This window comes from Hyperolius riggenbachi, chromosome 6, assembly GCF_040937935.1.
Source record: "Hyperolius riggenbachi isolate aHypRig1 chromosome 6, aHypRig1.pri, whole genome shotgun sequence".
Lineage (NCBI taxonomy): Eukaryota > Metazoa > Chordata > Amphibia > Anura > Hyperoliidae > Hyperolius > Hyperolius riggenbachi.
The window spans coordinates 208234577-208378755 of record NC_090651.1 but is presented as its reverse complement, the minus strand read 5'-3'; the positions used below and the strand labels follow the sequence as shown (position 1 = coordinate 208378755).

Sequence of the window (144179 nt, the reverse complement as noted above, 5' to 3'; positions counted from 1 at the left end):
TCTATGTCCACATTGTCCATACCCTCCTCTTCCATCTCCTCAAACTCGTCATATGTCATTGTGGGGGGCCGCCGCCGTGGAGTACAGCTCCCCAGCACAACCGTCAGGGGAAACACCTCTTCCCTTGCCCCTCCCTCTTTCACCGGATTTCTTCCTCATTTCACTTATCCTTACAGTACACGCTGACTGGCAGCAGTACAGTGGCAGTACAGAAATGCTATACAGTGGTGGGTGAGCGGTGTACCACTATTGCCAGCAGCGACACAGAGCACAATGCTATACAGTGGCGGGTGAGCGGTGTACTACTGTTCCCAGCAGACAAAGAGTGGCAGTAAACACAATGCTATATAGTGTGGCTGAGCCGTGTACACAGAGTGGCAGTAAACACAATGCTATATAGTCTGCTATATAGTCACCCCGAACGGGGTGATGTTCTGCAGCACCCGAACAGTGGCGAACACTGTTCGCCCAACACTACTGGGAACGCAGATTTTAGTACCTAAACACACGATACAACATGTTTTCCGGGGTCGGACTCTGAGGCACATACAGATGGTCCCGATCATCATCCTCATCATACAACTCTTCTCCTGAGTCTGACCCACCCACCACCTCTGCCACCCCAACATCCCCAGACACAGTCACAGACCCCTCATCGTCCTCAACATTAACTTGGGATGCTGGCCTGAGCCCGACCTCCTCCTCCACATCAGGCCCCATCATCCCCTCAATGGCAGCCCTCATTAATCGCTCTGGCGCCGGACCGATGGACACAACGTTCTCCTCCGGGGAGGGCTGCTGCTGACCACTGGCTGCTGGGGTGGATGTTATAGCTTGCGTGGGGCGTTGGCTGTTGCTGTTGTTGGGAGTGCTGCTCACAGCGGAGGTCTCTGAGGAACTCATGGTGAGCTCATATAGTGGTTGACGGTGAGTGGAGTATTACTGATCCCAGCAATATACACACTGACTGGCAGAGTACGCAATGCTATATAGTCTGGCTGAGCCGTGTACACAGAGTGGCAGTGAACAATGCTATATAGTCTGGCTGAGCGGTGTACACAGAGTGGCAGTACACACAATGCTATATAGTCTGGCTGAGCCATGTACACAGAGTGGCAGTAAACAATGGTATATAGTCTGGCTGAGCGGTGTACACAGAGTGTCAGTAAACAATGGTATATAGTCTGGCTGAGCGGTGTACACAGAGTGTCAGTAAACAATGGTATATAGTCTGGCTGAGCGGTGTACACAGAGTGTCAGTAAACAATGGTATATAGTCTGGCTGAGCGGTGTACACCGAGTGTCAGTAAACAATGGTATATAGTCTGGCTGAGCGGTGTACACAGAGTGTCAGTAAACAATGGTATATAGTCTGGCTGAGCGGTGTACACAGAGTGTCAGTAAACAATGGTATATAGTCTGGCTGAGCGGTGTACACAGAGTGTCAGTAAACAATGGTATATAGTCTGGCTGAGCGGTGTACACAGAGTGGCAGTACACACAATGCTATATAGTCTGGCTGAGCGGTGTACACAGAGTGGCAGTACACACAATGCTATAGAGTCTGGCTGAGCGGTGTACACAGAGTGGCAGTACACACAATGCTATGTAGTCTGGCTGAGCGGTGTACACAGAGTGGCAGTAAACACAATGCTATATATAGCGTGGCTGAGCGAGGTGCACAGTGGCAGTACACACAATGCTATATAGTCAGGCTGAGCCGTGTACACAGAGTGGCAGTACACACAATGCTATATAGTGTGGCTGAGCGAGCGGTGTACTACTATTCCCAGCAGACACAGAACAGTAAACACAATGCTATATAGTGTGGGTGAGCGAGCGGTGTACCACTATTCCCAGCAGACACAGAACAGTAAACAGAATGCTATATAGTGTGGCTGAACGAGCGGTGTACCACTATTCCCAGCAGACACAGAACAGTAAACAGAATGCTATATAGTGTGGCTGAGCGAGCGGTGTACCACTATTCCCAGCAGACACAGAACAGTGAACAGAATGCTATATAGTGTGGCTGAGCGAGCGGTGTACTACTATTCCCAGCAGACACAGAACAGTAAACAGAATGCTATATAGTGTGGCTGAGCGAGGTACACAGAGTGGCAGTAAACAGAATGCTATATAGTGTGGCTGAGCGAGCGGTGTACTACTGTTCCCAGCAGCGACACACAATGACTGGGGGGGACCCTGGCTAGCGTGGCTGGAGAGCGAACTACCCTGCCTGCCTACCCAAAGCTAAACCCACAGAGAAATGGCGGAGATATGACGTGGTTCGGGTATTTATTTACCCGAACCACGTGACCGTTCGGCCAATCAGAGCGCGTTCGGGCCCGAACCACGTGACCCGTTCGGCCAATCACAGCGCTAGCCGAACGTTCGGGGAACGTTCGGCCATGCGCTCTTAGTTCGGCCATGTGGCCGAACGGTTTGGCCGAGCACCGTCAGGTGTTCGGCCGAACTCGAACATCACCCGAACAGGGTGATGTTCTGCAGAACCCGAACAGTGGCGAACACTGTTCGCCCATCACTACTCATGGGTAAGGGGGGATCAGCTACTGATTGGGATGAAGTTCAATTCTTGGTTACAGTTTCTCTTTAAAGTGACACTGAAGTGAAAATAAACGAATAAGATAATGAATTGTATACACAGTACAGATACATTTTTTTCAGTTCTATAGCTTTATTTTTTGACATTACATCATTCTGTCATATTTGCAGTTTAGAAACCACACTCTGTGTTTTAAGCTGCAAAACAAAGCAGAGCTAATGACCCTTTTAACTTCCCTGCAGTAAAGAAGGCTGCCATATTGATTTCCTTTTAAAGAATACCAGTTGCCTGGCAGCCCTGCAGATCTTTTTGTCTCTGAATCACACACCTGGATCTTCATGCTTGTACAAGGTCTATGGCTAAAAAGTATTAGAGGTAGAGTATCAGCAGAAATCTAGGGAATGTACTTTTTTTTAAGGAAGGAAGTTAATACAGTGTTGCCCATAATTATTCATTCCCCTGGCAAATATAGACCTAAAGTTACTTTTATTTAACCAGCAAGTAATTTTTTGACAGAAATGACATACAGTAGGTGTCTACCAAAAGATAAATAAAGACAATGGACAATAGGCATTACTGTGGAAACAAAACATTTCTCAGTTTTTATTTACATTTGAGCAAAAAGTGTCCAGTCCAAAATCATTCATACCCGTCTCAATATTCAACAGGAAAGCCTTTATTGGCTATTACAGCAATCAAACGCTTCCTATAATTGCAGACCAGCTTTTTGCATGTCTACACAGGTATTTTTGCCCATTCATATCTAGCAATGAGCTCCAGATCATTCAGGTTGGAGGGTCTTCTTGCCATCACCCTGATCCTTAGCACCTTCCACAGATTCTCAATTGGATTCAAGTGAGGACTCTGGCTGAGCCACTCCAAAACGTTAATGTTGTTGTCTGCTAACCATTTCTTCACCACTTTTGCTGTGTTTTTTGGGTCATTATCATGCTGAAATGTCCACTGGTGCCCAATGCCGAGTTCCTCTGCAGACTGCCTGATGTTGTAGTTGAGAATCCTCGTGTATTGCTCTTTTCTTCATGGTGCCATTTACTGTGATTAGGTACCCTGGTCCATTGGCTGAAAAGCACCCCCAAAACATTAGGTTCCCATGTTTGACAGGGGGGATGGTGTTCTTTGGGTTGAAGGCTTCTCCTTTTTTTGAGCCAAATGAAGGAAACATCATTGCGACCAAATAACTCAATTTTTGTTTCATCTGACCATAACACAGAAGACCAGAAGTATTCTTCTTTGTCAAGATGAGCATTTGAAGAGACCAAGCGAGCTTTTGTGTCTGGAGAAGTGGCGTCCTCCTTGGTCTGCATCCGTGGAACCCAGCAGTGTGCAGTGTCAGTTGAATTGTCTGCCTTGAGACATTGCCACCAGCAGAGCCCAGATTCACCAGGATGGCCTTGGTGGTGAGCCTTAGATTCTTTTTAACCTCTCTCACTATCCTCCTGGCCAGCACAGGTCTCACTTTTGGCTTCTGACCACGTCCTGTGAGATTTTCCACAGTGTAGAACATCTTGTATTTTTTAATAATACTTCGCACTGAAGCCACTGGAACTTAAAAAACATTTAGAAATGGCCTTGTAGCCCTTTCTTGACTTGTGAGTAGCTACAATGCGCAGCTGCAGGTCCTCACTGTGCTCCTTTGTCTTAGTCATGACTGTCCACTAAACCACCTGCAGAGAGCTGCAGTTTTTCACCTGTTGGGTTGATTAAAACAGCTGTTCCCAATAAATCAGGGTAATTGGGATGTTTTTAGAACAGCTTGGACTATTTGGAATGATATAGAACTTTGGATTTTGATACAGACTGTAACCATTTCTGAAGGGTATGAATCATTTTGGACTGGACACTTTATGCTCAAATGTAAACAAAAGCTGAGAAATGTTTTTTTTTTTTTTCCACAATTATGCCTCTTGTACATCGTCTTATCTTTTGGGAGACACCTATGTCCATCAAAAATTACTTGCTGGTTGAATAAAAAATTGCCAGGGGTATGAATAATTATGTGCAGCACTGTATGTCAGATTCCACATCCCTCTCTCAGTTCAGCTGTGCTTTAATGGTGTTAGTTGCAGTTTGTAACTCCCAGATTTTAGACTGATTCATGTGCATGCAGGCGTTTCCTATAATGGTAAAAATCTGACAGCCTCAGCGTGAATCTCAGGTTTAAGAGCAGGTTTGCTTGCTTTCAGAGTGGTGATGTATGGAAGGGGCTTTAACCACTTCACCACTGAGGGGTTTTACCCCCTGACCACCAGAGCAATTTTCACCTTTCAGCGCTACTTCCATTCATTCGTCTATAACTTTATCATTACTTATCGCAATGAAATGAACTATATCTTGTTTTTTCCGCCACCAATTAGGCTTTCTTTAGGTGTGACATTATGCCAAGAATTATTTTTTTCTAAATGTGTTTTAATGGGAAAATAGGAAAAATGTGGGGAAAAAAAAATTTATTTTTCAGTTTTCGGCCATTATAGTTTTTAAATAATGCATGCTACTGTAATTAAAACCCATGAAATTTATGTGCCCTTTTGTCCCGGTTATAAAACCGTTTAAATTATGTCCCTATCACAATGTTTGGCGCCAATATTTCATTTGGAAATAAAGGTGCATTTTTTTCAGTTTTGCGTCCATCCCTAATTACAAGCCCATAGTTTATAAAGTAACAGTGTTATACCCTCTTGACTTAAATATTTAAAAAGTTCAGTCCCTAAGGTAACTAATTATGTATTTTTTTTAATTGTAAATTTTTGAATTTTTTTTTAATTACAAAAAAAAAAAAATGGGGAGTGTGGGAGGTAATGAGTTAATTTTTTGTGTAAAAGTCATTTATTTGTATGTGAAAAATGTGTAGGGTGTAGTTTACTATTTGGCCACAAGATGGCCACAGTAACTTTTTGCTTTATTGCGACCTCCAAGCCTCCTTCCGGAAGCTTGGAGGAAGAATAAGGAGGCTGGACACGTGAGTTTCTTCTCACAATGATCGCGCTGCCCATAGGAGAGCAGCGGGTCATTGTGGGGCTTAGATCAACGAACGGGAATGGATTTTCCCGTTCATTGATCTCCGGGCGAGCGGGCGGCGGCGGTTTTACTAGCGGCGGGCGGCGTGTTTACGAGCGGGAGCGCGGACAGCGTCGGGAACGCGGAAAGTACGTGTTTCTCCGTCCCTGGTTTTTAAAGGATGGAAAAAGGGGCGGAGAAATACGTACGCGCGGGGGTAAAGTGGTTAATCTCCTGCCTGCAGTCACCTGCAGAGGTCCACAGTCCCAGGAAGATAAAAGAAGTTGGGGTATGTAGCCCCTTACACACCCCAACGAGTTCTGGTTCACCATGAGCTTGCTGGTTAGTCTGTACCTCTGAGTGTTTCAAGTCCTACTTCATAAAGCCACATTAATCCATGCCATGCACCGATGAAGACCAACCAGTCTGAAACAGACTGTATGCATGGTGGATTATTGTGGCTCGGTACAATCAACAGCTGACACATCATTGCATTCCAGCGGATCTGGAGGTGTGTTTAGCTTCTAGAATGGTTAATTTGCATATTTCAGCAGTGATGCACTGGGAGACATCTCAGAGCTCACTCCAACCTAAATTATCGCAAATACTTATTGTTTTAAGAAAGCAAACTTTTGCTTTCCATAGCATTTTAGTAAGGAGGCTTTTAGGAGCATTGTAGCCCCTTACACACCCCAATGAGTTCTGGTTCACCATGAGCTTGCTAGTTAGTCTGTACATTAACTTCTCCATCAGTTTTCAGAGGATTTATTGGGAAGATGACTTTACTTTAATTTCCATGATGTTAAGCAGCAAATCAACTTTAGCTACCTTCTTCTTTGACATTCATCAACAGGCTCTTCAGCTCTTCATCATGCCTTGTTCACATACACACCATTGTGTATCTGGTCTGCTACTGCAGCCACCTGTCTGGTCCACCTGTTGCCATCACATTCAGTTCCACTGCCACTCAGCTCTACTGCAGGGGACAAGCGCTAGTACACAGATCGGAGGCCCAGCAGAGGTTTGCAGCTTCTAATTAAATTGCAGCAATAGACCAATGGGAATCTTTTGAGAGAGATTCCCATTGGTCTGTTGCAATCCATTGGAGAGCCCCATGCTTCTGCTTGGGCTCCAATCTGTACACCAGCGCTTTTCACCTCACAAGGCAAATGAGATGATGATCTTCATTTCTAGGAGTATTCTTTTGGAATTCTCTTGTTTTTTTTATTATCCATCAAATGTTGGCAATTTGGTCTATGGTGTCTCTCCTTCTTCTAAAACTGACTTGTACACCTGCCGTAGTCTCTCCATATATTGCTGCAGTCTAGAATTTTAAGCGTTACCTTGCGAACATGTGAGATAATAATTTGAGCAATCTTTGGCAGTGCCATTATTTTGGGACTGGAATGCAAAGTGACTGTTTCCAAGCCATCTGCTATTGTTCTGTTTTCCCTATTTGCTGGCAGATAACCAACAGCATCATGTAAGCTTTTCATAAGCTCTTCTGGAATTCCACCACTTCACAAAGCCTTGTTAAGAAGACCTATGTCTCATCTGATTATCTTTTACCATTTCAAAATTTCCATGGAAGTCTACCTTGCAATTTGTTTCCTAAAGAGATCCTTTCTTTGCACTTCTGTTGACTTCTTGTACTTTCTTTTTGTACTGGGTTTGGGTGCAAAGATTTTTTTACACCCACATTTTGGATGTAAAGTTGAGGGGCTCTGCTTATCTGCGGGTAATATACAAAAAGCATGACTACCCTATGCAGAGTGCATGTTGGAGCATGCTGATGAATGCATATCTACTTGTCCTCGCTCCAGCATGCACCCACATGTCTATCCAGCACATTCTGAACTGGTCACTATATCCAGGCATACTACAGTCACATGACAGTAAGCTTGGAGTTCTAGTGGTCAGTTAAGAAGCTGTTGTAGGAGATGTGGGGACCAGAGCTGGAGCGAAGAGAGGTAGATATGCTTCCATCGGCAGTATGAGAAGCACAGGGGTCTAGGGTGCCACACTGGGCGGTCAGCTAACTGGTGTGTAACAGCTATTGGTCTATTTTTGGGCCAAAAAAGGAGAGGTGGGCTTGTAAGGGGGCGGCTTATTTGCGGAGATATATACGTCTTTACATTTTACATTACATGAATATTACATACTTACCTCACCGTAAGTTCACTATTTTCTTCTAACTGATTACTTTCAGTTTTGACTACATCTAGTCAGACTGCAAACCTTAGGGCCCTTTTCCACTATTTCAGTTGCTGTCAGTTATAACTGAAAGGACAACTGCTGTGCAAGGTAACATCCATGTTTTCCGATGGCTCAAGTGGCCTATATTACTGGTTAATAGAGCGCTGACTTAGAAGCTGTTATGGAGTCATCACCATTTTTAAATTGGAGGATGGAGAATTCCATCACAGTTGATGACCAAGAACCACTAGGTAAGTATAAGGCACTAAAAGAGACAAAAAAAAGTCCTCCTACTAAAAAGCAATGCTCAGGGGTCTTAAAATAGAAGGAATTTGAGACAATTCAGCTTTAAGTAAGCAGCTGTGGCTTCCCACAGTGCATCACTACTGAATATGCAAATTATCTCTTTAGCATATTCAGTAGTGATGCATTGTGGGAAGCTCACTTGAAGCTGAATTATCACTTTTTTAGTAGGAGGGCTGTTTGGTCTCTTTTGGTCCCCTACACTTTCCTAGTGGTTCAGGGTTACCCTGAGCTTCTTGGGTATTTCTGTTTTACTTTTTTAGTGATACTCGATGGGGCATATGCGTGTTTAATCACCTCTTTACTAATTTTGCTAAGGCTCTGTTTCCACCTGCTGCCAGATCACGTGCGGCCAGTGGCAGCGGACAGTGTAGTGTCTGCTTTGATGGTCCACCTGGAGCCCGGGGCGGATGTGCACCCCCATAGGATATATGGGGGAAATGCATCCACTTGCCTGGGATTATCGCAGACTGCACAGAAGTGTTGTCCTCTTATTGCAACGGAACTCACGGATCTGTTGCAGACTGACAAGTGCGAAGGCTCTTATTTATAAAATGGGAACTGTTCATTGTCCGTTTAGCAATGAGTGGAGAACGGACAAAAAAAGTCCATTCTCCTCTCAAGTGGGAACACAGTCTGACCCCATCCACCTTTCCTACTTTTTTTTTATCCCAGACTCCCATTGTCTTACTACTTTGCCTTGTCCACATATTCGCTATATAGTATACCCTCTCTCCTCCCCCCAGATTTGTTTAAAATGTCCTCTAACCTTCTAAGGTGCGTACACACGCACTACAAAAGGAAACGACGGGTCCACCGGGCCCTTCCGCTGGGCGGTCTTTAGCCGACAGTATGCGCGTGTGTACGCGCTGTTGGCGGACTGATAAGGCTGTTTCTGAACGATCTGCTCAGCGGAACGTTGACGTTTTGATGACGTTACAGATGATTTGATTCTCCATAATGCTGTAGCGCACCCATAGGTGTAGCTGTGTTAGATGGGTCCTACTCTGGTCCAACTCCGGTGACCCCCACAACCTCCAGTGATACACATAAACCAGCAGTATAATGCTAAGCAATTTTATTGGATCCGGAGACCCAGTAATAAAGCTAAAATTAACAGTTTACCTTCTAGCAATATGTTCTAACAGATACAGTAGGTCATAGCATTTAAACTCAGTTATGGCAATAATTAAATACCAACAGATGCTTGCAAAGGAATGCAATAGAGAATGACTCCTCGAAAGTATCTGGAAAGGGTTTAGCCCAAAGAAGCACTGGAAAATACAGAGATGTCAAATCCCCAAAAAATCACAGAGTGTGCTTTAAATGACAAATTTATAAATGGTCTGTTATAATCAAACTCGGATAAACATTTAAACTAATTTCTCTAAACATTGGCCAATGTTAATCTAAGTAGTAGGCTGGCAGTTGGAGCTCATATATAAAACAGTATTTGTAATCCACAATGAGCTTCATTTGGGAGAGCAGCAGCAGGAAGATGACACAAGCTGGATCATTATATGAATGATCCTCTTATGATAGGCCTATGACAGTTTTTGTCACTAGTCCTAACTAGAAACTGCTTTGCATAAGACCCTGGGAGGCCTGATTATGTGAAAGTCACAATCCAACAGGAATCACTCACTCAAAGCTGGCTCTGTGAACCTGCAAAGCTGCAATGCAGGAAGATGAGACATACCAATAAACTGAATTCAATATCAGCTGATTACTGTAGTAATAACACAGGTTGTTTACAGTTCCTTCAGATGAGACAGGTAGAAACAGAATCCTGTGTAGTGGCCTGCAAACACTCCGGTTCAGCTCGGATGCAGTCACAGACAGCACAGCTCTTCACATCTCTATCAGGCTTTTTCCTTTCTCTCTCCAGACAGTTCTCCTCTGCTCCCAGCTCACTAAAAAACTCCCTTTCTGCAACATTCCTTCCTCTCAGAGCTCAGACTCGCTCTCATTGGCTAAAAAATCTTCACAGTATAAAAGCTGCTTTCCAAATGGTGAGAGAGATTCTCCACCTAGATGTAGGAAAAATCTATTAACCCTTCCCACTCTCGCATGCAAATGTTCAAACAAATGCATTCACAGATTTACTCATCCAGGCACAACTGTTATCCCTACAGCTAAGTTAAAAGCCAGGGTTTTAGTTCACAGAAGAATGCATTCTGATGCTTAGTCACCTATACTGCCCAGAAGTACCCAGGTAAACATAGGTGTCGTAACTCTGGCCCTGTAACATGCATAGTGCAAACATGCAAACACATTCATTGCATCAAACCTATCAATGGATTAGGAGCACACATCCTGACGTCCTTTCCTGGGACAGACAGTGCATCTTACCAATCGCACAAGGGAGCTAACGTTATGTGTCCATGTGCACCATGCACATACACCAGCATAAGCTGTGTGCATGCTGACAAACACAAACAGAGGAAGGAGGGAGTGCACTGAATTAGACCCTAGGCACAGGGGTCAGTAACAAGAAAAAAAATACATATATCCAGGCACATCGCCTCTAGTTAGGACATTAAATAAGTAATTAAGGAAAGGGAGGCGCTGAAGGGGGTGTGTACTCTTTCCCCTGTTTGTGTTTGTCAGCATGCACACAGCTTATGCTGGTGTATGTGCATGGTGCACATGGACACATAACGTTAGCTCCCTTGTGCGATTGGTAAGATGCACTGTCTGTCCCAGGAGAGGACGTCAGGATGTGTGCTCCTAATCCATTGATAGGTTTGATGCAATGAATGTTTGCATGTTTGCACTATACATGTTACAGGGCCAGAGTTAGGACACCTATGTTTACCTGGGTACTTCTGAGCAGTATAGGTGACTAAGCATAAGAATGCATTCTTCTGTGAACTAAAACCCTGGCTTTTAACTTAGCTATAGGGATAACAGTTGTGCCTGGATGAGTGAATCTGTGAATGCATTTGTTTGAACATTTGCATGTGAGAGTGCGAAGGGTTAATAGATTTTTGCTGTTTTCTAGCCACACCCCCTTCAGCACCTCCCTTTCCTTAATTACTTATTTAATGTCCTAACTAGAGGCGATGTGCCTGGATATATGTATATTTTACAACTAGATGTAGGAGGGAAAACTGCAAACAGCAAACTATGCGAACTATTTAGCAATTAACTGTTTCAAAGCGGATTTCATAGAAACACAAATCCCAGATATGATTACACACAGAATATACTTTGTACAGGTACTGAATAGCCATGTTTGCAGGATGGCTACACTTCTGTAAGGCAGATCTTGAAACTTTTTCTTAGATTTACTTTTTCTTAGATCCTCCCCTGGTGGAGGATCCCAGGAAGCTTTTTTTTTTAGCAATGAAGCAAACCGTATTTTGGCTAATGAATACTGTTAGTATATAATATAAATATGAAAGCAATTTTTACATGTGGACTTGTAGGTGACATGTCTGCTTTATTCTTTGTGATGTGGTTCTCTTTAATTATCTAGAAGTTCATGGTGGAATTAGTTAAAAGTACAGGTTACCTGGAAAAATACGGAATTCTATAGTCTGTATGTTTCTTTAACACAAGAGATATTTTTGGTGCATGTTTCCTCTGTCGCTTCTCTAATGTATTAACCTCTCTGTGAAACAGAATTTTCCCTTCCTCCTCCCGGCCTACAAGAAGGAATATCTGGAGAAAGTCACATGAAAGATTTCTCGCCTCACCTCCGCCCTCAGAGCTTATTTCTTCCAGCTGAGAAATGAGCCATTAAAAGGAGGTTTTATTGAGTTTTTACGTTTCATTATTTCTATAAATGACATCCAAATGGATCCTGTCAAGACATCTTCCACTGTACAATAACAGCAGCATTACAAGGCCAGGCCTGTTTCTCCTTGAGATGTACTATGGCCTGCTCCTGCACCCAGGCTAACAGCAGCTGAATTTCCCCTGCATTGAATTAATCTGCATCTTCTGACATAGCACCCCGCTACCAGTGAACTAAGGAAAATAATTATTACTATTTATAAAGCACCCACATATTATAAAGAACTGAACTACACACTAAAATATAACGAGTGTGAATTGTAATTCTCTATGTAAAACTATAACACAGTAAAGCAACCAACAAATAAACTATATAAACTATAACTTGCAAACTTTGATAGAGTAGGATAGGAAAATCCTGGTAAAGTGAGCTTATAATCAGACAAGATAACGGAATACAGGATAAGAGTAGGTAGAGGTAACTGTGGACAGTTTTGAAAAGGTGAGCTTTGTGGGCCTGTTTGAATGTGTTAAAGCAAATCTTAGGCTAAAAGTTTAATTACATTTTTATACATACCTAAGTAGAGGGAAGGCTCTAGATAACATAGTGCCTTCGCAGTCCTCGCTCCATCCCGTCGTTCCCACATTCTCCCTGGTGGAAGCTACCATTGTTCTAGGTCTTCAGCACTGCTCGTGCAGCCCCGAGTACTTCGGAATATGAGTTCATCCGTACTGCGCGTGTCTGAACTCGACAGGTGCAAAACGAATCCCCTTGATATACTTGGGAATGTCAGTACTGCATTCATGAACAGTGCCGGAGAGTTTGCCCTAGAACAGCACTGGGGAAACTTCTACAACCCTCTGACTTGGGCTATTGCGGGGGGACATTTTGCTGGTGGGGGGTGCACTTGATGTTCAATTGTAGATATGTATAGAACTTTTTGATAAAGGCGTTAAGGTGAAACATGTTGGAGTTTCATAATGCAAACACTTTGTAAATAAGCACTTGCACTTCTATGTATGTTCCTCAGCTATCTAGGTGACAGTTTGTACCTGACTTTATGGCATCACCAATTGGTGTACAAATAGCAACTGATTGAGTGCAGCCATTACTACCGTCCCTTAGTATTTATAAAGTTCCAATCCATAAGTGGAATAGCTACACCACACTATATGATATAAGTGTTGGGGGATAAGCAAGGGCCTCCACTATTTTTAAATAGACCTTTATATACAGGCCTGAATGGTATATTTATACCGCTGAACCTTAACAGGTGACATCTGACTACAGGATCTTCTAAAAAAAATTAGCATATTGTGATAAAGTTCATTATTTTCTCTAATGTACTGATAAACATTAGACTTTCATATATTTTAGATTCAAATACACACAGCTGAAGTAGTTCAAGCCTTTTATTGTTTTAATATTGATGATTTTGGCATACAGCTCATGAAAACCCAAATTTCCTATCTCAAAAAATTAGCATATTTCATCCGACCAATAAAAGTTTTTAAAACAAAAAGTCAACCTTCAAATAATTATGTTCAGTTATGCACTCAGTACTTGGTTGGGAATCCTTTTGCAGAAATGACTGCTTCAATGCGGCATGACATGGATGCAATCAGCTTGTGGCACTGCTCAGGTGTTATGGAGGCCCAGGATGCTTCGATAGCGGCCTTAAGCTCACCCAGAGTGTTGGGTCTTGCGTCTCTCAAGTTTCTCTTCACAATATCCCACAGATCAGGTCAGGAGAGTTGGCAGGCCAATTGAGCACAGTAATACCATGGTCAGTAAACCATTTACCAGTGGTTTTGGCACTGTGAGCAGGTGCCAGGTCATGCTGAAAAATGAAATCTTCATCTCCATAAAGTTTTTCAGCAGATGGAAGCATGAAGTGCTCCAAAATCTCCTGATAGCTAGCTGCATTGACCCCGCCCTTGATAAAACACATTGGACCAACACCAGCAGCTGACATGGCACCCCAGACCATCACTGACTGTGGGTACTTGACACTGGACTTCAAGCATTTTGGCATTTCCCTCTCCCCAGTCTTCCTCCAGACTCTGGCACCTTGATTTCCGAATGACATGTAAAAGTTGTTTGCATCAGAAAAAAGTACTTTGGACCACTGAGCAACAATCCAGTGCTGCTTCTATGTAGCCCAGGTCAGGCGCTTCTGCCGCTGTTTCTGGTTCAAAAGTGGGTTCATGCTTCCATCTGCTGAAAAGCTTTATGGAGATGAAGATTTCATTTTTTAGCACGACCTGGCACCTGCTCACAGTGCCAAAACCACTGGTAAATGGTTTACTGACCATGGTATTACTGTGCTCAATTGGCCTGTCAACTCTCCTGACCTGAACTCCATAGAGAATCTGTGGGATATTGTGAAGAGGAAGTTGAGAGACGCAAGACCCAACACTCTGGATTAGCTTAAGGGCTGGTTCAGACGGACGTTTGGAGTCGTCGCGTTCGTTGGCGTTGCGTTCGTGATGCGTTCAGGCTTTCAGCAGCGTTCGCATTGCTTTCGGATGCGGTCGCGTTTTTTCTTCCCCTAGGGGGACATTACCCGTCGCGGTTAACCGCCCCTGGAAGCAACATGTAGCTTCCAGGGAATCCTTGAACGCCAGTGAAAATCGGGACCCGAACGCCGCGTTTGTGCAAACGCGCGTAAAAGCTTGGTACAAACGCTCCCATTCACTTGAATGGGAGCGTTTAACGCCAAGCCCCGAACGCTGGCAGTAAACGCTCTGCAAACGTCCGTCTGAACCAGCCCTAATTAAGGCCGCTATCGAAGCATCCTGGGCCTCCATAACACCTTAGCAGTGCCACAGGCTGATTGGCTCCATGCCACGCCGCATTGAAGCAGTCATTTCTGCAAAATGATTCCCGACCAAGTATTGAGTGCATAACTGAACATAATTATTTGAAGGTTGACTTTTTTTGTTTTAAAAACACTTTTCTTTTATTGGTCGGATGAAATATGCAAATTTTTTGAGATAGGAATTTTAGGTTTTCATGAGCTGTATGCCAAAATCATCAATATTAAAACAATAAAAGGCTGGAACTACTTCAGTTGTGTGTAATGAATCTAAAATATATGAAAGTCTAATGTTTATCAGTACATTACAGAAAATAATGAACTTTATCACAGTATGCTAATTTTTTGAGAAGATCCTGTAGGTGCCCTGTCCCTTGATCAAGTGATTTTTTATGTGGAGCTATCTGCTCTTGATTTTATACCTATAGGGCTGGTCCTTTTGGACTAAGTGTGTGAAACTACAACCCGCCAGCCATTGCGTCGTGAATCCGGCTTCCTCTCTTCCCTTCCTCCCTGCAGAGTTTTGAGTGGACGATAGGAAGAGGGTTAACTCAAGTGCCAGTTCCAGCGTTGGTTCTCAATGGACACAGTGATGTCACATGACACGCTGTCAGGACGTGCCAGCATGTAATTCGGGGGGATGTCGATGGGAGATAAAAAAAAAAAAAAAAGGAATGTAGCCCGGGCTGCTTACATTTTGCCCAGGCCTGACCTAGAAAAGGTAAAATAGCTTCCATCAGGAAGGACAGGAAGGAGTGAGGATCAGGAAGGCTCTATGGCACCCAGAATCTTCCCCCTGCACATGTATAAAAGCTTAAAGTACCCCTGAACCGAGGTCTGGAATTTTAATCATATTTTATGTGTGGTGCTGTTACATACAGTATATCACAGCACCCAGGGGCGCCTCTGGCCATTTTGTCACTCCAGACAAGGAAACCTGTGGCGCCCCCCTGCCCTCTCCATGAAAATACTTGCAGCATTTCACCAGAAAATAATCGTAGTACAGTAGTTGGTTCAGTGCATTACTACGTGCCGCCTATCTACCGCCACTATACCACTGTGTCCAATTGTAAAAATGTACCGTTTGATTGTACTTTACATTTTTGGCATGGATTGATTGAAATTCTGATCGATGTGGGTGGTTGATAATCACCAGATTCGATCATTTTGAAAGAATCTGTCTGTAAAAATGAATGCATGTATTGACAGCTATAGGCTAGGGGTACTAACAACAAGATTGGGTGATTCAATTGTAAGGGTAAGATTGGGGGCGGGCAAAGTAGAGAGTAACAAGGAACATTTATAATTACTTTTCTCCTGGTAGACTCAAAGTGCTGACTTGCTCAGTAGGCAGTAGCAGTGTTAGGGAGTCTTGCCCAAGGTCTCCTACTGAATAGGTGCTGGCTTACTGAGTAGGAAGAAGCAGAGATTTGAACCCAGATTGCCTGTGCCAGAGGCAGAGCCCTTAACCATTACACTATACAGAGAGAGGAAGAAAAGCACTTTTATTTAGCTCTCCTTTAAGACAAGAAGACAGTCAGCACTAGGGGAAGGGAGGGAACAAAGGTGAATGAGGGAGAGAGGAGGAGTGGAGAGATACTGAAAATAACCTGAGATGGAGCAGAGAGCTTATCTGTATTGCAGTCCCATATCACTCAGAGGCTACTTGCCTGTAATAGGACTCCTGTCCCTGCCAGTCTCTCACACAAGTCAGAAAGCAGCCCTCCTGGAGTCTAGGGTCTGTCTAAATCTTTTCAACCTGTGAAATACCTTAACTAGCTGACCACATGCAGTCTTTACAATGGTGAGAGAGCAGACATATTTTTTCTTCTAAGGGCACTGTAGGAGGCAAGCCTCTCTTCTGCATCATACTGTGTACATTTACCAGCTTTTCCGTCAAATTGTACTTTTATTTCCCTCAACCAGCCTAGTGCTTCATATTTCCTTATACACTGTACCAGCAGCCTGGGGGAAAATCTCCCTCCTTCCTCCCCTGGCCAGTCCGTTCTGGAATGCACACAAAGACACCATCCTCAAGGAAAGGGGTCACACAGACACACTCCAGATCCCTAGATAACACTTATATTAGGGAATGTCATACAAAGTGTTGTAGACAAAAGGTTTGTAGATTCCTTATTTGAGGCTGAGTAGCAGAGGCTTTCATTAGAACATTTTCTCTCCGTTCCCTTAATTTTCAGTCTCTAAGGACAGGAAAAAAAAATACACTTTTTTTCCCCCTCAAAGCGCCCCCCAGATAAATCTGCCGCTCTAGGCAATTAGCTTATCCGCTGGTCTCTAGAGGCGCCTCTGACAGCACCATCCTCACAGTCCAGCACTCCCTGTGGTCCCCGGACTACCCTGCTGCAATATTGGACTCAGTGGAACGCTCCCCTCCTCTCTGTCCATCCCTAGGAACTCCCTATTTATCATTCCCTTTCACACAGGAGAGCTGACGTGCATGGGCTTGGGGAGATTGAGTTTGGAGTCTGTACACTATCATTCTGAGGCTCAGAGCTCAGTCTCCCCAAGCCCACACACATCACAGCTCTCCTGCAGTCCAATATTAAACCAGTGTAGTGTGGGAACCACAGGGGGTACTGGACTGTGAGGATGGTACTGTGACATATATCACAGACCCACATATAAAATATTAAAAGCATGTAATCCCAGGCCTGTGTTCAGGGGTACGTTAAAGAACACTTAATGTATAGCTCCGTGTCTACTACAAAGATCAGCAAGTTTCAGCGACAATAACACACCCGCAAATCCTTAGAGTTCTGAAACTATGCCCCCATTGTCAAAACCATGTTCTAAAGCCCTGTAATCGCAACGCAAAATGAATGAAGTGGAAAAAAAGCCTGGAGGGAAAGGCGAGCACTGCTAGCAGACAAATTTATTGCAAACGGTTGTTGTCTTACACACAAGCAGAGTACACATACCACTGCAGGAGCTCAGTTGGTGTGTGCCAGGCAACGATAGCTTGATGGCCATTGCGTTTCTAGGAAAGCTGTGTCGACACAGGCTCCGTAGAACCGCAAAGGGTAAAATGCCCCGCCAGGCTGTCTTTGCCCTACACCCACCAACTCTGTTCATCTGTGAGCACCTGCACTAGCAGTGACTTTAACAGCAACTATAATGGTGGTAAAACTGCATATTGCCGCATTTAGCTTCATCATTACAGTACCTGTACAAGCTTCCAATTGTCAGAGCACAGACATAACTGTCTGACAAGATCACAGCCTGCTGCTCTGCAGGTCTGTGCTGCAGAAAATGACTGCTCAAGGGCTACTGACCAGATAATTTATAGGTGATAACCTGACATGATCTAATAAATAGATATATTTCCATATAAGAACAAGCTCTGCTAAACATGTTGAAAATGGAGCAACATACACTGGCAAAAATCACTGCATCTGTGCTGAGGCTTTAAAAGATAAGAAGTGGAGCAAAGGATCATCACTGCATCACCAAAATAAATAAATAAAAATAACTGTGAGTGGTTATCGTTGTAAAATAAATTACGTCTGCTGCTCCAGGCAGGATCCATTGCCGGCAGCTTTTGGCTTCCTTCCACCATGCTGCATTATACAACTGGAGATAGCAGACTGGTAATTTGTCACTCAAACTATCCTGTACTAAATATTAAATGATGAGAGGAGAACAGCACCCCAGAGCCAAGTATGGGAGCACAGCAAACTTTTACATACCCAAGAATGTCATCATGTACAGACAGATGTTGTGACAAAATGATAAGCTCATCCAAGCTCAGATCAATATTTACACTGTTCTTTTTATATAAAGACTTTTCCCTCCAGCCTTGGGAGAATCAGGGGACGAATTGCAGCCAAAAGTACATAATGAAATACGGGTGGTTTTTAGGGAGGACAGAGGAGAGATGCAGACAATAACTGAACAAAATGGTGTCACTTGGGCTTCAGCTAATTCCTAAATGTTTTTCATACATACAGTGGCTTGCAAAAGTATTCGGCTCCCTTGAAGTTTTCCACAAAATGAACTTCCACACACTCATGCAAATCCTCATGCGAATCCATTTACAAAAATCATGCAGCAATCAATGCTGTCCATACAGCTAAGTTAAAAGCTGGGATCTTCGTTACAAGAATAAAGTCTCTTGCGTAGTCACATACACCGCGTAGAGGTAGCCCAGTGTCGTATGTGTCCTAAAACTGGCCCTGTAACATGCATAGCACAAACATGCACGCGTTCAGCGCATCAAAACCTATCTAAGGAATAGGAGCACGTTAAGGATACACCGTTCTTCCTCTGTGTCCTCTCCAGTCTTTCTGTGCCCCCTCTGTACCTCTTTCTCCAGCTCCCCCTGTGCGCTCTTCTGTTTTTCGGTGCCTCCTCCTGTCACCCTGTGCCTTCTCCTGCCATTCAGTGGCCCCTCTGCTACCTCCTCTCCTTCTGTACCCACCTCTGTGCCTCATCTTGTCACTCTGTGCTCTCTCCTGTCTCTCTGTGTCCCCTCTGCACATAACTTCTGTCCACTTGCGCTCCGTCTGTGCTCTTTCCTGTGTCCCTTCCTGTTCCTCGGGCGTCCTCCTCTACCCCTGGGCCTCCTACTGTACACTTTGTGCACAAATGTGTACTCTGGTGGCTATTTTTTGTAATTCTATAGTCATTACCATGGGTCTATAGGGGAACTCAGGAGAAGGAATAGCAGAGGCGCAGTTTAGGCACTCACTGATGCATGTGGAGTCGCATGTAGTTAAAAACTCTAAAATGCTTCGGGAAGGCTTAGCCCAAGGGCTGAACTTTGGAGGGTATGCCTGGCCTATGTCATCAAGCACATTTTTTTTTGTTATTTTTATTTACTATCTTACGATCTTCATGCCGTTTCCTGCTTTTTTCCACATGTAAAAACACAAGAAATCTAACAGCCCAAGTTATTTAATGTGCTGCTTACATTACATCTAAAGTTGTTTTTGCATGCAGGACAAAACAATTGTCAGCCTGTTGAAACGGGCGTAACACCCCTCACGGCTCTCCAGCAAACAGTTCATCATGGGACACCCTGAAAGTACCCTGACCAGACGTCCCATTTTACCTGGGACACGTCCCAGGTTCAGGGTCACCTGTCCCAGGCTGCAATGCGTCCCAGGTTATGTCCCACTTTTGGCCGCCAGGAGTCCATGGCGTGGCCGCATGAGGTAATGTTTGCCTCATTTACCATTTGCGGAGTTGGAGTAATAATTCTCTTCTGCATTTCATGAGTAAGAGTTAGCGGTAGTTGCATTTCATTTTTCGGTGGTAACAGTTGCTGCATTTATTATTTGATAGTCATAGAGACTGCATTTCTACTTTGGGGTTATTGTTGCAGCATTTGCCATTTTGGGGGCTCATGATTATTAAATGTTATGCTAATACTGTAGCATCATCAGCTTCTGCAGATTTTGCGCACAATCTATTCCCACCATAGTCATGTCATACAATATTATTATGTATTTATGTAGCACTGGTATCTAGTCATGTCCTTGGCGGAGCTCACAATCTAATCCCAGCCATAGTAAAAGTCTAATGTCCCGCCATATTATTATTATGTATTTATGTATCACTTGCATCTTCTGCAGCACTTTACAGAATGCATAGTCATGTCGTGGACTGACATCCATGATGCAAATCTCCCATTTCACCACATCATTGTGGGAACAATGCTTTCTTATGTGTTTGTGGAACATTGCCTAATTACCTTTAGGGTCACTTTGCTTACCTGTGTTTTGGGTGGAAACTCTGGCCCACTGCCTCAGAGTTACATTACAGTTTGCTCCGCCCACACCATGTCATGAATTCGCCCATTTTCCTACCGTGGTCATGGACACACCCATTTTTCAGCACGGCGTGCAAAAGCACCCTCTCCTGTCCCAGGTTGAGCCAAGAAAAATCTGGTCACTGTACTGAAAGTGAAAATGTAGCCAAGGCTTAGAGTGTCAGTAATCTTGTACTCCTGAGTAGTTTCTCTGCACCTACAGCATAATTCTACACAGTATAGCACACACCTAGATTTATCATTTTACCCTCCCCTGTCAACTGTTTTCCATATGCTGCCCACCACCATGTAGAATAGCTTCCTGTTCTATGTGCAACAACCCAATTCTACTAAACACATGTGTAGTAGGAGCCCTTTTATCACATGCAACCCCTATCCTCCATGTACTTCTTGCCATTTACAGCAGCTGCCAGCTTTCATAAGACAGGTTCCTAAACCATAAGCAGCCCCTCTTCCATGTTTAGTCTTTCACCATCATTCTCCTAGGCCATGACCTGTGTGGCTTTAGCAGAAATCTTGTCCTGAACACCCAGGAAGTAGCCTCACAGTACCAGTATGCAGATACAGTATGGTGCACTGCAGCAGCAGTAATAGGATTAGAGAGGTGCAATATGTGCAAGGTTAGAGGAATTGTAACACCAGTCATCTATTTTGTTAGTGACACCTCAATTCCAGGTGTGTAAGTACAGAATATCCAGCCTTCAGGCCCGGATCTCATGGGCTGCCCGCTGTTCCCAGGGCCTTCAGGGAAAAAGACCTCTATTTTTAGCCAGCTGACCCCCATCAGTTCCGGATTATTCTTCCATTAGTAAAATATGTCTGTACCGCATTCGCCTTTCTCAGGGTCGCGAAAGGCGTCAAGGAGTTTATAACATGACAAATGAGTTCTTTCTCGGATGTGGAAACCTGGGCTGGTGAAATGACCTTCACACTCCAAACTACTCTGCAAGATTAAAAGAAATAGCATGGGCCGATCTGCTAGAAATGGGAAGTTTGTGCAATTTTGAAAACGAAGGCTTTCGTCTCCAGAGTCTAGTACGAAAGCAACACACTCCGAATCAGGTGCGGTGACCCCCCAAATCACATAACCACTGCAAATATGTATGGAGGGCATTTCAGGTGGACAGAAAACTGCATATATGCCAGGTGGAGGAATGCATGTTCGTACACACAGCAGCAGGGTCTTATCACACTTCACTCACAGAGAAACATGTAGAACGGTCTGCAGCATGGCAGTCACAGATCACAGAGACTGACATAATATTCTCGTACTGCAGGTTATGTACATTTAGCTGCAAGCAGGTGACACTTGTAAGCATAGCTGAAAGCACATGCAAATACACATATAATAGCCTTCACTTCTTTTTAATACACAGCTGCAGTAAGCTTCCATTTATTTCCACCACTGTAAAATACATACACATTATGTTCAAATTTAAGCGGACCTCAAGAGTAAAGAAGAAAATCCTGCAGCCTTCAAGTAAAATAAAGTTATATTTACCTGAGAAGTCTTGTCCCGCGAAGCGTCCCGAAGACCTCGTATCACCTAACTTCCAGTGCCTGACCCCGCCTCCTCCTCCCCCTGGAAAGAACCGCCAACACATTTACTGCAGTAAATGTCTTGGAGTTTTTCTCCTGGACATTGGTTTATTATTCCTGAATGTTTACTAGACCAGAGTTTACTATAATGAGATTATACCGTATAATTTATATTCTTAGTGCAAGCTCCTCCAATGAAGACACCGATTAGGAAATATGAATTACACATACTATGGCCTCAAAGCCTTAACCAGGGCCATAGGGACAGCGGCATGGGCTGATTTGTGTGGTTTGGTGTCTCTATCCAGCACTGTATGTTAGAGCTAGGTAAATGTATACAAATAGTAGTTTGTGTGACTATGATGGGGTCATTAGACTGTAAGCTCCTGTAAAGCAGGGCTTGATTTGCCTTGTATATGGTACAATGTTTTCTGTGTAACACTGAGCTATATGAGAAAACACTTGTATACACATGGCTGATGTACAGTCACTGTTTAAAGTGGTATAAAACCCAGCATTACTTCCTTGCTCTAAAAGATTATTTACAGATTATAATATATTCGTATTCGGTCTCGAGAAAGCCCTGATTTAGGGGCGAAACGGCCATCGACCTTCCCTCCGCACCTCTATTTGTCATAATGTGCCGAGAAGTATAACTTTTTTGTATTTGAAATTTTTATGGCTGCTTGGAAAACATTTTTTTACTGAAGATCATTAAAAGCTGTGTTTTATATGCTCCTGGAAGCTTTCTTTTTTCTAATGATGCTAGATTAAAATATACTACCACAATTTTTTCTTAACAGAACTGCATTCAAAGGGTTAAAACACAGGACTTAAGCCCTATACGCACGCTCAACAGCTGTCTTTTATGCAGCACAATTATCAAACAACTTTTGTTGTGAAACAAGTTGAACAACTAAAAAAAAGTTGCTTGCTATTCTTCACACAACTGATAAGACATCAATGCAACTGTTGGATTGACGTCTTATCAGTTGTGTGAACTATAGCAAGCAACTTTTTTTTTTTTTCGGTTGTTCAACTTGTTTCACAATAAAAGTTGTTTGAAAATTGTGCTGCATAAAAGACCGCTGTTGAGTGTGTATATGGGGATTTACTTTTTCAATAGAGTGCTCCCTGCAGGGAGATCCGCGTCCAAACTGGTGATAACATTATCTTGAGTTTGTAGCAGAGAGGAATGTAAACATTGCAACAACTGTCCTTGCGCTCCTTCCTGGAGACTGCAGTCACACAGACACAAATCTTCTCATCTTCTTAGGCCAATGCACTGCGCTGCTCCATAAAACAGGGCAAGAGAGAAATCTATAGAAAAAAAAAATGGAGCGCACTATAGTGCATTACCTAATGTAGGCTTTAATCGCAATAAAAATATCATACTCACAAGAGATAAATGACAAAGCGCTTCTCAGCGGTGTAGCCAACCGCTTATACTCTAAGGCAGGACGGGGACAGCACGCTGTGGCCAGCAGCGCGAGCTCCGATGGATGGGGAAAGCCGTTTCACTGTGGGAGTAGGCGTGGCTGAAGGTCAGCGTGCGTGTGACTTCATTACACGTTTTGGCGCTCTGCGCCTTCGTCAGATGATGAATGTAAACATTCCCTGACAGTTCTGGACACATTAGAAGAAGTTTCTGAACAGATACACTGCTGAGAAATAATTACTGTGTACATTACAATATAAATACACCAGTTATGAATAAACAGCAATGGCAGCTTTTAAGAGTAAATAAAACTGTACTTTGGGAACTTGTAATTTCTAAATGAATAATAATACTTATGCACAAAAGCAAATATGATAACTGTATGGGAAATAAAAAGCAGGAACACGTTTTTGATTATTATGTCAGAGTTTAATTCCACTTTAAATGTTTTAAGTTAAATCAATAAACTTTTGCTGAACTGATAAAAAATTAAGTGAAGAATAAGGACAACATACAGGTACATTTTTTATGCATGTTACTAGAATAAAACTTCTGCTGTACATCCTTAGTCCTATGGGGAGCTTTGGGCTCCATCTGGTAATTTTCAATAAGAGTTCAATGGCCATTAAAGTGAACCTCCAGACTAAAAATCTACTCAGCAGAACTGAAAAGGCTTGGTGTTTCTTTAACAGTTTCACAGCATCAGAACTTTGTTTTTCTTACCAAAGCATCATTTTTAGCTGCATTTTTAACTAAGCTCCACCTATCAAAGAAAAAAAGCTCGGGCTTTTTTTCCCTGATGCTGTGCAGAGCATGATGGGATTTCCTATGTTGTTGCTCACGTTGCCTAGCAACTGGGTGAGGTGCTCAGGACACAGGACAGTTGGAACTGTGTCTCATGCTCCCTGTCACCTCCTTTCAACCGAAAAGATGGCTGCCATCATGAAATCAAACATTTTCCTGTTCTTTTAAAACAGTGTGGATAAGAGATTATATTACCTATCTATTTTAATTAACATAACTAATGTAACTTAATGACAGTATGTTTGTTTAGGCTGGAGTTCCTCTTTAAGGTATGTATAGATAGGGGTCAATTCATAAAAGGCTGTGTGGTAAAAAAAAAATCTGCCCAGGAAAATACAGCAGTCGGTATTTTAAAATTTTGTGTGCTAATTCATAAACATTTTCACAGCTGCGATAGAAGTGCGGTGATTTAGCAAAGTAAAGTCGGTATCCTCAAAAGTGTAGCTGCCAAAGTTGTTACATTCCTCTTCTCCATGCAGAGACAGCAGTACAATAAAAGAGGCATCCCAACTCCCCTTTAGATGTGCATGTTTTGTTATGCTGCCTCTGATTGCCCTGAATCTGCTCTTAGTCTTTCTTAACAATCTATTTAATTGCCACCACTTAGAAGAACTTCAAGAAACTTTACACATGCAAGGCTTTGTGATGTTCTCCTGCAGCAAATACACATCTTAAAAGCCTTGTTATTTCCGACCACTCTGCTGCTGCCTGGGGGGAGATCTCACTGCTTCTGCTTGAGAGTCACACAATCCTGCACAGACTTTCAGTTCTCTTATCACCACTTCAAAGCAGGCGGTATTCTTCCGTGCCATTATCGCCTATTCTAATCAATATGAATTGACATTTACTGCCATGTGTTGTGGTACCTACCGCACAAGTCGGTAATTTACCTCACTCGGGAATTTCAGCTTTTTATGCGGTAACACCTTTTATGAATTTAAATTTTCTTAGTGCTCAGTAAAGTCAGCTGTTTTCTGCATTACCGAATGCGGTAATGCTTTATGAATCGACCCCATAGTTGTGTTGGCGGCAGCTGTCAGTTTGATGTTTGCAGTAAAATCCCTAGTCTTTTATGCCTGAATTAATGTATGCAAGCAGAAGGAAAAAAGGTTAGCCGGCACTCTTTGTGCCTCTGACGAAGCAGGGTGAACCGTGAAGTGGCTGTTAGGCCTCCCCTTTACTTTATTTTGTATTGTACTGGATGGATTAAAAATTGTGGAGCATTCATACTGGTGCCCAGCACTTTTCTTCTTGAATTTCTACTGAATTAATGCAGCAGACAAAATCTGTCTGGATATTTTTAACCAACTGGTTTGTTCTTGGGCAGTGCAGGGAGCCTCCTGCCTCTCTTACCTGTCTGCCTCTCATTTGAAGTGAATTGTCTGCCTGCAGACTGTCAGCGAAAACTATCACAAATAAATTTCAGTTGGCACAAGTTGCATGTGTTTTTGTACATGTCTTTAAATGACAGATCGTCACATGCCTAGACATCCAGAACTGGCACCCTTGACCCTGAGTGATGCACTTTTACTGCTGGTATTTTATTTGGACGATATAAGGTGCCACTTGTTAGTCATAAAATCCTACAGCTGATTATTCTGTGAACAAGCCTGATATCAGATATTTCAGGAATGACCTGGATTCCATTAAGAACAGTGAACCGCCTCTAAGTGAGTCCATTTCTGGGGTTTTAAAATGGATTTTGGCAGAGAGGCAGCAAATGAATTAGACATTACAGACTCCTTTGCTCCCAGGAAGGGAAGCCTAAACTGAACCTATCACATCCAAGACTGCCTAAATAAATCCATATCATATCACAATATACTTTATGCTCACAATATTCTTTTTGCTAATAAATGTTAGATTTCACAATAAGAAGTAGCCATCAATCGATTTTTCCTAAGCAAGCAAGCTCACGATCTGCTGTGCATGAACATTGGTACAGGGGTGTCATCTATTTCGTTTAACCTATTCCTGCAAAAGGAATAAACACAGAAAACTGCATGTTCCACATCTACCAGCTAAGTGCTAACCAAAACCTTAGAAGAAAATAGTAAGATACCAGCCCGCCTCCCTACTCACTTGGACACTATTTTATCAGTTATACTTTGCAACTGCTGTTCAGGAAATGCTGTTGAAAACAAAGAAAACCCTGAAAATCCCCCTTGAGGAGATGGACTGTCCCAAAACCTGTCGGTTCTGTCAGATTTTAACTGCCTACTTTTTTTTGCGATAGTGGTCCTTTAAATGTGCAACTGTTAGCAGTTGGCCAGTAGTGAGTCCGGTTCACTTTAGTTTATTTACTATAGACTTAGCAGATGGAATATGGGCAGGTGAAAGGCAGATGAAATTTAATGATGATAAATGTAAGCAGGACAGGTAATGAGGGTACTTGGAATCCATAGCTCATGTAGTGTGGGAGCTGGATGCTGCTGTACATATAATATAAGGGCTACAGACATGTCACATGCAATTGGGGCAGGAGAGAGCTGAGGCTGAGTAATTGGGGATGGCGCTGGGGCACTGCAAAAGCACTCACATGTAAAGGGCTGCAAATTCAATGAGGCAATTATAATGGAGCGTGAATCTAATGAAGCCATACACATGATGGCATTCAAATTTAATGAGTAACATTGATTTAATATTCTTGAACATTGCAAAACATTTCGACAATGTTACCCTCAACATCTTCATGCAGAATCTGAGGATGCAGGAACTAGGAGAAAATGTGTGCATGTGGGTAAAGAACTGGCTGGACAGAAGAGGGAACGGTGGATATTAAAGGGACTCTGAGCACCTCTCATGGGCATGCCTTTAAAGGGAACCTAAACTGAGAAGGATATGGATTTTTCCTTTTAAAATAATGCCAGTTGCCTGAATCGCCTGCTGATCCTGTGTCTCTAATACTTTTAGCCACAGCCCCTGAACAAGCATGCAGATCAGGTGCTCGGACTGAAGTCAGACTGGATTAGCTGCATGCTTGTTTCAGGGTGTGATTCAGCCACAGAGATCAGCTGGACTGCCAGGCAACTGGGATTGTTTAACAGGAAACATCCATATCACTCTCAGTTAAGGTTCCCTTTAAGACTCCGACCAATACTGCAAAGTACTTAAAGGGAACCTAAACTGAGAAGGATATGGATTTTTTTCTTTTAAAATAATACTGTTTGCCTGACTCTCATGCTGATCCTGTGTCTCCAATACTTTCAACTACAGCCCCTGAACAAGCATGCAGACCAGGTGCTCTGACTAAAGTCAGACTGGCTTAGCTGCATGCTTGTTTCAGGTGTGTGATTCAGCCACTCCTGCAGCCAAATAGATCAGCAGGGCTGCCAGGCAACTGGTATTGTTGAAAAGGAAACATCCATATTCTCTCAGTTTAGGTTCCCTTTAAAGATGCATACCTTTCTGTAGCTTGTGCTTTCCTCTTTCATTTGATGCCTGAATACACCAAATAGTTTTCATTTGACCATTTAACCACTTGCCGACCGCCCACTGCACATTGGTGGCGGCAAAGTGGCAGCCCCAGGACCACGTAACGCACATTGGCATTGGGTCCTGGGACTCTTCCGGGCCGGGGATCGCGCACATTGATGCGCGTGCATCCGCCGGCATTAGGCTCCGCTCACCCGCGATGACATCCCGCCGGCCATACGGAAGCGCCGGCGGGATGTTAACCCCCGATCTGCCGCATACAAAGCGTATAATACGCTTTGCATTGTATACAAAGCGTATTATACAGGCTGCCTCCTGCCCTGGTGGTCCCAGTGTCCGAGGGACCACCAGGGCAGGCTGCAGCCACCCTAGTCTGCACCCAAACACACTGATCTGCCCCCCCCCCCTGCCCCCTGATCGCCCACAGCACCCCTCAGACACCCCCCTGCCCACCCCCCAGACCACTGTTTGCACTCAATCACCCCCCTAATCACCCATCAATCACTCCCTGTCACTATCTGTCAACGCTATTTTTTTTAGTCCCTAAACTGCCCCCTGGGGATTTCTGATCACCCCCCACCCCTCAGATTCTCCCCAGACCCCCCCCCCCCCCGTGTACTGTATGCATCTATCCCCCCTGATCACCTGTCAATCACCTGTCACTGCCACCCATCAATCACCCCCTGTCACTGCCACCCATCAATCAGCCCCTAACCTGCCCCTTGCGGGCAATCTAATCACCCACCCACACCATTAGATCGCCTGCAGACCCGACGTCAGATCACCTCCCAAGTGCACTGTTTACATCTGTTCTCTCCTCTAAACACCCACTAATTACCCATCAATCACCCCCTATCACCACCTGTCACTGTTACCCATCAGATTAGACCCTAATCTGCCCCTTGCGGGCACCCAATCACCCGCCCACACGCTCAGATTGCCCTCAGACCCCCCCTTATCAATTCGCCAATGCATTATTTACATCTGTTCTTCCCTGTAATAACCCACTGATCACCTGTCAATCACCTATCAATCACCCCTTGTCACTGCCACCCATCAATCACCCCCTGTCACTGCCACCCATCAATCACCCCCTGTCACTGCCACCCATCAATCAGCCCCTAACCTGCCCCTTGCGGGCAATCTGATCACCCACCCACACCAATAGATCGCCTGCAGACCCGACGTCAGATCACCTCCCAAGTGCACTGTTTACATCTGTTCTCTCCTCTAAACACCCACTAATTACCCATCAATCACCCCCTGTCACCACCTGTCACTGCTACCCATCAGATTAGACCCCTATCTGCCCCTAGGGCACCCAATCACCCACCCACACCCTTAGAACACCCTCAGACCCCAGCCCTGATCACCTCGCCAGTGCATTGCTTGCATCTATTCCCCCCACTAATCACACCTTGAGACACCCATCAATCACCTCCTGTCACCACCTGTCACCCCCTAGCACACCTACCCATCAAATCAGGCCCTAATTTGCCCTGTGTGGGCTCCTGATCACTCGGTCAAACCCTCAGATCCCCCTCAGACCCCCTTCCGATCACCTCCCCAGTGCATTGATTGCATCTAATTTTAACCACCCCCTGAGACACCCATCAATCACCTCCTGTCACCCCCTAGCACTCCTATCCATCAGATCAGGCCCAATACAACCTGTCATGTAAGAGGCCACCCTGCTTATGACCATTTCCACAAAATTCGCCCCCTCATAGACCACCTGCCATCAAAATTTTCAGATGCTTATACCCCTGAACAGTCATTTTGAGACATTTGGTTTCCAGACTACTCACGGTTTTGGGCCCGTAAAATGCCAGGGCAGTATAGGAACTCCACAAGTGACCCCTTTTTAGAAAAAAGACACCCCAAGGTAATCTGTTAGGTGTATGAAGAGTTCATAGAAGATTTTATTTTTTGTTAACAGTTAGCGGAAATTGATTTTTATTGTTTTTTTCACAAAGTTTCATTTTTCACTAACTTGTGACAAAAAAATAAAATCTTCTATGAACTCACCATACACCTAATGGAATACCTTAGGGGGGTCTTCTATCTAAAATGGGGTCACTTGTGGCGTTCCTATACTGCCCTGGCATTTTAGGGGCCCTAAACCGTGAGGAGTAGTCTAGAAAACAAATGCCTCAAAATGACCTGTGAATAGGACGTTGGGCCCCTTAGCGCACCTAGGCTGCAAAAAAGTGTCACACATGTCGTACCCCCGTACTCAGGAGAAGTAGTATAATGTGTTTTGGGGTGTATTTTTACACATACCCATGCTGGGTGGGAGAAATATCTCTGTAAATGGACAATTGTGTGTAAAAAAAATCTAAAATTTGTCATTTACAGAGATATTTCTCCCACCCAGCATGGGTATATGCAAAAATACACCACAAAACACATTATACTACTTCTTCTGAGCACGGCAGTACCACGTGTGGCACTTTTTTGCACCCTAACTGCGCTAAGAGGCCCAAAGTCCAATGAGTACCTTTAGGATTTCACAGGTCATTTTGCGACATTTGGTTTCAAGACTACTCCTCACGGTTTAGGGCCCCTAAAATGCCAGGACAGTATAGGAACCCCACAAATGACCCCATTTTAGAAAGAAGACACCCCAAGGTATTCCGATAGGAGTATGGTGAGTTCATAGAATAATTTATTTTTTGTCACAAGTTAGTGGAAAATGACACTTTGTGAAAAAAAAAAAAACAATTAAAATCAATTTACGCTTACTTGTGACAAAAAATAAAATCTTCTATGAACTCACCATACTCCTAACAGAATACCTTGGGGTGTCTTCTTTCTAAAATGGGGTCATTTGTGGGGTTCCTATACTGCCCTGGCATTTTAGGGGCCCTAAACCGTGAGAAGTAGTCTTGAAACCAAATGTCGCAAAATGACCTGTGAAATCCTAAAGATACTCATTGGACTTTGGGCCCCTTAGCGCAGTTAGGGTGCAAAAAAGTGCCACACATGTGGTATCGCCGTACTCAGGAGAAGTAATATAATGTGTTTTGGGGTGTATTTTTACACATACCCATGCTGAGTGGGAGAAATATCTCTGTAAATGGACAATTGTGTGTAAAAAAAATAAAAAAAATTGTCATTTACAGAGATATTTCTCCCACCCAGCATGGGTATGTGTAAAAATACACCCCAAAACACATTATACTACTTCTCCTGAGTACGGCAATACCACATGTGTGGCACTTTTTTGCAGCCTAACTGCGCTAAGGGGCCCAAAGTCCAATAAGCACCTTTAGGCTTTACAGGGGTGCTTACAATTTAGCACCCCCGAAATGCCAGGACAGTAAACACACCCCACAAATGACTCCATTTTGGAAAGTAGACACTTCAAGGTATTCAGAGAGGAGCATAGTGAGTCCATGGCAGATTTCATTTTTTTTTGTCGCAAGTTAGAAGAAATGGAAACTTTTTTTTTCTTTTTTTTTGTCACAAAGTGTCATTTTCCGCTAACTTGTGACAAAAAATAAAATCTTCTATGAACTCACCATGCCTCTCAGTGAATACTTTGGGATGTCTTCTTTCCAAAATGGGGTAATTTGGGGGGTATTTATAACATCCTGGAATTTTAGCACCTCATGAAACATGACAGGTGGTCAGAAAAGTCAGAGATGCTTCAAAATAGGAAAATTCACTTTTGGCACCATAGTTTGTAAACGCTATAACTTTTACCCAAACCAATAAATATAGGCTGAATTAGTTTTTTTTTTTTAATCAAAAACATGTACCGTATATACTCGACTACAAGTCGAGAAATTTAGGTCTGATCTATTTTTGTAAAGTAGGGGGGTCGACTTGTACTCGCATCAGACCTAAATTTCTGACTTGTAGCTGAGTATCAAGTGCCCCCTCTACTCTGCATTTGCTCCATTCTGCCACCCTAGTGCTGCCATCCAGCCAGATTGTGTGTCCATTCTTTACTCAGATGCCTGGGTCACCATAATGCCGCTTCCCCCCTGCAAGCTGCAAAATGGACTAACCCCCACTCTGACAGCACGTGGTGCTAAACAGCCGGCGGAGGTAGGAGCTGCTCAAAGTCCTGTTATAATGTGTGCCTCTGCTCTAACCCCCGCTGGCTGCTCATAAATTCTCCGTCCGTTCTGGCCACAGATCACTGTCCTCGCTGGTGCCTGCAGCTCCCCTTCACTACACACAGGCTGGGCTGCCCTGCCCAGTGACGAATGAGGAAGTGAAGGAGGGGATCAGAGCGATGGGACACGCTGAATGGAAGCTGAAGCCAGCGTGTGTTCCGTGTGTTCCGCGGTGCCTGGGAGTTTTAGCTGCATCCACACTGAGGAATTCACTGACAGCTGACACTGACCCACCCTGCATCTGAATGGTAAAGGTCCGTACACACGCCGGACTGGAGGCAACGACGTGTCCGTCGTTGCCTCCCGCTGGGTGGGCGTGCCAACGACAGTCCGGCGTGTGTACGCACTGTCGGCGGACTGATACGGCTGTTTCTGAGCGATCCGCCGCGGACCCCACCAGCGGGAGGCAACGACGGACACGTTGTTGCCTCCAGTCCGGCGTGTGTACGGACCTTATGGCCCGTACTCACGGGCTGCAGAAGTTGCCTGTCGCCAGCACACGTGAGCGTGTGGGCAACAGGCCGGCGACAGCTTCTCTCCAGGTCCCTCCGCGTACACACGCGGAAGAGGGACCAGCAGCGAGGCGGAAGCTGTCGCCGACGTTCCTCCTCCCCCCGCCGGAAGCTCCATATGATACAATGGAGGTTGCTGTCGCTAGTCCGCGTACTCACGCGGACTAGCGACAGTTGCGGGGGAGGTGCGGTGGCGACTGTCGCCATGCGATTGAAACTTTCAATCGCATGGCGACATGAGCGGCGGGCGACAGTTCGGGGTGCGCGCGCGTGCGGCGGCCCATACTCACGAGCGACCTGTCGCCGCAACACGCGCGCGCCGTGTGTTGAGGCGACAAAAGTCCCTCGTGAGTATGGGCCATTAAAGTTGACAGAGCTGTTTACACAGCCCTGAGCACTCAGGCTGGAAACTGTTTATTTTTTTAATCGTTGCTTTGAAGTGCAGGACTGGCCTTATCTTCCCTGTCAGCTCCTGTACAGTGTGCTGGTGCTTGTTTGAAGCAATTAACTCCTTATGATCTGCAAGCATGTTTCCAACATTGCTGCTGCTGTTAATGTTGTGTATTAACACATTAACAGCGACACAGTGTGGGGAACATGCATGGAGATCATGCAGGGTTGCTCCATGTATCTTGCCTTATACATGCCCATTGTTAACCTTATTTATCACTTACTATACTGACAGAAGGTTTGGCCTTGACCACAACTTTGCTGGGTAGACTTTTATTTGAGATATTAATAAATACCAGATTAAGAGGGTCAAATATTGGGGTCGACTTATATACGTGGTCGACTTGTATTCGAGTATAGTATGTCCACATTTTACGTGCTGCATGTATACAGAAATTTTACTTTATTTGAAAAATGTCAGCACAGAAATTAAAAAAAATCATTTTTTTGACAAAATTCATGTCTTTTTTGATGAATATAATAAAAAGTAAAACTTGCAGCAGCAATCAAATAGCACCAAAAGAAAGTTGTATTAGTGACAAGAAAAGGAGGTAAAATTCATTTAGATGGTAGGTTGTATGACTGAGGAATAAACCGTTAAAGCTGTAGTGGTCTGAATGGAAAAAAAGGCTCTGGTCCTTAAGGGGATTTATGACTGCAGTCCTTAAGTGGTTAAAAATCGCAGCTGCTTTCTTGGCTATGTTATAACTTCCGGATCACCCGTCTTCTCGGTTAGAGAAGTGCATCACTGAATGAAGCAGGAAGAGGAAGTGACACACATGGCCATTGCAAGAGGCTCCTCCAGAGGGGTCATAGCACGACTTTGTTGGAAGTTGTCTGGCTTAAAGAGTAACTGTCAGGCTGCAGAAGCTAATTTAAACCTCTATTCTCCTGTGTTAAACAGTTTAGACAGAAGCCAAAAAGACATTACTAAAGATAAAAATCTCTCTTACATTTGATGTGTTCTTATCAGCAAAGCTAAGCTCCTAAGGAAGACGCAAGCCGCATTCCATACTGCAAAGCATTCTGGGGCCCTCCCCTCGGCTGCTAAGGAGAAGACGGGATCAAGTTTCAGCAGCTTCTAACTCAGTCCAGCCACAGCACAGATAAATCTCCGGGCAGAGTACACTGCAGGAGTCCGCTATTGTTCCTAGCCACATGGCTCATTAATATTCACTGCACACTGTGTTATTCTGTACCAGCTGTTCTGTGATCAGAAGCAGGCAGGACATGACGACACATTTGGCTTCACAAACATGGAACCTGCCATGGGCTGTCAGGAGCATCATTCTCTGCATATACTATATAAAAATTCTGTGAAATCCAAACGTGGACAGTGAAATGCATATGTAATGTAAGTACAGCCAATCTTTAGCTACTGATATATGTGTTTATTTTCTCTGAGACCTTATACCTAACAGCTCCTCTTTAAAGGCATGCCCATGAGAGGTGCTCGGAGTCCCTTTAATGGATCATACTCAAAATAGGCAACTATTGGCAATAGCATCATACGAGGGTCAGTACTGGGTGTTGGGATCGCAGTTGTGAAATGGGTGCAGACCGGAACGCGCATGTGCAGTTAGCTTGATTGGAACTCCATTTGCAGACAGTTTGGAAATAAAAACAGGCAACTAATTTAATCTGAAGTTATAATTATATAAGTTAAATAAAACACTGGAAAATGAGCTCAGTTAGTAAAAAAAAATAAAAAAAAATGTGCGCGTGCACACAAAGGGCTTGATTTACTAAAGCGTGCTAACACAGCACGCCTAAAAGCTTTGCACGTGCAAACTAGGGTGCTAAGTAGTTTGCATGTCAAAGTTGTTTCTGATCGTGTGCTATTTTAGCGCGCGTAAAAGTTTGCGAGCACCGCTTCGCGTGCAAAGTATGCTTATCGTGCTACTTAGCACTCCAGGCGGCTGATTTTGCACGCAAAGCGGTGCGCGCAACACTTTGTACAAATTAGCGCGTGCAAAGCCAGTTTGCACGTGCTAAGTGGCTTTTCACTGGTGTGCTAACACTTAGCGCGTTTTAGTGAATCAAGTCCAAAGAGTGCATGCCGTGTTAAGTTCTGCCTGTGGCTGCTTTGCAGGAGTGTACACAAGCATACATAGCATGCAGCACAAAATGGGGTGGGGGTAGGGGCAGACACAAAGGGGAGGCAAGTGAAACTAGGTCAGCTGTAAATGTCATGCACCATTTGATGTATTTGTTTTACAGTACTAACTTCCCAGTCACTTCAGGCAAGCTAATTAAAGGAGAATTACGCATTGTGTTATTGGAGAGCTTCTGTTTTAAGAAGGCAATTCTTAAAACTAAAGGAATTTGCAATAATTCAGCTTTACTGAATTTCTGTGGTTACCCACAATGCACCGCAACTGAATATGCAAATTATCTCTTTATGCCCCTGAAGCCAGGCTTGCATCCAGAACCGCTGGTGACTTGCAAGCCCATAACTCCACATTTTACAGCTATAGGCTTGCTAGACCCCAGCGGTTCTGGATGCAAGCCTAGCTTCAGGGGCATAAAGATATTTTGCATATTCATTTGTGGTGCATTGTGGGTAACCACAGATGTTCACTTGAAGCTGAATTATCGCAAATTCCTTCTGTTTTAAGAAGGCAAACCACACTAAGCATTGCTTTTTAGTAGGAGGGTTTTTGGTCTCTTTTAGTCCCCTATACTTTCCTAGTGGTTTTGGGTCACCCCGAGCTGCTTGGTTACTGTGTTTTTGGAGAGGATATTCAATAGGAATAAGACTAAGGGCCTTCCACTAGAGTTGATTAGCCACACTTCCCAAACAGGGGAATTCTGACATGGAATTGATTAAAATAGGCTGCTTCTGAATTTCAGTGAAAGGAAAAAAATGAAGCATACATCACCAGCAACACTCTATAATAGTCACAATTCAGACTAAAGCCTGGTACATATACAGTGGTTTGCAAAAGTATTCGCGCCCCCCCCCCCCTTGAAGTTTTCCACATTTTGTCATATTACTGCTACAAACTTGAATCAACTTTATTGGAATTCCACACGAAAGACCAATACAAAGTGGTGCACACGTGAGAAGTGGAAACAAAATCATACATGATTTCACCATGAAGTCCAAAGAACACACCAGACAGGTCAGGGATAAAGTTATTGAGAAATATAAAGCAGGCTTAGGCTACAAAAAGATTTCCAAAGCTTTGAACATCGCACGGAGCACTGTTCAAGCGATCATTCAGAAATGGAAGGAGTATGGCACAACTGTAAACCTACCAAGACAAGGCCGTTCACCTAAACTCAGGCCGAACAAGGAGAGCGCTGATCATAAAAGCAGTCAAGAGGCCCATGGTGACTCTGGATGAGCTGCAGAGATCTACAGCTCAGGTGGGGGAATCTGTCCATAGGACAACTATTAGTTGTGCACTGCACAAAGTTGGCCTTTATGGTAGAGTGGCAAGAAGAAAGCCATTGTTAACAGAAAAGCATAACTGCATGTTTGCCACAAGCCATGTGGGGGCCAAAGCAAGCATGTGAAAGAAGGTGCTCTGGTCAGATGAGAGCAAAACAGAATTTTTGCCAAAATGCAAAACGCTATGTGTGGCAGAAAACTAACACTGCGCATCACTCTGAACACACCATCCCCACTGTCAAATGTGGTGGCAGCAACATGCTCTGGGGTGCTTCTCTTCAGCAGGGACAGGGCAGCTGGTCAGAGTTGATGGGAAGATGGATGGAGCCAAATACAGGGCAATCTTGGAAGAAAACCTCTTGGAGTCTGCAAAAGACTTGAGACTGGAGTAGAGGTTCACCTTCCAGCAGGACAACGACCCTAAACATAAAGCCAGGGCAACAATGGAATGGTTTAAAACAAAACATATCCGTGTGTTAGAATGGCCCAGTCAAAGTCCAGATCTAAATCCAATCGAGAATCTGTGGCAAGATCTGAAAACTGCTGTTCACAAACGCTTTTCATCTAATCTGACTGAGCTGGAGCTGTTTTGCAAAGAAGAATGGGCAAGGATTTCAGTCTCTAGATGTGCAAAGCTGGTAGAGACATACCCTAAAAGACTGGCAGCTGTAATTGCAGCAAAAGGTGGTTCTACAAAGTATTGACTCAGGTGGCTGAATAATTACGCACACCCCACTTTGCAGTTATTTATTTATTTTTTTAAATTTTTGGAATCATGTATGATTTTCGTTCCACTTCTCACGTGTACACCACTTGGTAAAATTGATTCATGTTTGTGGCAGTAATACGATAAAATGTGGAAAACTTCAAGGGGGCCGAATACTTTTGCAAACCCCTGTATTAGAGTCTTAAGGTGTCCATATATCAGCCAACCAACCAACCATCCAATTCGATTATTATAATCCAACTGGATGAAAATTGGTGCTGCCAAGTGCATGCCCGAACCTACAAAGAGACCAATTTTGGGATGGAAATTGGCTACACGGTCGATTGCGCATGCTGCAAGATGTCGGTCCGAAGTTGGCTGATCGGGTGCGCGGTGGTACGGCGGACGATTTGCGAACGAGTGACGAAACCCCCGCCGCTGCCGCAACATATAAATGTATGTAGTGTGTGCATTTATACATTACCTGCCCGGTGTCAGCCTCCACACGGTTTTCGTCCATCTCGCCGGGTTCCGCATACACACCGGCGGTGCATAGCGTCTGACATCACAGCAGCGCATAGTGTCTGACGTCAGGCGCTATGCGCCGCTAGCGTGTTACCCGGCGAGTTGGACGGACACTGTGTGGAAGCTGCTACAGGACAGGTAATATATAAATGCACACACTACATACATTTTGGGGGCAGCGGTGGGGCGGATCCGGCGGGCTCAGCTGATTCCCTGATGATTGATGCTGAAATCGGATGGGAATCGGCCTGTGGTATATGGGCAGATTCGACCAAGAGACACATTTATCTCTAATCAGATTCGATTAGAGATAAATTTGTCTCTTGATCAAATCTGCCCATAATCTTGTGATGTACACCATACAAATTTTTCTCTTGATCAAATCTGCCCATAATCTTGTGATGTACACCATACAAATTTTCATGCAATCTGACTGTACAATTTTTATACAATCTTACCAACATCCATATAGTATAACAGCACTTGGTGATTGATTGCACAGCCAGAGTGCATTAAAATTGTATGGTGTGTGGCCACCTTTACTGCTCAAAACGGTCTGTAAAGATTTGGGTAGCAGTTTTGGAGTAATTGCTGTACAGACATTCTTGCTTGGCTCTTAGCCAAACAGTGGATATGGTTCTACAGAGAGGTGATGGGGTGGATGATAGAGCAGCACTTCCTTTGAATTTCCCAAATGTATTTATATGAGCCTTACCAACTCAGCAGCACTGGATGCTGTCACAAATGGTGCTCTAGTGTACAAGAATCTTACTATTGATTCAGCTACTAACTCCTGTCCCCTCTTCCATGTGACAGCTGCCTAGCCTTGAGATTGAAGCAGAAGCTAAGCAATGACATCACCAGGGAAGCTGGGATGGACATATCTCTCATGGGTCTGCTACACCTCATGGAGATATAGCAGAGACTGGCAAAGGCATATGGCATGGGGAGAGATGGCATTGCAAAACGGTTGGCAAGGCATTTGGACCAGGAATTCCACCCAAACACCATGACTCAGAAGAGTCTAATTCCTGGCTGCAGGTTGTGTTGCTGAGGGAACAGACTATATAGTGTCCAAACTAACCACCAATGTACTGGCACACAAACTTCCACAGGTTAGCGTTAAAGTCTGCGTAACACCAACTATCTCTAACCAACAACCATACCCTCGCACTAACCTTCCTAACTATTGTACTGGTTCTGTGATTCCTAAAACTAATATGAAATTTTATTTTGTGTACCAAACCTTGATAGCACCCAGTACTCTTCACAAAACATCATCCCAAATAGGTGTCGGGAGTGGAATACCTGCAAACAGTCCTAATTACAAACCGTTATCACATGTGTCTATAGAAAGAAATGGGGTTGATTAATTGTGACAGACGAGAAAAGCGAAAGCAGTCATGGCGATTTCCAGTGACACAGCTCATGCAACCCAAAACTTGTTGTAAGGAAAGCGATAGTTTGAATGAGAAGATATGACCAGCTGCTGCATTTAAAATGTCTCTGCCGGTGTCATCGGGCTTTCCATCAGCCTGGGTTACCTTGCAATATTCTCTGAATGAGAAGTACTGTCAGCAGCAGCTGGAGGAGTCGCAGGAGCTGCAGCTGGTGTTGGTGACAGAGTCACTGGAAGATGGAGCATATTGAAGAATGAGTTCATTGATCTAAGCTGTGAGCTTAAGGAAAGGGCCCTGGGGAGCGTTTTCTGCCATAGCAGCAGCCTACGTTGCCACATTGCAGAGACAATACCAGCTCAGGGACTGTAATGTATAATTCCAGGCGGCTGTTATGGGTGAAATCTTTATAGTCAGAATGAATTGTACCTGGAGGGATGACAGCTGCTGCATTTTAGGACAAGATGCTTAAATAAACGAAGAGAAGACAAGGATGGGAAATGAAGACAGCAATCCTTCCATCATGCTGCTGCCTTGAATAGATCTCACACCAGCCTGTTTAAAGTGAAGTGAACTTGTCAATTGCTTACATGGCACGCAGCGGTGACTGCAGGCTTCCTACCATAGCAACTAGCTCCAAAATGGTCTAATACACATATTTCCTTTCCCCAAACAGAAGCGAATAGATACTGAATGTACACACATCCGTTTTGCACCTGTGGACCTTTGAACTTAAAGGATACCTGAAGTGAGAGGGTTGTGAAGGCTGCCATATGTAATTTTTTTTTATACAAAGCAGATTGCTTGGCTGTCCTGGTGATCCTCTGCCTCGAATACTTTTAGCCATAGACCCTGAACATGCGTGCAGATCAGATGTTTCTGACTGGATTAGCTGCATGCTTGTTTCAGGTGTGTGATCCAGATACTACTGCAGCCAAAGAGATCAGCAGGACTGCCAGGCAACTAGTACTGCTTAACAGGAAACAAATATGGCAGCCTCCACATCCCTCTCAGTTCAATAGTCCGGTAAGTAAAAACAAAACAGGAGGAACTCTAAGTAGTGTGATAACTTTTAATAAAAATTTAAATTGCGCAATAAAAATCGCACGTACCAGATGAATGTGAAATGCAGGCATCTAGTTTGGTGTATAGCCAAAGAAAATCAATCGCATCAAAGGAGATGACCTGGGGCTACAGTGGCCAGCGGCAGCAGGGGTCCAGATGGAGGGTGGATTCAGGGTGTCTCCTGTGGGGAAAACAAATCATGTACAGGTGACGTCAAGACACGTTTCGGCGTATTCACGCCTTCGTAAGTAAAAACTACAGTCATATTTTGTAATATTAACTTTAATATACCAAGGTATTGTTTCTGATTGAAAATAAGGTGACAATCATAAGTCATATTCATGTGTTCAATGCACATCAGTGCTCTTAGAAATGATTAGGTAATAAAATAATCATGTAGGTCCTCCTAATGAAGCTGTTTTTCTGACTAATGTGGAAAAAATGCGGAAATTATCACTGCCGAAAATATAGCCTTACTAATAAAATCCCTTACCGAATGTGTGATTGTGAATAGAGCCAAAAGTGTCACCTTTTCTATCCTGGAATATGGGCTTTTGTTTTAGTAGATGCTGCCCAGGTGTGAGTAATCAGCTGCACAAACGCTGCACAAACCAGGAGGTCTTTTTCGTTATTTTAACCCTCCTGTCGGTCTATTAAAAACCGCCAGGGGGCAGTGCAGCTGTTTTTTTGATTTTTTTTTTTTTAAAATCATGTAGCGAGCCTAGGGCTCTCTACATGATGGCCGCTGTGCAGCGGCATCCCCCCACCCTCTTCGATCGCCTCAGGCGATCAGGAAATCCCGTTCAAAGAATGGGATTTCCTGGAGGGCTTCCCCCGTCGCCATGGCGATGGGGCGGGATGACGTCACCGACGTCATGGACGTCGTGACGTCTAAGGGAGTCCCGATCCACCCCTCAGCGCTGCCTGGCGCTGATAGGCCAGGCAGCGCAGGGGTCTAGGGGGGGGGCTCTGCAGCGACGCGGATAGCAGCGAATCGGCGCAGGGGCGATCGGCAAAAAAAAAAATTGCGCAAATCGGCCCAGCAGGGCCTGAGAAATCTTCCTGCGTTTGGGGTTACCGCCAGGAAGGTTAAGCACATGCACTTAGGCCCAGTGCACACTAAAAACCTCTAGCAGATCTGCAAAACGCTAGAGGTTTTTGAAGCAGATTTCAGAGCGATTCTAGGCATGTTTAGAGACGTTTTCTAAACATGCCTAGCGTTTTTGGAGTGTTTTTGTGTAGCAGATTCCAAATATTGTTACAATAAAGCTGTTACTGAACAGCTTCTGTAAGAAAAACGCCTGGAAAACCACTCTGATCTAGCGTTTTTCAGAGTAGTTTTCCACTTTCCTATACTTTAACATTGAGGCAGAAACGCCTCAGAAAACTAAAAAATGCTGCAGCCCCCGAGTTTGCGTTTGTGGAAAAAACAACCCGCTCTGGTGTGCACCATCCCATTCACTTTCATTAGCCAAGCGGTTTTCCCCTTGCAAGCGTTTTAAAAAACGCTTCAGAACCGCTCTGGTGTGCACCAGCCCTGACTGAGAGACAGCATCAACCAGTAGCAACATGGACACTCCAAATCTGACAAGCCTGTTCAGCCAGGTACACACTATCAATTATGATTGGCCAATCACTGACAAATTTTACCATCTCTATCTAGTATGAGAGTTTACCTACTCAATTTGCTCAGCATATTCAATATCTGTTGACTCTATTACTACATGAAGGTAATAACATTGGTCAGTGATTGGCCAATTATAAGTTAGAGCTTGTTCACACTGCAGGCGGTTTTGTTATTTTTTAAGCGCGGGCGATTTTTCAAAATCATCTGAAGGTGCTTACACAATCATTCTCTGTGAGATAGTTCATATCTAAGAGGTTCGTTTCCGATCCGTTTAGATAAGCGGTGCTTGAGCCATTTTTAAGGCGATTTCGCCTCAATAGAAGGTATAGAAAAAACGCAAAACGCTTACAAACCGCTTTGTGGAGTGATTGTGTTCGCGTTTTTAACCACTTCACCCCAAAGGCGTTTTTACCCGTAACGGACAAGAGCGATTTTCACCTTTCAGTGCTCATCCATTTGCCAATAGCTTAATCACTACTAATCACAATGAAATGATCTATACCTTGTTTTTTTCACCACCAATTTTCGGGTTGATATTTGTATTCAGTAATTATTTTATTCTCTATCTTTAAGCATTTTAAAGGGAAAAACAAGGAAAAAATGAAAAAAAAAAAATACACCTTTTCTCCAATTTCACCCCCTAAAGTTTTAATATAAACGCTGCTACTGTGCATAAAACCCACACATTTTATCTGTCTATTTGTTCTGGTTATCACAAGATTTTAATGACGTCCCTAGTACAAAGTATGGTGACAATATAGTACTTGGAAACAAAGGTGTATTTTTTCTTTGGTGTTTTTTTTTACTCTCACTATTTTCACATGCATGTGCACGGGAATGCACGTGCACACGCGGGGGCGGGCACGTGCAAGCGCACAGCGGCAGCAGCACTGTCTGACTTATAAAAACGTCCTGGAGCAATTAAGAGGCTCTAGCAGAAGGTTTTTTATAAGTCAGGTTGTCATTAAGTGGTTAAGAATAAATACAATGGCTATCATTCATAAAAGTGTGTTCGGTAAAAAAAAATCCATGCGGGAAAATACCGCATTCGGTATGTTAGACTTCTGTGTGCTCATTCATAAAAATGTTTACAGGTGCGATAGCACTGCGGTATTTTCCCAAACTAGGCTTGCGGAAACACGAGAAGCTGCCTAAGTTGATACATTTTCTCTTCCAGAGACAGGGTGAATAGAAGAGGCAGCCCCAGCATCCCTTTACATGTGCATTTTTTTTAAACTGCCTGTTTGCCCTGAATCTGCGCTGAATCTGTCTATTAAACAATCTATTTTTTTTCCCAAAAAGCTTTATTTGAAGAAAAGTCAAAAAATAATAAACAATCTATTTAATTGCCACAGCTTAGAAGAACTTCAAGAAATGTTACACATGCAGGCTTTCTGATGTGAAATATATCTGAAAACAGGTACCCTAGGGGTTAAAAAACACAGCCTGGGTATTCTGGGATGCCTTTTTTTGTTCTGCTATCACTGCTGCTGCCTTGGAGGTCTGCCTCCATTGACTTAGCTGTTATCCGCATGCTTATCGCCACATCAATGGGAGAGGTATTCTCCGTACTGATTCCGCTTGCTCTAATCTTTATGAATTGACATATGGTGCGGAGCAGTGCTTTTCAGCGCTGCTAGATTTGGGCGCAGCCGGCGCCTCCATAGACTACAATAGGAATCACTCCTATTGCAGCGCTCAGTGAGTAACGTCGGCTCCGTCAGAAGTCAGAAGACGGAGCCGAGGTTGCTTAAAAACATAATAATTCGGCCTCCAGCAATCGCTGGAAGCCGAATTATTTCATTCCCTCACTATCCATGTCAGCCTGGAGGGGGAATAGTAATTAAATCAGCCCGGACTTGTGCAGAAGCAGGATCAGCCATATACCGCTGTATCCTGCGCCCAAGTCTACCGGCGCCGATTTCAAATGTACTCCATATGGTGACGTGTCGAGATAATCACTGCACAAGGCGGTAATTTATCGCTCTGCTCGAGAATGTCAGCTTTTCATGCGGTAACAGGGTTTATGAATAGACATTTTCCCAAGTGCTCGGTAAAGTCAGCTGTTTTCAGCATTTCCGCATGTAGGAATGCTTTATGAATGATATGAATGATAGCCGTTGTTTATGAATGATAGCCATTGTATTTATTATTTTCCGGGTTAAGAGTTCACTTCCTAACTTGCGTCAGGGAGTGAACTACCAAAGCGCTTGGGAAAAACGCGTCGGAAACCGCTAACCACAAAAAAAGAATAAACCCACCCAAGCGCCAGGAATCGGAAAGAAAAAAACACCTCAAAATAAGCCCACCGCGGACGGACACGCGAGCCAAACGCAATGTGAACAAGGCCTTAAAGTGTGTACCAGGCTTTAGGATATTGATAGGTTACTTTTTCTCAGAATCCAGGTAAACATTTAGAGAAAAGTACAGTATAGCAATATTCTAGAATCCCTTCAAGGAACATTTATAATTATGTTCTTCATACAGGCAAATGAAGATTCCTTGTTCTGTCTCACTGAGCTGTCATTTGACACAAGTGAGATGGAACCATGTAGTGTACTGCCAAGCACATGTGCAATTGACTACTATAATTCAGTGAACTTTGTAAACACAGTATACAAGTATATGACTGTATGCTCATCAGAGACAAGACTTTAGAGTACAGCTGAACTAAATTTAATGTAAAAGCTGGCTATGCCTAGAAGTTCCCATGACCTTGGAGTTCCCTCAGTTTATTTAACCTCCCCTTCATCTTCATGCTTTGCACACTGACCCCCCCTGGCCCCCCCACCCCCTCCCCCGGAGCAGTGCTTTTCAGCACTGCTAGATTTGGGTGCAGCCAGCGCCGCCATAGACTGTAATGGGAATCAGTCTATAGCGGCGCTCAGTGAGTAATGTCGGCTCCGTCAGAAGACGGAGCTGAGGTTGCTTAAAAAACACAGTAATTCGGCCTCCAGCAATCGCTGGAAGCCGAATTATTCCATTCCCCCACTATCCATGGCGGCCTGGAGGGGGAATAGTAATTTACACGGCCCGGACTTGTGCAGAAGCAGGATCAGCCATATACCGGCTGTATCCTGCGCCCAAGTCTACCGGCGCCGATTTCAAATGTACGCACCCCCCCCCCTCCCGTTGGGTTCTTGGATGAAGTCCACTCTTGCTCTGTCCTGTACACATGCGGTTACAAATGTATCTCAACCATGCATATCCAGGACGCTCCTGGCCGTGGCTGATGTGCACCGCCTATCAAAGGGGATGCATGGAAAGGACAGAGCATGTACCCTTGGATCCAACTGGTTTTAGTCAGAGCTTTGAACAAGGTTAAAGCAAAATGATAGAGGGAAAGCCAGATAATTTGAAGGGATGCCAACATTATGGGGGCACTAGTAAACACCCATAGCCAGCATTTTTTTTAACCACTTAAGGACCAGGGGATTTCTGCATGATCCGTGCTGCGTGGGCTCTCCAGCCCGCAGCACCGATCGTGATTACAGCAGGGCGATCAGACTTCCCCCCTTTTTCTTTTTTCCCCACTAGGGGGATGTCCTGCTGGGGGGGTCTGATCGCCGCCGCTGCCTACTGCCGAGCGGGGGGGGGGGGGGGCTCCTCAAAGCCCCCCTCCGCAGCGATATTCCTCCCTCCTTCCCCTTACCTCCTTCTCCCTCTTGCTTTCTACGGCGCAGGGCGGCTTTAGCCTATCAGATATCAGATGCCGGCGATCCCCGGCCAATCAGAGGCAGAGGGGATTTCTTCCCCGCGTGTTTACATTATGCGTGCAAGCCGCGATCGGCGGCACATACACTGTTCACGGAGACACCCTCTGTGAACTAACATGGAACGGCCATTCGTTCAAGCGGCCGTTTCCATGTAAAACCACAAACGACCAAGTGCCGCCTATCGGCGATAGCTGGTCGTTAAGGCCTGGTTCATATTAGCGTTCCCTATCCGGATCCGCCTGATCGGATCCGGACCGTATACTGTACAAACGGAACGTACGTTCCACATAGCAATGCAAAGTCTATGCGGACGTTCACATGCGTACGTTCCTTACAGAACGGAGCCGGATCGGATCCGGACTCCGGAGGCTTTTCCAACATGTGCTATTTTTTGGGTCTGGACCATCCTGACCACACCATCCGGATATAGAAACCATTGGGGAACGGAAAGCACAGAACACACTGGAGACAAACACCGGACGTTCTACCCCACTTCCTATGCGTATTTATAGTGGCCATTTCGGATGGGGACACATGGGCCCAGCATATCTGGAGTGGAGCAGCAGTGACACACGTGCTGGAGCTGTTTGGCCGTATGTCGGAGGTGGAGGTGAGGCCTACAGCAGAGGACCTGATTCTACAGGTGTACCTTCTGCAGACCCCAACAATTTTAATTTTGTTTATTTTTTACCCCACGGATCCGGATGGCAGCCTGATGCAAACGGACCGGATCCGGATCGGAACCGTACGGTTCTGATCCGGATCAGGTCCGTTTGCATGCCAAAACGCAAGTGTGAACGGTGCCTAAGTGGTTTTAAATGAGGTGTATTAATGTCAGCTTGTGAAATTCCACAAACCTTACACCATTACATGATTAGTTACTACATGTAAATAAAATACATGACAAAGCTACCAGAGGGAATTGTTTCTGATCTGTTAATGGATGGAAACTAAACACACGAAAAAATGAGATCCTGCACACATAGGTACAGACTAACCAGCAAGCTTATGGTGAACCAGAACTCGTTGGGGTGTGTTAGGAGCTACAATGGTCCTAAAAGCCTCCTTACTAAAATGCTATGGAAAGCAACATATTACTATCACTTCTTGTATCTTTCAGAATGAAAGTACAAGCTAACTTTTTTGATTACTGTCTGGCTTCCAGATTCGCTTCCTGTGTCCATGAGGATCCCCACAGCACTGTAAAATGCAAAACAAAACTTTGAGTACGGAAAAGAATGTAAAAAGTCTGAATTGCAGACACCTCACTGAAAAGCGTTCTCTCGCCTGCCCTTTATGACAGGCTCGCCGAGAACCGGAAGTAAGGAGAAACCCCTCCATCGGAAGTTAATCAGCGAGTCCTCTTCCACTTTGTTAACAGTTGAAAAACAAAACAAAAAAGTACAGAAGCCAGACACATGTATCTGTCCTGTGAAGTTACGATGGTCTGTTTCACAGAGCTGCAGCAATGCCCGTGTCCATATACTACAGAACAAGACGAGCTCAGCAATATTTCAACAAGGGCTTACTGTTGTCATCAATAGTTGCCACATGAGGGCGCTGTAGTACTATTTCTAGCCCTTTCTGATAATGAAAATGGAAATTTCTTTACTAGCGGAGCCGGAGAAGAGTCTGGTAGCGAGGACGGTAGGTCAGGCACAGTGCAGTCACTGTCAGATTACCGATACCATCTTAAGGCTTATATACACGATGCAATTTTCTTGTTAGGTCGTCAGATCAAGAGATCATTTCCAGCATGTACAATTTGCTTCCAGTTAAAAAAGGGATTGGTTTTGTGCAGTACTGAGCTCAAAACCGATCCCTTTCTCAACTGGAAGTATGTCAGACATGCTTGAAATTATTCATCGATCCCTCTAACATGTAAATTGTATGGTGTGTATAAGCCTAAAAGTGTATCTTAGACAAAGGATAAAAGAAGTTTTATACATACCTGGGGCTTTCTCTAGCCCCCTTCACGCTGATCCATTCCTCACAGTACTAAGTACGGTGACCATACGTCCCGCTTTAGCCGGGACGCGTCCCGCCTTCGGGGTCCGCTGTCCCAGGATGCCTTGTGTCCCAGGAAGCGTCCTGCTTTCGGCAGCGGGACATCCTGACCTCGGGACGCTGGCCACCGTAATTGCAACTGGCAGCGGCGTCTATTAAACGCCGCGCCAGTTGATAGCCCGCAGCCCTGCTCCAGCCTGTATAGTCTTCCGGCGGCAGGCAGAGCAGGGCTACGGAAAGATGGCTGCCGAAGCCCTGTACTGGAGACTATTTGTGTTTCCAGCACAGGGCTTCGGGCGCCATTTTCCGGTAGCCCTGCTATTCCAGCGCGGGAGACTGCAGGAGGAGCGAGATTGTCCAGGGAAGCAGCACGCCAGAGGCCGGCTGCATGAGGGGACTTCTGTCAGGTGAGTAAATTATTTTTTCTTCGCAGGTGTTATGTTGTCCAAATTGTGTTTTTTACTGCTGACATGTTGTCCAAATTGCTTTATTTACTGCTGACATGTTGTCCAAATTGCGTTATTTACTGCTGACATGCTGCCCAAATTGTGTTATTTACTGCTGACATGCTGCACACATTGCGCTATTTACTGCTGACATGCTGCACACATTGTGTTATTTACTGCTGACATGCTGCACACATTGCGCTGTTTACTGCTGACATGCTGCACACATTGCGCTATTTATTGCTGACATGCTGCCCAAATTGCGTTATTTACTGCTGACATGCTGCACACATTGCGCTTTTTACTGGTGACATGCTGCACACATTGCGCTATTTACTGCTGACATGCTGCAAACATTGCGTTCTTTACTGCTGACATGTTGCCCACATTGCATTATTTACTGCTGACATGTTGCCCGCATTGCGTTATTTACTGCTAAAATGTGACCACATTGAGTTTTATTTTCTGGTGAAATGTTGCCCACATTGCGTTTATTTTGTGCTGACATGTTGCCTATTAAGTTTATTTTGTGCTGACATGTTGCCCACATTTCGTTTATTTTCTGGTGTAACTGTTGCTGCATTTATTATTTAATGGTCATAGTTGGCTATGTTTGCTGCTTTGGGGTTACAGTATACTATTAAATAGCATCACACAGTTTCTGCACATTTATGATGCGAATCCTCGTTTTGACCACATCATGACATAAACACTGCTTTCTTGTGCTTCACTGTTACATCATTACGTTAGCTCTGCCCATACAATGCCATGGTCACGCCCATTTTTCTGCGCGTCGCCCAGACCCCCATTCCCCCCCCCCGCCATGTTGAGCCCCCCCCCGTCGCCCCGTCCCAGGTTGAGCCCACATAAATCTGGTCACTCTATACTATGCCACCTGGATCTTCTGATATCTGGCTGGTTAATTCAGCCAGTTGGCGCAGTACGGCCGCGTGCGCTCTGCTTCCCCATCAAGCTCCTGCGGCCACAATTTTTATGCACCTGTATAGTAGTACTGCTAAGGCGCAGAACTCTCCCAGTGACGGAAGCACGAAGGGCCGCATGTGCATGGCCAGGCATGCGCAGTAAGCCCTGACTCCTGAAGTTACCGAGCCACATTGCGGAGGAACTAGGTAGCGGAGGAGGACGGCAAGGGAGGATAAGCATGAAGAGGGCTAGAGGAAGCCCCAGGCATGTTAAACATTTTTTGCCCTTCATCTCGGGTTTATTTAAGCAATGTCAGATAGTATTTACTACTTCAAAATAGGTATAACATACTGTGGACTGTAATCGAAAGCAGGCAATTTGGGCGCATAGCACACCTGGAAACTTGGGTGCTGCCAATGTAAATTGAAAGCAAATGAAGTAGCGCTGCGCCTACAGCAGTAGCTGCAGATTCTGTTGAAGGGTCCCAAACCTTAATTAAAGAACAATGAATAGATAACAGAATGCGCTACTAAGGAAATGGAAGCTAATTAGATATTTATTGAAGTTTAAATAAAATAGAAATAAAATAAAATAAACCTTAAGCTGATCTGATGGGGAGTTTTAAAACACCTAGTGGTGATATTAATAGAACAATGTAGTGTCCAGTTGTGTATACTGAACACAATATATGTACATATATTAAAAAATAAAAAATGTAAAATGCAGAGTCAATAGGGATAAGTGCACTTAATTGAGTTGCATAGCAATTAGAGATGAGCTGAAATTTTCGAAATTTCGAACTGCTTTTATTACGAATGCGAAATTTAACATTACGACCCAAATTCGTAATTTCGTAATTGATTTTCAAATCGTAATTTACAATTTCGTAATCGAAATTTCACTCCCATAATTACGAATTTCGTGTGTCCAACCGAAATTTTACTTTTTCACGTTTGTAAGGGTTTGTATCCCTCTAGATGCCTAAAATGAATAGCACAGCCAGCCCTCCTCCTCCTCCTCCTCCTCCTCCTCCTCCTCCTCCTCCTCTCTCTCTCTCTCTCTCTCTCTCTCTCTCTCTCTCTCTCTCTCTCTCTCTCTCTCTCTCTCTCTCTCTCTCTCTCTCTCTCTCTCTCCAGAGATCTGTAGTATTTCAAAACCATACTCACATTCATGACATGTCCAGGGATCAAACCCAGGCCAACCACATGGAAGACAGCTATGCTCACCACCATACCACCAAACACACACTAAATAGACTGCTAACCTAAATCTTACTTGTAGACAGTCATATGAGACACATGCTGGGTGCAGGGCTTTGTGATTGGACCATGGACCATGCGATAGAGTGAGGTGCAAAAATGAAATCATGCCTAGCAGAGGATGGTTTCACAATGCTAAATGCTAGGCTGGCTGTGGTGCAATTGGTTAGTGCATCTGGCTGGTAACAGCAAGGTTACAGGTTCAATTCCATCCAGGCATGTCTTTTCCTTTTGCGTTCAACAGTTGTCCAAACAGAGCCAACAGAGCCCCAGATAGCCATGTAGAGTTAGGTCACAGCTAGCCTGGCTGTGGTGCAATTGGTTAGTGTGTCTGGCTGGTAACAGCAAGGTTACAGGTTCGATTCCATCCAGGCATGTCTTTTCCTTTTGCGTTCAACAGTTGTCCAAACAGAGCCAACAGAGCCCCAGATAGCCATGTAGAGTTAGGTCACAGCTAGCCTGGCTGTGGTGCAATTGGTTAGTGCGTCTGGCTGGTAACAGCAAGGTTACAGGTTCGATTCCATCCAGGCATGTCTTTTCCTTTTGCGTTCAACAGTTGTCCAAACAGAGCCAACAGAGCCCCAGATAGCCATGTAGAGTTAGGTCACAGCTAGCCTGGCTGTGGTGCAATTGGTTAGTGTGTCTGGCTGGTAACAGCAAGGTTACAGGTTCGATTCCATCCAGGCATGTCTTTTCCTTTTGCGTTCAACAGTTGTCCAAACAGAGCCAACAGAGCCCCAGATAGCCATGTAGAGTTAGGTCACAGCTAGCCTGGCTGTGGTGCAATTGGTTAGTGTGTCTGGCTGGTAACAGCAAGGTTACAGGTTCGATTCCATCCAGGCATGTCTTTTCCTTTTGCGTTCAACAGTTGTCCAAACAGAGCCAACAGAGCCCCAGATAGCCATGTAGAGTTAGGTCACAGCTAGCCTGGCTGTGGTGCAATTGGTTAGTGTGTCTGGCTGGTAACAGCAAGGTTACAGGTTCGATTCCATCCAGGCATGTCTTTTCCTTTTGCGTTCAACAGTTGTCCAAACAGAGCCAACAGAGCCCCAGATAGCCATGTAGAGTTAGGTCACAGCTAGCCTGGCTGTGGTGCAATTGGTTAGTGTGTCTGGCTGGTAACAGCAAGGTTACAGGTTCGATTCCATCCAGGCATGTCTTTTCCTTTTGCGTTCAACAGTTGTCCAAACAGAGCCAACAGAGCCCCAGATAGCCATGTAGAGTTAGGTCACAGCTAGCCTGGCTGTGGTGCAATTGGTTAGTGTGTCTGGCTGGTAACAGCAAGGTTACAGGTTCGATTCCATCCAGGCATGTCTTTTCCTTTTGCGTTCAACAGTTGTCCAAACAGAGCCAACAGAGCCCCAGATAGCCATGTAGAGTTAGGTCACAGCTAGCCTGGCTGTGGTGCAATTGGTTAGTGTGTCTGGCTGGTAACAGCAAGGTTACAGGTTCGATTCCATCCAGGCATGTCTTTTCCTTTTGCGTTCAACAGTTGTCCAAACAGAGCCAACAGAGCCCCAGATAGCCATGTAGAGTTAGGTCACAGCTAGCCTGGCTGTGGTGCAATTGGTTAGTGTGTCTGGCTGGTAACAGCAAGGTTACAGGTTCGATTCCATCCAGGCATGTCTTTTCCTTTTGCGTTCAACAGTTGTCCAAACAGAGCCAACAGAGCCCCAGATAGCCATGTAGAGTTAGGTCACAGCTAGCCTGGCTGTGGTGCAATTGGTTAGTGTGTCTGGCTGGTAACAGCAAGGTTACAGGTTCGATTCCATCCAGGCATGTCTTTTCCTTTTGCGTTCAACAGTTGTCCAAACAGAGCCAACAGAGCCCCAGATAGCCATGTAGAGTTAGGTCACAGCTAGCCTGGCTGTGGTGCAATTGGTTAGTGTGTCTGGCTGGTAACAGCAAGGTTACAGGTTCGATTCCATCCAGGCATGTCTTTTCCTTTTGAGTTCAACAGTTGTCCAAACAGAGCCAACAGAGCCCCAGATAGCCATGTAGAGTTAGGTCACAGCTAGCCTGGCTGTGGTGCAATTGGTTAGTGTGTCTGGCTGGTAACAGCAAGGTTACAGGTTCGATTCCATCCAGGCATGTCTTTTCCTTTTGCGTTCAACAGTTGTCCAAACAGAGCCAACAGAGCCCCAGATAGCCATGTAGAGTTAGGTCACAGCTAGCCTGGCTGTGGTGCAATTGGTTAGTGTGTCTGGCTGGTAACAGCAAGGTTACAGGTTCGATTCCATCCAGGCATGTCTTTTCCTTTTGAGTTCAACAGTTGTCCAAACACCGAGCACAAAGTTTTGCATGCGTAAAGTTTTACGCACGCAAAATACCCCATGGGGTTCAATGGCGCAGCGCGCGCACGCAAAAGGAAAAGACATGCCTGGATGGAATCGAACCTGTAACCTTGCTGTTACCAGCCAGACACACTAACCAATTGCACCACAGCCAGGCTAGCTGTGACCTAACTCTACATGGCTATCTGGGGCTCTGTTGGCTCTGTTTGGACAACTGTTGAACGCAAAAGGAAAAGACATGCCTGGATGGAATTGAACCTGTAACCTTGCTGTTACCAGCCAGATGCACTAACCAATTGCACCACAGCCAGCCTAGCATTTAGCATTGTGAAACCATCCTCTGCTACGCATGATTTCATTTTTGCACCTCACTCTATCGCATGGTCCATGGTCCAATCACAAAGCCCTGCACCCAGCATGTGTCTCATATGACTGTCTACAAGTAAGATTTAGGTTAGCAGTCTATTTAGTGTGTGTTTGGTGGTATGGTGGTGAGCATAGCTGTCTTCCATGTGGTTGGCCTGGGTTTGATCCCTGGACATGTCATGAATGTGAGTATGGTTTTGAAATACTACAGATCTCTGGAGGGAGGAGAGAGAGAGAGAGAGAGAGAGAGAGAGAGAGAGAGAGAGAGAGAGAGAGAGAGAGAGAGAGAGAGAGAGAGGGAGAGGGAGAGGGAGAGGGAGAGGGAGAGGGAGAGGGAGAGGGAGAGGGAGAGGGAGAGGGAGAGGGAGAGGGAGGAGGGAGGAGGAGGAGGAGGAGGAGGAGGAGGAGGAGGAGGAGGAGGAGGAGGAGGAGGGCGGCTGGCTGTGCTATTCATTTTAGGCATCTAGAGGGATACAAACTTTAAAATACTAAATTTCGTAATCGTAATTACGAAAATTTGCGTAATTTGCGAAAATTACGAAATTCCGATTACTGTTAAAATCGTAATTGTAGTAATTTCGCGAAATTTCGGAAATTCGTAATTAGGTCATTACGCTCATCCCTAATAGCAATTCCAGAAGGTAGCCCTCTGACAGTTTCCAATTCCTGGTTATGCCCAGACACAAGTCTAATTGGCAATGGTGGAGCCCACCGGTAAGGTGCGGTGTAATTAATCCCTCTGTGGTGAGGTGAATAAAATATTTATGATGGTGGATCCCAGGACAGATGACAATGAGATTCCTGTTGTGTGCAAATGGATTCAATAGAACTGCATAGGTAAGTGCTTGGATCGATCTCACCCGTTTGATGCTTCCAAGTAGTGTTGCATATGTCTTCGCGGGAGCCGCTCGATCTCACCCGCCCCGGCCGGTGGCGAGGTGAGAGAGACTGGACGGAAGAGTAACGTCAGGCAAGCGTGCCCGGCTCCCCTCGTAAGCTGTTGGTGTCCAGCTGATGGCAACCTGGCGGAGCTATACGTCTGACGTCGCACTGGAACGAGAGAGCGCACGGACCGGCCGGTCAATAGAGAAGCGCACAAGGATATACCCTGCGACCGAGTGAGGAGGCGGAACGGGGAAACGCGGAAGTGTGGGAACGCACCCGGGAGCCAAACGGATGGGCATTGGCATCCACCTGTATATGATAAGCGCAGACCACTTCAGAAGGCGTAAGTGCAATTGATCTACTGCGCACTGAGGCATTGTTGTCAGTAATACGCTATATGCGTTTTCTTGTTTTTATGTTTTTATTCTGAGCAAACTTTTAGTGAGAATAAAGAAAAGTCCCTGCAAGAGGCTTTTTAAACTATAGAGCACTTTGAAGTCTTGATTGGATCTAGCAAAAAGCGCAGTTTCCACCTATGAATGGAGGTGGGCTACATCTGGTGAGCAGTGTGGCATGGAATGAGTTGCAGTGACACGGCTAAGGGGTGTTGATGCACAGCCATGGTGTTTGCAGCGGTTAAGTGTTTTATTATTTGAACTGTACTACTCTATTTGGAGTCTTCTCATGTCTACATAAGCAAGTAAATATAGAAAGTGAACATAACAATATGTGCAAGATCCACCTGAAAGCTAAGGTGGTCATAATTTGGTGAGCATCTAGAGAGAGGGGACGAGGGACACATAATTGTGTGGCACCTGGGGAGCACTAAAGCACTGGAGGCATTTGGGAACATAAAGTCTGAACAATATTGTCCTATGTGGAGTGTGTTTTTCATTTCAGGACTGGAGAGCGCAGCAGGACAATTGAACTTTATTATCCAGTGTGTCGACTTTTTCTGCAGCGATCCCATTGACTGTATAGGGTGGTAATCATTCTGTGAACTGTGACGCGGTGGTGTATAATTTGAAACTCTACTCATGCTGCAGAACGCTTTTGGATCTGTCAGCACTTAATTTGCATTTTTAAAAATACACTCGTACCGACATGCATTAAAATTGCAACAAAATTGCAGTGATCCTGATTTTTTGAAGAATTATGATCGCGGTAATTTTACTGCAATTTTAATGCAAGTTGATGGGAGCATGTTTTTAAAAAGCACTCACAGTGTGGCTTAAAGTGTGGCGCCGCACTTCGTTTCCAGCGCTTTACCACTTACGGAGCAGGGCTCTTCCAACTTTTGCTCCCAGCTACCACGTGTATTGAAATCACATTGGGGTGCTTTTCTGCATCATTTCAGCTCTTTGCTAATTGCTGGCCATTGGCAAAGCACTGTGTACAATATATCCCTATGGCCTGGAACCCACTACAAAACGCTATTGCTAATCGCAATCGCTAGCGATTTGTATGACCAGTTTGTAAGCGATTTCATGAGCGTTTTAGGGAGTGATTTTAGAAAGTGTAATCAATTTAGAAGCGGACTAGTAGGGAAACAAAAGAAAGTGATGGTATAAATCCTAGTCATTAGACCAGGAAGCCCTGGGCCGGTGCAGAGAGTACAAACTGACATTAACCACTTCCCGACCGCCTAACGCACAGCGGCGGCCGGGAAGTGTACCCTGCAAGGACCGGCTCACCCACAGAGGCGGCGGTCCTTGTAAGGGCATGGGCGGAGCGATCGCGTCATCCGTGACGCGATCCTCCGCCGGCTCCTGACGCCGCTCACACCCGCCGCAACATCCCGCCGGCTATACGGAAGCGTCGGCGGGATGTTAAACCGACGATCGCCGCATACAAAGTGTATAATACACTTTGTAATGTTTACAAAGTGTATTATACAGGCTGCCTCCTGCCCTGGTGGTCCCAGTGTCCGAGGGACCACCAGGGCAGGCTGCAGCCACCCTAGTCTGCACCAAGCACACTGATTTTCCCCCCCCCCTGCCCCCTGATTGCCCACAGCACCCCTCAGACCCCCCCCCCCCCCTGCCCACCCCCAGACCCATGTTTACACCCAATCACCCCCCTAATCACCCATCAATCACTCCCTGTCACTATCTGTCAACGCTATTTTTTTTTTTATCCCCCCCTGCCCCCTGCTTCCTCCTGATCACCCCCCCACCCCTCATATTCTCCCCAGACCCCCCCCCCCCCATGTACTGTATGCATCTATCCCCCCTGATCACCTGTCAATCACCTGTCAATCACCCATCAATCACCCCCTGTCACTGCCACCCATCAATCAGCCCCTAACCTGCCCCTTGCGGGCAATCTGATCACCCACCCACACCAATAGATCGCCCGCAGATCCGACATCAGATCATAACCCAAGCGCAGTGTTTACATCTATTGTCTCCTCTAAACACCCACTAATTACCCACTAATTACCCATCAATCACCCCCTATCACCACCTGTCACTGTTACCCATCAGATCAGACCCTAATCTGCCCCTTGCGGGCACCCAATCACCCGTCTACACGCTTAGATTGCCCTCAGACCCCCCCTTATCAATTCGCCAGTGCATTAGTTACATCTGTTCTTCCTTGTAATAACCCACTGATCACCTGTCAATCAATCACCCCCTGTCACTGCCACTCATCAATCAGCCCCTAACCTGCCCCATGCGGGCAATCTGATCACCCACCCACACCAATAGTTCGCCCGCAGATCCGACGTCAGATCACCTCCCAAGGGCAGTGTTTATATCTGTTCTCTACCCTAAACACCCACTAATTACCCATCAATCACCCCCTGTCACTGCTACCTATCAGATTAGACCCCTATCTGCCCCTAGGGCACTCAATCACCCGCCCACACCCTCAGAATGCCCTCAGGCCCCAGCCCTGATCACCTCGCCAGTGCATTGCTTGCATCTATTCCCCCCTCTAATCACACCTTGAGACACCCATCAATCACCTCCTGTCACCCCCTAGCACACCTACCCATCAGATCAGGCCCTAATTTGCCCCGTGTGGGCTCCTGATCACTCGGCCAAACCCTCAGATCCCCCTCAGACCCTCTTCCGATCACCTTCCCAGTGCATTGATTGCATCTATTTTCCCCTCTAACCACCCCCTGAGACACCCATCAATCACCTCCTGTCACCCCCCTAGCACTCCTATTCATCAGATCAGGCCCAATACAACCTGTCATCTAAAAGGCCACCCTGCATATGACCGGTTCCACAAAATTCGCCCCCTCATAGACCACCTGTCATCAAAATTTTCAGATGCTTATACCCCTGAACAGTCATTTTGAGACATTTGGTTTCCAGACTACTCACGGTTTTGGGCCCGTAAAATGCCAGGGCGGTATAGAAACCCCAGAAACTGACCCCATTTTAGAAAAAATACACCCCAATGTATTCTGTTAGGTGTATGACGAGTTCATAGAAGATTTTATTTTTTGTCAAAAGTTAGCGGAAATTGATTTTTGTTTTTTTTCACAAAGTGTCATTTTTCACTAACTTGTGACAAACAATAAAATCTTCTATGAACTCGCCATACACCTAACGAAATACCTTGGGGTGTCTTCTTTCTAAAATGGGGTCACTTGTGGGGTTCCTATACTGCCCTGGCATTTTAGGGGCCCTAAACCGTGAGGAGTAGTCTTGAAAGCAACAATGTCGCAAAATGACCTGTGAAATCCTAAAGGTACTCAGGTCGGGTCGCGGCTTGATGACGTCATCAAGCCAGGACCCGTCACTGACGTCAGACGGAGCGGAGATGCCGGCCAGAGCGGAGGGGGGCGACGATCGTCGCTGGAATAGCAGTGAGGTGAGTGGATCCTGTTCTTTCCCCCCCTGCCGCCGCCGCTGTCAAAGTGATCACTACGATCCGATGGCGATCATAGTGATCACGTGATCAACAGCCATACGCGATGGCTGCTGATCACTCGGGGGGGGATATCAGCTATCATATGACAACTTAATCTCCCCCTCCGGGTGCGCACGATCGTGTCGGGAGTGGTTCTTTAGCGCGGTCGTTGAATGAACGTCCGGTCAGAAGGGTACCACCACCTGCCGGACGTTGATTCAACCTACGGCGGTCCCCAATAGGTTAAAAAGTCATCTTTAGGAAAATGAAGATAGATATAATTGTTTATTTCGTTTATTTTCGCCTCGGGTGTCCTTTAATCCTGAGTGGGTACAGGTCTAATACTCCCCACCTGCCTATAAAGTGGTTGCCTGGACGGTAATACAGACTTGTGAGTATAACACTATACTTACCCTCTTCATAATCACCAATTCCAGTACATACTACAGTATATTGGGCTGTTGGTGTTCCCTTTTTTATCAATGCTATATAAATACATAATAATAATATGGCAGGACATTAGACTGACTATGACTATGGTGGTAGGATTAGATTGTGAGCTCCTCTGAACAGTGACATGGCTATGTACTCTGTAAAGTGCTGTAGACATTGTTAGCACTATGTACATGCATTTTAATACTATGGTAAACATTAGTATATGGTAGGAATTAGATAGTGAGTTCCTGTAAGGACATTCAAAGGGCAAAACAGAGAGAGGAAAGTGTAGATAGATAAATGCTGACTAGCCAGAGAGGAGGAAAGGATAGAGGTGGGGAGGGAGGGAAAAGCAAGAGATAGGGCCAAGATGGGGGAGGAAAAGAGAGGGAGAGAGGGAACAAGATGGGGAAGAGAGGGTATAGATTGTCATGGTAAGTGTGATGGTAAGGAAAGTGAAAAGAGTGGAGGAGGAAAGGAGATGTTTCACATGTCACAGTGGAGTGACTGTGAATGGGCAATAAATCAGGCAGGGCAGGCTGAGACAAAGCATCCGGCAGCAGCAGGCAAGTCTGCTTATCTTCAGTATATTGAAGTTGTTTGTTTACTTACAGGTCATTGTGATCTGTTTCATAATGACCCTTGTGCAGAGCTTCTGTTCTCGCTGCTTGACCGCTGACCCCCTGCCCAAATCAGAATCGAACTGCTCATATGTGAACATTCTCATAGGGAATCATTGCACAAGCGCTTTTAGAGCAATTTTAAAAATCACCGGTGCTTAAAAACCCGAAAATGCTCTAGGTGTGCACAAGCCCTTACAGCTCCCCTCACTAACTGCACTGCAGACACAGATCATCAGCGTGGTGTCTCACAGTGATGAGAGTGTGAGCGATGCCCAGTGACAACAGCCGTATACAGGAAGTCATCACTAGGCACCGCTCATTCACTCATCATTGTGAGCCACCACGCCGCTGATGATCTGCATGTCTGTGTATGCAGAGAAGCCAGTGAGGGAGAAGCTCTGAAGGAGAGACGACCAGAGCAATATGTCACTGACGACATGCAGGCGGGTAGATGGGCCAGCGGTCAGGCAGTTGCAGGAGAATAGAAGCGAAGCGCCACACACAAGTAGTTAGAAAACAGCTGATCTGCTGTCAGCTGCAGCACCGCCCCAGCTCAAGTCCCACCATCGCCCCAGCTCAAGTCCCACCATAGGCCACTGCCTATGAGGCCTGCCCACAAATCCAGCCCTGTTCATCGCACTGCTTGTGCCATCATTTCTGCCTGCGCATCGATACAGCCAACATGCGGTTAAGGCTGAGGGTTGACAGGATGCGCAAATGGGTCAAAAGTCACAGGGGCCCATATGCAATTAACTATTTCTCCTGAGTTTTCTCCAAAGTGATATTTTCAAAACATGTCAGTAAAATGTCTTTTAAACCATTTACAAACAAGAAAATACTCACAATGAGTCTTTATAGTGTTTCTCACCTTCTTTTTGGTACTTTATTTGCAAAGTGCTGAAAAGTTATTTTAAACATAAGATAAATTATTATCTCCTAGGAGAAAATTCAGGTGAAAAAGTTAATTGCATATGGGCCCGGAAGTGGGATTGAGACGGGCAAACAGCAGCCGAGACAGGTGATATGCAAATGCTGTGATCATGCGGGGGCCCTGATAGCAGTGATAGTACACTCAGTGCGTAACAATTAGTGTGAAGGTCGGATCAGAGGTCCAGCAGCTTGGGGGGGGGGGGGGGGCAGTGGCGCAACCCCAGAAGCACAGGAATGTTAAAGGATACCCGAAGTGACAAGTGACATGATGAGATAGACATGTGTATGTACAGATGTACAGAGCCTAGCACACAAATAACTATGCTGTGTTCCTTTTTTTCTTTCTCTGTCTGAAAGAGTTAAATATCAGGTATGTAAGTGGCTGACTCAGTCCTGACTCAGACAGGAAGTGACTACAGTGTGACCCTCACTGATAAGAAATTCCCCTTTTTATCTCTTTCTTGCCCTCAGAAGCCATTTTCTGCTAGGAAAGTGTTTTATAGTTGGAATTTCTTATTAGTGAGGGTCACACTTTAGTCACTTCCTGTCTGAGTCAGGACTGAGTCAGCCACTTACATACCTGATATTTAACTCTTTGAGACAGAGAAAGAAAAAAAGGAATACAGCATAGTTATTTGTGTGCTAGGCTCTGTACATACACATGTCTATCTCATCATGTCACATGTCACTTCGGGTTTCCTTTAAGGTGGAGGTTGGGGGCCACAGTAGCTGGGGGAGGTTGGGGCCCCTGGGGCCATTGCCCCGGTTGCCTTAATGGAAGTGATGGCCCTGGACCAACTGTACTTTTGTAGGATTTGCTATCTGCTGACCAGGCCATAAACATTACAGAAGCCATCTTAGGAGGAAGGCACAAACATGCAGTACTCTTCTTATGACATTGCACTTGCACTACTCCAAAAAGGGACAGAGCATTAGCTATAGAATCACCTTTGGAAGACAGGAGCAAGGGTATGTCCCATGTGGTCCATTATACGTTTACTTCCTGTTACATTTCACGGTCTTCCTCCGTCGTGACCATGGCCCATATGCACAAATACAGTAAAGTTTCAATGTTCAGGAAGCACACAGCAATTATACTGATACCTACAGTGGCAAGGTTGTTTGCGTTGCACAATTAGCACAACCCACATTACTAATGTAATGAGAGCATTGCTAGTATAATGGACACTACACTACTTGGGAAGCATGCATTACTCGAACAACTCTTACGTTACATGGGTAGTGTGTGTTGCACTAACTGTGCAAAGCTTGCTACCTTGCTCCCTGCGCACAGCCACTTACCGTGCTTTTGTGAATATGGAGCTATGAGACACTGATATAAAATCATGTGGTGGAATTCAGAACTTCAGAAGGGCGCATGTGGTTTGGGCGCACTGAACTCATCGTCAGGCGCCCCATAGCAGCACTGTTATGGGGGAATAGTATTTAACGCCGCCGGGGAGATTAGCGGCGATTAGAAAACAAATGCCTCAAAATGACCTGTGATTAGGATGTTGGGCCCCTTAGCGCACCTAGGCTGCAAAAAAGTGTCACACATGTGGTATCGCCGTACTCAGGACAAGTAGTATAATGTGTTTTGGGGTGTATTTTTACACATACCCATGCTGGGTGGGAGAAATCTCTCTGTAAATGGACAATTGTGTGTAAAAAAAAATCAAACAATTGTCATTTACAGAGGTATTTCTCCCACCCAGCATGAGTATGTGTAAAAATACACCCCAAAACACATTATACTACTTCTCCCAAGTACGGCAATACCACATGATTGGCACTTTTTTGCAGCCTAACTGCGTTAAGGGGCCCAAAGTCCAATGAGTACCTTTAGGATTTCACAGGCCATTTTTGTTTCAAGACTACTCCTCACGGTTTAGGGCCCCTAAAATGCCAGGGCAGTATAGGAACCCCACAAATGACCCCATTCTAGAAAGAAGACACCCAAACGTATTCCGTTAGGAGTATGGTGAGTTCATAGAAGATTTTATTTTTTGTCACAAGTTAGCGGAAAATGACACTTTGTGAAAAAAAACAATTAAAATCAATTTCCGCTAACTTGTGACAAAAAAATAAAAACTTCTATGAACTCACCATACTCCTAACGGAATACCTTGGGGTGTCCTTTTTCTAAAATGGGGTCATTAGTGGGGTTCCTATACTGCCCTGGCATTTTAGGGGCCCTAAACCGTGAGGAGTAGTCTTGAAACAAAAATGACCTGTGAAATCCTAAAGGTACTCATGGGACTTTGGGCCCCTTAGCGCAGTTAGGCTGCAAAAAAGTGCCAATCATGTGGTATCGCCGTACTCGGGAGAAGTAGTATAATGTGTTTTGGGGTGTATTTTTACACATACCCATGCTGGGTGGGAGAAATACCTCTGTAAATGACAATCTTTTGATTTTTTTACACACAATTGTCCATTTACAGAGTTATTTCTCCCACCCAGCATGGGTATGTGTAAAAATACACCCCAAAACACATTGTACTACTTCTCCCGAGTACGGCGATACCACATGTGTGGCACTTTTTTGCACCCTAACTGCGCTAAGGGGCCCAAAGTCCAATGAGTACCTTTAGGATTTCACAGGTCATTTTGAGAAATTTTGTTTCAAGACTACTCCTCACGGTTTAGGGCCCCTAAAATGCCAGGACAGTATAAGAACCCCACAAATGACTCCATTTTAGAAAGAAGACACCCCAAGGTATTCTGTTAGTAGTACGGTGAGTTCATAGAAGATTTTATTTTTTGTCACAAGTTAGCGGAAATTGATTTTTATTGTTTTTTTTTCACAAAGTGTCATTTTCCGCTAACTTGTGACAAAAAATAAAATCTTCTATGAACTCACCGTACTACTAACGGAATACCTTGGGGTGTCTTCTTTCTAAAATGGGGTCATTTGTGGGGTTCCTATACTGTCCTGGCATTTTAGGGGCCCTAAACCGTGAGGAGTAGTCTTGAAACGAAATTTCTCAAAATGACCTGTGAAATCCTAAAGGTACTCATTGGACTTTGGGCCCCTTAGCGCAGTTAGGGTGCAAAAAAGTGCCACACATGTGGTATCGCCGTACTCAGGAGAAGTAGTATAATGTGTTTTGGGGTGTATTTTTACACATACCCATGCTGAGTGGGAGAAAGATCTCTGTAAATGGACAATTGTGTGTAAAAAAATTAAAAAATTGTCATTTACAGAGATATTTCTCCCACCCAGCATGGGTATGTGTAAAAATACACCCCAAAACACATTATACTACTTCTCCTGAGTACGGCAATACCACCTGTGTGGCACTTTTTTGCAGCCTAACTGCGCTAAGGGGCCCAAAGTCCAATGAGCACCTTTAGGCTTTACATGGGTGCTTACAAATTAGCACCCCCAAAATGCGAGGACAGTAAACACACCCCACAAATGACCCCATTTTGGAAAGTAGACACTTCAAGGTATTCAGAGAGGGGCATGGTGAGTCCGTGGCAGATTTCATTTTTTTTTGTCGCAAGTTAGAAGAAATGGAAACTTTTTTTTTTTTTGTCACAAAGTGTCATTTTCCGCTTACTTGTGACAAAAATTAATATCTTCTATGAACTCACTATGCCTCTCAGTGAATACTTTGGGATGTCTTCTTTCCAAAATGGGGTCATTTGGGGGGTATTTATACTATCCTGGAATTCTAGCCCCTCATGAAACATGTCAGGTGGTCAGAAAAGTCATAGATGCTTGAAAATGGGAAAATTCACTTTTTGCACCATAGTTTGTAAACGCTATAACTTTTACCCAAACCAATAAATATACACTGAATGGGTTTTTTTTTATCAAAAACATGTTTGTCCACATTTTTCGCGCTGCATGTATACAGAAATTTTACTTTATTTGAAAAATGTCAGCACAGAAAGTTAAAAAAATCATTTTTTTGCCAAAATTCATGTCTTTTTTGATGAATATAATAAAAAGTAAAAATCGCAGGAGCAATCAAATAGCACCAAAAGAAAGCTTTATTAGTGACAAGAAAAGGAGCCAAAATTCATTTAGTCGGTAGGTTGTATGAGCGAGCAATAAACCGTCAAAGCTACAGTGGTCTGAATGGAAAAAAAGTGGCCGGTCCTTAAGAGGGGTAAAGCCCACGGTCCTCAAGTGGTTAAGAAAGCAAACTTTTGTTTTTCTTTAAATATAAATAAATTCATGTATGCTGGATCTTCATTATATTGGCTTAAAGCAAGTGACAGACCAGCTGTCCGTTTTTCCCAAGCAGAAAACCACACTGGTCATGAAAGGATTAACTTAGCAGTCATGAAATGGTTAATTAAAGCTATCGTAGACCAAAATAGCCGATCTGCTGCCTGCAGAAAAGTCATTGGGCCCGGATAATGACCCCTCTGCGCAGCAGCAGGAAAATAATGGCTGGCTTGGTGAGAAGGAGGGTTTGTGAAGTGCAATCTTCTTCAACAAAGCCCTCCATCAATCAAACAGCGTCACCCCGGAGCCCAGGTGTGGACGAGCCAGAGATGATGCTCTCCATTTACAGGTTGCAATTGGCTCAGCCAGCCTGTCAAACGTGATTGGACTGGCAGAGAGCAGCGGTGGGGGCTTACAATAGCGCTTATGTATTTACAGTGATTTCCTGCCACGGCTATGTTCTCTTTCCATGTTCTTGCAGTCTCTGGAGTCACAAGGAAGAATACAGCAAGATGACAGCTTGCCGAGAAGCTATTTATCAGAATATGAAGAGGCGCTAAGCTTCAAGGATCACTCCATCCAGAAGTGAGATTTTAATATTTGGTGGATGCATACTGAAAGTTGCATCACCTTAACTTCTGACTGGGAATTTGAGTTCCCAGGTCTGCATGCCACTGCAAGGGGCTCCTTACTTAATTTTGGATTTATTTTATAGTGTGGAGGGTACAACATTCCACCAATTAAATGCCCAAGAGAAATAAGCCAGTGCATGAGTGAGCCAGCCACTCTCCGCCTATGACTGAAATATTACTTCTGGATGGGTTTGACACTTGCTTTGCATTATTTTGTAGGCTGCTACTGCTGAGTACACAGCATGAGTCATCTCTCCTTGCATGTGATTCACTGTCACGTGGAACAGACACTGCTCCAGCTCCTTTCATCTAAGGCCCGTTTCACACTGGCGTTAAAAACTGTCCGTTCCCAGACCGGAACGGAATGGATACTGTACAAACGGAATGGATGCGAACGGATCCAATGTTAATCTATGGAACCGTTCACATGTGTACGTTTGATTGGATCCGTTCTGCACGATCCGCAAGTTTGCTGCAGCACCTATTTTTTCGGACCGCTGAGCCCAGCAGTAGTGATGGGCGAACACCTGGATGTTCGGGTTCGGGAAAGTTCGCCGAACATGGCCGAGATGTTCGGCATGTTCGGGCCGAACCCCGAACTTTCCGAACATCCAGCTTTTGGGGGCCATATGGGGTCGCAGGCATAAGGGGGGAGCATGCCCCGATCGCGGGGGGGGTCGGAAATTCCCCCCACCCCCTCCGCTAGCGCTCCCCCCTCTGCCCGCTTCCCCATTCAAAAGTTTAAGCAAAGTACCTGTAGTGGATGGCCTGGCAGTGGGCGGCACTGTGGAGTGAAGAGGAGGAGTCCGGAGAGTGACGAGTTGAGGGAGGCCGGGCAGCGGGCGTGAGGTCAGAGAAAGGGCGGAAGTACCACAAGGGTACTTCCGCTGAACCGCCCGCTGCCCGGCCTCCCTCAACTCGTCACTCTCCGGACTCCTCCTCCTCACTCCACAGTGCCGCCCACTGCCAGGCCATCCACTACAGGTACTTTGCTTAAACTTTTGAATGGGGAAGCGGGCAGAGGGGGGAGCGCTAGCGGAGGGGGTGGGGGGAATTTCCGACCCCCCCCGCGATCGGGACATGCTCCCCCCTTATGCCTGCGACCCCATAGGGGGGCAGTATTCGGCCGAACAGGGCCCTGTTCGGCCGAACAGGGGCCCTGTTCGGCCCTGTTCGGCGGCCATTAGAAGTTCGGGGCGAACCCGAACTTAAAAGGCCGAACACCATCAGGTGTTCGGCCGAACGCGAACATCACCCGAACAGGGTGATGTTCTGCAGAACCCGAACAGTGGCGAACACTGTTCGCCCAACACTACCCAGCAGAACAGAAACGGAAGATGAAGCCCTGCACTGGGGGCAATGAGAGAACTAAACGTTTCTTCACACTAGTATGTGGGACGCAATAGAAGGTAGAAGAAGACGGAAGCCTGGAAGAAACCCTCCCTACCGCCCGGCTGCAATGAAGAAGACTGAAGCCTCTGTGAGTTTTAAAGAGAACCCAAGGTGGGTTTCTGCAATCAATATTAGGACACAGAGGCACATTCTGCATACTTTCACCAGCCTCTCTGCCTCCAGCCACACCCCGTGCTCTGCTGTCCCCCTTATTAAAACCGCCAGGCTAGCGACACACAGATTGTCTCGCTAGTCAGCTGTTTACATTCAGGCTGCCACTCACTGCTGCTCCCCCGCCTCCTCTATAGCGCGACTCCCCGCCTACCTTCCATCCCTCCCCGCAAGGGACGCAGGTGGGGAGTCGCGCTGTAGAGGAGGCAGGGGAACAGTGGTGAGTGGCAGCCTGAATGTAAACAGCCGACTAGCGTCAATCTGTGTGTTGCTAGCGGGAGGACAGCAGAGCACAGGGTGTGGCTGGAGGCAGAGTAAAAGGACACAGAGGCTGGTGATAGTATGCAGAATGTGCCTCTGTGTCCTAATATTGATTGCAGAAACCCACCTTGGGTTCTCTTTAACCCTCCCTCACCCACCTGGCTGCTGCACCCTCCGGGCTACTATGGCAACGGAGTGAAAACGGGTCCGATCGATCAGTGATCAGATCCGTTTTCATGGATCTGCTTGCTAATGTGAACCAAGCCTTACGGATCCACTAAAGCAGAAACTGGATCCGTTTCACCGGACCTGTTTGGCTGAAAATGGCAGTGTGAAATGACCCTTACTGTATACAATTTACTGCTACAATGGAACAGGCAATGTCTCATAGCTTTTTCTCCCCTTGCATGTGAATCACTGTCAGCATGGATGAGATACTGTCCCAGCTCATTTCCTTTTTCTGTATGTGTTTTACTATCACCAGGGAAAATACACTGTCCCAGCTAGTTCTTCTTTGTAAATGTAATTTACTGCCACCATAGAACAAACACTGTTCCAGATCATTTACTTTTCCTGCATGTGATTCTATGTCACCATGGAAAAACCACTGTCTCAGCTACTTTCTTGTTCCTGCATGTGATTTAGTACCACCATAGAGGAAACACTGTCTCAGTTCCTTTCTTCTTCCTGCATGTGACTCACTATCACCATGGCAGAGACTCTGTCCCAGCTCCTTTCCTCTTCCTGCATGTGATATACTGCAACCATGTAACAGGAACTGCCCCAGCATTTTCCTCTTCCTGCATGTGATTCACTATCACCATGGAACATGCACTGTCCCAGTTCCATCCTCTTCCTGCATGTGACTCTCTGCCACCATGGAAGATGCACTGTTCCAGCTGCTTTCTTCTTCACTTCTTAAAACAAAAGGTATTTGCGATTATTCAGCTTTAAGTGAACATCTGCAGTTACCCACATTGCACCGTTACTAAATATGCAAATGATCTCTCTATGCCCCTGAAGCCAGGCTTACACCCAAAGCCTATATCTTTAACATTTATGGAGCCACATCAGCCCCACATGCAGATAGCCTGTTTTGGACTGCATGTGGGATTGGTGTGGCTCTGTAAAATTTAAAGGGGTGAGAGTGATATGGAGGCTGCCATATTTATTTCCTTTTAAACAGTACCAGTTGCCTGGCAGTCTTCCTGATCCTGTGTCTCTAATACTTTTGGCCCTAGACCCTGAACAAGCATGCAGGAAATCAGGCACTCTGACTCAGCTGACTCAGGTTTTACTGGATTAGCCATATGCTTGTTCCAGGGTTTTGACTCAGACACTATATATGCTAGAAGATCAACAGGACTGCCATGCATCTGGCATTGATTACTAGGAAAGAAATATGTCAGTCTCCATATCACTCCCACCACAGGGGTCCTTTAAAGCTATAGGCTTGCTATACACCAGTGGTCCTGGATGCAAGCCTGGCTTCAGGGGCATAAAGAGATAATTTGCATATTCAGTAGTGGTACATTTTGAGTAAACACAGATGTTCACTTAAAGCTGAATTATCACAAATTCCTTCTATTTAAAGAAAGCAAACCACACTAAGCATTGCTTTTTAGTAGGAGGGCTTTTCGGTCTCTTTTAAGGTGGCCACACACGATACAATAAAATGATCAAATTTTACGGCGATTCAATAAATATGATTGGATCTCCTGAAAAAAATAGAAAGCTTTTTTTTTTCATTCGACTGAAAAATCTGATTGTATTTCCCGTTTTTTTTTTTCGTTTTTTATCAATCCGGAATGCTGGACATTTTTCTTCAATGTTTCTAAAGCCCCATCTACACTATAGGACATTGCAGCGATCCAGCGGCTCGATTAGCCGCCGGATCGCCTCTTCCGCGTGCCCGTCGCGTCCCCGCTCACCGCGCGTGCGCCGCATTCGATTCCCCGCTCGTCCCCGCCGGCGCCGCTTATCTTCCGCTCGATTCCCTGCCATTGTCCCCTCGCGGGGAGCGAGCAGGGAATCGGCGGTGCGGAGATCCGTCCTGTCGGATCTTATCAATCGAGCCGCATCAGCGGCTCGATTGATAAGGAGCATCGCGGCCGCATCTACTCGTGTAGATGCGGCTTAAAGATTGTATGGTGTGTGTTAGATTGCCAATGCATTCATATACACACCCTAGCAATTTTCTCAGAGTTTCCAATCATTTTTATCACAATTGGGGAAAAATGTGTGTGGTACATTGATCATATTTTTGAAATGTTACAATCAGTCAGAAAAATTGATTGCAATTCTTGAACAGATATTTAAAAAATTGTATGGTGTGTGGCCACCTTTAGTCCCCTATACTTTCCTTGTGGTTTTGGGTCACACAAGCTGCATGGTTACTCTGTTCTTCACCCATGGGATTTACTTACATCATGGAACAAGCACTGTCCCAGCTCCCTTCTTCCTCCTGCATGTGATTCAGGGGCATAGTAATAGAGTTGGCTCGAACCTCCATGAACAGTCTTCTCCCCGGGCTCTTTTAGCCGGGAGCTCCACCCGACTCGTTTTGGTGAGCAGTGAGCACCCGGCTGTTCTCTCACCATCTCAGGCAAGGATGTGGCAAGTGGCATTTTCCACTCACTACATATATGTAATGAACACGGCAAGCCTCACCTCAGCCCTGACCATCTACAAAGGTTGACTGTTAAATTGCTACAATTTTTTATATTTATATAAGTACTGTACTAAGAAATATAAAATTTGTAAAAAAAAATAAAAAAATGTTAAAGCTTAAGTCTATTTTTTTAATGGTAATTTTTCTGCTCTGTCTGGGCAGTTCCTTCACCATGAGCCTTCCATTCAGCTGTGTGATGGCAACAACGGGCATCATTTTTTGCCCATCGCCCACAAAATAACCTTGCTACAAACAGTTTTTTATATTTGTGTGCTGCTTTTATTAATGTATGCATGCCATTGGTGTTTGTTTTGCAATCAGATGCCTTCGTAAAGCAGTTGTCCCTAGTTGGGTGTTGGGCTTCCCACGACACTGGTGAACTTTGGAATGTCGGCATTCGGGTGGTGGCAACAGCAGGCCTTGAAGGGCGTGTTGTCTGGATGACCCCAAGTGTATTACAGCAATGACTGTTGCCTGCCCTGTATGAAGTGTCTGACACACACACACACACACACACACACACACACACACACACACACACACACACTATAGGAACCCTCAAAAGGGTTTTTGTTACACACACACACACACACACACACACACACACACACACACACACACACACACACAGTATAGGAACCCTCAAAAGGGTTTTTGTTTTAGGGTGGTTTCAGCAATAAAGAACAGCCTAGCTAACTGTCCCCGTCTCTCTGTGGGTTGTATGCAGTGTCACCCACAAAGGGAGCTATGGTATAGTACGTTCAATCACAGATACAGTGGAAAGGTATGCACTGGTATAATAGAATGTGCTGAGGAAAGGTATGCACTGGTATAATAGAGTGTCCTGCCAGTGGTGGGACTACAAATCACAGCTGGTCTGGCTGGCAACTGTCTGTGGGCTCTATGTATGCAGTGTCACCCACAAAGACAGCTATGCTTTATTAAGTTAAATCACAAATGTAGTGAAAAGATATGCAATGGTATGGTAATACAGTGTGGGACTACAAATCCCAGCTAGCCTGGCTGGCAACTGTCTGTGGGATCTATGTATATGCAGTGTCACCCACAAAGACAGCTATGCTTTAGTAAGTTAAATGACAAATGCAGTGAAAATATATGCAATGGTAATACAGTGTGGGACTGCAAATCTCAGCTAGCCTGGCTGGCAACTGTCTGTGGGCTCTAGGTATATGCAATGTCACCCACACAGACAGCTATGCTTTAGTAAGTTAAATGATAAATGCAGTGAAAATATATGCAATGGTAATACAGTGTGGGACTACAAATCCCAGCTAGCCTGGCTGGAAACTGCGGGATCTATTTATGTGCAGTGTCACCCACAAAGACAGCTATGCTTTAGTAAGTTAAATCACAAATGCAGTGACAAGATATGCAATGGTAATACAGAGTGTGGGCCTGGTACACTACAGCAAGGCCCAGCTGCGACAGGGCTGTATGTATCCCTGTCAGTGTCACACACAAAAATAAAAACAGATCATAAGATTATTAGCTCTCAAAAGAGCTTTTGTGGGGTGCTTTCAGCAACAAGATTGAGCGAGGAGCAAGCTAACAACAGCCTAACTAACTCTTTCCCTATCTCCAAATGTCTCTCCCTTCCTCTCACTATAGCAAGATCAGCAGACTGAGAACATGGCCGATGCTGTGGTGTTTTTATAGTGGGACGGGGGTCCGTGGTTGAGTGCAGCCTGATTGGCTGCCATGTGCCTGCTGACTGTGAAGTAAAGGGTCAAAGTTTAGCCCAATGATGAGGTATAAGAGGTGGGTCAAACGCGCCATGTGTCCGCTACCCTCCACGGGTGCGGGTAGCTGATATCCGTGATGATTACCCACCGGGCGAACTATTCAGGCTATCTCTATGTAGTAATAGCCATAGCAGCCATAGCAACTGCTATGGGGCCCTGGAGCATGGGGGGCCCAGGTGGTACTTGATCTAGTCACTATTAACTTCTTTTGTTCCTCCTCACTGTCACTTTGTCTCAGTGCCCATGGACTATAAGCAGAGAAGACAGCATGAGACTGTAAATTGGCCAATTAACTCATAGGTTAGGAGCAGGTGGCATAGCTAAAGAGTGTCTGCATCTGAGGGCCCCATTAAAGTTTTGCTATGGGGCCCCATAATCTCTAGCTACGCCACTGATGTGATTCACTGCCTTCATATAGCAGACAAAGTCCCAGCTTCCTTTCCTCTTCCTGCATGTACATTTCTGGCACAGTATAACAGGCACTATCTCAGCCACTTTGTTCTTCCTGCATGTAATTTACTGCCATTTCTGGCACACAGGATCTTTAAAATACACCAAGACACCTAAAGAGAGAGGGATATTGAGGCTGCAATATTTGTTCCGTAAGCAGTACCAGTTGCCTGGTGTCCAGATGATCTTTCATGCATCAGTAGTGTCTGAATCACAAGCATGCAGCAAATCCAGTCAACTCCAAACATTTGATCAGCATGCTTGTTCAGGGTCTATGGCTAAAAGTATTTGAGACAGAGGATCAGCAGGGGAGCCAGGCAATTTGCATTGGATAAAATGAAATAAATAGGACAACCTCCCTCCATATCCCTCTCATTTCAGCTGTCCTTTAAAGGAAACCAGAGATGATCTAAACTAAAAGTTTTATACATACTTGGGGCTTTCTCCAGCCCCACGCGCACGGATCACTCCCACACTGCCGTCCACAGCCTTCTATATCGCCAGTACTGGGTCCCGTAACTTTGGCCAGTCGCAGCCAGTCTGCGCAATAGAAGTGCGCTTTCTACGTAACTTTCTGGTGGATGCCAGAGAGATACATAGAGAGTAGAGTTGGGCCGAACCTCCGATTTTAGGTTCGCGAACCGGGTTCGCGAACTTCCGCGGAAGGTTCGGTTCGCGTTAAAGTTTGCGAACCGCAATAGACTTCAATGGGGATGCGAACTTTGAAAAAAAAAAAATTATGCTGGCCACAAAAGTGATGGAAAAGATGTTTCAAGGGGTCTAACACCTGGAGGGGGGCATGGCGGAGTGGGATACACGCCAAAAGTCCCCGGGAAAAATCTGGATTTGACGCAAAGCAGCGTTTTAAGGGCAGAAATCACATTGAATGCTAAATGACAGGCCTAAAGTGCTTTAAAACATCTTGCATGTGTATACATCAATCAGGTAGTGTAATTAAGGTACTGCTTCACACTGACACACCAAACTCACCGTGTAACGCACCGCAAACAGCTGTTTGTGTAGTGACGGCCCTGCTGGACTGGTGCGCACCATGGCGAGAGTGCAGGTTTTGGTGGCTTTACAGCCCATATGGTCGCCTGGCTGATGTAGCTGAATGACAGAACAGTGACTGTCCAGCTGATCAAATTTGGTCTGACCACAATGAAGCAACGACCTTATTATCTTTTGTGTGCCCCCCGAGACACTCATCTAGGCGCCGGTCATTGCTTCATTGTGATACGCAAGCCCCTGCAGTGGCGGGTTCACTGAACAGAACCGGTATACAGTAGCGGCTCCACTGAACAGAACAGGTATGCAGTGGCGGGTTCACTGAACAGTACAGGTATACAGTGGCGGGTTCACTGAACAGAACAGGTATACAGTAGCGGGTCCACTGAACAGAACAGGTATGCAGTGGCAGGTTCACTGAACAGTACAGGTATACAGTGGCGGGTTCACAGAACAGGTATGCAGTGGCAGGTTCACTGAACAGAACAGGTATGCAGTGGTGGGTTCACAGAACAGGTATGCAGTGTTGGGTTCACAGAACAGGTATGCAGCCAGGAACAAGCTAAGCCTAACTAATCTTTCCCTATGAGAGACAGTCTGCAGCAGCTCGCCCTACTCTCACTAATGCAGGCACACGAGTGACCGTAATGGCCACCGCTGCCTGCCTTATATAAGGGGGGTGGGGCTCCAGGGGCTAGTGTAGCCTAATTGGCTTCACTGGGCCTGCTGACTGTGATGTAGAGGGTCAAAGTTGACCCTCCATGTGCATTATGGGGCGAACCGAACTTTCGCAAAGGTTCGCCTGCGGGACGCGAACGCGAACCACGGAAGTTCGCATGGAACCGTTCGCAGGCGAACCGTTCGGCCCAACTCTAATAGAGAGCACGCTTCTCTTGCGCCAGACTGGCCGCGACTGGCTGAAATTACGGGACCCGATAACAGCGACACAGAAGGCTGAGGACGGCGGCGTGGGGGCGATCTGTGAGCATGGGGCTGGAGGAAGCCCCAGGTATGTATAAAACTTTTGGTTTAGATTGTCTCTGGTACACTTTAAGCACATAGTTCCCTCCTTACCCTCCCTGCCAGTGGCAGATCAGCTGTGCCATAGTTACTTGTCTATGCTGGTGCTGCTCTCTTAGGCCTTGTCCACATCTATGTAGCACAGATGGCCGTTCGATCGGAATGCAACCCATATAATCGCAAGCCATCTGCACCGCTACCCACTGCGCTGCCAATCCCATTCATTACAGTGAATAGGTCAGCTCTGCTCTTGCCGGCAGAACGCATGCAGCAGTCCACAAGCGCATCGTACTGCTGCGCAGCACCTTTGACGTGAACGGCAGAAGGGCTGTCTATGTCCTTCTGCAGTTCTTGCGTGTTGCACATCATACGCGCTTCCAAATGCGCACGGAAACACGTATGATGTGACTGAGGCCTTACTCCTTGGGGACAGCGCAAATTGTTGTTTATGGCAAATATTACTTGAATGCGCAGTACATATTTGTACAATATCTGATACAAAATATAACTGGGACAGCACACTTTTACATACTGTGTTACTAGTTACCGCATGAATGTCACTGCACATACTACATATTACACATTTATTGCTAGTGAATCACTTTCATTGTTACTTTTTTTTTCTCTTAGCACTGGGCACATTGATGCATTGCATTGCAGATGCAGATAGCCACGCAAAAAAACGCATAGTACCTGCATTGCTCTGTGTTGCCGCGCAGTCACTTTCAACTGCTCTGCTTTGCACTTGAAAGAGAACCTGAACTAAAAAATAAACATGCACAAGTCATACTTACCTCCTGCAGGGGTGCAGCTAAGGTTTTTGTGGCCCCAAGCGGACTGTAGCAAGAGGCCCTATCCTGCGCCGCGGCGAAAAATGGGTGTGGCTATCCCGCATAAGTGGGCGTGGCCATGACATGTGGGTGGAGCAGGAGGGCGGATTGGGGCGGCGCTGTTTGCGGGGAAAAAATGGATGTTCGGGTGATTGAGGCGCGCGTAGCGCGCCGAAAGATTGGCGCGGCCATGACATTGTATGGGCGAAGCTTAACCGTAGCACAGCAAATATAGCCAACTATGACCATTAAATAATAAATGCAGCAACAGTTACCCCAGACACCAGAAAATAAAAACGCAATTTGGGCCACATTTCAGCAGAAATCAAACGCAATTAGGGCACATTTTCAGCAGAAATCAAACGCAATTAGGGCACATTTTCAGCCGAAATCAAACGCAATTAGGGCACATTTTCAGCAGAAATCAAACGCAATTAGGGCAGAGTTCAGCAGAAATCAAACGCAATTAGGGCCACATTTTCAGCAGATATCAAACGCAATTAGGGCACAGTTCAGCAGAAATCAATCGCAATTAGGGCACAGTTCAGCAGAAATCAATCGCAACTAGGGCCACATTTTCAGCAGATATCAAACGCAATTAGGGCACAGTTCAGCAGAAATCAATCGCAATTAGGGCCACATTTTCAGCAGATATCAAACGCATTTAGGGCACAGTTCAGCAGAAATCAATCGCAATTAGGGCCACATTTTCAGCAGATATCAAACGCAATTAGGGCACAGTTCAGCAGAAATCAATCGCAATTAGGGCCACATTTTCAGCAGATATCAAACGCAATTAGGGCACAGTTCAGCAGAAATCAATCGCAATTAGGGCCACATTTTCAGCAGATATCAAACGCATTTAGGGCACAGTTCAGCAGAAATCAATCGCAATTAGGGCCACATTTTCAGCAGATATCAAACGCAATTAGGGCACAGTTCAGCAGAAATCAATCGCAATTAGGGCCACATTTTCAGCAGATATCAAACGCATTTAGGGCACAGTTCAGCAGAAATCAATCGCAATTAGGGCCACATTTTCAGCAGATATCAAACGCATTTAGGGCACAGTTCAGCAGAAATCAATCGCAATTAGGGCCACATTTTCAGCAGATATCAAACGCAATTAGGGCACAGTTCAGCAGAAATCAATCGCAATTAGGGCCACATTTTCAGCAGATATCAAACGCAATTAGGGCACAGTTCAGCAGAAATCAATCGCAATTAGGGCCACATTTTCAGCAGATATCAAATGCAATTAGGGCACAGTTCAGCAGAAATCAATCGCAATTAGGGCTGCGGCTGCAAAAAGAAAAGAATTTACTCACCTGGCAGGCTGGCACTGGCAGAAGTCTTCTCTCCCTGGTCTCCTCTCCCGGCCGGCTCCTCAGGCGCACAGTTCCCACGGAGCTCCCTCCCTGGCTTCCTCCTCCAATCTCCCGCGCTGATTCATGCAGGGCTACGGGAAGATGGCCACCCGAAGCCCTGTACTGGAGACATAGTCTCCAGAGCAGGGCTTCGGCGGCGGCTATCTTCCTGTAGCCCTGCTCTGCTCTGCCAGTGCCAGCCCGGCGGGGCTGCGGGGAAAAAGTGACGTCACGCCGACGTCACGGAGCCGCCGAGGCCCCTAAGATTGTGAGGCCCCAAGCGACCGCTTGGTTCGCTTTATGCCTCGCGGCGCCCCTGACCTCCTGTGTAGTCTACTCATCAGTCTCTTTCTCCTCTCCTGCTTCCTGTTTCTCCACTGTGATCAATGTATTTCTCCATCCTCCATATTTGAAAATGGCCATTACCCCATAATAGCTTCCTGGTCAGCGCACTGTTAAACTGTAATATCACCCACTTGAGCCATAGGGAAACACTGACATTACCTTGCACATTCAGTTGTAACTGACAGCAGCTGATATATAACTGACAGCAACTGGTATATTTCAGTTCTGACAAAATATTGTCAGAACTGGAAGGGACCACTTTAAGAAGAAAATGGTGAGCTTCTGAGAGGAACTGACAGCGAAGTAATTATGTAATATTCATTTGCAGCTACATCATGTGTTTATTTTAAATATTTTTTCTCAGTTCAGGTTCCTTTTAAGGTACTGTCAATACTCTGATGCACAGCACATTGTGCTCAGCAGGCAGTGCTGTCTATACTCAGTCTGATGTCCTTGTTTATCGCACACATACATGTGTTGCTACAATCAACAACAATACGCATCAGTGTGCCCAGGCCCTTAACGACATTCTCCTCTGGATTGCAAGTTCTACTTTCTACCCAAGTCCTTTATTATAAAATAAATAAAAAATTAATAAAATCCTTTGTTTCATCAAAGATTTTTGTTATTTGAGGTAAGCCACCTCAAAATATTTTGTCAATTCTAAACTGTTTTTAAGTGCTTTTACAAACCACTAGGGCGCCTCTTACAATCAATTTGTGCATTCCATAACCCCATACCTTATGGTCTGAGGGGTCGGGACAGAACACACGTGGGTCACCACGGTAGGAATCTGTCTCCCTTCTTTTTCCAAGGAGAGCGACCGCATCCAGATCCCTAGGGGTCACCCCGAGTGGAGTCGGGTTTGTTGTCTCCACCTGCTTCCTGTGGTCGGTTGCCCCACTGCAACCCACCTTTGTGAGTAGTTTTTTTTCCATCTTTTATATCCAACATTGGTTTGACATATTACACTATTGGGCTCCCGTCCCTGTCTCCTGTGTTTTTTCTCCAGAGGGTGCATAGACACCCACACTTTGCCACGCCTTCCACACAATATTTTATTACAGATGATGTAAAGTGTAACAGTGGTGCTACCCAAGTCCTTCCACACAATATTTTATTACAGATGATGTAAAGTGTAACAAGGGTGCTACCCAAGTCCTTCCACACAATATTTTATTACAGATGATGTAAAGTGTAACAGTGGTGCCACCACCGATCACCTGCTAATTCAGGTGTTTAGTCAAACACGTATAGATGTAACACAGGGTCAGTCAACAATGTATTGTGAAATGATACAAGCTGTACCATCGTAAACTGGAATTTAATTAAGCTTAAGCAAGTCCTTAACTCGCATTGTCCCGCTTGGCAGGGCAGCAATAAATTGAAACGCTCCCCCCACCAGCACCACCGCCGCACTGAATGCTATCAGATTCACTTGTCTGCACCTAGTAAATATTAAATGAATATCTCTTTACTTGGATGTGCAGAATTTGAGCACATCAGCTACTTATGTTTATTTGTTTGACTAATGATCCTTCATAATTACATTATGAACTGCAGACAAAACACACAAACAACTTGGCTTCATTATCAGGAACAGTTCTGGAAACAAAAGACAGTAAACTGCATGAAAACTTTCTAGCGTATACCATACATACTTACAATTATAAAATAGTGGTCCTCAGGCCTGGGAGTAGAGACAGGTGAAGCTACCAAACAGTCATGTGCACACATGAAACAAAAAGCCAAAAGATCCATTATGTAATGGAGGTGCGATCTGATTCACTCACCCCTGCTATGCTGCACAATATGTAACAACAAATCTCAGAGAAGACAGCTCTCTAGACTGTGTACTATTTCCTCACCTTTTACATGCAGTATGGGCACCATGGAAATTTGGGTGATGGAAATAGCTGCTAGTAGGATATCGGTATAATTACCGATATTCTATTGGGCAGTAGTAATTTCAATAGTAAAATAAACCTAACCCTATTCTCACACGAGCCCACCCTAACCGAACTCCCTCTCCACGGATGCCTAACCCTAACCGACCACCTTCCACGGCTGCTGTACTAATTTCAATAGTAAAATATTGGTACATTTTACAGATATTTTACTGTCATTAAACCTAACCATATTCTCACATAAGCCCTCCCTCTAGCAATATCTAACCCCCAGCCTGATGCCTAATCCTAACTGCCCCCCCCCCCACCGATGCCTAACCTTAACCAACCTCTCCACTATGCCTAACCCTAACCTACTCCCCCACCAATCCCTAACAGCCCCTCCCCACTGCAAACTTGACAATATCTGCGCTGCTTTTTCCATATTACAATAAATATTGTGTATTTCAATGCATAGCCAGTATCAACATGGGCACCTATGGGGTGCCCCAACTTATGCAGTGCCCCAAGCACCCACATTTCATGTTTTAATCTCCACCTCCTACTTAGTCTCTGCCATACTAGATACCATCCCAGCACGGTATATGCTCTGAGCAAGACAGGGACATAACTACTAACCATGGGGCCCCAAAGTGAAATGTCATGCTTCCCTCCCTGCTTGCACACACACGCACACACACACACACTTTGTAACACACCTGTAATGACCCCCAGTCCTAGTTGCAGCAATCATACTCTGTGTAAACCCCATTCTCATAGCAAGTATGGCCATCTCCTTCCTGTAACAGCCCACAGTAAGTGCAGCCACCATTACCCTCAGCTCATACCAATTGTTGCAACCACTCCCCCTGACAATGAGAGTGGCCAGCATAACTTTCTTCCCATTCTCAATAGAAACTGTGGCCAAGATAACTCCCCACCTCTCAATCTCAAAACACAGCATTTCTATCTCAGCTATGAAAATGTTTATGAATTAGCACACAGAAGTCTAAAATACTGAATTCGGTATTTTCCCGACTAGATTTTCTTACCGCACATGCTTTTATGAATGATAGCCATAGTCTTTAAACTTGCACATCAGTTATTGCTCCAATCTGTGTATAGCAACACTTGATAGCAGCAGAATGAGATGGGAAAGTGCACCTGTCCCTGCTAATTAATATTTCCTCATCCATAAGCTCTTTAGCAACTAACAATGCATTTATGTTGACTGTTTATTATGGAAAACGTATTTTTATACCATTTACCTTACACTTAATGGTGTGGCTGTCACAGGTTTGTTAATGGAAGCATCATTCTTTGGCAGTAAGGCTTAGCTGCATTTAAGAAGATTAAAAAAAAAAATGACATATTTGAAACCGCTCCAGAGAAGACTGTCAAAACAAGATTGTGTAAATACCTGTATTCATTCATAATGAGATCTTATGATGTCATCACATGGTGACCCTGGCTCCCTGTATAGCAAGGAGAACCTGACGGGTGACTGACCATTTTAATTGCTGTATTTAAAGAGCACCTAGGTTGTATTCTTGAATAACTGTTCTACTAGAATTGTCGGGTGTCGGAGCAGGAACTTACACATTCACCAGTAATCACTACTCTTTTAAAACTCAAGTGGCTGCTGAGCTGGGAGCGGGCCGTGGCAATGCAGGTGGGGGTAGCCACAGAGCTTCCAAAACACTTAAAGAGACACTGAAGCGAAAAAAAAAAATATGATATAATGAATTGGTTGTGTACTATGAATAATTACTAGAAGATTAGCAGCAAAGAAAATATTCTCATACTTTTATTTTCAGGTATATAGTGTTTTTTCTAACATTGCATTATTCTATAATATGTGCAGATTACACAACACTCAGCATTCAAAATGATTCTTTCAGAGCAGTCTGTGAATTAATGACCTCTCCTCTAGCAGAGAAAAAGTAAACAGTTCACTTACAGTTGAGATAATAAAAGTCAGATAACAGCCCTCTCCACGACTAACTTAGTCGGAGAGCTTACTGGCTTGTTTGCATAGAGATAACAACTGGAGTTTCTCAACTCTTCCTGTACTGGAAACAATTAGACAGATGTATCTGATCTTAATGTTTTATTTCTTAGCTGTACTACACATACAAATCATAATATCATCATTTTTTTTCGCTTCAGTGTCTCTTTAAGACAAAAATGGCCACAGCAGATTTGCCAATGGGAGGGCAGAGTTTTAAAAGAATATTGATTTATGGCGATCCTTAGGCAGTGCGGGGAGGGCGACTGCCCTGGGTGCAGACCCGTAAGTAGAAGAAGGGGGCGCAGGCAGAAGGACATAACCGCTAGGGAGCTGGTGACGCGTGGTGCAGTCAAATGGAAGAGTAAGATTGCCAGCGCGATCACCTTCCTTGACCCCTCCTAGGCTGCCTGCGTCAGATGTCAATTTATCATCACCTCACCACCGCGTGATGACACCTAATGCCCTGTAGCGGTACTGCAGGCTGTCGGTGCGTGGCGCCCATGGAGGAGTCGGCTATCTGGGCTCTCTTTGTCTGTCTTTTTCCCTGGTCCCTGCTTCCTCCTGGATGAGCGGCTTGTCACTAGTAAGTAGGCAGATCTACTTGTGACCTGTGGCTGTGTGACTGTCCCTAAAGAGTAAGAGTCTGCGAGTCCATGGGGGGCGGGGGACGGCGGGGCACAATTTTTACACCCTCGTCCTGGGTGCAATTTAGTCTAGCAACTGCCCTGGAGTTACTAACCGTGATTCTAGTAGAATTTTTTATTGCATTTATTTAAGATTACCTAGGTTTTCTTTATTAGGGCCTGAACCCACGCAGTTTTGTCCATTTTTCAGTTACACATCAATGTTACAGATGCTGAAAAGCCAGGTTCTCTTTAAATAACGAGTATGATACCACTGTTAGGCTCATATTAGTAAAAAGGATGTGTCTCATTTAGCTGACAAAGTAATCTGAAAAAATCAAGTATTCTGGAAAGTCTATAAGCGGTTGTTAGAAGAGTTTGAGCTGTGGAGTTCTGCCAAGTACAAATGTTATAGTACATTCTTTGTTCATGTGAAGGGACTCTACAGTCTGCATAACCTGCTGGGCATTCTCCCCTTAGCAAAATAAACAATCTAGGGGAGTGGTATTAATTATAGGAGTCATGCCGTATCATGTGCAACCTGAATGCTACAGGTACAAAGAAAACTGGAGCAAAGGAAATATTTGTTTCATTTCCAATGCGCAGAAATCTGATTGGTTGCTCTGTGCAGCTGCTTTACTTTTAAGGTCCGTACACACGCCGGACTGCTGGCAACGACGGGTCCGTCGTCACCTCCCGCCGGGTGGGCATTCCAGTGACAGTCTGGCGTGTGTACAGTCTGTCGGCAGACTGATACGGCTGTTTCTGAGCGATCCGCCTGGCGGATCGCTCGGAAACAGCCGTATCAGTCCGCCGACAGACTGTACACACGCCAGACTGTCGCTGGAACGCCCACCCAGCGGGAGGTGACGACGGACCCGTCGTTGCCTGTAGTCCAGCGTGTGTACGGACCTTTACTCAACTGGTAAATTAGCATCTTATTGATCATGTCTAGTCTTGACAATTTGGTTTCAATGTTTCAGTCATTTAACACAGCACAGGGGACTGCACTTGCCACAGGCATCGTTTCCACCCAGACTGAAACCACTTTCCACACTACCTGTAATGCAAAAGGTTAAACTTAATAATACAAATAAAACCTCCAAACCTGAATGCTTTTAAATTGGCTGCGGAATTTTATTTGGGTTAAAGGGTGTATTAAACTAAACATAGTAAGCAATGGATTAAAACATATACGGTATATATAATAACTAATAGTTATATTAGTTAGTTATGATAGTTAAAATAACAATACCTTCCTGTGTGGTTGCCATCAGAGGTGTAAGCATGGCCATCCGATACCCTATGGCGGTGGGCCTTAATAAAGGCCATCGAGTGACCAAGAATGTCACAAAGCCCAGACACTCTCACAATAGAGGGCATCTGACCAAGCACACCAAGTTCATCCGTGACATGATCCGAAACGTGTGTGGCTTTGCCCCGTATGAGAGACGTGCCATGGAGTTGCTTAAAGTTTCTAAAGACAAGAGAGCCCTGAAATTCATAAAGAAGAGGATTGGCACTCACATTCGGGCCAAGAGAAAGAGAGAAGAGCTCAGCAATGCCATGAGAAAGGCCGCAGCCAAGAAAGATTAAGCTGTAAACCAATATTTCTGCTAATAAACTGTTAAAAAGACAAAAAAAAAAAAAAAACCAACAATAATAGTTATATATTAAAACCTTATTTATTAAATTCTAACACATAATAATGTAACTATTCTCTGCTTGTTGACCCAATGCATAATGTATCAAACAGTGTGCTATCAAATCTGATTGACCATCCACAGAGTGGGTGACTCTACCTCCATAAAGGTGCTGCGGACCTAACAAGAAAGTATGTTAGGGGTCAGAGATGACTTTCACAGTCTTTTTACAGTCCCACCAATCTAAGGGCTAGTGCTCTTGTCACTAGGGTTGGTGCCCAAGAAACAACCAGAAAAGTTCTGACTGATCCATCACCTATCTTTCCCAAAGGGCTCTTTGGTGAATGACTTTATTGATCCTTAGTCTGTTTTGTTGTATGTACTTCTTTTGATGCCGGAAAGATACAAATGGAGAAAGACTAAGAGCCCACTGTAGTGTAGCATGTAAATATTTCACAGGGTTATAAAATGTGAAAATGAAATAGTACTCAAAAGTGTAGGTTACCATACAGGCAACTACTGTATGAAGCAAGTGAGGAGACTAAACCCGACCACATTCAAGTTAAAACGTTGCCTTCTGTAGTGCAGAATATTCTGGGAGACACCCCTCCACCAAGGGTGAGCAACAGATACTGATATATCTCCCAATGGAGAACAAAGGCGCCAGCACATATAAAATGTAATAAAAACAGCTTGAAAAGGAAGTAGTAGTGGACTTCTCTCCAAAGAAGGACACAAAAGGACTCAAAAATCATCAAAAATCTAGAACTTTATTCGTCAAAAAAACTCCAATATCAATACTTTTTGTGGGAAAACCACCAGCTTCCTCGGGCAAATAATGTTGGAGCATCGGAGAGCTGTTCTGACATGAGAGTGGCCATGCTGTAGATGTGCATATATGACTGCCCCTGCGCAGTAGCACGAGTGGCTCTGGCTTACTGCACAGACATGGCCATACTCGTGCAGGCACAGTATGGCCACGCTCGTGCTTGAAGAGGAGTGCAGTCCCAATCAAATTACCAACATGACCCTGTCTGTAATCTTAGGAGGATCCACCAGTGGCAACGGGGGACTAGAGAATGCTGTGGGAAGCATCATTCGAATTCAGAGGCTACCCTCTTAGTGATTATGTACCCGAGCTTCTGCTCGGGTACTCTTTAAGCTTGGTTTTGTATTTCATTGTAATTAATTTTGCTAAAACAGTATCAGTGTTGGTCATTAATAAAAACCTGGCTGGCATTTTGGTTTAAGTTGTTTAGTTGGTCTCCATGAGCTTGCTGGTTAGTCTGTGCCTCTTTAGTTGGTACGACATCACAAACATTTTTTATGTGCTGTAGGTCATAAATAGTTTTTTTTTTTTTAGAAATGTCAAGGCTTAGGTTTCATGCTGATCAGTCAAGCTGGACATTCTCAGATCTGTAATATACACCATACATGTCCCATTTTGAAATTGTGATGTTCAAGACTACTTTCATGCTGACCTTTATATGGGGATTTTCCCATCAGTGAATTGGTCAGTGGGAACCAAGTTCAAAAAGAATGACCTTTAGGCGCTAGGTGTTTTGGAGGGTGAGTTGTCGTTAGTTATTTGGTTAAAGCCTTATAAGACCAGGTTGTGACTGCCTCATCCACCAATTCATAATCAGCAATCCATCAAGATTGATTGGTTTTCTCAAACTATCAGTTCATACTGTAACTGTATTCATAAAGTGCCTCACTAGGGCAGGATTGTCAATGCCACCAGGTGCAGCCTAGTTGACAGGATGGTGAACCAAATCAGGAGTTGGGAATCTTCTAGATTCTTTTCTTACGTTTGACCCCTCCATTTCAGCCTTCCTCCAGATGTTTTACATCTGTCATTATGTGCACTTTAGCTGTCTTGTTGATTTGGCACCTACATCCCCTCTCTTTTTTTCTGGTTACTGTGTGTGCAGATCAATCCACTTGTCTCATTGGGATCCGGAGCCACTCGTATGTGTCATGGGGGACCAAGAAGGCAGAATGGTTGGCATCTGGGTTTCTATTGGAATGAGGCTTGCATTAGATGGATTGCTATCCCAGGTATGCTTTAGTCCAGGGTGTAATCATGGTTTTACCAGAAATACACTGATACACTAGGCTTGATATGCCTCCTGATGCTTTAGCTGTTCATGCGGGCTGATTTAACCAATAGGTAGACCAGAGAAATTATCCGACACTTTGAGAGTTCAAATCAGGCACTGTTTCAGTTTGGTTGGATGCGTTGGCACAGAATACTTGGCGCCTGGCCTGATCTATCCCCAAACTAAACAAGGAAGTCGACTGATTTATTCTAAGGGTTGGAAGGGAATGAAATTCAGATATCAACCTGTACCTTGGAAGGGACAGGGCATGCCTAAATTCAGTTGTCATGGATCTTTGGGCACTTGGTTTGCAGGATGAAATTTAGAGAGCTTTGTGGGTGGCTATAGGAGTGTCCGGGGTCTCAGTCAGTGACTGTGAGATTTTTGGGAATGTTCATGAGGATAAAATGAGCGAATCTGCCTTGGTGAACACCCCTCGGTTTCTTTTCTGTATATGATGGTAATAACCAGTCTTTATCCCCATGTTGGTGCTACACCTGGGGCCATTTTTATGGGCTGTGCTGTTGGTTATTGTTAGTGATTTTAATAAACCTGCACTGTAGGCAAGTGATTGTTAAGTTATAGTTATTTTAATGTATCCTGTTACAGGTTTACTTTTAAACTGCTTTGGCCATTTTCAACCAAATAAACTATTGTCAAAGGCACAATTATTAAAGACAGATTACAATTATATTAAGCTAAGTTGCGATTGAGATGACCATACTGCAAAAAATAATATGGCCACACTTTTTTAAAGGAGGTGGGTGGGGGCACAAATACTGACTGCACAGCTCTTATGGGTGGGAGTTGGGGGGATACTGGCAAACAGTTTGAAACCGCCCTGCCAACTGCATTGCATTCATGTCAACTAACTAATCCTACCACTATTACATTTCATCCAAGGGAGTGGACTCACTCACAACTTTGCCAAAGAACACAGCCATGAATAAAAATGGTATCAAAACATCCTCCGACGACAACTTCTTACAACCATCCAATAACAGTTTGGTGAAGAACAATGCCTTTCCCATCATGATGGAGCACTGTGCTATTGTACCAAAGTAATAACTACGTTTTTTGGGGAACAAAACAATGACATTTTTGGTGTATGGCCAGGAAACTCCCCAGACCTTAATCCAATTGAGAAATTGTGGTCATTCCTCAAGAGGAAGGTGAGCAAACAAAAACCCATAAATTCTGACCAACTCCAAGCATTGATTATGAAATAATTGGTTGCCATCTGTCAGGATTTGGCCTAGAAGTGCAAATATTGACTCTTTACCTAAACTTGATGTCATTGTCAATAAAAGCCTTTGAAACTTATGAAATGCTTGTTGTTATACTTTAACCAGCTGAGCGGTCTGGATGAGCTCAGCTCGTCCATCACCGCCGGAGGCTGCCGCTCAGGCCCTGCTGGGCCGATTTTCATCAAATAAAAAGCAGCACACGCAGCCGGCACTTTGCCAGCCGCGTGTGCTGCCTGATCGCCGCCGCAGCGCGGCGATCCGCCGCGTGCAGCGGCGAAAGAGGGTCCCCCCAGCCGCCTGAGCCCAGCGTAGCCGGAACAAAAAGTTCCGGCCAGCGCTAAGGGCTGGATCGGAGGCGGCTGACGTCAGGACGTCGGCTGACGTCTATGACGTCACTCCGCTCGTCGCCATGGCGACGAGGTAAGCGAAACACGGAAGGCTGCTCATTGCGGCCTTCCGTGTTACTTCTGGCCGCCGGAGGCGATCAGAAGAACACATCCGGAGCGCCCTCTAGTGGGCTTTCATGCAGCCAACTTTCAGTTGGCTGCATGAAATAGTGTTTTTTTTATTGAAAAAAAACCCTCCCGCAGCCGCCCTGGCGATCTTAATAGAACGCCAGGGTGGTTAATACACCACAGAAACAACTGACAAAAAGATCTAAAAATACTGAAGCAGCAACCTTTGTGAAAACCAGTATCTGTGACATTATCCACACTTTTGCCCCTTACTGTAAATATACCATTATCCACCAATGATTGGAGAAAGAGTGACCAGTATGTAGTAGGCAACTGGAAAATCCGAAAATCCATCTGAAACTTTTTCTTCTAAGAAAATAGCCTACTAGAATTCCTCTCTTTAAGCTTTCCAAATTAAAGCCAGTCTCAAGTAGATAAGTATTACTTATTTGTGTTTTTACTTGTATAAAATTGATTTTCATATTTTTCTGGAAAGGTACCTGCCAGGTTTTAAATGGTTAGGTGTAGATCCTGGAGGATCTAAACCTCAATTTGTGGAGTTAAAATGTTATATGATATACAGGAGGAGATCATTTATTATTATTACTATTTAGTATTTATATAGGGCTTACATCTTTACAAAGTATATATAGTCTTGTCAATAACTGAGAATCAAAGGATCTCACAATCTAATTCCTACCATAGTCATATACAGTATCCATCATAGACTAGGGCCAATTTTAGGGGGAAGCCAATTAACTTATCTGTATGTTTTTAGGATGTGAGAGTAAACTAGAGTGCCCAGAGGAAACCCACCCAGAAAATATTTAATGATATCTTTTCATGGGACAACACTGAAGATTTGCCACTTTGATACAATAAGGTGTATGCACAACGAACTGTGTTAACCAGAATTACATGCGTAAAGTCTTAGGAGTAAAGTTGAAAGCATTGCATTCTGCTCTACTCATTGTGCGGGAAGACCTTATGCACGTTATTCTGCTTTACACAGTTTGGTGCATACACCCAAATGTAAACTAGTCAGTGTACAGCTTGTATAGCAGTGTTCCTTTTGCTGCCCCACCAAAGTAACTCAGCACGCTGCTATTAATGTCTAAATTGTTGGCAACAAAAGTGAGTACACCCCTAAGTGAAGAATGTCAAAATTGTGCCCAAAGTGTCAATATCTTGTGTGGCTACCATTAGTTTTCAGCACTGCCGTAACTCTCTTGGGCATGGAGTTCACTAGAGCTTCACAGATTGCTGCTGGAATCCTCTTCCACTCCTCCATGACAACATCATGAAGCTGGTGGATGTTAGAGACCTTGCGCTTCTTCACCTTTCATTGAGGATGCCCCACAGATGCTCATTAGGGTTTAGATATGGAGACATGATTGGCCAGTCCAGCACCTTCTACTTGTAATTCTACAGTACCAGCAGCAATCATGCAGCACCAAATCGTGACACTCCCACCACCATGCTTGACTGTAAGTAAAGGCCCATACACACGTTCGTTTTTTGCGGACGACGGGTCGTTTGAACAACCCGTCGTTCGCCCGCTAAATCGGGCGTGTGTACAGACTGTCGTTCGCGTGATAAGAGTGATGCTCAAACTCACTCTTATCACGCGAACGACAGTCTGTACACACGCCCAATTTAGCGGGCGAATGACTGAACGACGGGACGTTCAAACGACCTGTTGTTCGCAAAAAAACGGACGTGTGTATGGGCCTTAAGACACACTTTTCCTTGAACTCTTCACCTGTTTGCTGCCACACACACGCCTGAACAAACAAGTTTATCTTGGTCTCATCAGACCACAGGACATAGTTCCAGTAATCTATGTCCTTAGTTTGCTTGTCTTCAGCAAACTGCAGGCTTTCTTGTGCATTATCTTTAGAAGAGGCTTCCTTCTGGTATGACTGCTATGCAGAACATTTTGATGCGTATGGTCTGAGCACCGACAGGCTGATGCCCTATCCCTTCAACCTTTGCAGCAATGCTGCTAGCACTCGTTTGCCTATTTTTTTTTATTTATTTTTTTTAAAGACTTTGAGCTTGTGCACTGAACTTCTTGGTCGACCATGGGGAGGCCTGTTCTGAGTGGAACCTGTCCAGTTAAACTGCTGTATGGTCTTGGCCACCATGCTGCAGCTTATTTTCAGGCTACTGTCAATCTTCTTATAGCATAGGCTATTTGTTTTTTTAAGATCCTCAGAAATGTTTGCCTTGAGCTGCAATGTTGAATTTCCATTGACTAGTATGCAAGCACATGAGAGCAATAACACCAAATTTAACATACATGCCCGCCAAGCACACCTCACACCTTGTAACACTAATGAGTAAAATGACCCCATGGATGGAAAATAATTAATTGGGTAGAATTTCTATTATTTCTTATTTATTTAGTAAGTTTTATAGCACCAACATCTTCCGCTGTACAGAGTATATTGTATTGTCACCTAACTGTGTCTCAGAGTATCACATTCATATGTCACATTCAGACAGTATCACATTCATATGTCTGTATCATGTAGTGTATGTATCATAGTCTAAGGCTAATTTAAGGAGGAAGCCAATTAACTTATCTGTATTTTTTGCAATGTAAGAAGAGACCGGAGTGCGTAGAGGAAACCACATGCAGACAAGGGGAGAACATACAAACTCTGTTCAGATAGTTCCCCGGCTGTGATTCTACATTGGGTCAGCTTTCACCTGGAAAGCTTAAAAAAATTCCAATAGGACAATTCCAAGGAATAGTTTGGATGATCAAAATTTTAACATAGACATGGAAGAGATCTGTGGCCGTTTTCAAGTGTGTGTGCACTCTAATAAGGCTGTTTAGGAAGAATTAGAGAGAACAAAGGAAAAAGCAATAAGGAGTAAACAAGGTGTAAGTAAAGACAAGATCAAAGGGGAAAATCAAACAATCTGAATTGACATAGATTATTACAAGGTTTGGGTCACATTGAAGAATTGAAGGAAATACTTAAAAAACATTGGAGGATCTCACAGCTGGATTGGCAGCGTGACGTCTGCTCTTCTTGACTGCTAAGAGAGTCCTAAAGTCAGACATTTATTTTGGAGAAGTATGGCTGGGTGTTAAAACTAGGGGATGATTTCCCATTCAGACATTAAAAATATGTACCGGTAAAAAATAATGCAATTACAAAAAAGTATAAGAGGTAAAAGCAATATTGGAGTAACATATTTTATAAAAAATAAAAATAAAAATATATTTGAAAAACAAAATGTAAATACGGTATGTACAAGAACCAGTTTACCAATGTTGAAGTGAACCTAAACCGACCACAGGAAAAAGTTTCACTTACCTGGACCAGCCCCATGCAGCCGTCCTGTGCCCAGGCTGGTCCTCAACGATCATCCAGTCCCCCGCTAAGGCTCAGTTTTGTTCCTGGCCACTGCGTGGCCCTGGCCACACGTGTCCTTGTTCGCGCTTCTGTGGGCGAAAGTGTCCTGCACAAGCGCAGTAAGAGAAAACCTCATACTGCATCTGCGCAGGATGCTCTCACGGATGGGAGCGTGAATGAGGACACGCACGGCCAGGTGGGAAGAAATTAAACTGGGAAGTGGTGGGGGACCAGAGATCATTGAGGACCAGCGCAGGCACAGGGCGGCTACAAGGGGCTAATTGTAGCCCGAGGTAAGTAAAACTCTTTTTCTTGCAGTCGGTTTAGGTTCACTTTAAGGGAGTTGGAGATCTGTTATTAAATGTTATTAATAGTAAATCATGTAATACCGGTATATAAATTCTCTCCCTGTACTAAACGTAATGTAGGTAAAGTAAAACACAATTTAGGGTGCAAACATTTGCAGCTACTCCCCTTGATTGGTCTAATTCCAAACTGAATACATTTGCTCAAAATTTGCGTCAGCAGAGAATTATTAGCATTTCATTGACCATGCCTACTGCCTGATATTGTTTACCTTGATAACCACATTGCACTGATCTACTTTCAGCACATTTCAACCGAAATATGTTCAAATAGCAAGTGAAATGCCGCCACCATTAGCCCTGTCTAGTGTTGAGCCGAAATTTTTGAAATTTCGCGTTACTATAATTACGCATGTGAAATTTGCTATTACGATGCGAAATTATGGTAGCGTAATTGCCATTAAAATCGTAATTGAAAATACCGTAAGCGTAATTTTCAACGCGTAATTTCGCGTTTCGTTCATAACGTAATTTTGCGTTAAACCATAACGTAATTTCGGCTTCGCTTAATTTTCACGAAATTTAGCTTATTTTTTTCGTGTTTTCATCTGCATGGCGAATTTTGATGCGAAATATCACTACACGGCGAATTTTATATGCGTAACGCGAAAACGACGTGAAAATTAACGCTCACAGTAATATGAACTATCGCGAAATTATGTTATGTAACTGCGCTTACAAACGGTTGCATGCAAGGCAAACGTAATTTCGCGATACCCACTGTAATGCGAAAATTGCGCTTACGCGGAATTTCGCGAAATCCTTCTTCATTGCGATTATGTACTTACGCCCATAATCGTAATTACACTAACTACGCGAAATTTCACAAAATCGTAATTAAGTCATTACGCTCATCTCTAGCTCTGTCTTAACTGATGCAGTACAAATGTACGATCCCTCGCCACTCCCCCTCCCGGCCTCTCCCCCAAAAACACACACACACACACACACACACACGCTTACCCATGCCTGATTGATATATACTTTACTGGCTCAAGTTTTCAGAAATTAATAGACAGAGCCTTGGAGTTTCATCAAAGTTTGGTTCAATGTTGTTATTTAGTCAAACATTAAATTGATTAACCACTTCCCGACCGCCGTATGTACAATTGGCGGCCGGGAAGTGCACCCCGCAAGGACCGCCGTATTGACAAATGGCGGCGGTCCTTGTAGGGGCATGGGCGGAGCGATCGCGTCATCCGTGACGCGATCCTCCGCCTCTGCCTGGCGCCGCTCACCCGCCGCAACATCCCGCCGGCCATACGGAAGCGCCGGCGGAATGTTAACCCGACGATCGCCGCATACAAAGTGTATAATACACTTTGAAATGTTTACAAAGTGTATTATACTGGCTGCCTCCTGCCCTGGTGGTCCCAGTGTCCGAGGGACCACCAGGGCAGGCTGCAGCCACCCTAGTCTGCACCAAGCACACTGATTTTTTACCCCTCCTGCCCCAGATCGCCCACAGCACCCATCAGACCCCCCCCCCTGCCCACCCCCCAGACCCCTGTTTGCACCCAATCACCCCCCTAATCACCCATCAATCACTCCCTGTCACTATCTGTCAACGCTATTTTTTTTCCCCCCCCCCCTGCCCACTGCTCCCTCCTGATCACCCCCCCACCCCTCAGATTCTCCCCAGACCCCCCCCCAGACCCCCCCCCCCCCCATGTACTGTATGCATCTATCCCCCCTGATCACCTGTCAATCACCTGTCAATCACCTGTCAATCACCTGTCAATCACCTGTCAATCACCCATCAATCACCCCCTGTCACTGCCACCCATCAATCAGCCCCTAACCTGCCCCTTGCGGGCAATCTGATCACCCCCCCACACCAATAGATCGCCCGCAGATCCGACATCAGATCACCTCCCAAATCCATTGTTTACATCTATTCTCTCCTCTAAACACCCACTAATTACCCATCAATCACCCATCAATCACCCCCTATCACCACCTGTCACTTTTACCTATCAGATCAGACCCTAATCTGCCCCTTGCGGGCACCCAATCACCCGCCCACACGCTCAGATTGCCCTCTGACCCCCCCTTATCAATTCACCAGTGCATTAATTACATCTGTTCTTCCCTGTAATAACCCACTGATCACCTGTCAATCACCTGCCAATCACCTATCACCCATCAATCACCCCCTGTCACCCCCTGTCACTGCCACCCATCAATCAGCCCCTAACCTGCCCCTTGCGGGCAATCTGATCACCCACCCACACCATTAGATCGCCCGCAAACCCGCCGTCAGATTACCTCCCAAATGTATCATTTACATCTGTTATCTTCTCTAAACACCCACTAATTACCCATCAATCACCCATCAATCACCCCCTATCCCCACCTGTCACTGTTACCTATCAGATCAGACTCTAATCTGCCCCTTGCGGGCACCCAATCACCCGCCCACACGCTCAGATTGCCCTCAGACCCCCCCCCCCCCTTATCAATTCGCCAGTGCATTAATTACATCTGTCCTTCCCTGTAATAACCCACTGATCACCTGTCAATAACCTGCCAATCACCTATCACCCATCAATCACCCCCTGTCACTGCCACCCAACAATCAGCCCCTAACCTGCCCCTTGCGGGCAATCTGATCACCCACCCACACAAATAGATCGCCCGCAGATCCGACATCAGATCACCACCCAAGCGCAGCGTTTACATCTATTCTCTCCTCTAAACACCCACTAATTACCCATCAATCACCCCCTATCACCACCTGTCACTGTTACCCATCAGATCAGACCCTAATCTGCCCCTTGCGGGCACCCAATCACCCGCCTACACGCTCAGATTGCCCTCAGACCCCCCCTTATCAATTCGCCAGTGCAATATTTACATCTGTCCTTCCCTGTAATAACCCACTGATCACCTGTCAATCACCTGCCAATCACCTATCACCCATCAATCACCCCCTGTCACTGCCACCCATCAATCACCCCCTGTCACTGCCACCCATCAATCACCCGCTGTCACTGCCACCCATCAATCAGCCCCTAACCTGCCCCTTGCGGGCAAACTGATCACCCACCCACACCAATAGATCGCCCGCAGATCCAACATCAGATCACCACCCAAGCGCAGTGTTTCCATCTATTCTCTACCCTAAACACCCACTAATTACCCATCAATCACCCCCTGTCACTGCTACCTATCAGATTAGACCCCTATCTGCCCCTAGGGCACTCAATCACCCGCCCACACCCTCAGAATGCCCTCAGACCCCAGCCCTGATCACCTCGCCAGGGCATTGCTTGCATCTATTCCCCCCTCTAATCACACCTTGAGACACCCATCAATCACCTCCTGTCACCCCCTAGCACACCTACCCATCAGATCAGGCCCCAATTTGCCCCGTGTGGGCTCCTGATCACTCAGCCAAACCCTCAGATCCCCCTCAGACCCCCTTCCGATCACCTCCCCAGTGCATTGATTGCATCTATTTTCCCCTCTAACCACCCCCTGAGACACCCATCAATCACCTCCTGTCACCCCCCTAGCACTCCTATCCATCAGATCAGGCCCAATACAACCTGTCATCTAAAAGGCCACCCTGCTTATGACCGGTTCCACAAAATTCGCCCCCTCATAGACCACCTGTCATCAAAATTTGCAGATGCTTATACCCCTGAACAGTCATTTTGAGACATTTGGTTTCCAGACTACTCACGGTTTTGGGCCTGTAAAATGCCAGGGCGGTATAGGAACCCCACAAGTGACCCCATTTTAGAAAAGAAGACACCCCAAGGTATTTTGTTAGGTGTATGACGAGTTCATAGAAGATTTTATTTTTTGTCAAAAGTTAGCGGAAATTAATTTTTATTGGTTTTTTTTCACAAAGTGTCATTTTTCACTAACTTGTGACAAAAAATAAAATCTTCTATGAACTCGCCATACACCTAACAGAATACCTTGGGGTGTCTTCTTTCTAAAATGGGGTCACTTGTGGGGTTCCTATACTGCCCTGGCATTTTAGGGCCCCTAAACCGCGAGGAGTAGTCTAGAAAACAAATGCTTCAAAATGATCTGTGAATAGGACGTTGGGCCCCTTAGCGCACCTAGGCTGCAAAAAAGTGTCACACATGTGGTACCGCCGTACTCAGGAAAAGTAGTATAATGTGTTTTGGGGTGTATTTTTACACATACCCATGCTGGGTGGGAGAAATTTCTATGTAAATGGACAATTGTGTGTAAAAAAATCAAACAATTGTCATTTACAGAGATATTTCTCCCACTTAGCATGGGTATGTGTAAAAATACACCCCAAAACGCATTATACTACTTCTCCTGAGTACGGCGGTACCACATGTGTGGCACTTTTTTACACCCTAAGTACGCTAAGGGGCCCAAAGTCCAATGAGTACCTTTAGGATTTCACAGGTCATTTTGCGACATTTGGTTTCAAGACTACTCCTCACGGTTTAGGGCCCCTAAAATGCCAGGAAGTTAGCGGAAAATGACACTTTGTGAAAAAAAACTATTAAAATCAATGTCCGCTAACTTGTGACAAAAAAATAAAAACTTCTATGAACTCACCATACTCCTAACGGAATACCTTGGGGTGTCTTCTTTCTAAAATGGGGTCATTAGTGGGGTTCCTATACTGCCCTGGCATTTTAGGGGCCCTAAACCGCGAGGAGTAGTCTTGAAACGAAATTTCTCAAAATGACCTGTGAAATCCTAAAGTTACTCATTGGACTTTGGGCCCCTTAGTGCAGTTAGGGTGCAAAAAAGTGCCACACATGTGGTATCGCCGTACTCGGGAGAAGTAGTATAATGTGTTTTGGGGTGTATTTTTACACATACCCATGCTGGGTGGGAGAAATACCTCTGTAAATGACAATCTTTTGATTTTTTTACACACAATTGTCCATTTACAGAGGTATTTCTCCCACCCAGCATGGGTATGTGTAAAAATACACCCCAAAACACATTGTACTACTTCTCCCAAGTATGGCGATACCACATGTGTGGCACTTTTTTGCACCCTAACTGCGCTAAAGGGCCCAAAGTCCAATGAGTACCTTTAGGATTTCACAGGTCATTTTGAGAAATTTCGTTTCAAGACTACTCCTCACGGTTTAGGGCCCCTAAAATGCCAGGGCAGTATAGGAACCCCACAAATGACCCCATTTTAGAAAGAAGACACCCCAAGGTATTCCGTTAGTAGTATGGCGAGTTCATAGAAGATTTTATTTTTTGTCACAAGTTAGCGGAAATTGATTTTAATTGTGTTTTTTCACAAAGTGTCATTTTCCGCTAACTTTTGACAAAAAATAAAATCTTCTATGAACTCACCATACTCCTAACGGAATACCTTGGGGTGTCTTCTTTCTAAAATGGGGTCATTTGTGGGGTTCCTATACTGCCCTGGCATTTTAGGGGCCCTAAACCGTGAGGAGTAGTCTTGAAACGAAATTTCTCAAAATGACCTGTGAAATCCTAAAGGTACTCATTGGACTTTGGGCCCTTTAGCGCAGTTAGGGTGCAAAAAAGTGCCACACATGTGGTATCGCCGTACTCAGGAGAAGTAGTATAATGTGTTTTGTGGTGTATTTTTACACATACCCATGCTGAGTGGGAGAAAGATCTCTGTAAATGGACAATTGTGTGTTATAAAAATTAACAAATTGTCATTTACAGAGATATTTCTCCCACCCAGCATGGGTATGTGTAAAAATACACCCCAAAACACATTATACTACTTCTCCTGAGTACGGCAATACCACATGTGTGGCACTTTTTTGCAGCCTAACTGCGCTAAGGGGTCCAAAGTCCAATGAGCACCTTTAGGCTTTACAGGGGTGCTTACAATTTAGCACCCACCAAAATGTCAGGACAGTAAACACACCCCACAAATGACCCCATTTTGGAAAGTAGACCCTTCAAGGTATTCAGAGAGGGGCATGGTGAGTCCGTGGCAGATTTCATTTTTTTTTGTCGCAAGTTAGAAGAAATGGAAACTTTTTTTTTTTTTTCTCACAAAGTGTCATTTTCCGCTTACTTGTGACAAAAAATAATATCTTTTATGAACTCACTATGCCTCTCAGTGAATACTTTGGGATGTCTTCTTTCCAAAATGGGGTCATTTGGGGGGTATTTATACTATCCTGGAATTCTAGCCCCTCATGAAACATGACAGGGGGTCAGAAAAGTCAGAGATGCTTGAAAATGGGAAAATTCACTTTTTGCACCATAGTTTGTAAACGCTATAACTTTTACCCAAACCAATAAATATACACTGAATGGGTTTTTTTTTATCAAAAACATGTTTGTCCACATTTTTCGCGCTGCATGTATACAGAAATTTTACTTTATTTGAAAAATGTCAGCACAGAAAGTTAAAAAAATCATTTTTTTGCCAAAATTCATGTCTTTTTTGATGAATATAATAAAAAGTAAAAATCGCAGGAGCAATCAAATAGCACCAAAAGAAAGCTTTATTAGTGACAAGAAAAGGAGCCAAAATTCATTTAGGTGGTAGGTTGTATGAGCGAGCAATAAACCGTGAAAGCTGCAGTGGTCTGAATGGAAAAAAAGTAGCCGGTCCTTAAGGGGTAGAAAGCCCTAGGTCCTCAAGTGGTTAAAGAGGAAGATGTCCCACAATGTATACCTGGTTTATATAATCAGATATGGTCTTAAAATCACCTAAATGATCTACATGTTACTGATATCCTTTACCAGGGTACCACCATGCTCTGCCAGCAGACATCAGGCCCAACTCTTCCTGCCCACAAAGATATGAGAAACAATCAATGTTTAATACATAACACTGAACAAGAGGGTCTTCATTTTTATAGATTTTGATTAGATTTAGGGCTAGTTCATAGTACTCAGATGCGTTGCAGAATAACTCTGCATGCAGCCTATGGGATTGTTAACAGTACTGCGTTGTAACTGATCGTGTTATTCAAACTCGCTGCATGCAGGCTTTGTATTTAAGTCTATTGTCAGTCTCCATTGCAGTTCACGCTCATTTTATAGCGCGCATTATGCAACTGACCACTGTGAATGCAGCCTTAAAGGAGTTATCAGGGAAAATTTAATAAAATAAGTGCTACTTACCGAGGGCTTCATCCAACCCCAAGCTCCCAGCATGTCCCTTGCTGCAGCTCTTCCCGCAGCCATTCGCCCCAGCTCCGTCCCGGTCCCCAGCGATGACATCAGGCCGACCTCCAGGTCCACGTGGGCCGGAGCGGACTGCGCAGGCGCAGTAGTTCTGCGCCTGTGCAGTCTGCTCCAGCCCACGTGGCGGTGATTGACAGCGCCGCTTGCGCAGGCGCAGTACAAGCCGACCTGGAGGTCGGCCTGATGTCATCGCTGGGGACCGGGACGGAGCTGCGGCGAATGGCTGCGGGAAGAGCTGCAGCAAGGGACATGCTGGGAGCTTGGGGCTGGATGAAGCCCCCAGTAAGTAACACTTATCTTATATAAATTTTCCCTGATAACTCCTTTAAGGTTTTGATCACATCTATACATAATTGGCCCGATCCAATCCACTTTTTCTCCTAAGTTTTCTTAGGAGTGGAACTAGGAGGAGGCGCCTGGAGATGGCAGCCTCGGCAGCTTGCTCTGTATTTTTATGTTTGTTTTATGTATTTTTGTTTTTTAACATTGCCTTGTGCAACCCAACCCGGATAACCTTCACCAGTGAACAACTACTGAGCATTCGGAACTTAGCTAAATATAATCTACCCCTGGATATTTCATCTACTCTTGACCTTCTGGGGATCCTAACCAGTGGAGCTACTGTGCTGAATCAGGCAGTGAAGCTTAGAAGAAGAGGCAAGCACTTCGGGATCCAGACTCGCTTTCGACGCAGAGGACTGCGCTCTCCACTACCTGGAATTATACTCTCTAATGACAGGTCCATATGTAACAAACTAGATGAGCTTCAACTACTGATCAGAACAAAGAAGGACTTTCATCTCTCTGCTGCTCTTTGCTTCACAGAAACTTGGCTATCTGAGCTTATTCCAGACAACGTTCTGCAGATAAATGGATTTACACTCTACAGATCTGACCGGGACCCACTTATTTCTGGCAAAACCAAAGGTGGAGGACTCTGTTTCTATATTAATGATAGGTGGTGCACGAATGTTACAGTTATTAAGAGGGCATGCTCGGCTGGGCTGGAAACACTCTTCATAAACTGCAGACCCTACTATTCACCCCGTGAGATCTCTTAATTTATTTTGGTTGCTGTGTACATCCCTCCACAAACATGTATGCAGCCTGCGCTCCAAGATCTCGCAGATCAAATCACTGAGGTGGAAAGGGAGCTCCGGCCCACGTGGCGGTGATTGACAGCACCGCTCGCGCAGGCACAGTACAGAGCGACCTGGAGGTCGCTCTGACGTCATCGCCGGGGACCTGGGACGGCCCTTTGGCGATCGGCTGAAGACAGAGCTGCGGCGAGGGACGTCCTGGGAGCTGGAAGAAGCCCCCGGTAACTAGCACTCATTTTCTTCAATATCCCCTAATGACTCCTTTAAGGCTTTGATCACATCTATACATAATTGGCCCGATCCAATCCACTTTTTCTCCTAAGTTTTCTCCAACATGATATTTCACATTGCATCAATACATTGCCACCAGCAAGCAAGAAAATACAATTTTTTACAGAACTTTTTCACCTACTTTTTGATACTTTTTCAATTGCAGAGTGCTAAAAAGTTAGTTTAAACAGAAGATGAAAATGATCTCATAAGAGAAAACCTAGGCTCCTATTCATTGCCCAGAACCTACTGCACTAAGCCTTTGTCAGCTACTCCTGTTTCTGTGCAGGGCACGAGCAACCAACTGCAAGCATCCAGCACTTGCAGGGACCACTGCATGTGCATCACTACATGTGACATTTTCTTTTTTACCGGGTGGTAACATACTGCGTGTCAACTGCTGTTTCATATGTGGTATGAATGCTCCCAATCAGTTACATTGTGACCCCAGTATCGAGCGGCTAAATGGTGCATTTAACGCACAATTTAGCCTTTTGTCTGAAAGCGCCCTAACAGAACTGCAAAATAGGACTTATGATTGACTGTATGTTACTCCTGCTTGTCACAATATATGCCAACTTGTAACAATAAACACAAGCATAACAGCAGTGCTGGATGCACAGTTTCTTCTGTTACGCAAAAGTGAATTGAATCAGGCCCATTCAGTTGTGTATGGTGACCTTAGAGGTGGCCATACACTTATAGATTTGTAGCAGATTTGACCATCAGATAGATTTCTGTAAGATGCCTGTCAAGTTGAATCTGAAAGGCATCTATCTGATGTATGCCACACACTAGGAACAGATTTCCAATAGATTTCAGAATGAATGTGGTTTAAGGTTAGGCACCAGCAGGGGGTTCAGGTTAGGCACCACGGGTGGAGGGGTTAGGCATTGATTTGAGGGAGGGTTCTGGGTAAGAGTAGGGAGAGGTCATAGTAAAATGTCAGTAAGGATTATTAAAATTAACTAGTAGAATATCGGTCATTTTACTGATATTCTACTAATGGCTACATCCAGCGCCTTTTTTGCCATGCGCCTTTTTTACATTATGCAACAACAGTAGCTTCTCTCAGCCAAACGTGGTCATTTGCTGGATGGAGGTCAGGAATATTGATACATAAACATAAGAGGACTGTCCGGATTTGGTGGTTTATTGGTTGCAGCAAATATATAGTGGTGTGTGTGCACTCAGTGCAGGCCCAGTATCATAGCATGACAAACGTTGGGATGATTGGGGGTGGGGCGCCAGGCACATGGCAGAACGTCCAAAGGATGCTTGCTCACGTGTGGTTCAGGCCAAGAGGTGAGCAAGTGCAGGCACAGGGGCATAAGCAGGTCCGGTGTACGCCATGTGAGGGCCCCGGGGCAAAAGTAACTTGGGGAGTCCCTACCCCCCCCAAGCAAGCACAGTCAGCCCCTGGGGCCCCCACTCCACTGGACCTTCCAGGTTGTCTACTGCTGACTGCTCCCGTGGCCCCCATAGCTAAGAGCTGAGCCTGAGCTGCCTTGTAACAACTCACCTGTCCCAGCGGCTGCTCCGATACGATCTCTGTCTTCAGCCATGCTGCCTGTGTCTTCTTCATCCGGGGCATGTTATGTGTAAATAACATGCGCCAGGCATACAGAAGACACGGACAGCATAGCTGAAGACAGAGATCAGAAAGCAGCAGCCACCAGGACAGGTGAGTTGTTACAAGGCAGCTCAGGCTCTGCTACGGAACATGCGGGGCCAGGGGCCACCTGTCAACTGACAGGTAGCAGTTGCTTTGCCTGCAAATGCTCATGCAAAGGAGGACTTAAAGGGAACCTGAAGTGAGTAAAATTATTATAAACACATGACGTAGCTGCAAATGAATATTACATACTTACCTCACTGTTAGTTCCTCTCAGAAGCTCACCATTTTCTTCTTACAGTGATCCCTTCAAGTTCTGACAATATTTTGTCAGAACTGAAATATACCAGTTGCTGTTAGTTATATATCAGCAGCTGTCAGTTACAACTGAATGTGCCAGATAATGTCCATGTTTCCCTATGACTCAACTAGGTGATATTACAGTATAACACTGTGCTGAACAGGAAGGTGTTATGGGGTAATGACCATTTTTAAAATGGAGGATGGAGAATTCCATTGATCGCACTGGACAAATGGGACGCAGGAGAGGAAAAAGTGATTGAGGAGTAGACCACACAGGGGGTAAGTATGACCTGTGTATGGTTATTTTGAATATTTATTTTCAGTTCAGGTTCTCTTTAAAAAGGTATAATGCTTTCACAGGTTTTTTTTACTTCACAGAATATGGACACAGGCAGGGGCATAACAATAGACCCTGCAAGGGATGCAGCTCACAGGGGGGCCCATAAGCCACAGGGGGCCCCATTCTGAGAGACTGACAACAACTAAGAGCAAGCAGAGAAAAAACCTTTCTGCTCTCTGCACAACTGTTCCAATAACTGCATCTGCTCAGCCACTGATAAGGAACCATACAAAGTTTTGCAGACTTGAAGACAGTCTTTGTAGACAATATTTGTAGACAGCCCCTATTCAGTGTTCCGCATGGTCTTGTGTACAGCGATGTTCTACCCCCAACCTCTCTACCCCTCCCCAAGTGCTCTGTACTGTAGTGATGCTGGAGTCTGCAGAGCCAGTTCTGCTCCATAAGAGATGGACAGAGTTAGTGTAATAAGCTGAGGCTGGGCGCCTACTCGTCGGTCAATTTTCTGTATGCATTTTCTGCACACCATGTGTATCTGTATATGTGAAAACAAGCAGGTTTTATCACAGAAGCTAATGTAATTGATAGAGAAAATGCCTGCAGTGCTTCACTGCTGTCTGTTTTCATCTGCATGGGAAAAACACATTCAAGTGTGCACTAGCCAATTGAATAACATTGGTCCTCAGTTTACCTGTGCAGAAAGCGGGGTGGTGGGGGGGGGGGCATTGCTGGGAGGGGGCCCCATCCAAAGTTTCGCAGGGAGGCCCAGTGATTTCTAGTTACGCGCCTGCAGGGTGCCCGTGAGGGGAAAAGTTTGAGAGACTGACAGCGAAGGGCATGGAGAAAAAAAGACGTATTCTGCTCTCACACCATTGTTATATTGACTGCATGTGTCCACCACACAGATAAGGAATCACACACACTTTGGAATTTGTACACTGTCCCTGCTCCCTAGGGTTCGTAAAAAACATCTGTCTCTCACTGCTGCAAAGTTCTGATGACTCGATGTACAACCTTACAAACAAAGGTGTCACATTTTGAAAAAAAAGTTGTAGACTTTTCCTTTTCAGCAAAAGGATTCCTAGATTCTTATCACACGGGCTAATGACTTTATGGCCTCTGAATACTTTTACAATGCAATGGAGTGGAGATTGATGTCTTATGGCCCATACTCACGGGCTACAATTGTCGCCGCAACACGCGGCGCCCGCGTGTTGCGGCGACAGGTCGCCCGTGAGTATGGGCCGTCGCACGGGCGCACACCCCGAACTGTCGTCCGTCGCTGATGTCGCCAGGCGATTGAAAGTTTCAATCGCCTGGCGACAGTCGCCGCCGCAACTCCGCCGCAACTGTCGCTAGTCCGCGTGAGTACGCCGACTAGCGACAGCAACCTCCATTGAGGTATACGGAGCTTCCGGCGGGGGAGGAGGAACGTCAGCGACAGCTTCCCACGCACCGCTGGTCCCTTTTCCGCGTGTGTACGCGGAGGGACCTGGCGAGGAGCTGTCGCCGGCCTGTCGCCCACGCGCTCACGTGTGCTGGCGACAGGCCACTTTTGCATCATTAAGAGCTTGTTGTGTCATACTGAGTCCAAATTCTTGTAATAACAGTATCAATCAGTGACATTCTGAATGTTTTGCCAAAGTTACAGTGAATACTATATCTTATGTTCAGCATGTCATTGTTGTCCCTCCATATAGCATGTGCTCTCATGTAGTAAAATAATACAGCTGTGTGTGTATGTATGTACTGGGAGCAGAGCTGCAACGAGGAACTTGTCGGCTGCAAGGGGCTGGAGGAAGCCTGTGTAAGTAGATGTGGGGGTAGCATAGATTGCCTGATGTTTCCTTTAAGTCTAAGTGTTTCATCTGCATGGGGAAAACACATTGGTCCTCAGTTTTCCTTGGCAGAAAGCGAGAGTGGTGGGGGGCCCCATCCAAAGTTTCTCAGGGGGGGCCCCATCCAAAGTTTCGCAGGGGGGCCCAGTGATGTCTAGTTACGCCCCTAATAGAGAGGTTGTTAAAACTGGCCACAGAGATGCCAGCAGGATAATGTTAAAGAGCAGAGAGTGTCATAAATAAAAGTAAGTAAACCGCACGTTGAGATAAGGTTGAGGAATGTGTGAATGTCAGAGAGGGGAATGAATAGGAGATCCTGTAACCTCCAGACCAAAAGCATCTGCTGCTATCTCAGGGGACTGAGACATGATCTGTGGTAGCTTCTAGCTTCTAATGTAGATATATGAGAAAAGACTGAGACGGCCAGGCTGCTGGATGATTTTTACTCCCTTAGACTCAGGAATGCTGTCAACAGCACTGCGCCCCCCCCCCTGTTGTTTGAAGAGGGAGGTCACCTGGGGCACGTGCCATGCCTGCACCCTTCCAGATACGTGTCTGCTCCCATCATGCTGTGACCGCTTCGGCGCCATCTTGGATTATTGTCTCTCTAAGTTTTGAAAACGGCCTTTGTGTTGTGATCGGGTGAGGTACTTCTCCATTCGCGAAGGATCTGCGTGCAGGTGAGTCCGCTTTCTCGCCTGGTCTGCGTGCTCAGATTGCGGGTTGCTGGGCCAAATTAAGGCTAGCGGTTACGGAGTTCCTCTATCTCCGTCTGCTCATACAGGTGCCGGAACCGGAAGTACACAGGTTCATTTTAATGGAAGTAGTGTAACAATGTTAGCGATGCTTACAATAAAGAAGTGTATCTGACACATTCATCTACATTTTGCAAGGATCTGTGCCATAAAGTGTTAACAAGGTGATGCAAGAATAGGAAGCTGCATTTGCTTAGCTCTGGGAACCTGAGGTTGTGTTTTCCTTTCAGTGTTTGTATTGCGGCTTCTGTCAGCCTCGACCAAGTGTGCAGCGGCAGCCTCATATCATCGGGTGTCTTCCTACTTGTGTTGTGACACCACCCGTTGGAAATGAGGCAGAGGACAATAAATGTATCTCCCCAATGTAACCAAGGATAGGCATTCAAATGAGATGTAAACCACTTATTATAAAACAAACATAAATAAAACATAAAATATGAAAAAGTAAGTATTGTTCTCGGTGAAAGAGCTGTATTATAATATCACAATCCGCGCTTGGTTCCGCAGCATATTGCCCGGAGGAAATATCTCAGCGGATGGATTATTCTCCCTTCCCTGCTGCGTCTCTGACACCCTGTAATTTTATTTTAGGGGATTGGGATGAGGGAGACATGCATTGAACTGAAGAGAAGATAACGTGTTTATTTAAACTGAAGCTGGACAGAAGAGAGATTGGGGAATAATAACAATACCAGTCTGGTTCCCTCAGACTCATTAATATCATCCATTTATAGCAACAGATTAACTCTTTCACTGCCACTTTATACAAATAAAACATATACAGTATTACAAACCAATTACTTATTTTAACATCAAAAGTCGTTTACATGTTATGTATTTATTTTTATGTCAAAATGTTAGGGTCAGATTTGGTGATATTTTTGTTGTGATTCGGTAGATTAGGAATAGAATTAGTTGACATGAATTAAATCATGTTTGTTGTCAGTGCTGAAAGTTTAGAATTTAAAGTGTACCCGAGGCAGATACTAACAAAAAAGAAAGATGCCTATCATCCAGAGGCTTCCTGTGCTCCACTGGCTTCCAGTGTCCTCCTCTCCCCCACCATTCTGGCGCATATTGCCGGAACATATCCAATAAGAGCTTGTCAAAAGTGTTATCGTGGCCACGCTCCCCACCATGTACAAACGCAACCGTACTGTGCCTTCGGAGTAAGACGGGGCTGTGCCTCCTACTGTACACTGTCCCCCTCTGCCTCCTTCTGTCCCCCTGTGCTAGTTTCTACCCGCCCTGTGCCTTCTTAGGCCCCCATACTTCTTTCTGTCCTCTTGTGCCAGTTTCTGTTCTCTTGTGCCTCCTTCTGTCCCCATATGCCCCCTTCCACCCTCACTATGCCTCCTTCTGTACCCCAGTGCCTCCTACTGTCCCTCGTGCCTCCTTGTGTCCCCTTGCTGCCTTCTTCTGTCACTGTGCCAGTTTATGTGCCTCTTTGCCTCCTTCTGCCCCCCATTGTGCCTCCTTCTGTTCCTCTGTGCCACGTGTGCCTTCTTCTTTCCCTGTGCAGGGTTCTGTCCCCCATTGTGCTTCCTGTCTTTCTGTGTCACCTCTGCCCCCTGTGCCTCTCTTTGTCATTTTTTTACCTCCTTTTGCTCCAGGGGCATAACTAGAAATCACTGAGCCCCCTGCAAAAAAAAAAAATCATTGCCCCCTCCCCCTGGGGCCCGCTCAGGGCCGTTTTGGGGAGCAGGAGGGGTCGCAGCATGAGGAGAGAGCATGACCGCACATCAGCGGGGAGGGGGGACAGCCCCCCCCCTCCCTCACCTTGGGTTCTCCCCTCAGCACGCTCCCCTCCTGCAATTATCAGTGCCAGTGGGCGTCGGCAGGAAAACATACCTCCATCCACAGTGGAAGTCCATCTCTAAGTGCCTCACGCTACTTCCTGTTTAAACAGGAAGTAGCGTCAGACACTTAGAGATCGGAACCTCCGACACGTGGAAACGCTTGGAGGTATGTGTTCCTGCTGCCGCCTGCTGCTACTGATAATTGCAGGAGGGGAGCGCGCTGAGGGGAGAGCCAGAGATGAGGGAGGGGGGGACTGTCCCCCCTCATTGCCGATGTGCGGCCATGCTCTCTCCTCATGCTGCTCCCCCTCCCCGCCGATGTGTGGCCACTCCTTCCCCTCATGCTGTGACCCCTCCTGCCCCGATGCAGGGACTGCAGCCCCTATTGTTACACCCCCACTTTACTCCCTTTTGTGCTTCCTTCTGTCCAACTTTGTGCCACTGTCTCACCCCCTCCTGCACTCCTCCAGCCCAGTGTGCAAATGCTGTGCTCTCACCTGCTCGCCGAAGTCCATTAATTATCTTGCCTGTGCGATCATCCTGCACGTCTCCTGTTCCCTCTTCCATTGGCATTTCACTCTCCTTGTGTCGCGTTTAATCATGCAATATGCAGTGGGAAATGCTGGGCACTAGGCTGAGTGGTGAGTTGACAGCACAGCCCTGAACACCAGCAGCAAGGTGAGAGCACAGCTCTAACCTATACAGTGCTATACTCTGCATTTACACACTGGGCTGAGGGAGTGCAGGAGGTGGCGTGTGACATGACATGACGGGATCGAAACAGGGTCGGCTGGTCATTAGTATCTCGAGGGACTCCCTGTATTAGACATGCACCTCTAAACTTTTGTAACATCTCACTGTGTCAGCCATTTAATATTATGATATAACCACTCCACATCTATCTGAAGAGGCCGCCACATACTTGCATATCCCATAATGTTTGTGAAAATATATTTTGAATGAAATTATTTTGTGGGGACATGATTTAAAAATGGCTGACTTCAAAATGGCCGCCATGGTCAAGACCCATCTTGAAAAGTTTCGCCCCTCACATATACTAATGTGCCACAAACAGGAAGTTTATATCACCAACCATTCCCATTTTATTATGGCCCACCCTGTATAGTATGTGCATGGGTGTAATTTTTTTTTTGGTGGGGGGGAAGGAATTGACACAGGATTTCTTGCCTGGGGTGACAAAAAGGTTAGAAACAGCTCTGAGTCCAGGCATATTTATACCTCTTTACCCTCTACCACCTCTATGGGACAGTATAGAAAAGCACTAAAATTAAAAAAATACATGTCTAAAATACCCCTGACCTGTTCTCCTCCACTCCCAATACTTTTATGGTGCTGTAACTAGCACACATCACTATCCTCGCCCTTCCAGCACCCCCTGTGGCCCCATTCTGCCATCAAATATGGGTGGGGAGGAAGTGGCAGTTACATAGTTATTTGGGTTGAAAAAAGACATACATCCATCGAGTTCAAGCAGAGAACAAAGTACAACACCAGCCTGCTCCCTCACATATCCCTGTTGATCCAGAGGAAGGCGAAAAACCCTTACACGGCATGGTCCAATTAGCCCCAAAAGGGAAAAAATTCCTTCCCGACTCCCGATGGCAATCAGATAAAATCCCTGGATCAATATCACTGGGCATTACCTACTAATTGTAGCCATGGATGTCTTTCAACGCAAGGAAAGCATCTAAGACCCCTTTAAATGCAGGTACAGAATTTGCCATAACTACTTTCTGTGGCAATGCATTCCACATCTTAATCACTCTTACTGTAAAGAACCCTTTCCTAAATAAATGGCTAAAACGTTTTTCCTCCATGTGCAGATCATGTCCTCTAGTCCTTTGAGAAGGCCTAGGGACAAAAAGCTCATCCGCCAAGCTTTTATATTGCTATCTGATATATTTATACATGTTAATTAGATCCCCTCTAAGGTGTCTTTTCTCTAGACTAAATAAACCCAGTTTATCTAACCTTTCTTGGTAAGTGAGACCTTCCGTCCCACGTATCAATTTTGTTGCTCGTCTCTGCACCTGCTCTAAAACTGCAATATCTTTCCTGTAATGTAGTGCCCAGAACTGAATTCCATATTCCAGATGTGGTCTTACTAGAGAGTTAAACAGGGACAATATTATGCTAGCACCTCGAGTTTTTATTTCCCTCTTAATGCATCCCAACATTTTATTAGCTTTAGCTGCAGCGGCTTGGCATTGAATACGACTATTTAACTTGTTGTCGAAGAGTACTCCTAAGTCCTTCTTCAAGTTTGATGTCCCCAACTGTATCCCATTTATTTTACATGGTGCTAGACCATTGGTACGACCAAAATGCATGACTTTACATTTTTCAACATTGAATTTCATCTGCCATTTATGTGCCCATATAGCCATCCTATCCAGATCCTGTTGCAATATGTCACTATCTTCCTGAGAGTTGATGATTCTTACTCTTGTCTGCCCGTCCATAATTACACACCCTCCATTTGCTGCCACAGTTCCACATATGATTCACTGCACACAGCATGCAGGGGAGCTGCACTGTGTGCGGGCTTGTGGTAATTGAGGTCGGAAGGATATCCAACCTCAACTACCTCTAGAAGACACAGAGCACAGCTCCCCTGCGTGCTGTTTGCAGTGAATCAAATGTAGAACTATAGCGGTGAGTGGAGGGAGGGAATTTTGGACAGGCAGAGAGGAGGAAGAACTGCCACTTCCTCCCCGCCCATGTTCAACGTTCTGCTCAGTCAAAGATTAAACCTCCTTAGCGGTATGCCCGATACTGTGTCGGGCATACCGCTTGCTGGCCCCAGGAGTCCCCCATGCATAATTAATGCAATCAAATGGGTTTAAAACGTTTAGGTAGCACTAGGCTAGCTAGTACAAGTACCCAGCTTCCCCCGATTGCTGCTGATCCCCCCCAATCCCCCGTTAATACATTACTCAGCCTGGATCTAGCGATCGCGCCGCCTCCCAGCACAGCTTCGGTCTCTCTATGGGGAGGATCAGGTTTGCGCATGACGTCATGACATTGGCGACGTAATGGCGTCATGTGCGATCCTCCCCATAGTGAAGACCGGAGCTATGCGGGGAGGCTGCGGCGATTGCAGGATCCAGGCTGGGTAATGTATAAACGGGAGAGCGGCGGGGATCGGGGGGTGCCGGATACTTGTACTAGCTAGCCTAGTGCAAGCTAAATGTTTTACACCCATTTGATCACATTAATTAACTTGGGGACACAAACTGTCAAAACTTCCTGAGTGGCGTAACGCACAGGAGGTTAAAATCTAGCATGTATACAGTTCAGTTATAAAACCTACAGTGTAATGACAACCTGTATTTAATACAAAATAAGTCACATGATTAAACAATGCATAAATACATGAGCTACCCATGAATTCAATTTATTAAACTATTCCACCATAGTGTATTTATAAATAATATAGTGCAAAATCATACCCCTATAAAAACTGAGCTAACTTCCTGTGCAGTAATAACGAATACAACAAATAGTATGCACTCCAATAGCGAGTAGTAAGCTTCTCCCATAGGAAAAGGCAGTCCAAAAATACAACCATAATTAGTTGTCATATCTAAACGTATAGCTGATTGACTGTAGTATGAAAAAAACCATCATGCATGGCAGGCCTAGTTCCATTCCATCAAAAATTCATACATGTATACAGCGATCCAATGCATAATATATAATAGTAAACCAGTACTGCACATATGCTACTTCGAAATATGTAACATGAAATAGCAGCAAGGGAAGTTATACAAAGTGTATATTTGCCTGCATAAATCACTTATCCATACACATTTTTTAAAGGACCTGTGCCAATCCTGGAACTAAGCACTTGGGAGGCTAATCGGCAAGCACTGCATCACAAATAGATGTTTAGGTAAGATCATCATCTTAACAATAGTGATACTCCCAAATACATTAAAACTGGGTCTGTTACAATTGTTCATTTTTTTCTTAGCTTCTTTAATAAGTAGTTTAAAATTTGCCACAAACAAATTCTGTAGATTATTATATAGTCCATAAATAATGTGTTTGGCTGCTGATAGACATGGATTGTTCGGTCAATGACCTCAGAGCGCTCCTTCTTTTTGTGTTCTAGTTGGCTTCTGAGAGTGCCTGTCTGAGTGTGTGTAGAGAGCTCTCAGCTACCTGGGTGTGGCATTTCAGTATGTTGATCTCTTTATTCTCAGAATTGTCAGTGGGCCCGGTGATGGTAGGCCGTGGACGAGGGAGCCACAGAATCAAAGTCTGAATTTAAGGTGTTGTTGTAATGAGCAGCTGCTGCCTCAGGGTCAGTAAAAGAGGGTAGCTCAAGGTCAGTAAAGTAGAGGATGCAGAGAGGCTAGTATTGTCTGGAGGTTGAGGTTGTGAGTGTTTCTGAAATTGTGTGTAGAGGTCTGTAGGTTGTGTGTGTATAGACTGGATGGAAGGAGAGAGAATTTAGTAAGTTATGATCAGACAGTGGGAGTGAAGAGTTGATAAAGTTGGATAGGGAACAGTATCTAGTGAAGATTAGGTTGAGTGTGTGGCCGTCAGCATGGGTTGCACGGGTTAGACTCTGCTCCCACCGCTCTACCCCCAGGTCTTAGTTTAAAAATTCTTTTAACCATCTTCTCCCCAGCACAGCAGCACCCTCCCCATTTAGGTGAAGACAGTCCCTACAATAGAGCCTGTATCCAACTGAAAATCTGCCTAGTTCTCAAAGATCCCAAACTCTTCCTCCCTGCACCAACTTGTCAGCCACTTATTTAACTCCCTCCGCTCCTGCTGCCTTTCTGGTGAAGCACACTGTGTAAGGTCTGCCGGATCACGTCTGCGGCGGAATGCTGAGACTCGGGCTACAGATCCGACTTCCGGGTCTTGGCGAGCCGCTGACGTCACTAGAGCGCAGGAGGCTTCTCAGATCTCATTGGATAGGTGGAGGACGTGGTCTCAGTACGCGCTCCGCTGATGTAAACAGTGGCACTGACTTCCCTGCTTGCATGTCAGCTATCAGCTGGAATACTATTGGTTTGTTTTCAATTCTGCTTTCTGTTGATTGGTTAGTCCTAGTATTTAAACTTAGTGAGCGACCCAGTCATCACCCGGGATAGCATTAGCTTTGGCTAGTTGCTGGGTAGCACTCACTGTTTGATTCCTGTTGCTGACTATTGCCTTGTATCCTGACCACGTTTAACCTCTGATTGATTCCTGCTGTCGACTATTACCTTGTATCCTGACCACGCTTAAAGTGAACCAGAGATGAAGCACCCTCATGTATTTTACTATATATATCAGTGGGAACATTAGAGAAAACACCTACTCTGCTTTCTATTTCATTCTTCACTGTTCATCCTGCATCTTATCAGCCCGGATAAAATCCCCAACTGAGCATTCAGTCTGGCTTTGCTCGGGAATCATTATAGCTGAGTCTGTCTTCTCTGTTGTCTTTTCAAGCCCAAGCCTGCCCCCTTGTGACTCTGCTATAATGACTCAGATATAATGATTCCTGAGCAAAGCCAGACTGAATGCTCAGTCAGGGATTTTATCAGGGCTGATTAGAAGCAGGCTGAGCAGTGAAGAATGAAACAGAGCGCAGGGTAGGTGTTTTCTGTAATGTTCCCACTGATATATATGGTAAAATACATGAGGGTGCTTCGTCTCTGGTTCACTTTAACCTCTGATTGATTCATGTTGCTAACCTTGCCTTGTACCTCGACTACGCTTGTCTTGACGCCTGGATTGACCTTTGCTTGGATACGGATTTGCATGAACTCTGCCTGGACTGACTTCGGCCTGCCTTGACTACGCTATCTCTGGAAAGTGTCTATCTGGACTCCCTCACTGTCACCAGGAACTCCTGGCACTTCTGCTTCTTGGCTCACTCGTCTGGATAGCCTCATCCACTAGGCCTAAGGTACTATCTTTCATATTCATATCTACTGTGCCCAGTATTGCATTGCCAAGAATGATCAGGTTGTCTGGTGATTAGCTATCTGTCAAACTGTATGCTACATCTACCTGCAGGGTGTATTGTAGCAGGGGCGCCTTTACCTACTGACCACCCAGGCAGTGGCTTGGAGCGGCTTTTATGGGGAAGGCGCAATAAATTACTGTCAGTCCAAGGGGAAATAAAAATTCCTGTCCTGAAAGACCGTTGTAAGGGACTGGAGAGAAAAAGATTTCCTTCTGTTTTAAGAAGGCAAATTACACCAAGCGTTGCTTTTTTAGTAGGAGGGCATTTGGTTCCTTTTATCCCCCTATACATTCCTAGTAGCTTGGGTCACCCTGAGCTGCTTGGTTACTCTGCTCTTTTCACAAATAGCCTTCTGCTAAGTCACGGATAAAGAATCATTCAGAGTTCAGAATTATAGATACTCCCTAAGAAGAAGGTGTCTGGTTTATAGCTGTTCTCTGCCCCTCCACAGAGGTGACAGCGCCCTACCCCCAAATGTTACTGAGTCTGCAGAGCGAGTGAGACAAACAAACAAACAAACAGTAAACTCTGCAGACAGCTGTGTGCTCTGCTAGAATGTCTGCATGTCTAGATGTCAGGAGGATCGCCATGACTAGCTATGGAGAGATAGGATCATCTGATCCTCTCCCCTACACAGCCCGCACTTCTCCCTGAATTCAACAGGACAGTGTTTGAAGTGTGTAATGGACACAGTGGGGGTTGCAGGTTTTGTCTTTCATTGTGAGAGAGTGAATAGGAGGGCAGCATCTAAAGCTCAAACAATGATAATGGACATGTAAGCAATGTGTGTAATTACATCCATCACTACTTATAATTGAAGATGGCATAATAATGTATTTCCATTAATGCTGTCTGTTTGCCCTCTCTCTAATGCTATGTACCACCTCACGATTTTTCCAACGATTTTTCCGATGTCCATCAATTTTTTTTTTGAGCGACAAGTAGTCATTTACACGATGTCGTGACATCGCTTAGCATTGTGTGGTGAAAAGTGACCGTCACTGAGGATCAAGTAAAGTACTGAGGTCGCTTGACTTCTCGTTCGCGCCCGTCCTGTAATGTCACGTGACATCTCGCATACCCGCTGGCAGGAAGATGAATCGCTGGACGCTTGTCATGAGGGACACCTCGCTGGATCCATCTTCCTGTGTTGTTGCAGTCACTGTGGTGAGTGTGGAGCTTAACTTTGCTCGCCCTCACCCTCTGCTCATGATCCCTCTCCCACTGTCTCTCTGACCAAACAACTGCTACTTGGGGAACAATGTGCACAATTATGTACACTAGTCTGAGCACTCTTCAGGGGAGCCAGTAGCATTTGGAACTATTATTGTGTATTTATGTAGCACTGACATCTTCAGCACTTTACAGAGTACATAGTCATGTCACTGACTGCTCACTGGAGCTTACAATTTCATCCCTACCATAGTCAAACTGTAATGTCCGACCATATTATTATCATGTATTTATATAGCACTGACATCTTCTGCAGTACTTTATATAGCACTGACATCTTCTGCAGTACTTTACAGAGTACATAGTCATGTCACTGACTGTCCTCAGAGGAGCTCACAATCTAATCCTACTATAGTCATAGTCTAATGTCCTACCATATTATTATTATGTATTTATATAGCACTGACATCTTCTGCAGCACTTTACAGAGTACATAGTCATGTCACGGACTGTCCCCAGAGGAGCTCACAATCTAATCCTACCATAGTCATAGTCTAATGTCCTACCATATTATTATTATGTATTTATATAGCACTGACATCTTCTGCAGCACTGTAGAGAGTACATAGTGATGTCACTGACTGTCCTCAGAGGAGCTCACAATCTAACCCTACCATAGTCATAGTCTAATGTCCTACCATATTATTATTATTTATTTATATAGCACTGACATCTCCTGAAGCACTTTACAGAGTACATAGTCATGTCACTGACTGTCCTCAGAGGAGCTCACAGTCTAATCCCTACCACAGTTATAGTCTAATATTTTCAATATAGGATTGTTTTGGGGTAAACCAGTTGACTTATTAGTATGTTTTTTAGGATGCAGGAAATGTCTGAAGTGTCTGAAGACAGAAACTCCATGCAGATTTTGCCCTGGCCAATGTTCAAGCCTAGAACTCAGCACTAAAATGCAGTAGTGGTACCCACTGAGCCTCTGTTCTACTCATAGATATCTGCTCATCCATGTCATCAATTCTGACCCTCCACTACCCTCCCTCCCTCCCTCCATTATACTTCTCTTCTCTTGTATCACTTACACTACAAACACACTGTGCTTATCTCCAGAATGGATTATGAATCAAACTGTTAGGCCCAGTGCACACCAAAACCGCTAGCAGATCCTCAAAACGCTAGCGGTTTTTGAAGCAGATTTCAGAGCGATTCTAGGCATGTTTAGAGACATTTTCTAAACATGCCGAGTGATTTTGTGAAGCAGATTACAAATATTGTTACAGTAAAAGCTGTTACTGAACAGCTTCTGTAACAAATACGCCTGGAAAACCGCTCTGATCTAGTGTTTTTCAGAGCGGTTTGCATTTTTCCTATACTTTACATTGAGGCAGAATCGCTTCTGCAAACTGCAAATGTGCAGCAGGAGGCACGTTTGCGGTTTGCTAAAAACCTCAAACCGCTGGTGTGCACCATCCCATGGAAATACATTAGCCAAGCGTTTTCACAGACAGATGCGGTTGGCGGATCGCTGCTAAAACCGCTCGGTGTGCACTGGGCCTTAAACCACCTTACCATATCAGCCCTTCAATGTCATGATATACCACCTCTAGTCTTACCCTAACAGGTGGTAACATATTTGCATATCTCATAATGTTTGTGAGAAATTATTTTGAAAGTAAGAATGTCTTGCTTGATAATCCAATCTTGCAATGTGACTGCCATTGGAACTTGTAGTGTGGATGCTGTATTTATTTGAGGTGCATACTGGCAGCATGTGCTGTATGGCGTACAATGCTGATCATCCACAAGGCAAACTTAGGCAGCTGCCTAGGGTCTAGAGAGAGTTTAGGGGCCTGGTGGTTGCTAGCCCCCACCAAATCTAACTAAATAAGCCAGGTGACCATCAGTGGAGGGCAAAGTGTTATCTTGCCTAGGGCCCCATTTCATAGTTATCCCTCTCTGATGGCTTATATGATGTGTGAAGTGTTCTATAATGTATATGATTTTTGTTTTATTTTTTATGGGGGGGGGGGGGGGGGGGGGCGCCACAGGATTTCTTGCCTGGAGTGACAAGAAGGCTAGAGGCGCCCCTGTATTGTAGTATTGTGTTAGGCAGGAGTTTGCGCAGGTGTTACAGGCTAGGCTCTGGGTCAGTCATATGAGCATACAGTCTGACCTGTGGTTATTGACCAGACAAGCCTGACACACTGACAGTATTTCAGAAAACACCACCTTGGAGGTCCTTGCCTTTCAGGGAAGGTCCTTTCCTGAAATCATTTTTTAGGACCTTCCATCTTTCACTAACTTTGTCATTGGTACCAATGTGCACAAAGACAGCTGGGTACTCCCAAGCCCCACCTATCAATTTGCCTATGCGATCTGCCACATGATAGAATTGAGGCGGCAATTGCAGAAGAAGTACATTTTCCATGATTTCTGGGCATTCTATAAAGTAATTGCAAGGGGAATCTTTACATTATTTTAGTTCACTATACTTGAAAACTTAACGGAGAAGTGGTTGGGGTTAAGGTGGGTGTTGAGGAAGGTGGTAGGTATTCATTTTCAGTTGTTGCCTGGCGTTATGGAACTTAGGAGTGCTGTGACAATGCATTACAATACATTCCATAAATAAAGGTGCTACAGTATATAACACACAATACATTGCATTAAAGTGACTCTGAAGCAACAAAACAAAAGACAAACAAACAAAAAAAACTCATGATATAATGAATTGTATGTGTAGCGTGGGTAATTCATAGAACACTAGTATCAAATAAAAGTGTCTCATATCTTTATTTTCAGTTATATAGCTTTTTTTTTGTTAATAACATTACATAATTCTCTAATATTTGCAGTTTACAATCCATACTCTGTATTTTAAACTATGAAACAGAGCAGGAAAGTTCAAAGGGCCATTAGCTCTGCAGTAAAACCTTACTGAAAAAAAACCTGACAGAAACAGCGAGAGACAGGTTGAGATGAGTTTTACAGAAAAGAGCACTGCTCACTGATGAAATTAGTTGGAGAGCTCAGATATGCTATTTTGCATAGATAATAACTGAAATTTCTTAACTTTTCATGCAGTGGCGTAGCTACAAACCTCTGGGTCCCGATGCGGAATCTGGATGTGGGCCCCCCCCCCCCCGGCAACAATAGCCCCCCGGCAACAACAGCCCCCCCCCCGGCAACAACAGCCCCCCCTCCCCCGGCATCACCCAACGCACACACATATCCGAATCCCTATAGCCAGCTATAGGTCCCCCCAGTATAGGTAGCCAGGCATAGGTAAGCCAGTATAGTTGCCCCCGGTATAGGTTAGCCAGGTAGGTGCCTCCAGCATAGGTAGCCAGTATAGTTGCCCCCAGTATAGGTTAGATAGGCAGGCGCCGCCGGTATAAGTTAGATAAGTTAGACAGGTGCCCCCAGTACAGGTTAACTAGGTGAGTGCCTCTAACATAGGTAGCCAGAATAGTTGCCCCCAGCATAGGTTAGATAGGTAGGTGTCCCCAGTATAGGTTAGTTAGGTAGGTGCCTCCAATATAGGTAGCCAGTATAGTTGCCACCTGTATAGGCTAGCTAGGTGCCCCCAATACAGGTTAGATAAGTAAGTGCCCCCAGTATAGGTTAGATAGGTAGGTGCCCCCCAGTATAGGTTAGATAGGTAGGTGCCCCCCAGTATAGGTTAGATTAGGTAGCTGTCCCCCAGTATAGGTTAGATGAGGTAGGTGCCCCCCAGTATAGGTTAGATAGGTAGGTGCCCCCCAGTATAGGTTAGATTAGGTAGGTGCCCCCCAGTATAAGGTTAGATTAGGTAGGTGCCCCCCAGTATAGGTTAGATTAGGTAGGTGCCCCCCAGTATAGGTTAGATTAGGTAGCTGCCCCCCAGGATAGATTAGGTAGCTGCCCCCCAGGATAGATTAGGTAGCTGCCCCCCTGGATAGATTAGGTAGCTGCTCCCCAGGATAGATTAGGTAGCTGCCCCCCAGGATAGATTAGGTAGCTGCCCCCCAGGATAGATTAGGTAGCTGCCCCCCCCAGGATAGATTAGGTAGGTAGCTGCCCCCCAGGATAGGGTAGAGTAGGTAGCTGCCCCCCTAGGATAGATTAGGTAGGTAGCTGCCCCCCCAGGAAAGATTAGGTAGGTATCTGCCCCCCCAGGATAGATTAGGTAGGTAGCTGCCCCCCCCCCCCCCAGGATAGATTAGGTAGGTAGCTGCCCCCCCAGGATAGATTAGGTAGGTAGCTGCCCCCCAGGATAGATTAGGTAGGTAGCTGCCCCCCGAAGATAGATTAGGTAGGTAGCTGCCCCCCCAGGAAAGATTAGGTAGGTAGCTGCCCCCCCCAGGATAGATTAGGTAGGTAGCTGCCCCCCCAGGATAGATTAGGTAGGTAGCTGCCCCCCCCAGGATAGATTAGGTAGGTAGCTGCCCCCCAGGATAGATTAGGTAGGTAGCTGCCCCCCGAGGATAGATTAGGTAGGTAGCTGCCCCCCCAGGAAAGATTAGGTAGGTAGCTGCCCCCCAGGATAGATTAGGTAGGTAGCTGCCCCCCAGGATAGATTAGGTAGGTAGCTGCCCCCCCAGGATAGACTAGGTAGGTAGCTGCCCCCCAGGATAGATTAGGTAGCTGCCCCCCAGGATAGATTAGGTAGGTAGCTGCCCCCCATGATAGATTAGGTAGGTAGCTGCCCCCCTGGATAGATTAGGTAGCTGCTCCCCCAGGATAGATTAGGTAGGTAGCTGCCCCCCAGGATAGATTAGGTAGCGTCCCGCGCTTTGCCCCCACATAATGGAGGGGGAGCCGCAGCCGCGGGGAGGGCAGCCCGACCTCTCCCTCCCTTCCTCTCCCCGGCCCTCCCCCCCCTCAGATGCAGAGTGAGCGCGCACGGAAGCGCTGTAGGCAGAACTCACCTCCGTCCCTGCGTTCCACTCGCCGCTGGTCTCCTCCCGCTCTGCATAGATGCTGTTACACACTGCTTCCTGTTTAGCCGGAAGCAGTGTGTAACAGCATCTATGCAGAGCGGGAGGAGATCAGCGGCGAGTTCAACGCAGGGAGGTGAGTTCTGCCTACAGCGCTTCCGTGCGCGTCACTCTGCATCTGGGGGGGGGGGGGGGGGGGCGGGGAGAGGAAGAGAGGAAGGGAGGGAGAGGTCGGGTTGCCCTTCCCGCGGCTGCGGCTCCCCCCTACCAGCGCGCACGGGCCGCACCGCCCTCCACACGGAGATGGGCCCCTCGGGCCCCTCCCCCACCTCTTTAGGAGCCAGGCCCGGTCGCCATGGCGACCGTTGCGACCCCGGTCCCTACGCCACTGTCTTCATGTACTGGAAACAATGAGACTCATATCTGTGCTGCTAATGTCCTATTTCTTAGCTGTACTACACATACAAATTATTATAAGTTTATTTTCACATCCGATTTCCTTTAAGTTGTGTGTCTATAGGTCCCATATATTCATGGATGACATTTACAAAGATGAGATGAAAAAAAAAGATTATGAGACATATATATTTTGTGGGTTTAATTACACTTCACAACCTTACTCAAAAGTAGTACATATGACTATAGTAGGGACTAAATTGTAAGCCCCTCTGAGGGACAGTTAGTGACAATATAATATATACTCTGTGCAGCGCTGCATAATATGTTGGCGCTATATTAAATAAATAATAATAAATAGTGCCTTGCTTTTTAAAGGTAAATGCAGATGTGGTGGTCCTACTGGCTTCTTTTATTTTCTAAAGGACTCTAGAATAACTACTCTGAAGATCAATTAAAGCCCCAACAAGAGGAATGAAAACCCTTATAGTGGCTGCAGCAAACATGAGATTTCATCATTGGAGACCCGGAGAGAGAAAAGAAAACAGAGTGGTTAAACTCTCCAGCATTTACCAGGCACTGAAACATTTTGGTGGAGTGGATGCTTTCCATATACTTGTGTTGCTCTAATGAGTCATCAGCCAAACCAAGTCCCCCCTGCTCTACTTACCCAGGGCTTCCTCCAGCCCATTGCAGATGACACGTCCCACGCCGCAGCTCCGCTCTCAGCCATTCGGCCTGGGGTCCATGCCGGTGCAGAAGGCGACCTCAAGATCGTCTCTACTGCGCAAGCGCCACTTTCAATCTACTGCATAACTACTGCGCCTGCACAGTACACCATGGACAATGTGGACTTGATTGACAGTGGAGCTCACACAGATGCACTAGAGTAAGGTCACCCTCTTCACCCCGGACGGAACGGCTGAGAGCAGAGCTGCGGCGTGGGACGTGTCAACTGCAATGAGCTGGAGGAAGCCCCGGGTAAGTAGAGCGGGTGAAATTGGTTTGGCTGATGACTCCTTTAGGAACCCTGCACACTGCAAATCCGTTTTGCGATTCCGTTTCTGATTCCGATTTTCAATTCCAATTTTCCCTGAATGCAATCAACAGAAAAACTGAGGAAAAAATGCAGCATGCAGTAACAATTAAAAATCGGGAATCGGATGTAAAAAACGATTAAAAATCGGAATCACATGCAGTGTGCAGGGAGTCTAAAGGTGATCATACACTTATAGATTGCCACCTGATGTGTCAGCATCTGTTTAGAAAGGAATCCAATCCTACCACACACAGTTCACACAGTGAAAATTGATTGAATCACAGGGTCGCACTGGTTGATGCAATGCAATGCAAGACTATGGCCCGTTGTCCAATAGAATTGAATGATCTTAGATGAAAATTGATCAAAATTCAATTGATTGGACATGTAATTGGACATTGCTGTATGTCACCCCTAAATATTGTATGTATCCCTATTTATTGTCCAGCGCTGCGTAATATGTTGGCGCTTTATAAATAAAATAAATAAATAATACTTCAAGAGAAAATGGACTAGTCAACATTTTTCAGATTTTTTCTACCTACTGTAAGGGAAGGTGACATTGAAAAAAGTAATTCATAGTACATTGTATTTTGAAACAAATATACATCTTAGCTGTATGCATAAACAAGTATTTTAGGTGTTAAACCAGAAACCAAGCATCTTGATGAGTGAAGTCAAATGGGCATTAGAAGGTCTTGCTGATAAAAAGGTTCTTGAAAGTGATGGAATCCCAGTGGAACTTCTGAAAAGCTTGCATAAGGATGTTGTTCGCAATTTGCCATCAAATATGGAAAACACAAGAGTTGATTGGAAAAAGTCAGTTTACATTTGAATATGTCATGCTCACCAGCAGGCATTCTGTCTGGCAAGGCTTAGCTTAGTGCAGATGAACTCCCAAAGATGCAGACGCCCAGGATTTGATGCAAAGTGATGTTTTATTTACAGTGAAGGTATGTACATGAAAAATCTTCAAAGAAGATTGCAAACAGTTCAGGAACAAGCATGCGACATTATGCTTATGAGGCAGCTTTGCAGGAGTATTTACCTAGACAGTATTAATAACTTCAAGTCCACCAGCAGGTATGTAGATATTCATCCAGAATTCAGCATACAGGACAGAAGCAAACACACGGGCTATAACTCCAAGAAGTCAGGCAGGACTGGAGCAAACAGACAGATTATAAATCCAAGGACTCAGGCAAGTCAGAAACAAACACTGAGGCTGCACAAGCAGGGAGGACACACAATGCGACAGCAAAGGCTGCTGGGAAGCCCTCAACTTGCAGGTGTTCAGACACTCCCATGTAATCTCACTGCAGTAAGACTGAGCCAAATGCAAAGCCAGCCCATAACTGCAGTGAGAAACAGAACTGGGAATTCTCACAGACTTGCATACAATTCCATTGCAGTAATATGCAGACTGAAACCAGGGTCGGCCTTAGGTTTCACTGCACCCTGAGCGAAACCGGATTTTGGTGCCCCCCATCCTCTTTGTGCGCATACACACATACGCACGCACACACACACACACACACACACACACACACACACACACACACACACACACACACACACACACACACACACACACACACACACACACACACACACACACACACACACACACACACACACACACACACACACACACACGCCCACATATAGCACCAACAATTTGCAATGCTCGTTATAGCTGTGGTGCGTCCCTCCCCAGAAAATGCCCTCAGACTCAGTATAGGACGGTAGGTAGTTAGCCAGGTATAGGTGCCCTCAGTATATGATCTCATGTGTTGGTGCCCTCAGTGTTGGTAGCCAAGCATAGTTAGTATATTTGCCACTGTAAAGGTAAAGGTAGCTAGTATAGTAGCCCTCAGTATAGGTAGTATAGTTGCCCCTGTATAGGTAGCTAGTATAGTTGCCCCCAGTGTAAGAAGCATAGTTGTCCCCATCTAGGTAGCATAGTTGCCCCCAGTGTAGGTAGCATAGTTGCCCCATATAGGTAGCACAGCTGCCCCCAGTGTAGGTAGTATAGTTGCCCCCAGTGTAGGTAGTATAGTTGCCCCCAGTGTAGTAGCATAGCTGCCCCCAGTGTAGTAGCATAATTGCCCCCAGTGTAGGTAGTATGCCCCCAGTATAGATAGTATGCCCCCAGTGAAGGTAGTATGTCCCCAGTGTATGTAGTATGCCCCCAGTGTAGTAGCATAGCTGCCCCCAGTGTAGGTAGTATGCCCCCAGTGTAGTAGCATAGCTGCCCCCAGTGTAGGTAGTATGCCCCCAGTGTAGTAGCATTGCTTCCCCCAGTGTAGGTAGTATGCCCCCAGTGTAGTAGCATAGCTGCCCCCAGTGTAGTAGCATAGCTGCCCCCAGTGAAGTAGCATAGCTGCCCCCAGTGTAGGTAGTATGCCCCCAGTGTAGGTAGCATGCCCCCAGTGTAGTAGCATAGCTGCCCCCAGGGTAGGTAGTATGACCCCAGTGTAGGTAGTATGCCCCCAGTGTAGTAGCATAGCTGCCCCCAGTGTAGGTAGTATGCCCCCAGTGTAGTAGCATAGCTGCCCCCAGTGTAGGTAGTATGCTCCCAGTGTAGATAGTATGCCCCCAGTGTAGGTAGTATGCCCCCAGTGTAGGTAGTATGCCCCCAGTGTAGGTGGTATGCCCCCAATGTAGGTAATATGCCCCCAATGTAGGTAGTATGCCCCCAGTGTAGGTAGTATGCCCCCAGTCAATCCCCCCCCCCTTCTGCGGCAGCGGGCTGGGCAGAGACTGACTCACCTGACTTCCACGCTCCAGTGCCGACGTCACACTTCTCTCCCCGCCTCCGCTCCATCAGTAGCTAGAGCAGGGCTACAAGAAAATGGCCCCGATTGTCCGCATTTGTGGACATCGGTGACCATGTTCTTGTAGTCCTGCTCTAATTACAGATTGGAGAGGACGCAGGGAGAGACAGCGGGGCGGCAAGGGCTGATAGGGTGCATGTGCCCTTGAGAGCTGGCGCCCTGAGCGACCGCTCCGGTCGCTCATATCAAAGGCCGGCCCTGACTGAAACCAATGCAAAGTCAGCCCATCACTGCAATGACAGGCAGAACTGGAGATGCTTACAGAATAACAAAAAAGGGCATTGCCAAAGAATGCTCAAATTATCGAACAATTGCACTTATCTCGCATTCTAGAAAGGTAATGCTCAAAATTCTACAAGCCAGACTGTAGCAATATATATAATGAGAACTGCCAGATGTGCAAGCTGGGTTTAAAAGAGGGAGAGGCATGAAAGAACATATTGCCAACATTCGATGGATAATAGAGAAAGCAAGGGAATTCCAGAAAAATGTCTACCTTTGCTTTTTTGACCATTTAAAAGCTTTGGACTGTGTAGCTCATGATAGACTGTGGCAGATTCTTATGGAAATTGGAATACCAGGCCATCTCATTTTCCTTTTGAGAAATCTACATGAAACAGAGAGCAAAGCCTGGGATAACTGACTCGTTCACAATTGGCAAAGGTGTGTGAAAAGGTTGCATAATGTCTCCTTATTTATTTGACTAATATGCTGAATATATAATGTGGAAAGCTAGTTTGGATGAGTCACATGGTGGAATTAAAATAGCTTTCAGGAATATTAACATTCTGAGATATGCCGATGATACCACTCTGATAGCTTAAACTGAAGATGAATTGAAGAGCCTAGTCATGAATGTCAAGCAAGAAAATGCCAAAGCTGGTCTACTGCTTAACATCAAGAATAGTAAAGTCATCTCATCTGCTCCAATGTACCATCTACAAATAGATGGGAAAAAAAGCAGAAGTTGTAACAGATTTCATATTCCTTATGCTGGGTACACGATGAGATTTCCCGTTCGATTCCCGGATCGATTCGATTAAATCAAACATGTTCGATTGGATTTCGATCGTTTTTTCCGTCGATTTTGCATACCTATCATGAAAAAATCGATCGAAATCCAATCGAACATGTTTGATTTAATCGAATCGATCCGGGAATCGAACGGGAAATCTCATCGTGTGTACCCAGCATAAGATCGAAGATCTCTGCAGATGGTGACTGCAGCCAAGAGTAAGAGATGCTTGTTTGGACAAGATATTAAAGGAGATGTCACTTAACCGACAAAGATCAGGATAGTTAAAGCTATGGTCTTCCCGGTAGTAACATATGGCTGTGAAAGAAAGTTGGAGTATAAATAAAGCCATGTTAGAAAAATTGCTGCTTTTGAATTGTGGGTGTGGAGAAAACTACTAAGAGTTCCTTGGAGTGGACTAATAGTAGATCTAAGCAGTCAATTCATAAAGAAGTAAGGCCAGAGTTTTCACTAGAAGGGTTGATACTACTATTAAAACTCAAATACTTTGGTTACATAATGAAAAGACCGGATTCTTTGGAGAAATCCTTGATGCTTGGAAAAATTGAGAGCAAAAGAAGAAGAGGATGGCAGAGGCTAAGATGGATAAACAGCATTTGTAAAGCTATGAACGGCTGAAAGATGCAGTAACTGGCAGACACATTTGACGTGCAAAATACATATGGTCATGAAGAGTCGGAGTCAACTAAACAAATGAGGAGGAGGAACCCTTTCCAATCTTTTTTTAGACCATCCATATCCCCCCAACTCTACCATTTGCCAACTTGGGTGGTGGGTGCATGTATAATGACTTTGTGCTGTGTCAGAGGTGGCCAGTGGGGTCTCCACACTTCCTTGAACTAGTGCAAGGAGGTTCCCCATCACTCAGAGTGTGTGTGTGTTTGGGGGGGGGGGGCAAGCACACTTGCTCTAGCACCGCCCAGCAATGCAAGTGCACTGATGAAATAAGTTATTATGTGGTGTAGTGTGTTGCCGGAACAGATTAAAGTGTTGGGCTTAGTCCAACGCTTTGATCGGTGGGCGTGACATCACATTGGACTAAATCCAATGCCGACATGGCTAGTGGGAGTCCAAACGCATCCATGTAAGATTTAGATTACATGGCCCAGCAGGGCAGCCTGGCGCCAGAGGAGAATAAAGTGCCAGAGTCAGCCCGACACTTTGATCATACGGTCTGATTACTCTGTTGTGTAATCTATTCCTTACTGTTCCTATTTTCTTAGACCAATCTAAAGATGCCCATTACCAGTACAATTTTTTCTTTAAATGTAAACTTATGATGGAATTGTACAGAAAACTGTGTAGTGTAGCAAAAATCAATGTAAAACGTTTCTATTGTAGATTGGGTCAGAAAATGTAATTGGTCCGAATGTTGGGTTTTACAATCAAATTGAAAGAGAGAAAATACCCTAATTAAACTGTTTATGACAGCAAACGATAATTATCTTCTGATTACTTTTGATTGTAAAAATTGTGTTGAAAGATCGCATCTGATGAAAAAATTGTACTGTTAATGGGCACTTTTAGAGATATGTGATTAAAATCGCACAAATCTTACACTGTCAGACATAGAATTGATAGCAGTAGGGCATCAGAAGAAGTATTGGAAAGAACAGCAGACAGCACCAAAGCAGATTTTGGTATACATGTATAGGCATGTATAAGAAACAAATGCAAAGGATAATTAGCTATGGGGTTTTTAGTTCACTTTCAGAGACCAGAATGATGAATGCATTATTATTGCATTACTAACTAAAATGCAGTTTGGAGTTGATATGGCATATTAATAAGTTCACTTATTCTTTAAGAAAACACTTCCTCCATCAAAATGGAAAAAATCAAATAATAAAAGTCCAAAAATATCCTAAACCTGGCAATTTACCGAGAGTGGATTCGTTTTCAGCAATTCAACACAGCTAAATGCTGTCTATACTTAAAAATAATCCTTTATTATTTTAGAGCTATAGTGCAGCCACTTCTGCAATAAGCTGGAGGCACTGGGCCATGTAATACCTACTCTGCCACTCTTAATGACTGTTTCATAATTTAATATCAGCCTAATGGCTGTCTACATTTCGGCAAAGTAGCCATTATCAGAATGCACAATGGCACAGCATCCAGAGCTCTAATGAATGGTATTGCTGCTCGCACAAGATAGCCTGTGTGAGCAATACTTCCTGTTCTGTGCTAGAACTATGCTGCGGTGGATGAGTGGTTACAGAAGGTGTCACTGCGGGACAATCAAACTGGGAACGCATTAAACACATGCGAAAGGGTAATATCTGTTATCATACAGGAGTCAAATGAAAATAAGTGATGTTAGTATAGTATAGCCTTAAAATGTAACAGAGATGAAATGACCCAAAGCATTTATACCTACCTGGGGCTTCCTTTAGCCCCCTATAGGCCGTGGGCTCCCTTGCTTTCCTTTAAAGCCACACTGTTCTCCTGCAGTCTTCTCCAGTAAATTTCCCATTAGCCCTTAGTCTCGCTCCACTGCACATGCATCCCAATCGCGCTCATGTGGACAGGAGCATTCTGCGCATTTGCAGCTCGCTAGGACTTTGACTGCGCAGATACACAACCGTACCGGCCGAACAAAGACACGCGTGACCAGGGTCGCACATGCACAGTAGGCAGCATCTACCAGAGCTGTCTACAGAAGAATGGAACGGTCTGGGAGGACAACGAGTGAGTCCATGGCCTACAGGGGGCTGGAGTAAGCCCCAGGTAAGTATAAATGCTTGGGGTCATTTCATCTCAGGTTTTGTTTAAATGCCAGCTAAATACTGGTAGCACTGAAATTCTATTTCAATGAATGTGCAGTCTGATCATTTGCACTGGAATTCTATTTCAATGAATGTGCAGTCTGATCATTTGCACTGGAATTCTATTTCAATGAATGTGCAGTCTGATCATTTGCACTGGAATTCTATTTCAATGAATGTGCAGTCTGATCATTTGCACTGGAATTCTATTTCAATGAATGTGCAGTCTGATCATTTTGATAATATTTGTCATTCAGAAGTTAATATTGGTTTATGTGTACAAAGTCCTTAGACCTAAACTCTTCTAAAGAGGACCTAAACTCTTCCACAGAAGAGAAGGAAAACAGATAGAACCCCACATTGTGTGAATGTAGAAATAACAGCCTGTTTGATTCTCCCTTATTGGGAAGTAATGAGTCACTAATTTGAGCTGTCATCTCTGTCTGATTTGTGCAAGCAGGCTATATGTAAGCATGGGGGTTAACTGTTTCTGTGCTCCATGAAACCAGAAAGTAACCACTCTGCAGCATCTCAGTAGGAGTTCTCTGGGCTGCAACGAGTAAATGGTTTTCTATAACCACTTCACCACTGAGGGGTTTTACCCCTTGAGAACCAGAGCAATTTTCTCCTCAAGCGCTCCTTCCATTCATTCGTCTATAACTTTATCATTACTTATCACAATAAAATTAACTATATCTTGTTTTTTCCGCCACCAATTAGGCTTTCTTTAGGTGGGACATTATGCCAAGAATTATTTTATTCTAAATATGTTTTAATGGGAAAATAGGTAAAATGTGGGGAAAAAATCATTATTTTTCAGTTTTCGGCCATTAAAGTTTTTAAATAATGCATGCTACTCTAATTAAAACCTATGAAATGTATTTGCCCATTTGTCCCGGTTATAAAACCGTTTAAATTATGTCCCTATCACAATGTTTGGCGCCAATATTTTATTTGGAAATAAAGGTGCATTTTTTCAGTTTTGCGTCCATCCCTAATTACAAGCCCATAGTTTATAAAGTAACAGTGTTGTACCCTCCTGACATAAATATTTAAAAAGTTCAGTCCCTAAGGTAACTATTTATGTATTTTTTTTTAAATGTAATTTTTTTAATTTTTTTTAATTACAAAAAAAATAATACATTGGGGAGTGTGGGAGGTAATGAGTAAATTTTTTGTGTAAAAGTAATGTATTTGTATGTGAAAAATGCTTTAGGGTGTAGTTTTACTATTTAGCCACAAGATGGCCACAGTAACATTTTGTTTATGCGACCTGCAAGCGTCCGGAAGGACGCTTGCAGGAAGTGCTATGAGGCTGGGAAAGTTTTTTTTTCACAATGATCGCGCTGCTTCTCATAGAAGCAGCAGATTATTGCGGGGCTTAGATCAACAAACGGGAATGGTTTTTCCTGTTCATTGATCTCCGGGCGAGTGGGCGGCAGCGTGCATGCGAGCGGGAGCGCGGGCAGCGGCGGGAGCGCGGGAAGTACGGATTTCTGCGTCCCTGGTGGTAAAAGGATGGAAAAAGGGACGGAGAAATCTGTACCGCTGGGGATAAAGTGGTTAAAGGTTATTATGCAGTTTGCTTATCTTATCAGAAAGTCCTGGGTTTATGTCCACTTACAAACAAACTTGAAATAAAAATAAACTGATGATATAAACAATTGTATCCTAATCCTAAATAGGACTCTCCTGGAATTCCATAGTCTTACTTTGTAATTAAAAGTTACAAATCTAGGTGTAATTTCTTTGTCTTCTTTTATGCTTTGTTTACATCTAAAATCAAAATCGCTGAAGGACGCATTTTGTGATTTTGTGAGTGATTTTTTCCCCCTCCCAGCGCTTACCTGAGAGGTACGATTTTGGTACTTTTCAAAGCACTTTTGCAGAGCGATTTCTTTTTCAATTCCTGACGCAAGTCAGGAAGTGAACTCTTTGACCCGGAAAAGAATAAATACAAGGGGCTTGATTAACAAAAGCAAGTTAACAGTTAGCACGCTTGTAAAAAGCCCCTTATCACGCCTAAACTCAGTTCTGCGAAAGTTTTGCGCAAGCACAGCGCCCATTCACCTCTATGCGCAGTTTCACGTGCACCCGCGCTGTGCGCGCGCAAAATTTTGCGTGGCAGACTTTGCGCGCGATCAGGTGTACACAGCGGTGCTAACCCAATTAGTGCTATAGTTATCACGCCTAAAAGTTTTTAGGTGTGCTAACTGGGTTAGCACCGCTTTGTAAATCAAGCCAGATGTATTTATTCTAAAAAGCGCAAATGCATTCACCGCAAAAGCTATTTTGTGAGCGACTAGTGTTTTTCCTATACTTTCCATTGCAGCAAAATCGCCCCAAAATGGTGCAGGCAGCGCTTTGGCCAGCGGAAACCTGATGAAGCGCACAGATATGAACAGTCCCATAAGGATTCATTGCACAAGTGCTTTTAAGCCAATTTTCAAAATCGCCGGCGCTGAAAAAACATCAAAAATGCCCTAGGTGTAAACAAGCCCTTATCTGTGTGAATGTCAGCAGTTTTTTAATGTTCTGCCGCACAGACAAATCTTGTGCTACAGAGACTTTTATCAGCTCTAATTAGTTATCAGAGTTATGTTACAGTTAAACTGGTGTTTGACTGCAGAGAAACTGTCAGATAGATCCCTGGATTCTAAAAGTAAACCTGTAGTGAAAGTAAACTTATGAGATAAGTAATTTTATCTGTAAATCTAAACCTAAATGGAACTCTCCTAGAGTCCTTTACTTGTATATAGGGTTTAAAGTATCCCCGACCCGAATCAGAGCTACTTAAGATAAGCAGAAAGGTATATTCATGCTCAATCCACACACTTCCGTGTGGCTGTGCTGTCCATTCCTCTCCTCCCCATAATCACTCCTTGAAAAATCTGATTTGCCTAAAGTCAAATTTTCAGACAGGAAGAGGCAGGCTTGCTATGATGCTCCTTCCTATCACACTCCCATTCCCTCCTTTTTCTCACCCATTCCCTACACTTACGGGATTTGATAGAGAGAGCTAGGTGTGTGTGTGTGTGTGTGTGTGTGCGTGCGTGCGTGCGTGCGCGTGTGTGTGTGTGTGGAGGAGGGGGTTAAGAAAAGAACTGCAGATTTAAAAATAAATAAATAAAAAAGTCCCCATGGAAATACCAGATGCAGATGTTCAAATAGAGGAGACGGCAGCAGAGCACCTCCAGTAAAACTTTTTACTTTATTAATTCATATGAAAATGTTTGTTGGCATATACTCATTGTTAGGAGATAGACTCAAGAGCAGTGCAAAGGTTGGCAGCCATTTTCCGCTATACTATGTAGCGCTTCATCAAGACATATGCCCCTTTGTTACTAACCCCTGTTTGTACAAACATCATTCATATCATATAACATTGACAATCACTTAACTTAAAGATGCTTAGCAGATCACTTCCTGTGTCCACACGTTTGTTCCACATTCAGAAAAATTGTGGTATAGTTACTACCATAAGAATATGGCTAGCTTGGTAATGTGTGTGCCTGAACTCGAAAGTGCAGGCACACATCAGTGACAATGGGTCTGATGCTATTCAATGCGATAAGTAGCTTGCAGATGCGAGCTACTTATCACCTTGCCATTGCACGAGGATTACCGGCAAATCCTATTGCCAGTTACACTTGTGCAATGGCCGATCGTTAGGGAGCATTACTCAGGCGAAAGCCTGAGCGATGCTCCCTTGTCACGGGCGATGGGGAACGAGGTTTTACCCTGTGGTGCTGTCCATCAGCACAACGGCCTCGCTCCCCATACATGCGCACACCAACCGAACATCCGCCGCCATCTTCTGCCGCTGCATCTGGGGTCTCCTTTAATAAGGAGACCCCCAGAGCTCCCCGCTGGCTGCCACTAGTCTGTGCAACCCCCCAGGTAGCTGCACAGATATTTGGAAGCAATTTCCCTACCGCCGCTTAACACCCTCCGCAAGGCCCCGACGCGTAATTACAGTGTATGAGTCACTGTTATTACTTTCGCTAATAGCAGAGTCCCGGCAAAGCATCTTTGAATCAGCCACCGGGGCTCCCCATTGGTTCACAGTCTGAGCCATTTTTATTGGTCCACACTGTGAACCAATGGGGAGCCCCGGCGGCTGATTCAAAGATGCTTTGCCGGGACTCTGCTATTAGCGAGAGTAATTACAGTGACTCATACGCTGTAATTACATGTCGAGGACTTGCGGCGGGTGTTAAGCTGTGGTAGGGAAATTGCTTCCAGGTATCTGTGCAAGTACATGGGGGGTTGCACCAACTAGCGGCAGCCGACGGGGAGCTTTGGGGGTCTCCTTATTAAAGGAGATCCCCAGCTGCAGCGGCGATGATGTGCGTTAGCATGTTAAGACTAGTGTTGGGCGAACATCTAGATGTTCGGGTTCGGGCCGAACAGGCCGAACATGGCCGCGATGTTCGGGTGTTCGACCCGAACTCCGAACATAATGGAAGTCAATGGGGACCCGAACTTTTGTGCTTTGTAAAGCCTCCTTACATGCTACATACCCCAAATTTACAGGGTATGTGCACCTTGGGAGTGGGTACAAGAGGAAAAAATTTTTTAGCAAAAAGAGCTTATAGTTTTTGAGAAAATTGATTGTAAAGTTTCAAAGGAAAAATTGTCTTTTAAATGCTGAAAATGTCATGTTTCTTTGCACAGGTAACATGGTTTTTACCGCCAGGCAGTCATAAATGTAATAAAGATAAGAGGTTCAATAAACAGGGACCGGTAACGCTAACCCAGCAGCAGCAGCAGCACACGTGATGGAACAGGAGGAGGCGCAGGAGGAGAAGGCCACGCTTTTTGAGACACAACAACCCAGGCCTTGCATGAGGACAAGAAGCGTGCGGATAGCATGCTTTTTACCGCCATGCAGTCATAAATGTAATAAAGATAAGAGGTTCAATAAACAGGGACCGGTAACGCTAACCCAGCAGCAGCAGCAGCACACGTGATGGAACAGGAGGAGGCGCAGGAGGAGAAGGCCACGCTTTTTGAGACACAACAACCCAGGCCTTGCATGAGGACAAGAAGCGTGCGGATATAGCAGCAATGCTTTTTGCCGCCATGCAGTCATAAATGTAATAAAGAGAAGAGGTTCCATAAACAGGGACCGGTAACGCTAACCCAGCAGCAGCACAGAGCACACGTGATGGAACAGGAGGAGGCGCAGGAGGAGAAGGCCACGCTTTGAGACACAACAACCCAGGCCTTGCATGAGGACAAAAAGCGTGCGGATATAGCAATGCTTTTTGCCGCCATGCAGTCATAAATGTAATACAGATGAGAGGTTCAATAAACAGAGACTGGAAACGCTAACCCAGCAGCAGCACACATGATGGAACAGGAGGAGGCGCAGGAGGAGAAGGCCACGCTTTTTGAGACGCAACCCAGGCCTTGCATGAGGACAAAAAGCGTGCGGATATAGCAATGCTTTTTGCCGCCATGCAGTCATAAGTGTAATACAGATGAGAGGTTCAATAAACAGGGACCGGAAACGCTAAACCATCCCAGATGTTCATTGGTCATGTTACTTGGTTGGGGTCCTGGAGTGTTGCGTAGTCGTTTCCAATCCAGGATTGATTCATTTTAATTTGAGTCAGACGGTCTGCATTTTCTGTGGAGAATGCTATATAGTGTGGCTGAACGAGCGGTGTACTACTGTTCCCAGCAGACACAGAACAGTACACAGAATGCTATATAGTGTGGCTGAACGAGCGGTGTACTACTGTTCCCAGCAGACACAGAACAGTACACAGAATGCTATATAGTGTGGCTGAACGAGCGTTGTACCACTATTCCCAGCAGACACAGAACAGTACACAGAATGCTATATAGTGTGGCTGAACGAGCGGTGTACTACTGTTCCCAGCAGACACAGAACAGTACACAGAATGCTATATAGTGTGGCTGAACGAGCGGTGTACTACTGTTCCCAGCAGACACAGAACAGTACACAGAATGCTATATAGTGTGGCTGAACGAGCGGTGTACCACTATTCCCAGCAGACACAGAACAGTACACAGAATGCTATATAGTGTGGCTGAACGAGCGGTGTACTACTGTTCCCAGCAGACACAGAACAGTACACAGAATGCTATATAGTGTGGCTGAACGAGCGGTGTACTACTGTTCCCAGCAGACACAGAACAGTACACAGAATGCTATATAGTGTGGCTGAACGAGCGGTGTACCACTATTCCCAGCAGACACAGAACAGTACACAGAATGCTATATAGTGTGGCTGAACGAGCGGTGTACTACTGTTCCCAGCAGACACAGAACAGTACACAGAATGCTATATAGTGTGGCTGAACGAGCGGTGTACCACTATTCCCAGCAGACACAGAACAGTACACAGAATGCTATATAGTGTGGCTGAACGAGCGGTGTACTACTGTTCCCAGCTGCGACACACAATGACTGGGGGGGACCCTGGCTAGCGTGGCTGGAGCGCGAACTACCCTGCCTGCCTACCCAAAGCTAAACCCACAGACAAATGGCGGAGATATGACGTGGTTCGGGTATTTATTTACCCGAACCACGTGACCGTTCGGCCAATCAGAGCGCGTTCGGGTCCGAACCACGTGACCCGTTCGGCCAATCACAGCGCTAGCCGAACGTTCGGGGAACGTTCGGCCATGCGCTCTTAGTTCGGCCATGTGGCCGAACGGTTTGGCCGAGCACCGTCAGGTGTTCGGCCGAACTCGAACATCACCCGAACAGGGTGATGTTCTGCAGAACCCGAACAGTGGCGAACACTGTTCGCCCAACACTAGTTAAGACCTGCAAGTCTAAGCTAACGCTCATCTCTGCCGGGAAGCATCGCTTCCCGGAGGCATGCAAAGTGTAATAGGATAGGGTGTAAGGAACTTTCTGGGCGATAATATCGCCCAAGCGAGTTTTTTAACACCCTGCCTAGGGCTAAAGGCAATTGGATCAGGCGACTTTATTGTCGCCTGATTATCGGACTCACCAGCGTTTAACGCTGGCGAGTCTGACAATTGCATCAGGCCCAATGTATCTCAAAAATATGCTAGTGCATAGAGGAACACAGCCAATCATAGCCAGATAAGGCGATTCACGTATAGCCAATAGTAGTATCATCGTTGACATGCACTTTTCAGTTAACTCTAGTCCAAGTATACACCCCCTTCACTAGCTCTAGTATGCTAATCTGAAACCGAAGCCACTAGTGCCCAAACGGGGGTTGGCTTAAGGAATGGGGAAGCAGAATAATAAAAAGAGATGATGGAAATACATCCAGCTAGGTAAAATAGCCGCAGTAGTGAAAGATCTGAAAATCACAAAGAAAAAGCTCAAAAACCTTATACTATTTCATTGCATATACTGTACAAAAAGAAAGCTACATAAGTGGCTAAAGAAGCGATCTGCATCATTACAAAGACAAGAGGTAAAGATAGAAAAGGGAACTGAGTATATTAAAAATAATACAGAAAGATAAAACATTAATACAGAAAAACCGAATAAGCAGTTAGATGAACACAGTAAGGTGATTATTTTCATGAAGACCTAACAGTCCACAGAAAAGAATGCTATCCAAAAGCTTTGATGAAATGGTAGATTAATATGCCACCATATAAGGAAATCAGTGCCAACATACTAAACCCTCTTCCTTACCAAACTCTGTTTTTATAATTCTATGGTTACTTTGTTTGAGTTTAATAATAAAAAAGAAAGCACACTAGAAAGAATTTGCTTGATTAAATGACTTAACAAACCGACATATAAACAATCAAACACATGACATAAATCCAGCTATCAGTATTACTTCTTGACTGCTGGCTATATTGGGTAATAAGCAGAAAACAATATCAGTTGCCAGTTCCCAAAGTGTTGTGCGTATGCAGATTATGTACAGTATATGTAAGGTGCATTGCAGGGACTAGAAAAGGTGGTACCTGTACAATCCTTTCAGAGAACAAAAATGACAATGTTGGTCTTCTCTATGCACCTTATATATAGCATTAGTATTGAAACTCTAAAATATAACATTAAAAATCCCACCAAAATGAGGCCATTCGGTTAACTACTAGACCACCTAAGATATCCACCCATGGGTGCACTGAATATTTTACATTTTTTGTGGAATGTGATGGGATTGGGAATGATTTCAATTAATCAATTAAGGAAATATTTTATTTTAGACACACTGGCCCCTATACAATTATTTCTCCTAGGTGATATTTTCATACCTTGTTAACCACTTAACTTATTTTAGCCCCCTTATTTTAGCCATAAATGACGGCAGAGTTCCTGTTAGCCGGTCAGGAGCCACTTTCATTGGCTCCTGACCCCAGGGGCATAACAATAGACCCTGCAATGGATTCAGCTGCAGGGGGGGCCCAGAAGCTGCAGGGGGCCCCATGGGGGGACGTTTATTTTCCCTTTCCTTAGATACTGATGACAACTAAGGACACAGAGAGAAAAAGCTTTCTGCTCTCTGCACAATTGTTCTAATGCCTGCATCTGCTCAGCCACGGTGTTTTCTGAAAACCATGTGTGTCTGTATGTGTGAAAACATGCAACGCTTTATCACAGAAGCTAATGTAATTGATAGAGAAAATGCATGCAGTGCTTCACTGCTGTCTGTTTTTATCTGCATGGGGAAAACACATTTAAGTGTGCACAAGCCAATTGAAGAACATTGGTTCTCAGTTTTCCTGTGCAGAAAGCGAGGGGGGAGGAAATCACTGGTCCCCCAATGTTTTGCAGGGGGACCAGTGATTTCTAGTTACGTCCCTGCCTGACCCTGTCTTTCAATGTAAGCCAATGGGAGCTGCTTACGTTGATAGCGTCAGAAAATACTTAAAATAATTTTGTCAGTACTTTTTCATTTGCAACCTACTTAAAAGTTATTTTAAAGAGAAGCTAGAAAGTTATCTCCTAGGAAGTTAATGTTAATTGGGCCACTGTATCTTCTGATTATTTCTCCAATTATTTCTTAAGGAATAAATTGATACTCCAGATGTAGCTAGTTTGTTTGGTAAATTGCGGAAACCAGGAAAAGTTATACCATTTGGCTTTCTATAAAGCACTAATTACAATGCTTTTTTTGCAGTATTTATTTTAGCCATAAATAAGTAGTCCTATATAAATATATGCAAGGCAGGTGGAATAACTATATTGTCAATAAGGAATTAGCAGATAAGATTTTACATGTATGCCACAATGCAGTTTTGCTTAGTAGTTGCTTTTGCCTGTCTTCCAGGAGGATTCTCAGTTTTCTGTGTTGATGTGTTATCATTCACCATATTATCCTTCCCATTTCACAAAACAAGAGACATGCTTGACCTACTAATAGAAGCCTTGCAAAATAACATAGTATAACATAAATGCTTCACAGAAACAAACAGTGTATTACATTTTTCTTGTAGAATATCACCTTCAAGTTGAAGATATTTATAAGTCCATAACTTAATAACATGTTCACAGGCCATAAACAGGGGCTCTGCTTTCATAGCGGACTCTAAACATCTTGACAACGATGGTTCATGTTGGTCTGAACTCTGAAGCTGGAAGGTCATGTTGAAAACTACTCGTTGAGAATTTAAACAAGTAAAAATCAATTTGCAGAATCACGTTTTTGGCCTGTTTCTGCAATTTTTTGTAGCTTAAAGATGCACTTTACTAAATGTAGCTTAATGATTAAAATTGAACATATTTTACAATATTAATTTATAAAAAATGTTTCTCTACCCTAATTTACATTCTTAAATTTATCACAGGTGGCAACATCTTTTCTGCTGACAAAGAGCATTACTGCAGAATGTTTTTCAGAGTGCTCTGGGGCAGAAGGCTGCATTACTAAATAGCCTAGGCTAAACATCACTGAAAAGGCTGAGTAACATACCAATATACAGTAATATATACATATAGGAAGCATTTCTGATGCTGAAACCAGGATTATAAATGTAAAATTGGGTAACCTGTTGAAAATAATCTATTTAATTTGTCTATCTGATGAGAGGTTGCATGGTGTGTTCCAGGCATAAGGCTTTATTAGATGTACATAACTTGAAGAAGTTATACTAATCACTATACTATTTACCTTTACAATACTACTGTACATGCAAGTTCATCCAGTCATTATCAACATGCAGGGCCGTTTCTAGGCTAAATTGCACCCAGATTGGGGGGGGGGGGGGTGTAAGCCCTGTGAAGCCATGTATAGGTGCCCACAGTATAGGTTAACCAGGTATAGGTGTCCACAGTATAGATTAGCCAGGTATAGGTCTCCCCAGTATAGGTAGCCAGTTATAGGTGCCCCCAATATAGGTTACCAGCTATAGGTGCCTTCAGTATAGGTAGCCAGGTGTAGGTGGCTGCAGTATAGGTAGCCAGGCATACGTGCTCCAAGCATAGGTAGCCAGGCATAGGTGCTCACAGTATAGGTAGCCAGGAAAAGGTGCAGCCAGTATAGGTAGCTAGGCATAGGTGGCCGCAGTATAGGTAGCTAGGCATAAGTGCTCCCACTATAGGTAGCCAGACATAGGTGGCCGCAGTATAGGTAGCTAGGCATAGGTGCTCACAGTATAGGTAGCCAGGAAAAGGTGCAGCCAGTATAGGTAGCTAGGCATAGGTGGCCGCAGTATAGGTAGCTAGGCATAAGTGCTCCCACTATAGGTAGCCAGACATAGGTGCTCCCAGTATAGGTAGCCGGGCATAGGTGCTCCCAGTATAGGTAGCTAGACATAGGTGGCCGTAGTATAGGTAGCTAGGCATAGATGCTCGCAGTATAGGTAGCCACAAAAAGGTGCAGCCAGTATAGGTAGCTAGGCATAGGTGGCCGCAGTATAGGTAGCTAGGCATAAGTGCTCCCACTATAGGTAGCCAGACATAGGTGCTCCCAGTATAGGTAGCCGGGCATAGGTGCTCCCAGTATAGGTAGCTAGGCATAGGTGGCCGCACTATAGGTAGCGAGGTATAGATGCCCCAGTATAGGTAGCCAGGAATAGGTGCAGCCGGTATAATGGCAGTATTTGTATAGCGCCTTTCTCCTGTCGGACTCAAAGCGCTTGTGAGGCAGCCACTAGAGCGCACTCAGTAGGCAGTAGCAGTGTTAAGGAGACTTGCCCAAGAAACTCCTTACTGAAATAGGTGCTGGCTTACTGAACAGGCAGAGCCTAGATTTGAACCCAGGTCTCCTGTGTCAGAGGCAGAGCCCTTAACCATTACACTATTCAGCCACGTATAGGTAGCTAGGCATAGGTGGCTGCAGTATAGGAAGCGAGGAATAGATGCCCCAATATAGGAAGCCTGGAATAGGTGCAGCCAGTTTAGGTAACGAAGAATAGGTGCTCCCAGTATAGATAGCTAGGCAGCAGCGGGGCAGAGTGGGTATAGAGCTTAATTCACCTTCCGAGATGCACGCAGCCTCTATCTTCTTCTCCCCAGGCTGAGCTATGATTAAGGACCAGTAGGTTCGAAACATGTCAGCTTGAGATTCGATGTTTTAATACAGGATATGTCCTAACAATAAAGAGGATTCGTGGTGAATTGGTGCGGACCTTCCTGTTGTTGGAGTGTCTCTGAGGTCTTGCTAACCTGGTCCAGCACAACTATCCACTGGTGGGGTAGAGCGGTGTTCCTTCTACTAACAAATAACATTTATATTGTGCTTTTCTCCTGACATACTCAAAGCTCCAGAGTTGCAGCCATTAGGGTGTACTCAGTAGGCAGTAGCAGTGTTAGGGAGTCTAGCCCAAGGACTCCTTGCTGAATAGGCGCTGGCTTACTGAACAGAAAGAGCAAAGATTTGAACCCAGGTCCTGTGTCTCAGGCAGAGCCCTTAACCATTATACTATCCAGCCACTATAAATTAGGAAAAAAGTTGTCCCTGTCTAAATATTTATACGCCTAACTGTAGTTATTTAGGTTAAATAAAGGCATACGTCCATCGAGTTCAACCAGGAATTCAACCAGATATTCTACTAGCGGCATTACCCGGTGCCCAAATTTGCTCAGCATTCTTTTTAACTGTATGCAACAAAAAGGGGAAAACAGCAGATGAAACAATTCCTTAGCATTTGCTTATTTTATTCTCATTCCTTCCACATCTTAAGGCACATTAAATCAGTTACATTCCGTTAAGGCCCCGTTCACACTTGCGGTTTAGTAAAAACCGCACCGGATGTCCGGACCGCACCGTATCCGGACCGGACCTGATCCGTACGGGTACTATCCGGATCCGGTCCGGATCCGGTCCGTTTACATCCGGTTTCCGTGCGGTGTGAACACGGTTGCGGTCCGGATCCGGTTTCTTAAGGAGATAACATCCTTTTAATTACCTGGGGTCTGGGAGGTCAGCAGAAGGGTCTGGGGTCATTGTTGGAGACAGGTGGACGTGTGGAGACCATCCGTGGATACAGAGACTGCAGTTGGGACCATGGATCCAGGCATTTTTTACTCGTAAACCTGGGAATTCTCTCTGTTGTTCGCCTCCTTCAGACATATCAGACATGTTGCTGGCAAAAAGAGCTCCAGCATGAAATCGCTGCTGCCCCACTCTTCGCTGGGCCCATGTGGTCCCCATCCAAAATGCATAGGAAGTGGGGTAGAACGTCCGGTTTTTGTAGCCAGTGTGTTGTGCGCTCTCCGGCTCTCATTGCTTTGTATTGGCCGGATGGTGCAGTCCGGCTCCGCTCCGGATACGGCTGCCGGAGGAGCCGGACCAAAAAATAGCGCATGTTGGAACGGACGCCGGAGTCTGGATCTGGCCCGGATCCGGTCCGGCTCCGGTCCGGCAGAACGGACGCATGTGAACGGACGCATAGGCTTTCATTGCCATGCCGTGCGTCCGTTCCGTCCGTTCTGAAAGCGGTCCGGCTCCGGCACGGCGATTCCGGACGGCCACCGCTAATGTGAACCGGGCCTTAGGCCTTTAAAAGATGCAACCTCAAAACATAGAAATGGCCAGTGAATTAGCCCGTGTTATGCTTACATTAATACATATCAGGGTGAAATCATAAACAAGACTAAAATGCTTTTTGCAACCCTCGATGTAGAGAGCATTTATAAGAAGAAGAAAAACAAAATAAAATAAGTCCAGTTATGAAACTTAATCCCGGAATTAAAATAATGATAAAAAAATGAAATTTTTTAACAAAACTAGGGACGTGTTAATACAGAAAGACACACATACATGAACAAAAAACAGAGCTGGGCGTTTCTTGTCATACAGTATGTCATACAGTTGTCATGCAGTATCCTATTTTCGACAACATAACAAGAACAGGTAAAGGATTGAGGCATTCGAGTCTACTAGCTTTTGGCAATTTTTGATGGCTTTTATTGACCTGATGAATTGGGCCTCCACCGTTTTACGTTAAAGAACAGGGAAACATTTTCAAGACTTCACAAAATCCTCTAATGAAAGTTTTTGTAGCAGTGAAATTTTTTAGTTGACCTCTTTATTTCTAACATGAGAGGATGCTCACTCACTAGCTCCATGCATTCCAGCACTCCCAGCATCCTCTTCACTGTTACAGCACTCATTGTAACCACGGAGAGGACACTGGGGAAGCTGCTGAAGAGTGAGGTCAATGCTGGAAGCCTGGAACACATAAAGCTGGTGAGTGAGCGTCCTCTCATAGGTGCAGAGAGTGGGAGCCACTGCTCCTATGAATGGGAGGGGGAGAGAAAGGGGCACTTTGGGCAGGCCAGTGAGCTGTTCGCTCCCACCACCCCCTATTGGCTGCCGCCTGAGCTTTGCCCATCACCTTGCCTCATCTTAGAACCACCCCTGATCACTTCATAGCCATTACACAAGATTCTGCAAATCATCTCTGAGATGATATATCTCCTTCTTAAATTATTCAAAATTAAATCTAAAGTTTTAAATGACCCCAAAATCTATTCTTTTTATTTTGCTTTTTCCAAAATCTATTCTGACCTCTGTGTCTTGGCAATAAATCCAAAGCTGGAGAATATACCTCTGTCTATCACCTTGCAGTATTAAATTAATTCTTATTGTTAACAAAGCTCTGGTTATCCTTTTCAAAGGCTTTGCTTTGCTTTGCTATAAGGCCTCTTTCACATGGGAGACTGAAGGCAGTGAATCCACTGCCTGTCAGCTGCTCCCCTACACAGGTGGGGGCACTTGTTACAGCTCAGCATAGGGAATGAAAAGGTGGCCACTTCACTGAATGCACATTTACCTGGGGTTACAAAAGTACTTGTTACTGCAATGCAGCATTAGTTGGGTGCCGGAATAAGCCACTATTAATAAAATATCAGCTTACCCAGCACTTATCTTAACCTTAATTTTGGGGTTAAGGTGCCGAAAATTAAAATCATGACTTACCTGGGGCTTCCTCCAGCCCCCTTTAGCGCGCCAGGTCCCCCAACATCTTCCTGGCCTCTTTTGTGGTCATGCTGTCTGGTCCGGTAATCTGGCGACTTTCAAGAAAGCACTCCTGAAGCACAACCGCCGCATCATCACGCCGGGCACTGTCAGCCTACTGAGCATGCGTGGTACAGTGTTTAGAGAACCGAGCATGTGCAGGAGGCTGACGGCGCCCGACGTGAAGATGCAATGGGCACACTTCAGGAGTGCGCACGGGGGACTTGCTTGGAAGTCGCTGGATTACTGGACCAGACATCGGGACCACGGAAGAGGCCAGGAAGATGCCGGGGACCTTGCGGGCTACAGGGGGCTGGAGGAAGCCCCAGGCAAGACCCGATTTTCATTTTTGTCTACTGCTCAGGGTCCCTTTAACCCACCTATCTAAAGTCTAACCCTAACCCCCGGAGGTTCCTAACCTTAACCCCCCACCTAATGCCTAACCTTTACCCCCCCCCCCCCCCCCCCAAAGTGCCTAACATTAATTTAATTTGGGCGACCAAACTAAAGATAGTTGTAACCAATTGTCTACAAAATAGGCGTTTTTATTAAAGAGGCTTAACATTGAACTTTATGATTTGTTTTGTACAGCCCACAAATATAAGGTACTTTTCTGTAAGCCTGGAATTCTGCCCTCCTGTCAGACATAGTCTTTCTCTGCTTGTGTGACAAGAACTAAACTGAGTTGCTGCAATAATTGAAATAATATTTTGTTCATTTCTGACTGCCATTTTTTATTGCCATTGCGTTATTAGGCGTTTAAATAACTGTGACATATTAGAGATATGTTTGGCTGTGTTAAGGTCAGCCATGGTAGAGTCTTCCGGGGCTGCAAATAGATTGGGGAGCCTCTTCTATTTGTTTGTTCAGCTGGTCTTGAGGATACGGTGTTCACCATCAGGGGTGCTCGGATAGTACTTTTTAAAATCCGAATTGATCCGGATCTGGATACCCAGATATCTGGATCCGGATCAGATATCTGAATCCGAAAATTCAGATATCCGCATTCATGCGGATATCCGAACTCATTATCCGGGCTATCCGGCCGGATTCGGATATCCGGATAGAAAAACCGGAAGTGCCCTTTAAATTGCTTTAAAAACATTTTTAACCACTTAACATCTCAGTCGTTTTCAGCTTATGCATCCGAGCAATGTTCACCTCCCATTCATTAGCCTATAACTTTATCACTACTTATCACAATGAACTGATCTATATCTTGTTTTTTCCGCCACCAATTAGGCTTTCTTTGGGGGGTACATTTTGCTAAGAGCCACTTTACTGTAAATGCATTTTAACAGGAAGAATAAGAAAAAAATGAAAAAATTCATTATTTGTCAGTTTTCGGCCATTATAGTTTTAAAATAATACATGCCTCCATAATTAAAACCCACGTATTGTTATTGCCCATTTGTCACGGTTATTTCACCATTTAAATTATGTCCCTATCACAATGTATCACGACAATATTTTTTTGGGAAATAAAAGAGCATTTTTTCCGTTTTGCATACATCACTATTTACAAGCTTATAAAAAAAAAGAGAGAGAAATATTTCATCTTTACATAGATATTTAAAAAGTTTAGACCCTTAGGTAAATATTTATGTTTTGTTTTTTTTTATAGTAATGTTTTTTTTGTTTTTTTTTTATTAAACATTTTATGTGGGCATTTTTGGGAGGGTGGGATATAAAAGTGTTTTATTTGGGGAAATATTGGTGTATTGTAATGTTTTTGGGTATTTACTTGTAGTTTTACTTTTTGGCCACAAGATGGCAATCTCGATTTTTTTTACATGATGTCACTCTAAGCGTACAATGTACGCTTAGAGGGACACAGCTTCAGAAAGAGCGAAGCTTCCGAGAGAAGCTGTCGCTTTTTCAGCGGGGGAGAGGAATCAATGATCGGGCTCCCTAGCCCGATACATTGATTCCGTGGCTACCGACTCCGCGGCCGGGAGTGCGCGTGCACGCGCGCGATTGGCCGCGGGAGCGCGCCTGTCCTCCTTGATGTTTTTATCCGTCAAGGAGGACAAAGTGGTTAAGGGTAAATGAAGCCTGTAGCATCATTATTTTTTAAAGGGGAACACTATGTTCCAGACAGCGGTCGTGCAGCCCACATTGTGTCCAAAGTCCAATCGCACAACTGGGACATGACAGTTTTCAGCCAAGACACCTCCAAAAAATTATGCAGCAATTGTGTTTTGGGTTAAATATAGGTGGTATCAGTGGCCTGTGGCACCCTGGCCTGGCGGTGGGAGCTGCACAAACAGCAGGAGCAGGGCAATGCAGCAGCAGCATGTGTAACGTGTGGCAGGAGCATGCCGGACGTGGCAATTGGCACGTGTCACTTGGCACTTGTCGCATGGCGCTTGGCACGTGTCACGTGCAGCTGGCCTGGTCTGCTGGCCTGGTCTGTGCACAGCACACACTCAGACACATAGCAGCTGCACTGACTGTCACACAAATGACATCAAGCTAATGAATGATTTAACAATAGAGTAGTGATAGTAGTGAAGGGGTTAATCACTGAACAGCTTATCACTGTGTACAGCCCTTGGCCCAGCAGCACTGAAGCACACACTCTAACTGTCACACTATGAGACATCAATCAAGCTAATGAACGATTTAACAATAGAGTAGTGATAGTAGTGAAGAGGTTAATCACTGAACAGCTTTAGGTTTATAACGTGTACAGGCAGCCCTGCCAGCAGCACTGGAGCATGTCTCTCAGTGAGCATTCAGCAAGCTAGAACGATCTGTCTCATCATGGCAGCCCTCCTTATTATACAGGGGGGCTGGCCAGTGTTCCTTTCTGTGATTGGGTGCCAGGGTTTAGGCTGGGAGCCCTCTGATTGGCTCAATGAGGTCAGGTGGGGCTGGCCAGGGTTCCCCTCTGTGATTGGTTGCTAGGGCTTCTGCTGGGAGCCCTCTGATTGGCTCCAGGACGTCGTCACCTTAGTTACAGTATTTCGGATCCGGATATCCGCAGATATCCGTGGATATCCGGGTTATGCGGCCAAATATCCGCAGATAGCTATCCGGATTTGGGCCCAGGTATCCCGGATCCGGCCGGATAGCGTAAAAAAGTTTGGATATCCGGGTTACCCGGATATCCGGAATCCGGATGAGCACCCCTGGTCACCATATTAGAAGCTGGGAACTGCTGGAGAAGAGCAGCAAAGAAGTGAGAATACATGTGGGTGGTAAGGTGCATGTTTGGAGCTTGGAGTCGCACTACGTTAGTCATGCCGATGTTCCCATATATGGCTATGTCATTAGTTCCGAGTTTGTTCGTTTTCAAAATTTGATATATCCTATTGGCATTTTTTTCAGTTTAACCTCTTGACGACCAGCTAACGCCTATTGGCAGGCCTTTCCATGTCAGTTCACGGAGAGTGTCTCCGTGAACAGTCAGCCGGAGAGCCGCCGATCGCGGCTCGCCGGCAAAATGTAAACACGCGGGGAAGAAACCCCGCTGTTTACATCATACAGCGCTGCTGCGCACGTAGATCGGCGATCCCCGGCCTCTGATTGGCTGGGGATCACCGGCATCTGATAGACAGAAGCCTATCCTATCAGAGGGGAAGGGAGAGGGAGGGAACGGGCGAGAGGGAGGAGAACGCTGCGGAGGGGGGCTTTGAAGAGCCCCCCGCTAAGCAAATGCAGCCGGCGGCGATCAGACCACCCCAGCAGAACATCCCCCTAGTGGGGAAAAAGGGGGGTAGTCTGATCGCCCTGCTGCACTCCTGATCGGTGCTGCGTGCTGTAGAGCCCACACAGCACCGATCACTGAAAAATCCCCTGGTCGTCAAGTGGTTAAGGATTTAAATTATTTGCAAATCATCACTTTCTGATTTGTTTGTTTGTTTGTGTACATTTGTTTGTGGTGTTGTAGTAAAATAGAGAAACAATTTATTGAAATTTTTTTATATAAAACATCAGATAGTGAATACTGAAAAAAAAAATAAAGCCAATGAAGAACCTCCGTAATATCCCTGCTCTATAAAGCTGGCAGGATTGCCAAATACCTTACAGCAAAGGGTTACCTGTATGTACAGTCCTCTGTCAATCTACAGAAGGAAAGCTGCAGGGCAGAATTGCATCCAATCTCTTCATCATGCTGTCTAGTGTGGTCAGGTGCCCACTGAGAACAAAGGGATTTTCACTTTCACAAAACACAACATTACATTGAACTGAGTGTCAGGAAGCGGATAAAATGCTGGACAGAATAGGAAACGAGCAAAGCTCTCAGGAGTAAGAGTTTGAAAATGCTTTGTGGTGCGGATGAGGTGAAATCCATTGACCTCCTATTACTTAATATTTACTGTATTACTGATAACCCTGGCACACGAGTGAGACTAAATTGCTGAAATAACTCTGTGAACGTACGGTGTTAGCAAAAAAACAAATCAAGCAATGATTTCCAAATATACAAATGCAGCAACTCAGAATTACAGGTCCTTCTAAAAAAATTAGCATATTGTGATAAAGTTTATTATTTTCTGTAATGTACTGATAAACATTAGACTTTCATATATTTTAGATTCATTACACACAACTGAAGTAGTTCAAGCCTTTTATTGTTTTAATATTGATGATTTTGGCATACAGCTCATGAAAACCCAAAATTCCTATCTCAAAAAATTAGCATATCATGAAAAGGTTCTCTAAACAAGCTATTAACCTAATCATCTGAATCAACTAATTAACTCTAAACACCTGCAAAAGATTCCTGAGGCTTTTAAAAACTCCCAGCCTGGTTCATTACTCAAAACCGCAATCATGGGTAAGACTGCCAACCTGACTGCTGTCCAGAAGGCCATCATTGACACCCTCAAGCAAGAGGGTAAGACACAGAAAGAAATTTCTGAACGAATAGGCTGTTTCCAGAGTGTTGTATCAAGGCACCTCAGTGGGAAGTTTGTGGGAAGGAAAAAGTGTGGCAGGAAAACACTGCACAACGAGAAGAGGTGACCGGACCATGAGGAAGATTGTGGAGAGGGACAGATTCCAGACTTTGGGGGACCTGCGGAAGCAGTGGACTGAGTCTGGAGTAGAAACATCCAGAGCCACCGTGTACAGGTGTGTGCAGGAGATGGGCTACAGGTGCCGCATTCCCCAGGTCAAGCCGATTTTGAACCAGAAACAGCGGCAGAAGCGCCTGACCTGGGCTACTGAGAAGCAGCACTGGACTGTTGCTCAGTGGTCCAAAGTACTTTTTTCGGATTAAAGCAACTTTTGCATGACCTTCGGAAATCAAGGTGCCAGAGTCTGGAGGAAGACTGGGGAGAGGGAAATGCCAAAATGCCTGAAGTCCAGTGTCATGTACCCACAGTCATTGATGGTCTGAGGTGCCATGTCAGCTGCTGGTGTTGGTCCACTGTGTTTTATCAAGGGCAGGGTCAATGCAGCTAGCTATCAGGAGATTTTGGAGCACTTCATGCTTCCATCTGCTGAAAAGCTTTATGGAGATGAAGATTTCATTTTTCAGC

At 45.0% G+C, this 144179-nt stretch overlaps 1 protein-coding gene across 1 annotated transcript; it reads left to right on the top strand.

The window, feature by feature from the left end:
• Window positions 1-81078: 81078 nt before the first annotated feature.
• LOC137522639 (large ribosomal subunit protein eL36-like) lies at window positions 81079-81471 on the top strand. The gene has a single exon (XM_068242718.1). It carries the CDS (start codon window positions 81106-81108, stop codon window positions 81412-81414), a length of 309 nt encoding a protein of 102 aa, XP_068098819.1. The 5' UTR covers window positions 81079-81105; the 3' UTR covers window positions 81415-81471.
• The last annotated feature ends 62708 nt before the right edge of the window (window positions 81472-144179 follow it).

Bases quoted from the DNA above. Each gene is read 5' to 3' on its own strand.
- LOC137522639 (XM_068242718.1), top strand. From the start codon at position 81,106: ATGGCCATCCGATACCCTATGGCGGTGGGCCTTAATAAAGGCCATCGA.